This window comes from Sprattus sprattus (genome assembly GCF_963457725.1).
Source record: "Sprattus sprattus genome assembly, chromosome: 5".
NCBI classification, from domain to species: domain Eukaryota; kingdom Metazoa; phylum Chordata; class Actinopteri; order Clupeiformes; family Clupeidae; genus Sprattus; species Sprattus sprattus.
Window position 1 is genome coordinate 22,371,675 of NC_137924.1, and position 105,535 is coordinate 22,477,209.

Sequence of the window (105,535 nt, forward strand, 5' to 3'; positions counted from 1 at the left end):
CTGAAGATGTGGTGAAACTGGTGAAACTGGTTTGATGAAGATGGATGGATATGGAGTGGGTGTATTAAAAGGCAGGAATGCAATAGAGCTATATACACAGAGACAGAAAGTGAGAGAGAGAGAGAGAGAGGTAGACAGAGGAACATACAGTAGACAGAGAGGTCGATATAGTTACACTTGGAAGAGGGTGGGGTGGGTGTGTGTGTGGAAAAGATGGTTAGATAGAGAGAGAGAGAGAGAGAGAGAGAGAGAGAGAGAGAGAGAGAGAGAGAGAGAAAGAGAGAGAGAGAGAGAGAGAGAGAGGGAGGGAGAGAAAGGGAGAGAGAGGGAGAGAGAGAGAGGGAGACAGAGGGAGAGAGAGAGAGATGGGTGAGATGGGTGTAGTGCTGTAATAGAGAGGGCTGTGCCCAAGGCTGGCAGGGTGCCTCCAGTAGTGGCAGGGATAATGAAGCTCAGCTTGGTGCCCAGTATCTGAGCTGGCCACGGTTCACAGGCCACACAAACACAACCTCCGCATGCCAAAGGACAACATATGGGAAAGTAGAGGCCACCTCAGGGGAGCTGCACACACACACACACACACACACACACACACACAAAGACTCAAGCAGACACACGCATGAAGACACAAACACACACACACACACACACACACACACACGTAGATACTAGCAGACACATAACCACACGTAGACACAAGGAGACCCACACACACGTAGACACAAGCAGACAGACGCACACACACGCTTTGCAGTCACAAAACATACAGACACACAAGAGACACAAGGGAACGAACTTGCAGATGCCAAAACAATTAAGATAACCATATACAGTAAAACTTTAGCTTTCCTGGGTGGATAGCACTTTTTGGTGCCTGATACTTGAAGTCGAATGTAACATATGAAATAACCTATGACTCATTTACAGTGCTCGACTTGAGAAGCAGCCAGAAATGGTGGAAAAACACCTGGCTGCAAGGCATAAGCGCATTTGAACGTTATGGGACAGAAGAATGAATTAGAGTGTTGCGGAAAATATGACTCCATGAAATTATTATCCGACCTCCAATATTACCAGGCAGAACAGTACATAAGCTAGTGGCACAGTACACTTTAAATGTAAAAACCAAATGGATAAGTACAACTAAATAATAACAATTGAATGAACCTGATGGATGTCAATTAAACAAAATACATTTGAATAACTGAATAAACCTCATAAGCCATGAATGCATCAAATGTAAAGTAATGAAACCCAACCAGAAGGAGTGTCACGGAACAGATCAGGGACCACAGAGGTTTCGGGAAACAGATTTTATTTGCAGATGGAGTGACAGCACAGCAAACACAGGATGCAGACAGCACAAAAGGGAACGTTCGTCCCGGGTGGACAGTTCAGCCCAGGAGGGGCCCAGGCTCAAGGCGCTGCCTTAACTAAAGCAGGAACATGTAACATAAAACAAAGAGGCAACCTCTGAATGAAATCAAACAATAAACTATAAAAACCGTAAAGCAAACAAAACGCGAGTTAAACTCGGAAAAGGGATAAACTACACTGAAACTGAGAGGTAACACAAAACGGGAACAAAGGCGAAGAACAAACAAGAACAAACTATGAATGAAACGGCGGTAATCTAAATGCGAGTCAGGCTGCGGGAATTCTCAGGTTGGTGTATCTGCTGAAGTGCGTTACACCAAACAATACCCGACACCGAGAGTGAAGAGTGAAGATTATGGTAACTAGCTATACTGTGGCCAGGCCATTCTGTGTCTCATAGCACTCAATGCTTGGGGGTTGCTGTGAATACACACAATAGAAGTCTTGAGAAGGTTAGAGAGAGGTCCTTTGGTAAGATGCCACTTGGCCCTCTGGACAGACTATGAAAGTCTGGGTCCATTGTGTAGATTTGATTATATTTAGTGCGTTTTTTGCCTTACACACTCCTCAAATGCTCCCTGGTTTATTAATGTTCAAAGATGCATTTGTGCCTCCTACCATTATGACAGCGAATATGAATTGTGCAATGTGAATGTGTGAGGATGTGAGAAAGCAATGGCATGGTCTGTGAAGTGATTTCATGCATAACAAGATGGAGGAGCCCAAAGCAGGTTTCATCCTCTGCTTCAGATGAGTTGCTGACTGCTCGCCCGGTGAGAGTGCAGGTGTGTCTACCTGCATTGTAGAGACGAGCACAGTCCTGCAGTGGACTCGAAAATTGCAACCTCAGACAAAAACCTGGATGCTAGCCTCTGTTGCTGTCGTTGATGAGAATCATCACGAGGGAAAATATGACAAAAGATGGCTGACTCAGACGGGTGTTTTGGGTATAGGTAGCACAAGACCCTCTCCCTGGCCCCAAAGAAGAAGAGGATAAAATCACCAGGGTTCTGATGCAGCAGAAGAGAGGCTTCTCACTGGGGACAGCCGGTCTTTCTGCCTCACAGCTGGGAATTGCTTTGCGTTGCATTTGTATTTTCTTGACTTGATGTTGAGTCTTTATTGGTTGTCTATTTAAATAAATCCCAACCCTTGGGTGTTTTCACAGGTAAAAGTAAAAAGGGAACAGCATAACCAAAGTAACAAAACAGTGACAAAATGCACATTGCAAGACACCACAGAACAGATCTCATTAACTCATGCCCACACAAGTATCGCTCCACCCAACGTGTCCCTAAAGGGGAATAGTCCACAGACAGCTTTATGAGTCAATGGAGACAGACATGCTGCTTTGTTCCTGGACTTTGACATTCCAATCTGAACAGTGGATGTTAGCAAGGCACCTGTAGCTACCTGATAAGGCGGGCCCAGAGATAACTCAGCCTCTTTTCATCAAAGCTCCATGCCCTTGACTCAACACCTCTCAGCGGTACTGTACTTTCACGCACAGGTGCATACCAGCATAGTACACACACTGCTGCTGAGAGTAGCTTCCTGGTTTCAAACGCAACATTCATACGATATGGTGCTTGCACAATCACTTGGTGTGCCAGACGCCACAACAAACAAAGGCTTGCATAGAGAGAGAGAGAGAGAGAGAGAGAGAGAGAGAGAGAGGAAAAGAGAGGCCACAGTCCTAGATCAGGCCTTGTGCTATATACCAGGGGTCTTCAACGTTTTTCAGGCCAGGGACCCCCAAACTGATGGCGAGATGAGCAGGGACCCCCTACTGTATAAATTGCATAAAATGTTGTTTATAATATACTGGGCCTAGTGCCAAATAAACATAGCTACCCTGTTATTGTGTCGATGGCACACATCCTCCCACATTAGTGAGATGTATCTTCTTTTCAATAACTCCTGACTGACACGATCCAACGGATGGCGGAGGACGAGTCTGGCGCATGGAGTTGTGTTGACAACATAGATGTTATAGGGAGATTGACAGGTCAACAAACCAATCACACCGCTAGCAAGTTGTTAAGATTGTAGGTAGTAGCATGCTTACATTAGCTAGGAGGCTCACACACCTCGCAAATCCTCACTTATTTTTCAGTTACAATTTACATTTTTTGACCTTGTACAGTGTCTATTTCTCTTTATCTTTTTTAAATCTAAGCAAAAAAATGTCAAACTAACAATTTATAGGTACAAACAAGACCAGCTATGGAGTTTGGTCCGCCATCTTTTATCTTTGATTTTCGCGCTCTTTAGACTTGGGCAGAAACGCGATCTGATTGGCTAGTGCCTGTGCATGAAAGGTGCTGTGAGTAACCCGGTGCCCAGCTTGAGAGAGCTCCTGTGGGTAGCTGAATGTGTCGATTGGACTGAAAGATAACGTCTTCTTGATCAATTTATACGTTCGCTACAATATGTTGGATTTATGTTAATGTAAATGTAAAGGGAATAAATACAATTCTGATAAGGAAGACATTTAAATTTGCGGAAAAAAAAATGTGTTGAATTTTTTTTTTTTTTTTTTTAGAAATATTAAAAAAATTATCTTATCAACCAAAGATTTCGCGACCCCCCTGCAGTACCTCCGCGGACCCCCTGGGAGTCGCGGACCCCCTGTTGAAGACCCCTGCTATATACAATTGAGAGTGAGCAGACTGTGCTTTTGAGGTTATTGAATTTGATTTATTATTAGTGGAGGACATTTCTTCCATGCCGCCGTAATTGGACTAAATTCTTAGACGTCATACATACCCAAAGTCGTCTTAAACTGTATCCAGTTTAAAATCTAGACTAACGATCCAAATTTTCTCAGATTCTTTGTGTTGTTCTAATCAATCGTCTTTCGATCGTTTATTGTCCCTAGTGAAAATGTTGACCAAAAATGAACAAAAAAATAGGGCCCAGGTTGAAAAATCCTGAAGTTTCCCCTTAAGGAAAGATTACCTTCTGGTTTCCGCTTACAAGACTTGTGTTATGAAAGACTACACGTACATTGTAAGTCTTATGGTTATTCTAAGAATATTCAGATGCTGCCCCAATAGCCAGTTTGACACGCTAAGGTTTAGTCCTGACTTGTAGGGGCGTCCAGGGGCATCCTCCCTGGGAATATTTTTTAAAATTCTGGCTGCTAAATGCACCGTTTTTATGTAGTCTGAGACATAAACAGTAAGCCTAAAGACAGTCCATGGCATGCAGGGCCTGTTGTCTGTCTGACTGACATAAATATAACCCCGTCCATTATACCACATTACTTGACTACATGAAAACACTTTTATGCTAGGTGACAAAGGCCACACGGTTTAAATAAAAGAAAACATGTCCGCCTTTTGATAGGCCTATAAAAAGTGCTGTCTGGACATCTGGAAGACATTTAAGCTATAAACGATTCTCATCACTTCATTATATTCAACCTTTGATCCTGCCCAAATGGTCAGCAACAGGAGATAACTCTTCCTCCACCTCCTCTAGCTTCGTCTGCACCTTGTTGCCTTCATCATTTCTGTCTGAAAACGTTTCTGATATCCATAGCCTTCAAGTCTAGCCATAGTGAATTAGTTAGTTAGCTACCACCAGATACCAAGCCCTGTAACCTGTGCAGTCTCTCGTTCTCTCTTGTGCTCACACAAAATACGCTTGGCCAAGTAGTGTGAAGTAGAGTATTTTTGATCAACGGTATCATATTTTTTGAGGGTTTCAATGCATGATCAGAATGACAAATGACTAGATCCGGGGCTTTTTCTGTATTATTCTTGAAGAATAAAATAAATAATACTTTGAGATCGAGGGCTATTCACAAAACATTTGGGGCTATAGCGCCTAACAACACCTATTGTTCTTGTCATATGTTTAATGAGCGGTGATTCACAAGGTGGCTCAAGGGTGTTTCAGAAAACACATCTGAATACTCTTCACCCATTTTACTATATACTGGACTGTATTGTAGTATGCAAGGGGAGTTGTGCGCTTCTGTAATGTGTGTAATATTAACCCCATAATGATTTGTGTGGGAGTCTGTGATAATGTTGATGTTTAATTCTGTGCTTATTGTTCCAACTTTACTACTGTTTTACCATCCATGTGAGCATTTCTGTTATCCTGCTTGAGTCTGTGTACTATGCGTAATGAAGTGTGAGTAGTTCTCTGTTAGCGTATTTGGCCCACCTAGTGTGTAGTGTAGTGTGAAGAGAATAACAATGTCTGCCTTCCATAGTTCTCTTAACGATAGTATTATTTATAATCTTTAGCAAGAAACACCGATTCACATCAACTCTATTTAGAAATGTCAGTGAACACATCACCCTCTGTGGTGTTTGCGCGCAGGCATGTTCTCAAGGCTACCTTCCACGGTATACTGCAAGCTACCTTTTCTCAAATTAAATGGGGGGGCACGATGAAAAAACGAATAACGTTACTGATTATGGTAGTAGCAGCCCACTCCATTGGCTCCATTTCTCAAATTTAAAAAAATAAATCCTAGGACACACCCGGGCACTGAAGCCTATATCTGCCCTGATGCACAATGAATCTCCTTGATCATTAAACGAGCACTACATCGTTTGTAACGGTTAAGTTTGCAACCCCGTCTTGCTCAGTTGTAACGCGGTTGCGAGTGCGGCTCAACTAGCTCCGCCCACCACAACACACGCAGCACAGGCTGCTGGAAGAAAAGGCTAACAACAATGTGACAATGCTGAGTGTGTGTGCTACAACTTGCGGTGTTTTAGCTATCAAAAGGATCAACTTGGAGGCATGCCTTTTGCATGCAGTCCATAAACACGGACAATAATTTGCAGCTACTCCAACGCTTCATCGGAACGGTGATGGCGGTCTAATTTTCGCAGGTAACATCCTTTTCTTTTTTTCTCCTCAGAGACGGTATTTCATTGTTCTCTGTCTTCAGATTTCTAGATGTAACAGATAGAAATCCGCCTTTGACCGCTTTGATTTGAACTATGCTGGATGTACAAAACTGGACCATGTGATATCAAAACATGTAATCAATATTGATTTCTTCTGTTAAGATGAGGTGAACGTTTCCATTAAGGATGCATTGGTTTCATCAAATGGTATCTGCATTTGTGATAAAGCATTTCGTCGCTCTATCATGTTGTGAACGGACACCGAGAAAGCCTTTTCAAAGGTGCATATAGCAGCCCCCTCCTCTAACTACAGACATTGCTTGGTATTCTGCAACCGGCTGTTCATGAAATGAAACCAACCTTTGTCATAATTGTTTCCTTATCAGGTTAGAACTCGTTAGAGAAATCAAAATTACAAGTACAATGCCGAAATAAGTCTCATTCTCTCGGCTTCATGGACACTGCCTGTCGCATTCAACAAACATCAGATAACAGTAGGCTACGCACGGGTGAAGAAACGCTTGAATTAGTTTGTCTGTGGCGCGAATCGCGGGTATGGAGTAGAGTAGCCTAGACTCAAGCCACTCGGGCGCTCAGCCGCAATTGCACAGGGGTTAGATACGAACTCCGAAAGAGGGGCAACCAGGTTATCAGTAATGTCCTTTCAAATTACCACGAGGCAGATCTTTGTTGTCCTGCATTCAATGGCCTTTTCAGATCCAGCCTGTGGACTACGTAGAGGTCGTAATGAGCCTAGCTCTTAGTCTTTGCACGTTTTTGTATTGGGATTAGTGGCTATTTCCTGTAATCCCGTCACCATGGTTATTCGTAAATGTACCTCTTTTACGATGACAGTGTCAAAGCGCCACACTTTCCTTTGACATTTCAATACATAGGCAGTTTACTGTAGGCCTTCTTCTAAGTGTAGGTGGCACGAGTAGGATATATACTTATGTCTTGAAATTGTTGTGCTTGACGTGTGAAAGAAACACCCGAGAGATAGAGATGTTCCCTGTGTTCCCGTAGACACATTTTAATCCTATTTCCTTTCATGTCCTCTGATCTGTATCTTATTTCCTTTCAGTAAAATTGGTGTTTTCCCCCTCCATTCAATTCGTTTGACGATTAGTAATGTGTTCTCCCTTGATACGTGAGGACAGTGGTCTACTTTTCAAGTTTTCAGGTACTGGCTGAATATTATTGTTCACTCTTGTGTTTTCCCCATGACACATTGCACATATTGTATGTGTGGTTTGTGGGCTTCAACATTGTAGCCTACAGTCATTAACTGACATTTAATGATGGAGTAGTTTTGACAGTGAGTTAACCAAGGTGTTTTGACAGCATGACCTTAATGAATATACTGCCTGTGAAATTTAGCTTCCCGCTGTTCTTGTCAGAGACCATGTTGAAAAATTAACCATTGGGACTTTCAATATGTCTACCCTTTGTCCTTGAGAGACACCAATGACTGGGAACAAATTTCTTGTATGTGTCAACATACTCTGCAAGTGAAGCTGTCCATGGTCCATTTCATATCAGAATCTATAGTATCTATCAGAAGAAAATGGCCAGTTTTACATCTTTGATCAGATTTGGACAGAACAGATCTGGCAATGAGTTGTGATGTAATTGCAGCGGCCCGAGATATTGATGTCTGCTTTAAATGTAATTTACTTCCTAAACTTGTTCTCCTGTGTTAAATTCAAATTATACAAGTACTCATTTACTACGCAGGTTGGTACCTGTCAAGTTGATGAGACAAATGAAAGCATAAGTTGTAATCAGGTTATAACTACGTTTTTTTTATTTATTTTTTTACGGTTGTGCAGAAAGGGTGCTGCTTTATTCATTTTAATTCAGGACTTTGCAATAAGTGTTTTGGTAATTTCATGCCTGACTCACCATGTAGACAGGAAAGGTGGTCATGGCACAATAAAAAGGCAGTTCTGGATAAATGAGATCAGAATACAAAGTGTTACATTTAGTTCTTCTTTTGAGACTCACACAGAAGTTTATGACAACTGCCAAGTCTAATTTCAGGACATCTAACCATCACCCCCAACTTTGGGTTGTGCGTGTCGAAATTCATAGCCACAAAAAAATATTTCATGCAGTCTGTGTATCATTTTATCTGGTCATACATTTACCCCGAGAAGCATTTTTTTGGACAGTTTGAAGCACATAAGTGCTTCTCAGAACCTGAAGCCATTTCTTTACAATTATCATTTAATACAATGTATCCATATCTGGATTGTCTTATTCAGACAACCCCATCAGTATGCCTTGTCATGAAACCCTATGTCATGTTTCAACCCTATGTCATATTTTCTTCATCCATTCCTTTCATGCACAGCACACACAAGTGTGCTTTACATTTGACCCCACATTAAGACAGTGTGATGGCATTTAAATGCTGAAATAATGTGAGATTTTAGGCCCTTCATCTCACTGCTAACTTGCGATCTTTAACTCCACCGAAAACAGATCAATTCCATCAGCTTGTTCGTAACTCTGCTATTTTGACATCACAGATAATTGACTTACATTTCATGACATATTTTTAAATTAGCTCCAGTTTTAGTAATCCAAGACTGTATTGGCTGATATCATGAGTGGAGTTTGCACTGTTTCACACATTGGGGTTACTGGTCAGGTTATTGATATACATCAGATGGCACTCATTTTACATCCCAAAACAGATGTTTCAACAAAATCATGTTTTATCAAGGTTTTAGGAAACAAAATGCATAGATATTGTTGCTGAGTGTATTTCACAAAGGAAGATTTCTGCTGATTGTGCCACCAAATTTGGAACACTATCTGAGTTAAAAGAATAAGGTTTTTAAATGTTTTATTCACTTGGCCAGTCACTGCTAACTCTCATTCACTCACTCACACAAACACACATACTCACAATGCAAACACCCTCTCACACTTCATCTCTCATACACACGCATACACGTACACAGACATACACACACACACACACACACACACACACACACACACAAAACACACACACAGTCAGACTGTAATTCTCATGCTATCAGTCTCCCCTCTGTCACCGCTTTGTCCCGTACTCAATGGGCGAGTGGCACTGGTACGTCTGCTCTGTATGAAAAATGACTGTCCAGTAGAGCGGTGGATACACGCGTCACCAACCGCCGCTGCATTTATGGCCTGTCAAGTGTCTGCACGACTCTGCTGCTCCAGAACTCTCCCCAGGAGGTAGGGGGTGTAATTTCAGTTGACCGGTGTGTGTTTGACGTACGTCTCTGTGCACGTGCGTGTGTATGTATGTGTGCGTTGCTATGAACATTTAAAACATCAGGAGAGAAGAGTTACCAGTCATTCCCCTTGAACACACGGACGCAGATAACCATCCTGAATGGGGGAGGCATGGGGATGGAGGCTTTGAAGTTGCTTTTTTCCCATCCCCTACCTTGAAATGAGAGGGAAAGAGAGAGAGCGCATTTCACTTAGTGAAGTTCAAAAGCAGTGATTACATTGTTTGGACCTAGTTTTTAAAGTGTTACACAGGTGTCACTGTGTCATTAGTCAACTTAAGCTCACCCTAAAGTTTATGTTTAGTTTTAAATGCATGAACAATATTTGTACACTAAAACAAACAATATCAAATGCAGAGACAGTTATTTAATAATATGTTAGGGAGTAGTTACAACCGACACTTTGAGGGCAACCGTAATGCTGATGTGGCCCAGGGTGAAAACGACATTGACACCCCTGCCCTAAACAGTTCATAGTTGTCCGAAAAACCCAACCCAAGTAATAATAATATTTCATTTAATGTATAGCACACTCTACATTCAGCTGTATCTCAGAGTGCCACAGTACATAGTAAGAACACACAACCTATAATAAAATACATTTAAAAAGTGGCTAAACGCTGTCTTTGAGCCAACACAGTTCCTTTTAAAAGAGAGGAAAACATCGCCCACAGTGCCTCTTGCCCTGGGCAGGCTGATGGCTGCAACAAGTGTTCTAAGCACATGCTAAGAGCTCAAAGCTAATTATCCCTAATCCTGTTTGCCACTCAGTCCAGCATACGGCTGGGCTTATTAGGCCTGTGTTCTCACAGCGAGAATGATTTTATTTGTTTGCCTGGGAGTACAACCGGCAATCTATACAATTAAATTACTTGCTCAGGCATTAAAAAAGCAGTCCAGACTTAAACCTTGTTCCGTACAGAAAGAAAGAATTGTATTATAAAATGGCACCATGTTCATTGCTTGTACTGGACAGATGTAGATTACCTGGATGGGATGTATATTTTATATCCTATACTTGAACATAGACAATAGCTGTGTGGATAGTCGATAAAATAAACCATGATGCCAGTTTTTCCTCTACTGCCAGCTGATCCTTCTACCATCTCTGAGATGTTGGATTTCTGTAGAATAGTGAAGGCACAGTCATCTCTCCGGCTTGCTTTATCTTGATGTCAAAAGTTATGCATGTGACTGTGGCAGAGTCTCTGTGTGTGCTTTCAGTACTTCTTTTCTTTCTCTCACTGAGGCTACAGGCTTGCCTTGTCCATTTTAAGGTGTTTATACCCTCTGTTAGCCGAATTGAAAGAGTGTCATTGAGCTGGGGCCTTTGGGTAATTTATCAGAGGAAGATGCAACCATGAAGGTCAGGGTCCGCTGCATTGCCTGCAATTTCCACCCAGCACTCGCCGACACTACATGTCTTCTCCCATCACAATTGTCTGTGTGCAAAGATTTCTCATCGAGTCAGTGTTCCCTAGCGGTCAAGCCATCCCTCACAGTGGCATTTTCATTGTGTGGCTCTATTGTTCAAAACTTGACAGCAGAAGCTGGATATTTTTTGTGCGGAACAAAGGTCTTCTCCTGAGTTTTATTTTCTTTGTATTGCACCTACTCAAAAAACTCTGCATGTCGTTTCAGTGTGTTTGTGTTGGTTATCTCTCCCTCAGTGCTGTTTGTGTTCCTACTTGAAGGTTACATTCATGGTGAGCGTTAGCGAACCACTTAGTACCAAGTGAATGAAAGCTACTCTTTGCCATCCACAGAGTTTTCATTCGCAGTCAAAGGAGAGAAAATTTGACAATAGACTTGCTCTGTATCTGATAGCGTAGCCAGGAATGTGGTAGCCTTTCGATTGGATCTGGGGATATGTCGAGGGACATGAGGTGGTTTAGCACGCCACTCCTCCTCTGGGCTGGGTCAGCCATGCCCAGGCTTGTCACGGAGTGAGTTGAGACGTGTCCGGTGCTCCTGTAATTACAGACCCTGCTCCTGAACCTCAAAGCTGAGGCTGAGGCAGGGTGGGGAGGGAGCCAGCCACCACTCGACTCTCCACGTCCAGGTGGGTGCTATAATAAGCCCTGCGTCTGGTGGAGATGTGTGTCTGTGCCTGTGTGTGTGTGTGTGTGTGTGTCTGTGTGTGGGTGTGTGGCCCTGCCGTTATTACACCAGGTGGAGACCAGCTTTTCTATGGGCCACATGGGAGATGTCACACCAGGATGACAGGCTTCGGACACTCGTCTTTGGGGGTCAAAGTTTGGGCAACAAATCCTGTAAAACAGATGGGAGGGCAACATGAGTGCAGGGTACGAGGGGGCTGTGTGTGTGTGTGTGTGTGTGTGTGTGTGTGTGTGTGTGTGTGTGTGTGTGTGTGTGTGTGTGTGTGTGTGTGTGTGTGTGTGTGTGTGTGTGTGTGTGTGTGTGTGTGTGGTAGAGTGAGAGGTAGAGTGAGAGGAGGATGTGGGGTAGACAGTTAGAGAGATAAGCACCCACACCTCCTCTGCAATAAAGAGCAGAAGTGAGAGCAGTGTGTGCCATCTGTGTGCTGCAGGCTTTGGGAAACAGACACGAAAACAGACGTGGTCAAAAGTAGTCCAAACATTTCCGCTTGAGGTCTGATTCAGCAGCACTTTTGTAACAGTCAATCATAAGGTGAACAATAGGCCTGGTGTGTTTTTACTGTCACCGGTGAGGGACAGTTCCTGTTTGACTGTCCGGTTTGAGAACGTCAGCACATTGCATGACATAGAAGTAGGTGAGAAGTATAGAATCTGTACATTCTACAGTTCTGTGATACTGTGGCCAGTATGTGCAGTCTAGGCGATTCTGTAATATGACAGATGATGTCATTTTCCCTGGTATTAGGGAGCCCTGACATAGGGGCCCATCTGGTTGAGAGAGATTTGGTGCACCCTTACTCTAATCCTCTCTGCTTTCACATTCCGGCAAGGTTGGAGATGTTGGCCAGGAAGAGTGGATGACTGCCTTCACAGGAGATATGCAAAGCTGCCATGTTGGGAGGGCTCCAAAGCAGGGCAAAAGGGAAATAGCCTGAGTGTGATTATGTGCCTTCCGCTGTTTGTGGATGTGCTATACATAAAGTTTATATAGAAACATGCTGAAAACCTTGTCAACATGTTACAAGTAGGTGTGTGTGTTTGTGTGTGTGTGTGTGTGTGTGTGTGTGTGTGTGTGTGTGTGTGTGTGTGTGTGTGTTCATTACATAGCCTTGCTTGAGGTTTTGGATTATGCATGTGATTGACAGGGCCTATGATGGCTGAAACGAGCTCTCCCTTCCCCTTGGCTGAAGTACAAGTGCCAGAACGCATGTCTGATGTCAGGTCGAGAGAATGCAGCCCTCTGCACTGAACAGATATCAGATATCAGACTCTTTGAATACGATCCCAAATCAGTGCACATCTCAAACCCATTATGGCTGGGCTATACAACCCCCTACTCTCCAGTAGCCATTCACATGCAAAACAGTCCTCCAAAATCCTCCACCAAAACCATTCATTTTATAGCTCCCGTTTGCATAGTTGATCAAGCATGGCACAGGAGGACAGAGATGCCCTATCTATGAACAATTGACATGTGGGCAATCTAGTAAAAAAAACAAGTGCTGACCAGGAAGTTGTAAATAATTCCAAATGATTAAGTATCCTGTTAGCTCCAGAGAAGGAAGTTGAAATGTTTGGTTCCCTCTCCTTGGGTTAGGGATAGTGTTAGGGTAAGGAACTCATAGTTCCCCTTTGAACCCAGACTGGTTCAGATCTGTTCCAGGGTTCATTGTTGTGTGGGTCAGCTGGTATTGATGCACCACATTGGCAAAGCCTGTACTGACGTAGACAGAGCTGTTTACATCCAGTCCGACCGACAGCATATCTGCTAGCCCTCCACTGAAAAGTGCTGGAAGACTTCCCCATTTAGAATCCGTGTTGGCAGCAAAATCAAGAAGGTGCCGTTCTCACTTCCTCTTTGATGTCTAAGCCATTAAAGAACTTCCCAGAGGACTACCACATAAATGATTTGATTGTCTTTTTTGGGTGCCAGTTCAATTTATTTTTTGCCCCGCTGGCACTGTATGCCTCGGACTGACACTACTTGGAAACCTCTCCGGGACTGCGTCGGCAGAAGGCTTAATTGGCCACTGGCCTCGGTGGACGTTCTGTGGTGGCCTTTCTTGGAGTGCTGAATGCAGTAGGTGCGTAAACAGTGGTAATTACTTCTTGATAGAGTTGATCTTTTCGAGGAGGAGTTTTCCCCTCCGAGGAAGGATGCTTTTGGAGATTTCACATATGTGGAGTAGAGCTCGATTTTCATTCAGCGTGTGATTTGTCTTCATATTTGCCCTTTTCCTCTCTTTCCTCTCATTACAACCTATCCCACCTTCATTTGACTTGATTGACTTGACATTTTTGCTAGTCTTGCTGTAGGACGACTCTTACTTTGGTTCTTTGGTTTGCAATGAACATTCACATTCACTGTAATGAATTACAGTTATATCACAAATCCTTTCAGATGCCTTATAAATACCAACATTAAACAGTCTGTTATGACAACTCTGACAGAAATAAGCATCGTGATGATATCCCTCAGATGTGTGAGTCTCATCACCTGCTGTAATTGTATTGCTATGCCCTTTCATCCCAGACAGGGAGAGGACTCAGGTCTTTGAATAGTAGGTGTCAGATTGGCTTCTTCAGGTACCTTTTGGTTTTTGCACTCCACTGTTATGGAGAGGCTTGTGGAGACTTGAAAGCTTGATGATGTGGAGCCACTTATTTGTGTGTGAGTGTGTGTCTTTGTTTTTGGTGTTTGCGCGCCACATATCAGTGCCTCCACAGTGTCTGAAAATGCAGCGCTTGAAAATGTATCACCATAATAGGAAATCTAAGACTGGGAATTTCTACTCGCGAGTGACACATTGAGTCCTCCAGAAATAGAAACAAATATGCCACTGAACAATAACAAAGTAAAACAACTGCTAAAAGCTCTTTGTGTCTGACACTCCCTCCCATTTTAGTGTTTAGTTGAAACACCTTTTTAAGCGAGTTGTCTTTGATTGGCATCTCATTGGGAGGTCTGTGATTGAGCACTTAGTGGTATGTGGTCACTGCTCTCTGCTAAAATGTCACTCAGCTTCCTGTGGAAGTCAGCAAACAACAATTTGCCATGGTAGGTCTTTCTTATCTCCTCTTTGTTGAGGTCAGGATTGGGTCGTAAATAACTCCAAGATTGCTTGAGATATCCTGTTACTATCCTGTATCAGTGGGTTGGCATTGCCCTCGCCCGTTACTCTAGCCAAGCATAATGGCATGTGTACAGATACAGATCTATACACGTATTATTTATGCATGCAGATAGATACTTAGCCTGTTATGGCTCATTAGTTATTGGGCTGTTTGAGACCAAACGAGATGTGGTGTTTACCTGTGGTTCTCTGCAGGCTGTTTGGGGTGGGGTGTGTGTGGGTGGGGGGGTCACACAGTAACAGATGGAGACCCAGAATGCCCTGTGTGCCATCTTTTCCAGGATTAAGCAAGGGGCTTGTGTTTGTTTAGCTAGCTTTATTTAGCTTGTAAATATTTTGTGGTATGCTTAACGTAAAGTTTATTATTCCTGATGTCTTGGTGTCTGGAGGGTGCATTTCTTGCTTTGGTGTGCACTGTGCAAATGTGTTTCCTTCAAGTTTTTGCTTTTGTGTGCAGAAGAAAAGGAAGAGGAGGAATTTGTGCCTATATGCACTGGCACACTACGTCTTGTTCTCTCTCTCTCTCTCTCTCTCTTTCTCTCTCTCTCTCCCCCTCCTCTCTCTCTCTCTCTCTCACACACACACACACACACACACACACACACACACACACAAAGTTGGCCTTTAATGAAACACCTTGTGCTCTGGAAGTTTTAATTATTCCTCCTTGCGTTGTACTTCCAGTGGTCTGGGATGAATTTCAATGCTGCTAATAGTTCCTGTAAAAGCCCCAAGGCTATAATGGGCTGCATTATTTCAAGGTCGTGTGGGCTCTTTGAAAAGTATCCAGGTGAGATCATCTGATAAGAAATGGTTTTGCCAAATACCTGGATGCAGCCTACGCAACCACACACATGGCACACACAAACACACGCACACACACACTCTCAAATACACTCACACCAGGTATTTTATCACTTCAATCAAGCGTGGGCTATTGATGCCAGAGGCTAACCATCCTGTTTTGAAGACCTCTTAAAAAGCATTGGAGAGAATGCGTCTCCCTGAGCAGGCGCACACAGGACACGCCAGCCAGCCGATTAAGCTCTTTTAAATGGATGCTTCACACATCCTTTCATCAGCGATAAAATGGCGGGGGGTGGGAGGGTGGTAGTTATGTGGAAGTGGTGTTCGCTTACATTTTCTCCATGCTAGCTCTCAGCATCCGCTGCTCAGGTGAATCAAATGTATTCATCCCCTCGACTCACCCTCCTTTTTAGAGTCACATTAGTCAGGGCTGCAATGCAAAGAAAGGGAGGGAGGGAACATGGGGAAGAGAGAGAGGGGTATCATCGGAGGATAACTGGCCCAACTAACTCATCTATGCTAATACCGCTACTGCTTAGCATAGATTCATTCGACTGAAGTGTCAGACAGTGGAGATGAATAATGGATCGTTGGGAACGGGGTTTGCGTTGCTAAGGGAGGTGTGAATTCATCCACAGGGGCTGGCACTAGCATCCGACGCTTTTCTCCATCCCCTGGTACAGAAAAAGAAGCCACTTTTTCTTTCCTTTTCACAGCCTGTTTATTTTGGACATCTCATTTGTTTGTCTCTCCTTTTCCCTGTCTCGAAAGCCAACAAAGATGGTGTTTTTGTTTTGCATAAAAAAGGTGAAGGGGGGGGAGGTGTTGCTAAATTTCTTTTGCTCGATCTGTGTCTCCCTCTTCTCTCGCTTCTTCCTTTTCTCTCCTGCCTTTCTTCTATCTGTCTCTTTCTTACTCCTGTGCCAGTACAGATGGCTGCCTCGTTCCTCCTCGCCCGCTGAAATCTGTGTTGGTTTATTTAAGACATTTTTCCAGTCCACTGCAGGCAGTTGCGTTTGAAAGATACTCAAGGACCTCCCCTCACTCGTGTGCGTTTAAGTGGGCTGAACCCTCCCTCTGTGGCCCGGCCTGGCCCGGCTTAGCTTGGTCTTGTGTTTGTGCTGCGCATTGAGGAGAACTGAAGGCAGAAGTCATTCTGAGGTGTTGGTGGAAGACACAGCACTTCCATCTATTGCATTCCCCACAGAGTCTCTCTGTCTTAGAAACATTGCAGGGTAAAAAAAACAGCTATCCATTTGAAGCCTGTTGGTTTCTGAATTGGATTTTCAGACCACGGCAGTGCAAATTAATGATAGGGAGAGAGCCCACTGGAGATGTGCGCTACTCCATCCCTTCTCTGAAGTCGCCCTCATTACTGCTGGCCCTCAAACAGTGTTAAAGGTGCAATAGGCAGCGTTGCCTTTGAGGGGAGAAAAACACACAGAGACATAACATATACAGCCCTTTTTTCTCAAGAAATGGCTAGGACAAACTAACCACTAAACTTTTGTTTTATATATCTGTGCAAATGAAGGCCACTACCATTGTGCTCAAAATAAATGAATTTCAAGATGTTTGGGATGTGCCTGCTTGTGTACAATTTTCACTTTGTCTTGTCTAATCACACAGTTTGAAAAACATGCCCACTACATTATTTTTTATCTTTTGTTTTTTTTAAGCAGTGCTGCCGATTAGATCAGCAACACAGACAGTTATCTTGATCTATCTTTGTGGCATCAGAGTATGTTATTCTTTGGAATAAGTGTGGCGTCATACAGTGTACGTGCAGTGGACTTTGAAGTCTGAGTTCAGACACCCTCAGCTGACTCATTGACCCAGGCTTTACTTACTACATCTGTTTCTCTGGATGACTTACGTAGCTACGATGATCGCCACATGTGTGACGTATGTGACGTATGCGATTGGCTGATTTAGTGGAAGGGCATTACACATGATGTGTAACAGGACTGGAGGATTTACAGCACAATGATTTATCAGCAACTGGATTACTGTACCTCACTCATGGCCATTTAAGTGAGATTGAAGGCCTGGATTGTGGAGTGTTGGTGAATATGCACCACCCTCATATTCCCCATAGATCTTCTGCCTGAGAAAAAAATAATCTATATATCCAATCTATAGATGGTGAAGGGCATATGACTGAATTGCATTCCTCACCTTCCAAGTGCAAAGGAGTGATGCCTAGCCAGTCTCCGGGTGTGTTACGAGTTAAAATTCACGTACTGTAGTTTTGTTGCATAAGGATGTGGTGAAAGGTGGGTGTATCGTGTAAAGGTATTGTGCAGATGTTGCACATTCATGCACGGTGTCATACTGATTACTCTTCAACCTTTGCATGCCTTCCGTCTTTAGTGAAGAGCCCTTGCTTTGTATGGTGAATATTCCAATGTGAGATTGCAGTGAAGTGCGTGGCGGTGAGTGATTTGATGTCAATGTTAAACTGGGCTAGAGCAGTGCCCTGAGAAACGTGAAGGAATGAGTCAACATTTGAGTTTGCTAATTGACTAGTTAGTGTTTGAGTTGGTGTTAAATATCTTTACCCTCCCCAACAGACTAGTTAGTGCTTGAGCCTCAAACTAGAGGCGTAGTTAATAAGTGATAAACACGATTACTTCCTCCCCCAGGTCCTTTTGAATTATTTGTTCAGGCGTTTCCTGCTTTAGAAGACTCATTTTTTTCCAAAAGCCGAAAATGAACCTGCACAAACAGGCGTGGTTGGAAATACTTAGTTTTCTTTAAAAACACAGGGAACCCTATGCCGACAAGCAAAATGTCTGTGAAATGGGATGATATACTTTTTTTATTTATTTTTTTAACTTTTTTCCCCAACCTACAGAGAACTATGGACTGAAATGTAACTGTGAGGTTGTCGTAGTTGTAAGCTGTGGCCCTGTTGGGGTCTGTGGGGAAACCCAATCGTCTTGACTGGGTCGGGAGTAAACAGGCCTTGTGTCGGGTTGTGACTCTCCATGTCTTTCACACTGAAGGTGTTTCCTGACACTCAAGTGGTCAGGGAGTGGATTATGGGTTTCTTGCCCTGTGCTCTCTGCGCGTGTATGTGTGCATGTGTGTGTGTGTGTGTGTGTGTGTGTGTGTGAGAGAGAGAGAGAGAGAGAGAGAGAGAGAGAGAGAGAGACTTACTTGCATAATGAGGTGAACAGGCACAATGTCACTTGGAGTGATGTGGTGGGGGATGAGGGGGGGGGGGGGGCGTGTGCGACTACTGCAGGGCTCTTGAATAATGCAGTGAATGTGCTGTGTAACACGGTTCAGTGAGAGTCTGCACTCTTCCCTTTCTCTCTCTCTCTCTCTCTCTCTCTCTCTCTCAATCTCACTCCCTCTCTCAATTTCACTCTCTCACTCACTCACTCCTTTACATCCTCTCTCTCATTGTGGCTGTTAAGTCTTCAGGCGCTTGCTCTCAGAGTCGTGTTGTGTCTGCTACTGATGTCTCATCTTTCTCAGTCCCTCTCTCTCTCTCTCTCTTTCTTCTACTCATTTATATCCCTCATTTATCCTGGCTTTAGTTCACTCTAATGATGTTTGCATTTTCTTCTCCTCTCCCCCCCAAACCTCTTGGTCTTGTAGCAGCCATGCTGCACAGGCAGTGTCACCATCACACTAACACCCCAGCTGTCTTTCCTTTGGCCACTTCTAAATGATACCCTTAACAAGATGGAAAAGTGGTGTGATTATATCAGGATTATATGATTTGTTGTGGTTTTAGTTTTCTTTACTTTCTCTTATAACTCTTTATTGAAGATCTTTTCGTTGCCTGCCTTTATTCAGTGCACACACACACACACACACGCACACACACGCGCACACACACACACACACACACACACACACACACACACACACACACACACACACACACACACACACACACACACACACACACACACACACACACACACACACACACACACACACACACACACACACACACACACACACACACACACACACACACACACACACACACACACACACACACACACACACACACAGTTATTCAGCCACATGTCCAGCATCGCACCATAGCACATTATGTCCCGCACATCTTTACCAGGAGCTTCTGTTGTATTGATTTCCCTTCAACCTTTGGTGAATATATCCCCCTCGCTCTAATCAAGTGTGTTGAGGTAAGCTTGTCTCTGACACAGAGGTCTGTGGGCCAGTCCCAGCAGAGGCACATCCCCCCTTCTTCTCTTCTCTTCTCTTCTCTTCTCTTCTCCTCTCCTCTGCCTGTGTGTAGAGAGGCTGTGTCAGAGGAGTTGCTCTGTCTGCTCTCCTCTTCTATAGTTCATCAGTGACCACATAATTAACCCCCCCAGGGCCAAGGCTCTGATACCACTTAAGACTGCTGCTCCTGCTGTTCAGTTTCTATCTCTCTCTCTCTCACTTGCTTTTTTTCTTTCTCTTCTTCTTTCCCTCCCCCTCTATCTCTTTTACTCTCTTCTCCTGCTGTTCATGTGCACTCTCTCTCCATCACTCTCTCCTTCCATCTCTCTCCTTCCTTCCCTCCCTATTTCTAAGCTTTCTCTCCCTCTCCTCCTGCTGCTCGTTTCCTCCCTCAGTCCCACCTTCTTTCTCTCCCTCTCTCTCACTCTATTTCCCTCTCTCTCTCCCTCCCTCTCTCCCCCTCCCTTCTGTCTCTCATTACCCTTTCTCTCCTCGGTCTCAGAGTGTTTGCCTCATTGCCTCTCCAAGGGTGTTGCTTGCTTCGAATATCTGCCTAAAGTAGTCTGGAGCATCAAAGCAGGTCAGGGGGAAAGTCCCGTGGAGCCAGAGCATTCTGAGAGACGGGCAATGTGCTGCGTTAGCCGGACACGTTCAAAGGCTTCCTGTTAGAAGAGATGGAAAGATGTGCCCTACATTTATAAGAGCCGTTGACCCCATTTGGGAGGTATTTTCACATAATGGTGCATAATTTAGTGCTTCACGTGGTGGTTCTCCGGTATTGGCCCATTAAAAGCCATATAGCTGACGACAGCTAGATGGACCTGGCTGAAGTCTGACTCTTGTCTAGTGGATCCGTGCCATGTAAGGCACAGATCTGTTCCAGAGTCGTTACTTTACGTGACTCTCTTTTTTTTAGAGATTACGAGAACCGGTGATTCGGTACGAAGTCGATGCCAAAATTCTGAAAAGGTGACGGTGAAGGTATTGTATTGGGGATGCAGATCTTCCAGAGCTGACAGGGGGCATCATATACATCCACATGTGTTCTAGTCTGTTGGTAAATGCCAAAGGAAGAAGAGGAATGCCTACCAGCAGGGAAGAACACATGGAAGATGATGACAGCTCCACCTTGACTTGGCGATAGGACAAAGTTGTGTATGGAAGAATTTTGCATTCAAGGAGGATCATCAGGGATTAACAATACATTTGCAAAAAACACTATGCAAACAGTAACATGGAACTTTTCAGATGTAGGCCTTCATAAGAAGTTGTAATTAAGCCCAATATTGTTTGTTTTTCAATACTTGAAAGCTACATGCCACTGTTCTGTTTTGTAATGTTAATAGTTGTTTCTTTTTGTTTATTACTTAGTGGCTGTTCAGATTGTCATGAAATTTCTTCTCCTTTTTCATTATGTGGTTAACCTCCTTAAAGCCTTTGGCCAGTGGAGCAAGACTGGTTATGCAGCTATGTGGTTAGGTGGCACAGAAACAGAGATGCCTTTGTTGAAAGAATGGCATTGCCATGACAATCAGGCAACACAATAAGCAGTTGTACAGGCGAGCAGCTTCCTCGGGATGTAGTGAACATATGAAATTTTAGACAAGAAAATGCACTGTGCTCTAGATCTGTGTGTGTGTGTTTGTGTGTGCGTGTGTGCCTGTATGTGTGCGTGCAACACGAAAGTAGGAAGAAAGGGGTTGTGTTTGTGTTTGTGTTTGTGTTTGTGTGTGTGTGTGTGTGTGTGTGTGTGTGTGTCTGTGTGTTCGAGTGTGTGTGTGTGTGTGTGTGTTTGTGTGTGTGTGTGCGGGCGTGTGTGTGTACGTGCAACATGACAGTATGAAGGAAGTGCTTGTGTTTATGTGTGTTTGTGGTATGTGTTGTGTTGTGTTCCACTGGAGATGCAGTGGGCTATTTGGCAGCACGAGGTGTATGATTAATTCCTCCCCCAGCTCCCTTTGAATCATTTGTTCTGCTTATCGGACGTTTCCTGGCAGGGCACCTGCTATTGAAGGCTCATTTGTTTCCTCAAGCCTGGTATTAACCTGCACAAACAGAGCGCAGCGCTAAATGACGGCCATCTATCGTGGGTGGCAGGCTTTCCCAGATACCCGACACAAGGCTTTCCTGAATACAGCAGGACATACATCCTTGGTGCCCCCGGTGGAAAACACACAGGATGCTGACCTTGTTCAGGTGCTGAAGGGCCCAGTCAAGGGTGTCTGTGTGCGTGTTACGCAAGCTGTAGGTTCAAATCAAGGTCATGTGAACCAAGCATTCAAAACCCGCATACTCTTTACTCAATGCGTCCTTTCCCATAAGCATGTCTCCACACAAAAGGATGTGATGTTTATCCCAAGTGAGGGAAGCATGACATGTATGTTCATGACGGCATGAGAAAGCCCTTGAGGGCCAGCATTCTGTGCTATGTGACACGTGCAGAGGCGGTGGTTAATGCATCTATGTACTTGTAGAAATCATGTGTGCACACAGACTCTGCCCTTGCTGACACTTATCGTTCTGCTGATCAAGAATACCTGATTATTAAGCACAGAACCGGTTTTCTACCATAAGTGTGTATATGCATCATTCCTGCCGCAGTTTATGAACCACTGGATGCAAATGCCCCAGAAGCCATGAGAGATCTCAGTGCCGCCATTGGCAAGCTGCAGACATTGCATCCAGATGGGGTCTTTGCTGTTGCTGGGGACAACCATTGTGCTTCCAAGATTTGAGAAAAATGTCTCATGCACCACGAATGGACATAGAACCATAGATCACGTCTACACAATAAGGAGAGGATCTACATAGTTGGATTTGTCTCAGGTAATTAGAGTTGTTAGTTTTGTACTAAAATGTTCCTTCATAATTAGTGAGCAACTGAAGCTCATTAGACACATATACTTACTAACCTAACTACACATATACTATGTATAAAACTCCTCCATTTATTAAAGTTTTAAAGCTTTTTGTCCCAATCCGACTTTTTCACATGGTGACCGCTTTTCTCTAGGGAAGATAAGAATGGGGTCAAAATTACAACACATGGCATTAGAGACTTTGTGACAGATATGCCATACAATACAAATATTTCTCACTCCCCTCCCCCACCTGGGACAGCCTGACCATCTTTCGTTGTTCCTGCTTCCCAAGTACAGCCTGCTCATTGAAACCCACAATGAGGACCATTAAGATCTGGCTGGAGGGTGCTGACTCTGCTCTTCAGCACTAATTCCAGCACACAGACTGAAGTGTGTGTGCTGTCCAGGCCACCACAGACCCTGACATTGACTCATATACCAACTCTGTCCTGGAATGCATCAACAAGTGTGTGGACCGAGACAAATCTGAAATCTCCAATCTGAAACCCTGGATGAGCAGAGCGGTTTGCCTCCTGCTCAAAGCCAAAGATGCAGCCTTCAGGTCTCGAGAGCGGGAAGCTTACAAGCTCAGCCAGGGTCAACCTGAGGAGGTGGAATCGTCAAGGCTAAGCACACATACAAACAGAGGGCCGAAGAGCACTTCAACTCCTCAGACCCCCGGCGCATGTGGCAAGGCAAACAGACCATAACAGACTTCAAACCACCCAGTACTGTGCCCCCATCCAGTTCTGCCTCTCTCCCTGATGGAATTCTTCTACACTCGCTTTGACCGAGGCAACAAGGAGGTCACCCCTCAAAGTGGATCTCCCACATGGTGAGCCGCCACTCACTTTCCCCCTCTGATGTGTGCGCCACCATGAGCAGGGTGAATGCACAGGCGGCAGCTGGCCCAGATGGAATACCTGGCCGCCTGCTTAGAGCCTGTGCAGAGCAGCTGGCCGGGGTGTTCAAGGACATGTTCAATCAGTGGGTTGTTGTCCCCACAAGACCGCCACCATCATGCCAATGTCGAAACACTCCACAGCTTTGGCCCTGAATGACATCTGCCCAGTTGCCCTCACCCTCATCATGGCAAAGTGCTTTGAGAGGCTGGTTCGATCACAGCTGAAATCCTGTCTGCCCACTGCCCTGGACCCCCTTCAGTTTTCCTACCGCACCAGGGGACGCCATCTTCATGGCACTCCACTCTGCCCTGACCCACCTGGACAGTTCCAACTCATTGTCAGAATTCCTTGACTATAGTTCAGCATCCAATCTGATCTCCAAGCTTAGCCAGCTCGGTATTAGCACATCCCTCTGCAACTGGACTTATGCAACCTCTTCTCCTCCATCACCCATGACTGCGTTCCTGTCCTGTTCCATGTTCAAACACCATAATAAAGTTTCCACATGACTCCTTGGTTGTAGGCCTGTTGAGAGTGGTGAACTTCTACCACTGTACCGTCAAGGGCACACTCACAAACTGTATGTCGTGCGGTATGGTCTCTGTGTGGTATCTACTGTGTGAGGCCTTGCAGGGTGTGATGTGGGAGGTCTGGAGAAGCAGCAGGGCCACGGTGAAGGTTTGGCTGACTCGGAAGCCGCACAGCCAGGGGGTAATAACATTAAAGCAGGCAGGAAACTGAAAGTGCTCTTAACGATTGACCCCTTATGTTTTAAGAATGAGGTTCATAAATAAAAGAAACCATATGTGCGAGTTGTATTAAAAGAGTACATTTGTTATAAGGGTTGAGCAGCATGTTGGAAGATTTCTTCTTGCCAGTTGATGACTACAACCATGCAATTAAAAATCATTTTCCTATAAAAAATAGGGCATTACTGTACAAAAAATAAAAATAAACCAAACTTCAAAACTGTGGAAATGACTTTTACTGTGACAATGGCTCTGTTGAGTTGTGATTGTGTTGTTTGTGTGCTGTAATTATTTGGCTCACAGTAATGAACTAATGAGCTCTACTTTTGTTTTCACAGGGCCCCATTGTGTTCTTCAGTGTAAATGGATGACGATAAATAGTGGAAGCAGTTGAGGTAGGTCTCCTTGTCAATCCTCTGCACTTCTCTCTACTGTCACATCTCCCTCCCATCTAAGATGAATGAACGCCAAAATAATATTAGCATAAAAGTATATTATTTATACTATTATAGTATTATCAGAAGGCTTGTAGTTCATGTCACTCAAATCAGAAGCCACCACTGCATTGATTATGTAATGTTTCCTGTTGATGTTCCTGTTCCTGTAGTTATTACTGTTTGCAATGAGGGCTCTCTGTCTCATGCAGTTGTTCAGGTTGAACTCACTCACTCACTCCCCAAAATACTCAGATGCCCTTTCTCCTTTTCTCGCATTACACACCCTTTAAATGGCACCCTCTCCTCTCTCCCAGACCACTCAGACAACGCTTCTTGCTCAGTCCTAAATTAGATGCCTCTCCTGCAGGGACTTTTTTGGGAGTGGGGGGTGGTGGAGGGGTTTGGCAGATGGGAAGTGTGTGTGGGGGTGTGTGCAGAAGGGGATCAGAGAATGGAAATCGGAAGACATGCATTACATTTGAGGCAAGTCACCGTGAGATCCTTAATCTGCCAGGCTGACGCTGAGCGTGCGGCTTTCGCTTGTCAAGTCTGCTCAGAGCAAAAGCGCACCGCAGTGATGGCAAACATCTCTCGAGCGTGTCGTTTCAGACTGGATATCCCTCAAAAACTTGCTTTTAAATACACTGGGAAGTAGAAAAATGAATATATGAACAAGGATTATACAATATGAACACTGTACAATGTAATGTATTTGTTGAGTATATTGTACATGTTATACAAGTTAAATTAATTTAATTCAATTCAGTTTTATCTATGAGGCCTTTTGCAAAGGGCTGTGCGTCACTTCATGTAGATCAGCACCTGACCCCACTGTGCCCTTTGCTGTGACCTTTCAGGCTGAGCCGGACCGGTGGCCCGTGGCCATGAAGTCCAGCCTGAAGCAGTGGCGGCGCCTGGCGCTGTGGCTCATGCTGGCGTGGGTGCTGCTCTTCCTGGCACTCTTCTCCTACTTCATGGACTCACGCGTGGAGGACCCGCGCGCCGCCTCTGCCCTGCACGCCCACGCCGAGAGCCGGCGCTTGTCCTCCGTTGTCAGCAACCACCAGCGCGCCATCATGGGCTCCCCACACCTCGAGCGCCAGCCCCAGGCCCGAGCTGTCCTAAGGGCCACCGCGTCAGCTGCGAAAGTCGCCATAGCAACCACCACCACCACCACCGCTGCTGCTGCTGCTGCTGATGATGCCTCCATGGAGCAGAGGCCTGGTCCCAGTCTGGAGCCGGGCGAGCCCAGCCAGGAGGAGCTGAGCCAGGAGGCCGTCTACTCCCCCGACCCACAGAGCCTGGCCGCGTGGTCTGCGTTTGGCACCCAGGACGTGGCCTCCAGGTCGGACGGCACGGGAGTGGTGCGCAGCCGGGAGAACCGCATCCCTGAGGAGGAGGAGGAGGACGACGAGCAGCGGCAACTGCAAGAGGAGGAGGAGCTGGCCGCAGCAGGGGAGGCTGGCGGAGAGGAGGTGGAAGAGGAGGAAGAGGAGGCAGAGGGGGAGGTGGTGGGGCCGAGGAGGAGGAAGAGGAGAACTACAGCCGCCCCAGCCCACGCCGCCGGTCGCTGGGAGAACTCGGATGACCTGGAGGAGTACTACTTCTCCAAGTCCAAGTCGGTGGTGCAGCGCCTGTGGCAGGGCCGCGTGTCCGCCGGCATGCTCAGCCCGCGCCTGCAGAAGGCCATGAAAGACTACCTGGGCGCCAACAAGCACCGCGTGGCCTACAGTGGCCTGCGGCAGGCGCAGCGCAGTGCCAAGGAGCTCCTGTGCCAACTCAAGCGACATGTGCGCGTGCAAACGCTTGACGGCTCTGAGCCGCCCTTCTCCAACCTGGGCTGGCGCTCGCTGGTGCCCGGCCGCTCCCTGGAGCGTCTGTACGGCTCGGGCTTCGGCTCCTGTGCCGTGGTCACCTCCGCCGGTGCCATCCTCCACTCAGGCCTGGGCAAAGAAATCGGTGAGTTGTGGGCAAATCTCCCAGCATGCTGTGTATGTGACCTGACATGACATTCTGGTTAGATCCCTTAGAGTGGTACACTACCACTGGTGTTGCTTTAGGTCACCAAAGTGGTGATTGGCCCAATAATAATCCGGCTTTGCCGCTTACCATTCAAACCCCCAATTTTTTTAGAAAATTCCAGTTTAAAAAAATTAAAAATATGACAAAATACGTTTTGGAAAATCAACAAAATAACTCCTATGGTAGTTAAATAACAGCTTGAGACACCCCAGATTCGATTCTGTGCAATAAAATCCATGTGTATGTCATCTCCATATAGACTTTAAATGTATTATATCTCTAAAATATGACGGTTGCCTTCTCTCTGCTAAGGCCAGAGGACTTCTAAGTTGGAGAGACTGGTTTTAAAAGTGAGGGCACAGAGCAGGAAGGAGAGACAGACGAGCAGGAAGGAGAGACAGATGAGCAGGAAGGAGAGACAGACGAGCAGGAAGGAGAGACAGATGAGCAGGAAGGAGATACAGACGAGCAGGAAGGAGAGGCAGACGAGCAGGAAGGAGAGACAGATGAGCAGGAAGGAGAGACAGACGATTAGGAAGGAGAGACAGACGAGCAGGAAGGAGAGACAGACGAGCAGGAAGGAGACAGACGAGCAGGAAGGAGAGACAGACGAGCAGGAAGGAGAGAGAGATGAACAGGAAGGAGAGACAGATGAAATTCCCCAGAGAGGGGCTGAGGGTGACACACAGGCTGAGTGTGAGACACAGACAGAGGACACATGTGCATTCACAAGCACTAGACCATCAGGATAGTGATGGGGAAAACAAATGTGCCTGCTTGTAAAGCAGTGTACAGTTCATATGGTGCGCACATGTTGAGGTCTGTAGTCTAATGATTGAGATGAATCAAATTCTCCTTCAAGTCCTTGTTCTATCAGCCGAGATATCCCATAGGTGTTTCTTAATTATGCATACGCAGGCATATGTGTAGTTGTAGGCTGTAACTTTGAGTAGACCTATTGGTTATGCAAGAAGGGTCTACGGCTTCAAAACGACCTAGCTAGGACCTGGCTTCTGCCTGGCCCCTCTACCAAAACAACCGGCCCCGGCCTGGCTCCCCTGGGAAAGGTGCTCAAGAGCTACCACTGTCCTCCTCTAAGAAAAATTAAAAATTTTTCAATGATGCCTTCTGCCTTCACCACCAGTGATACTGATGTGTTTGAAAGGGAGCTTTGATGGGGAATGCAGGGATTCAAAACTTATCTTTTTTACTTTTTACATTTATCAGGTACACGTGTGTATACATGTACACATGTGTGGATGCAAATACTTCATGAAAACAGGTTTTGCATGTGACAAGGCATCAGTGCTGTGTCAATGACAAAGCCATCATTGTTGTTCAGCCGTTCCTGTTAGTTGTGTCAACACAACGGCAATGGGAAAAGTCTGCGGCTTCCATTCTGCTTACTAAGATTTTGTGCAGGCAAGATTACAGAATCTCCTCGGGCAATCTGGCACCCAGCTCAATCAAGCTACTCCGACAATGCCAGCACTATTTTGTTGTTGCCATGGGAACATCCATTGCCCAGTGGCATTGAATAGGTCGAACTGTGTTTAGGGTCGTGAGAGCTCAATGCCCCCCCCCCCGAAAGCATTAAAAGTATCAGCCTAAAATGACACAAATTATACCAAAATAGTGCCAAAGTGGATGGGCATTACAGTGGGTTATCAGATGGTTTTTCACATTTGCCAAGGCTTAGTCGTTCGCGCCGGGGTCAGATACTCATAGGACCGGCCTGCCAGTGGACCCAGAGTGCAAAGAGCTGTTTTTGCCAAAACACAGATGGACGGGGGAGGAAAACCCAGTGGCGTAGTGCATTGATTTCAAGTGGTTTGGTCGCTCCGTGTTGCTGAAGCACTGCATTGATTGCCTGGCGTGGCTGAAGTGGCGTTTTAATCAGTGCTTTAGTTGTTTCATGCTGCTGAAAAAGGGGCCCTTAGCTGATCACATCCACACCATTGATCCACCAGAGGCGGTGTGTCATAATGGTAATCAATTGCCCTTGTTTGTTGCGGAGTGTTGCTTGCCGATGTACAAACTCACAACATTAACTCTGTGTTAGGTAGACTGTTTTGCATGTGATGCAGGGGACACGCACATTTTGTGTTAGTGCAGGTGCTTGATATGTACATTAAGTGCTTGATTTGCCTACTGTGTGGGAGTAACAAACACGCTCAGAGAAGGCCCAACTGCAAAAAGGGACGACGCAAAAGAAAAACAGTAAAGTGGAGCGGGTGTGATGAGGAGAGGTTGCTCACGCAACGTCGCTAATGAAGTTTATCCCCAAGAGAGTCTGCGTCCGCCACAGCCGGCAGTCCCGGGGAAGCGCCGCACTGTTAACCAGCTGCTGTTCGCACCCGCCGGCGACCAGACTGCACGTTACAGATGAGTGAAATGTGCATCGGCGTGAAATAGTGGGTTAACACTCATCTTGTTTGTGATAGATAGAGCTGCACACTGCATCATCTGCCAGACATTCAGACATCCAGGCATTAACATACCTTACAGTAACAAGTTAGAATGGAGAGATGGCCAGTTTCTTGGCGTGATGAAAATGTATTGTATTGTTTGTTCTATGATGTATAGCCCTTTCAAGAAAGATAAGAATCATTCATCCTTTTCCCCCAAAAAATATTTACCTCGAAGATCGCATCATGGGTATACTGTATTTATCTAGACTGGGGAAGAGTGGTGACTTTGCTCTCTTGTTCATCTCGCTGTAAGTTGGCCCTTGCATCCTGGGAAACCTGCACCCCTGTAATTTCTAAAGCACTTTGAAATTGTAATATCTGAAGCCTATGACCGATGAAGATGCATGTCGATTACAAACTGAAGTTGATGGTTTCATACATGGTAATGGGGGTGTATGGCAACAGCATTATTGCTGTATTTATTGACACCGATAGTAAGGGTTTATGTGCATTATTATACGCACCTCCATGCAACAGTGGGAATGTAAGAGGAAGATATAGTGAAGAAAGTAAAGTCAGGTGTCCGGTAATTCAAGGACAAAACATAAATATTTGGAGAGGCAGCTTAACAAACATTTATCACTCTCTCTCTCTCTCTCTCTCTCTCTCTCTCTCTCTCTCTCTCTCTCTCTCTCTCTCTCTCTCTCTCTCTCTCTCTGTCTCTCTCTCTCTCTCTCTGCATGTACTGTGAGTTTCTCTCGTGGAATAATTCATCAATAGCTCTTCCCTGGTGACTGAAATAAGCTGAACCTCATAATAGATTTGACACTGCATGCTAAATCAAATTAGAAGCTGTAATTGAAATGATATTCCCATTAACACATTTTAATGTTGCATAACCTTTAGTGTTTGATAATTATTTACAGTAAGCCTTTCCCCCTTGTTGTATTTTTCCTCTTCTCTATGAATTCCCATGCTTTACGCGCTAGATGGCTAGTTAACAAGATAATGTGCACGACAATACGCACATTCCTTTTATGTGATCATTTGAAGATGAGTTTGGTTTTAAACTGCCTGTTCTCATAGCATGCCTCACAATTCTCACACATCTGTTTATTAATGAGAGTCCTGTTGGTGCTTTTAGATTCATGTTCAAAATCTCCTGCATAGTCTTTTGTCTCCCCCCTCTGGTGACTTATAGGAATTGCAGTATTACTGGAGCTTGGTTGAGAGAGAGAGGCGCATGCCAAATCTTACAATTATGGTTAAAAAGGGTGTATGATTTAGTTGGTATTGTGTCCACCAATCAGGACATTTGAAGAGGAGGATGATATGAAAGGGGTTCCTTCATGTAGTGAAGAAGTATTAAGCAACCACAATAGATTTCTCTGAAGCTTGTAAAATCATTCAGTGACAAGTGGACCAGGACCTTTTACAACTATGATTTATGTTAATCTAGTTACCTAGAATGTGTTTCACCGACATTCTGCTCCAAGAAAACAAACCATATCACTTAAGCAATATAGTACGAGTGCGAGTAGGGTAGGTAAGGGATATTCCCTTATAATAAGGAATATCCCTTACCTACCCGACTCGCACTCATACTATATTGCTTAATTATAAAACAATTTTATGGTCAACCAATTAACATTTTAAAACGAAGTTTTTGATTAAAAAATGTTTATTTCGCCATTATTTTTCCGCAACAAAAAGTTGTTCCATTGTCAACGTCTTGGTTTGGAATTAAAAGAACTTTGAATTAACGGTTATCGTTTAATTGTATCAAAGCGAATGTTTCATTGCGGAGTGATTTATTATTAGCTGTGAAAAGTCCGAGCTGGGATGTCCTGGGATATTCCAACTCATGAAACGTCTCTCGTTCAATCAGAAACATCTAAATAACTCGATAGAACCCAATTTTTTTTATAATATTCAATACATGTCATGGTTCTTATAGTGTAGCAGACCCTTGGTCAGGGGTGCCCAAATGTTTTCTTGTCGGGGGCCAAATGTTACAGTAATCAGAGGGCCAAAACCAAAGGTTCATGTTAGGTCATTCCCCAGTACATCGTAATTTATTGCATATTTGTACCAAATTAACATTAACACACATACCTACAAACTCAGAAGGGCTGAAAAAAGGTAATGTGAATGTAAATTAAGCATTCTGGTATACTCCAAGAAGAAAATAAAGAGAAAAGACAACATTTGTTTCAGGTAAAATAAGACACAATTATTAACAATCATACTAATTTAATATAATCGATTTAGGACAGGAAGATGTTAAAATCCCTGTGCCGTAAGTAGGGGATGGCCAATCAACAAACAGCGAGTAGAAAGCTAATAAACATGATGGCAGGTGCGCGAGTGACTACAGATGTTTCCTATTATTTTCTATTTGTATCCGTGAAAGAGAAAAATATAACAGTTTCGTGTTAGCTGTGGTCAAGAAAACATAGCACTTTATTAGCTGTTTAAGAAGTGGTTCCTCAAGGGTTGTTTTATTCATTTAGTGCCCTTTCCCTCTGTAATTGAACACATTGTGCTGGAGGGAATCAGCCTCTGCTCCAGTGAGTGGGAAAGGCAGGGGAGAAGAGATCTGTAGGGGATTCACCAGGGTAATGGCTCGATTTGGTCCAGTGCCCAGGTTCATTGAAAAGGTCCTGCAATCTCCCCAAAGACTGAGGACAAAAACACTAGCAAACTGTTCATCACTTTCACCCCAACTGTTGTTTAAATTTGAGTTGAGTTTATTTATTTATTTATTTTTAAATGGGTCCAAGGGTTGACCAACTGATTACAGTCACTTTAACTCTTTAGCTGAAAGCCAAACTGATACCTAAGAACCTGTGACATTGCTGTCATAACTGATCAAACTATGAAAGAGACATGGCCTCACCTATTATAGGGGGGAGAAATGGTTAAGTAATTGCTCAAGTATGGACTTTAGTGAAGAAGTAGTTTGTCTATTTTGAGGGTGCAGAAACATGATGGATTAGTATCTTGGAAGGCCGGCATTGGAGAGTCTTACAATGTCAAAGACAACATTTCTTCAGCTAGGGGTAAAACGATGGCCATTTGATAACTGCCAATAAACAGGGAATGAGATCTCTGTGATTGATCGCTCCTCTTCAGAAGCATCTGTCACCTCCATCACATTGCATGACCTGCGGGATATGTACTGATCGATCCAGCTGAACAAGAGTGGTCATGCCGATGAGTCATGTTGAAGTAGAGTGTGTGCGTGCCATGTTTGTGAGTGTGTGTTTGTGTTGATTGAGTGAACTGTGCAAGGATGTTTTCACAGACACCAGTGTTCAACCCTTAAGGTTATAGCCCAACCGTATCACTAGAGGGCAGTATTTCTGTTCCAAAGAGCAGCCATTGACGGAATTTGTATCCATTATTATATGGGTTAACATTACCTTGCGATGTGTGTATTGTGTTTGAATGATGTATTCAAGCTGGTGCAAGGACATGGCGGTGAAACCGAGATAATTCCACACAGAGGATGGTTTACCTTGGAATAGTTTCCGTGCCTTGGCTTTTGCTCATTACCTCGACAACAGACAATTACTCAGGTGTCAGACGATGCATTATTGAAGGGGCAAGTGCTCAACTGTATTTGGTTTCCATGCAAGGTGTCATATGCCGTGTATTTACAATTACACAAAGTCATAGCCATTGAATTCCACTGCATTACCACAGTCCTCTTACTTTGTGTTAATGTTATTTTGATCAGACCACACTATTCTTTCAGAGGATGTCCCTGTGCTCCAAAAACATTACATTTTGAATATGTTGTGGTAGTAATATGGTTTTAATTATTTGAAGTTCAGTAGAACATTTTCATGAGACTACCCCGCATTCATATTGCCTGATGGTATGTCCTGAGTATGTACTCAAGTGCCAATTAGTACGGAGTTCTGCTACTCCTACACTGGAGGCTCCAGTTGCCCCCCTCTGTAAAATCGGAATATATTTTATATATATTACATAATATACATGTGTATATATATATATATATATATATACCGATATATACATTTAAATACATATATATATTTATACACAAACACACCATTGTATATACAGACATTGCTACTGGTCTCCTAAGCTGCCTGCATGGGAAGGCGATGGGAATCATGCACCATCCAAGAATAAATCTCTTGATTGGGCAGCTGCTGATCCATCTGGCGTGTCTGAGCATCTAACGCCTCCCCGTGTTTGCCAGGCTTGGGGTTCCAATACGAAAGGCAAAAAAGATGATGCTGGGTTTTGGGTGCCGATCACATGACCCGATGTGTGTGAGCTGCCCGTAGTGTGTGGATTCATGGAACTCAGCCAGTCTCCTCTCTCTCTCTCTCTCTCTGCCTCTCTCTCTCTCGCTGTCTGCTAGGCCTCTCCACACCAATGTTCCACACCAGTGATTCTCTGCTAGAGCCGAGAATTTGTCGCGATAAGCCACACTCGTGTCAAGGCTACGCCATGCATATTGTAATGGAATTGGGCTAGTGCTCATCCGTATATCTCGGCACCGCTCTCGGCTGGTTCACGTCGGCTCTGCCTCTCCAGTTTAATCTGCTGGTGAGATTCTTGTCATGTTCTGCTGATGTATGGACCAGCACCACTGCCAATACCTGGAGTGCATTGGTACACTGACCATGTAGCCTCCTCCCCAGGGCTTCAATGAGCAGTCATATCCCCCCACGTCTCTTGAGAATGAGGAGCATGGCGTGCTGATCCTCACACTTCACAGATATTGCCTGAAGCTCTTCAGACGTGGGTTGCCATGACTGCTTATGCTGGGACTGCTTCAGCCCTGGCAGCAAGTGCTGCCTTCTACAAAATTAGTTTGTTAATTTCACAGGACAGCGTGAGGTGGTCGTTGAACCTTGGTATGCCCCTCCTGATGTGCAGTGCCCCTGCTTTAGACTTTTATTTATGGTTGTACCTTTCTGAATTCGCCCCGAAGGGCAAGCAGAGCTCTCAAGAAGGCAATAGAGCTGTGTGTGATTATCTAGATGGCGAGTGGGTTTGGAGTGGGAGAGTGGGCCTCGGTCAACCCTGAAGTTGTTGTGGTGTAAATCGACAGGAACTGTTTCCGACGGTGTGCTGCAATAAAAACTTATGAAACGGCCTTCAGGGATGTGTTTGTGGAGTGTATTTTGCATTGAAGATCGGCCAGTGAATACCATTCTTTCCTTTCCATTGATGACAGAAGGGGTATTTGGACAAAGACCTCTGATCGAGGCCTCTGCTTCACAGACTTGATCTACAGTCTTGCATTCTGTAATTCTCCTTTGCAGATTCCCATGATGCCGTTCTGCGGTTTAACGCTGCACCCTCAGAAGGCTACGAGCGAGACGTGGGGAACAAAACCACTATACGAATCATCAATTCACAGGTAGGGTTGTGTGTGTGTGTGTGTGTGTGTGTTTGTGTGTGTGTGTGTGTCCGTCCTTTTGGTGTTGTTTCTGAATGGGAACATGTGTTGTACCTATGAAGCAGCTCCTCAGACATGCAGAAGCACAGAACACAAAAAGTATACCATGATGGAAGTGTACCATTATGAAAGTACCATGATGTTCCGTGAAGAGGTGTGTGTGTGTGTTTGCGTGCGTCATAACTTTTTAGCTGATGCAGTTGTTTGAAATCTGGTATTGAACCTATTGAACCTAGAATTGTTAGGCAACCAGAAATGGCCCACAGTAGCAAAGGGGCTTATATATCTTACTTGTGCAATAACACAGGATACAAGAGGGATCTTGACACCTTATATAAAAATCAGGCAGGGGATATTGACACCAGTCTGTCGTGGTTGTATTCACATAACCAAAAATTAATACCAATACCTCACATTAATATAATTTATAGCACAGTCCTAGTTTTATTTCTTAGTCAATCTAGAGGGTTTGCAAAAATATCACTTGATCGACTAATTGCTTTTTCAAATTCTTCCAAATCGATCGTGACCGTGGCTTATTGAAGCTTTGGTGTGTTGATTACTCATCAGCAAAGACGTCCCAGCCTGGAGAGCTTATGTGAGAGGAGAGAGATTTTCTCCCATGATCCTCTGCTCTACTGGGAGGAGCGATGTGCTGTTTATCCGCACCTTCATACGATGCCGAAAAAGTGTTCCTTGTGAATGTTTTTTTTTTTTCATGGCTGGGGAGGTCATTTGCAACAAAAGGAGCTGACTCATCGTCAAAACAGCAGAACAAATATATTTAATAAAAGCTGTTGATCAGGTTTTGATTCCCGGTCGGTGCAGCACACCTTTTTAAGATGTTTTGGACAAAAGCATCTGCTAAATACAGATAACAAATGTGAAACATTGTTCCTAAAATGATTCCCCTCATCGATCTTCATTTTCTATGAGTGGAATCAGCTACATTTACACACACTTCAATCCACTGTAGATGAATCATGTTACAAAAATCAAGCACATTAAAGGGTCCTACACTTCTACGGATTACACTCAAACCCACTAAACCCATGTGCTTATTTATCCCAACAAATATCTTCCTAAATGCCATATCTTACACATGAAACTGAAATAGTCTCCCAGATGTTCATAAACACAACAGAAAGAACACAGACACACAGTTCATTGCAGTCCCCATCTGTCGGACAATCTAAAAGCATTTGTTTCTTTGTGTGATGTATGGGGATTTCTCGGAAATATGTATTGATCATATGTATTCAAAGCCAGGCATAGCCCAGCAGAACACACAGTACTTTAGAATTCGTCAAGGCTTGTCTTAGTCGTAGCCAGTAGGTGTCACCACAGAGATGTCGGATTGTTTCAGCCTTTTATACAATTTCCGGCACTGCTTCAAACGTTTCAGTGTATCACAAAGCCTCACTTTTCCCACCACTAGGTAGTAGCCAGAGTAATCCCTCTATTTCCTGTGGGGTCGGATTTACCTTAAATGAGAATATCCGGCTTACTGAGTTCATGTGGTCTGGCAAGTGAAATAATACAGGCCAGTAGCAGCAACTGCTAGGATACAGCAGTTGCAGCCTGCAGAACACACAAAGTACTAAGTGGATGATAGTGCGGTATCTCGAGATATTGGTATGCATTACATGGTCTCTCAGCCATTTCGGCTGTAAGGCTGGAACTAACTGTGGTGCAAATGTTGTCATTATTATCAGCCCATGACCACATATCGTCTGCTGGTACCCGTCCAGGAGTCATTTGCACAGCGTCTTCTCAACTCAGCCATGGTGTGAATCATACCAAGTCTTTCGCAGGATTTGCAGTGGGGGGGGATTTGACGCCTCCGTGTAATGCATTCTCATCAAGTTCCCTTCATAACCACTGCAGACACCAGACTGAAGGACTAACCTTGGCTTTCTGTGTAGGAAACAGAAGATAGAGCTGGGCTTTGTGTTATTATGTGACTCCAACAGAATTCATAGATTCGTTTGTGCATGCGTGTGAGCGCCAGTGAAATAGTTTTGTGGACTGAATCCGCCTTCATCATGCTTATATATCATGATATATATGTGTGTGTCTCTCACCTCTGAAGATAGAGTTTCATAGAGCTTGGCTTCATATTGTGCGACTCCAACAGAATGCATAGATTTTTGTGTGTGTCTGTGTATATGTGTGTGAGCATTAGTGAAATGGTATGTTTGAAGACTGATATTGGGTTTGCCTTTATCATGTCACCATTCCTCGGATCCTTTTGTCGTTAAGTAATCAGAAGGTTACTAGTTGGATTCCCTGTCGAAGTGTCCTTGTGCAAGACACTGAACCCCTAATGGCTCCTGATGTGCAGTGTGCCATCAGTGTAAATGTAAAAATGTGTATACATCCCTGTAAGTCGCTTTGGATAAAAGCGTCTGCTAAATGACTAAAAGTAAATGTGTGTGTTTCTCCTCCACAGATCCTCGCCAACCCCAAGCATCACTTTAACAGCAGCTCGCTGTACAAGAATGTCACGCTGGTAGCTTGGGACCCAGCCCCCTATGCAGTCAATCTACACAAGGTATACATGCGAAATTATCCAACAACATGTTATCAAACACCAGACAAATATTAGACTGTATGTATATTGCAATGATCATTCTGATGTACATTTTACTAACCTAAAAGCATTTTCATTTGCAAACTATCTTGGAATTATCTCATTTGTACATAATGATGTCATTATTGGATTTTGCCTTTATTGGTCTCCACACAGACATACACATGCACACAAATGCATTCAAAGAAATCCATCAGTCATTTCCCCATGCCATCTTCACTGTTGCCTAAATGCAATCTTTTATATTGTCCTGAAATATTTTTCACCATTGACTAATTTAAATTAGAATTGTCAAAAAGGAGGCTAACTGTGGATATTAACATCTTTAATGTTCTAAAGGGGATGTCATGGAAACGGACAAGGGTCTTGTTGAAAAAAATCATTGTTCATTCACGAGTCACAGCTAGTCCATTGTCAGTCACGATCATCAATGTTCCTACTTCAGCCTTCTCCATAGGGTAAATACAACGGAGAGTGAGCTTTTTTCCCACAAAAGCAACCAAGGGCTTAGCTCCCATAATTTCTTTCAAAAGGAAATGTATTGAGGCTGCTGAGGAGCTTCATGTTGGCTAGCAAGCCATTCATAAACTGGATACAAATAGCTTGCTAAGTCAGGGTTAGTGGGCAATATATCAGAATCAAGAGATTGGGAAAGTTCTCCCCGATCTGATACAATTTGAACATAAATAAAAAATAATCCACATCTCTCCTTTGACAAACATCATCTAATTGAAGTTCAACCTGTCTCCTTGTTGTCTGAGAGGGAAATCCTAATTTATTCCAAAAGAAACAATGATCTTTACCTGGAAATGAGATGTGATGCTAGATTAGGATGAATTTCCTCTTTTATTTTATTACTCATGAAGCAAAACAGAGTAATAGAAGAAACCTCTATGTGGAAATTGTGTATGCACTGAAATTGCCTCTGAAATTGTGTATGGACCTTGTGTGGTTACCTCTTCTATTCAATCTGGTCGGTAATGAGGATTCCAATACTATTGTGATGGAGCACAGAGAGATGTTCTCATGGTCATGACACAATAACATGTGAGAGATGTCCATAAGCGGGCATTTCCTTACATTCAAAACACATCGCACCATGGGAGCGTTGCAGGTACTGTCAGTTCTACCAGAAACCTTGAAGCATAATGCTACAACACAACAAATGCATCGATACAGCGTGTGTTTTTTTCTTTGTCCATTTCAGTCAGTCGTAAGAACTCAGTAGGCCATTTTAGCTTGCCACTGAAGCATCTGCATCCAATACATTGTCTTTTTACATTGACAGTGCAGTGCTTGTCTGCCAGTGAATGAACAGGCTGAATAATTTGTAGTTATGTGTGTTCTTAGCCCTAATTACCATCTGGGAGGACTGAGAGTGGTCTTTGTGAGGGGTCTTTGTCACCATCTATTTTCTCACTGGACTGTCATTTATGTGTCTTTCTTGCATGAGGGCTTTCTTTCAGCTACTGAGCAACCTGTTCTGATCCCTAAAGTTGACGGGGTATGTGAGCTTAACACAATGCCATAATATAGCATCATTCTCTGACAGCTTATAATAAGCCAGTTGCATTTCTTTACTATTTTTGTGTTTATTGATTAACAACAGCTGTTAACAGATTCACAGAAGAAACCCAATCAGTCATAGAAATGTATCTATTCAAGAACCTTGAATACAGTGTCCCCACTATATCACTGAATGGAACTGAGGGAATCAGGGTAGAGAGAGAGAGACTGTGGGAATGAAATGAGAGGCAATGCTACTGCATCTTTGTCCACCTAGTTTATTTTCCCCTCTCTGCTTTTGATTTCTTTTATGCTTTAGCATTTCCACTTCTCACCAATTTGATGTTTTGTCTCAGATAAGGAGCCATGATTTTTCCCCCTTGCCTGGTCGGTGTGCACTCCCCACATGACATTGTTCCATTAACCTCAGCCTTGTGTTGATGGAGTGTCTCGGCGGTGACGCTGGCTCTGTTTTTAGCTCGATGACCCCTTGTATGGTGGATGGCGCAATTCCATCTTTTTCTTCTCTCAGGGTTTTGGTCACATTGGGCCTCATTTATAAAAAGTTGGGTAGAAACCATCCTACATTTTGTCTAAGACATTTTCTGAAATGATCGTAAGTGAGAACTACAGAAAACTGTACCGTGTACGCCGATCCTTCAGTTATAAATCACAAATGGTCGTGGAATTGTGTGCAACTGAATCTCCGCCCTCACAACGCCCCTATTTAATCTAATTAGCATATTATCAATGCACAAACAGAGCGCATCCTCAATGCACAAACTCTCTGTGACAATGGCAAGCAAGAAAGAAACATGTAAACATAAGAATTATAGTGAGGCTGACATCGATGTTCTGCTGATGGAGGGGCAGATGCGGGCCAAAACATTGTTAGAAAGCCTGTCTGGTGGCGTAATGGCAAAAGCCAAGTATGTGACATGTAGTAGACACGTCTCCGAAGCACCAGTGGCAGCACCTGCGGCACGAGCAGCACCAGAAGCCCCATCTGCGGCAGCAGCACCTGCTGCTCCAGCATCGGGCATGTGCTGTATTGAAGTGGACTTCTTAGGCTGTCTGAATGTGCGCAATCTGGATGAGAATACATTGGGAAACCTGTTTTACGCAGGAATTCTTTATAGAGGGATAGTACTGCAAAGAACATCAGGCAAAATTCTGCTTAATGATGACTGGGATATACTCGACTGGTCTCCAATTTCTCGTCAGAACATTCCTGTAGCCAGGAATCCAAGAACAGACAAAACCTGAACCTGAACGGGTATGGTCTGGTTGACCAGAGCCGTTCTCGACAAGCTGTACCTGCTTGTCAGCCATACATCACCTGACGGTGTTGCTGACGATGATTATGATGAAACTGCGTGTCGGCGCTCGGAGAGTTCTGAATTCCTGCAGTACTCCAACATTACCACAAGGGAATGTACTTACACAAACTAGAACCAGTCGTAGAGATACGTCCTTTTCCACGTCTAAGACGGTTTTTAAATCTGTACTTTGACGTGGATTTGATCGCACGCACACTCTAAGATCAAATCTGTGCGTAAGTACGTTTTATAAATGAGGCCCATTTTCTGCTTCTATTTTATTTTCTAGTTCTATTTGGGTTCTGAAATTGTCTGTTAGCTACACAATGGTGCTTCGTGTTAAATGCTTAAAAAGCGAAGGGTTGAACACTATCGGAAGGACATGAGTTGTTTTTCTCTCTCATGCACTTTGTGCGATGTTATTCTCTGCTCGTTAATTTTGTTCTTGTGCTTTTGTTTGACAATCACAAACTAAGGAAAGAAAAGTATGAAGTAGTATTTATTGTTACTATAGGTCTCTATTGCTAGAAGCTTGACTGTCCTCTCCCTTGTACGTCGCTTAGGACAAAAGTGTCTGCCAAATGACTAAATGTAAAATGTAAATGGAAGAGTATGCATGCCTGAGTATGGCCAGAGCAGAAGAGTCAGAGCGCTGTATTAGGGGAGGGCTCTGGTTTGAACCTCAGACTCAACGATTAAACAAAATGCCCTGAAGCTTTCTCGCCATCTAACTATCTGAGCTAGACAACGATTTCTCACTTTTTGTGTTCGCTCTGCGTATGTGTGGGGAGACACACACTTAAGGTCAAGACTTGTTCAAAGAAGCCAGAGGGGGAGTTCAAACAGGTTGGCCTGTTTGCTTCTCTGAAGGAAAACATCAAGGGCTTGAGAGGCAGTGAAGTACGACAGCATGAAAAGAAGTGTGATACGCACATTTAATAGTTGATTAAGGACATGGACCCACCACTGAGTTCTGAATCATCCGAGTTTTGAGAGCTTGATTAGCTAGAGCATTGCAGAAGTCCTGTCCAGGTCCATAAGTCTGTTTGAAGGCAGATGCAAATACATTATATAAGTGTTCACTTGATATCCTGACATGAATGTCATCCAGTGAGTAAATTAGAGGTCGTTTGTAGCACACTGGTACTTGGACATCCATAACGCAGGTTCCGGTAATAAGGATAGGTCGATGTTTTAATCACATTCACTAAGAGTTTAATAGATCACTTGCAGTCTAGTACTTTGATAACAGAAATGGAAGGTGAACATGCATGATGATGAAGAACATGGGAACCCCTGGATTCTCCTTGCAGATAGAGACAGAATGCAACAAGTTGCCACTCTTTTAAGCATGTTTTTATAGGCAACTAGCACAGGTATCCTCTTGATAGCACAGGTGTCCTCTTTTTAATTCATGTAGAAAGCTTGAACAAGTATCACGCTGACATAATTTCATACACAGTCGAATTTCCAATGGTTTCCTGTCTTAAACATATATTTGCTGTTAAGATGGTCTAATTCAAATTGTCCTCATGAGTGTATGTGTACAAATGTGTGTATGTGAGTGTAACCATGAATATCACATAATCAGATGCATTTAGATGTATTATAGCTGTGAGCATGATAATGATTCTTAGTCACCTCATGTTATTTCACCTGCATCTGTCCTGCAGTGGTATATGAGCCCAGACTACAACCTGTTCTCGCCGTACGTGGAGCACCGGAAACGCTTCCCTGCACAGCCCTTCTACATCCTGCACCCCCGCTTCATCTGGCAGCTGTGGGATGTGATCCAGGGCAACACCCTGGAGAACATCCAGCCCAACCCTCCGTCCTCCGGCTTCATAGGTGAGACCTCTACGCACTCATTCACACGTTGTCTGCCTGTGTGTGTGTAACCATGTTATCATCAGGGAGGCTGAAACTGAAAGCCTGTGAGAGATGAGAAGAGGAAGAGAGAGAGAGGGTGGGGGGGGTGGATCAATTGAGGTTAGCCTCCTGCTCAGCGGTTTTCACAAGCTGAACCTCTCCCTCTATGGATCTCTCTGATCATTTGATAGTAACCTTAGTGATGCGTACATCAAACCAACTCACTTGACATTTAACCACACACCTTCCTCACTTCCTGTCCCTCACACTCCCCTTACCTTTTGCACGCAGCTGTTTGGCATTTAGAAGAGCCGTATATTAACTTGCTGTACTCTGATCTTTTCAAATATTGCAAATACTGTGCTGCTACAGTCCTCAGATAATCACAGTGACTGCTGCAACAGACTAAAATCATTTTTTTAAACTGAGATGAAAACAACAGGCTCCTTAAATTAATTCGGCCGGTGAAATGATCTTTTTCTTTTTTAATCATCTGTTCATCCTTTTTGAGGGGAACAAATGCATAATTTGCATAATCACATAATTTCACAAACAATGCGATTAATGAGTGGCATTAACATGTGAACACCTGGCATTTATATGCGTCTTTTGGTGATCCGATCACAAGTGGACAGCTCTACATACAGGCATGCATGCAGTAGGGATGCAGCCCTACAGTAGGCCCACGGTTTTGTGTTTGATAGATAGATAGTTTATTTATCCCAAGGGAAATTTTAGTTTTTCACGTTTTTTGGGCCAGGTAACGGCGCAGTTACTATATATTTTGCCTATAGACAAATTCTGCTGAGAAAAATGACAGCATGACTGATTCTGTGCTGTTTCTGTCTCTACTACGCTGAGGAAGGTTTCACTTGCTCTGGAGATCCAACTGGGGAGAGCTACATAGGGTGTCTGTGTCAATTAGTTTTTAGTTTTTCTCTGTGATGTTTCATAGAGCTTTGCTGCTGAAATGTGTGTGGGGAGGGGACATTGTAACGCGGTTCATTTTTTCCCCCATGAGGTGACAAAACCACGAGTCAGTCACCACCAAATAGGGAGGCAATCTTTAATGCCAAACAGCTTTAAATATTCCCACTGCTTTCATTACTACCTCTGCCAAGGAGGTTATGCCTTCAGGGCAGTTAGTAATTTTGGAGCGGATTCGACTCACAGCGTGTCTCCACGAATTTAGCTAACGTTGAGAGATGCATTTGATGTTGAAGTCGACATTGAATTTGGTCCTGAGATAATTTTGTGTTTAGTTTCCCCTCTCTTCTCCAACTCCTATTTGTATACAGAGCTCTGATAGGCTCCAGGGAAATTCTGACTGAAATTCATTACGTATCGTAATACTGCCGTTCAAGTCTGTCTATTGAACCGTGTGGGGCGCACTGAATGGTTCGGCATAATACTGTGTAGGGTTGCTTCCCTAGCATGCACCTAAGATGCGTTGAGATCTGATTGCTCAGATCACATTCATAGGTGTGTCATGTGTCCTTCATAGGTGTGTCATGTGGCCTATTTAACTGACATTATCTACGTAAGCAGAAGTACGTACTCATCCATTAACCAGCGACATTATACTAAATATTCGTGCCCTTTAATTAGTTTTTTCTTCTTCTTCGTTTAAATACAGGAAGGCTAGGCACAAAGAGTGCACTGCTGCCTCCCACTTGTTAAATACAACAATGCAATCGGTCTTTCTTAACAGAAACGAATCGTGTTTATACGCGCATAGAGCGGGGAACTGAGATATGTTCACAAGTGGTCACTTGTGTGGGCGCATTATATGCCAGGCATGATCTGACGTTTTTAGAGCCATCCACTTGCCAGACAGAGCCTGTGTTGTAAACTAAATCCTTTGTGTATGGGGTGGATTTGTTCACATGACAACATGATTGTGTAGCTAATGGAAGGCAAAACATATTTGTATCTTAACCACTGACAGCAGAGGAGATAAAGCACTCTGTGTTCTGGAGTACCAGGGTTGTGGACTGTTGGGTCCTTCTTTTGTATATGTGTCCGTATGTGTGTCTTTTCACTTCACATAATCAAATGTAATTATCCTCATGTCACAGCAAAGCCTGTGGTTAGTTCCGAATGGGGACAGAAGAGGCTGTCATATCACAACTATCTGCATTTTAAAGACTGTTATTTGGTGCTGACAATTTCTGTGTGTGTCTTTGTTTGGACATCGAATGTGAAAAAAGGGGTAGTCATTCGGCCCTGTGCTGATTTTCTCTACATTTCCCCTTTAGCTTGATAATCAGTGCATGTGGCTCTGTGAGAGAGAGAGAGACAGGCAGACAGGCAGACAGACAGACAGACAGACAGTGAGACAAGACTGGGAGATAGAGATATGCAGACCTGATTTGATGGGCACACAGGAAACCATGTGATTTTGCCCATGACCCACCTGACTGGCTCCACTCCTCAAGGACCTTGTTTGACCTTGTCTTTATATGTCCGTCTCTGACCATTAAGCATTAAAAACACACCACAACAGAAAATGTACAATGTACACATTGACTCAGCAACTGAAGCTTTTATGTCATGTTTGGCATTGTTCTTTATACAGGTTTTGCAATAGGACATGGAGCAAGGACTCTGGACATTTGGGGAATTCATATCACAATCCTATCAACCGCACACAATATCTCACAATCGTTATGGGTCCGATCAGAGTGTGTTCGTTACAGCGAACACTGACATTTCCTGACGAGTCACAATTTTTTATTCCTTTCTTTTCTTTTCTTCTGACAGAACCAAAGCATTTCCGGTATCTAAAACTAAAGTCAGCTCAACTTATTGCACTTGTTTCAAATCAGGAACAATCTCATCTTCACAGTAAAGAACAACATAGAGCATTTGATACCACGTATTACTCCACAGAGCAAGCAGGAGGAACAGAGAGAAAAATCAAGCATTGACAAACTGACATAGGAACAATAGATACAAGGGTGTGCTTGCCTGCTAAAGAGAAAACAAGAGAAGGACTCGAGAAGAAAGTCGGCTGGTATGCACGCCGGAAGCCAACACACTAGCACACATTTGCCACACATTAGCACACATTGGGAAAAGTGGTTTGTCACCAGATTACGCCCATAAAAAGCAAAGATGCATACACACAGACATACGGACACACATGCTCTCTCTCATACACACTCACCGGCACAAAACAACACGCATATGCCAGGGTTTCTGCTAGGATTTGTTTCTTGCCAGTCTTGTGTCTGGAAAGTATTGATTTTGCCAGACAAATTTGAAACTTACCAGCGGATGTTTGAAAAAACTCAAATATAATGTATCTTATATAATTTACACCTAGGCTGACAAACGAATGACAGCGTCCTCAAATCTGCTACCAGGATGCAATTTCCGTGGTCCTTTTCGTCTTGAAAAAGCTTGAAAAGTGTGTGTTTAAAAGCTATATAAGACCACAGAAATGCATTGTTTACTAGGTCATTGTGAAACTTTATTAACTTTCCTACAACTACTTAAGATTATTGTCAAATCAGTGGCACTATGAATCGTTTATTTGTCAGCAAAACGTGGTTTGGGAAATAATATCTGCCCCAATGAAGGGAATCTAGGCCTACTTAGCACTGCTAACATTTACCGTCATGTGCATTAAATCAAACAAACCCAGAGAAGGCTTTGGCCGCTGATGTTTTCTATAGATAACGCCTTCCTCATATATGTACATTTATAAAACTATTTGATTAGCTTATTGCCATCATGTGTCTGACAATCGAAATCACATTTTCCATTCATTGCCACTGAGGACATGGTGAAGGCTTAGGAGGGCGGAGCTCATACTGAAGCCTCACGAAGAATGAAACAGGACGCTGTGTTGAGTAGGAAGCGCTCGCATTTCACATGACAGTAATCAATAACTCAATAACATATAGGCTACAACAACATATATTTTAAACGTGGTTAAAACACAAATGTTTTGTATAAGAATATGTTGTTGTTTTGTATGAGCATTATAACCAACTATTTTGACCGGCAAGTTTCAAATGTATCGTTTATTTGTCATTTTTATCAGGCAAAAAAAAAAAAACGGTAATTACCGACTAACGGAAAACACTGACACGAGCATGCATTGCATTGCTAGAGCTTCTTTTTTGTAACCTCCAAAACAATAACACGGCGTAAACACACACAGTGCAAATAGAGATGAAAAAGACTTGTCTTTTGGATGACATCTCACATACACAAAAACATGCTACTCTTCATTCTCCTCGAATCCCACAACCTCTTCAACTTGGCACCATGTGGGGCTGTACACCTCTGTATCACAAGCAATGGCTGCGATCAACGGTTGAAGGGCCCCTCAACAGAGCAGGTGGATACCAGTGATGAAGCATGGTGATGGTTGCGCATAGTTCCAGCAGCAGCTTGTATTATTGTAATTGAACTCCATTAGCCCGCCACCACCAAATCACTACCCTCAATTATCAAGTTGTTTTTTGGTTTGGAGATGACTGTAAAATGAGCCACCTTAGTTATGAGAGCTGTCATGGAATGCTGCATGAGTGCGTCTGGTACTTCAGACAGGAATTCATAGGCCTTTTTTGTACAGTTGTACAGTCTTGTAGCGCAATTCAACACTCATCAGTACGACCCTTATGACACTGTGCAACGACTTTCAGGAAGTGACATTGGGCGGGTTACTCCGGTTTGTTATCGGAGTGCTGAAGCCGTGAATGGGCAGGCTGGAGGAAACCTGCGGAATGGAGAGCTGTGGCGCCGTCTTACTGTAGATACGGCGGTTGAGGTGGATGCCCGTGGTCTTGGAGGGCATGGACGAGAGGCCGTTTTCCATCTGTGTTCGCTTGCAGCCAATCAGGATAAGAAAACACCTTTTGAACTAGAGAGGAGAGAGAGGAAGAGGAAGTAAGGGGTGGTACGGAAACCAAGTGTGGGATGCTAGGGGTGGGGTGGGGTGGGGTGGAAAAACAGGGAAGAACGAGCACGCTGCAGATCCAAACCACAGAGAGGGAACAGATGGAAAGAACACGAGTTAAGTTGAAAGAATAGGGACAAAATGGAGAGGGAGGGAGGAGAAGGGAGGAAAGAATGGGGATGAAGGGATTCAACAAGAAATAAAGTAATTGGTTTACACAACACGTGGGATATTTTCAACTCTCTGGTCTGTATGGGGGAATATCAATAGAGCTATTTATTTTGCTCTCCTGCTAACTCAGACCACTTAGAATGGAGAACTTTTAATACTTATGGATAACATGCCAAATCTGTTGTCTTGTTATTATAGTCTGGTGTGGGGGTAGTTGAAGACAGCCCAACCAAATATAAGGACTATGGGTTGCCTTGATCTCTCAGACTTGTGCCACAGGGGACAAGAAGAAGGCATGTGAATCAGGGTTGTCTTCATCCCTTTATCACTACATCCATCTGTCTTTGTGTGCTCAGGCTCAAGAGTGGTTTGGGTGTGATTTTCCACCCAAATCTCATCTGTGCACAGTTGCTGCTCTCAACTGCTTCCTTTCACTGCCTTGTCAGCCTCCGCCAAAACCCTTATAACAAATCATGCTGCTGTGTGGGTGTGGGTGAATGGGCAGCATTTTTATAGCTCATCCGAAAAAAAGCACAACGTGTCAGGGCCCACATCCACCAGACTGGCACAGAGACTGGACAGCAATTCAATGGTGTATTGTCAGATTCAATGGCGGTGATGTCAATGTTCCTACTAGTCCGGATTATTCATGTTTGTGTCAAGATCTTGACCCTCATGAGTTTGTCAGCCTTTTCAATTATAATTCTGCAATAATTGCATAACCGTGTGTGCATGTTTTTTTCGAAAATGGCTTTATTGAATTGTGTATAACAACGAAGGCTTACAATGATAACCATGTGTTTGTCTGTATCTAAGTGCCAGTGTATAAAAGTGTACGTATGATTGCTGAGAACCGAGTCTGTGTTTGTTTGTTTGTTTGTAATGCAGGCATCCTGGTGATGATGGCGCTGTGTGAGGAGGTCCATGTGTATGAGTACATCCCATCGGTGCGCCAGACAGACCTGTGCCACTACCACGAGCGCTACTTCGACGCCGCCTGCACGCTCGGTGCCTACCACCCACTGCTCTACGAAAAGATGCTGGTGCAGCGCATCAACACCGGCCCCGCACGCGACCTCAGGACAAAGGGCAAGGTCACACTCCCCGGATTCAGCACCGTCCAGTGTGACCCCTGAACTCTTTGGCTTTGTATGCTTCCTGGTCAAATCTTTTTTCTTTCTTTTTTTAACGCCATCCCTCTCTGCTAGACACAAGGAATATATAGATGTTTTAAATGAGGTGCAATACCCGACCACAGGAAGTGGAGGGACTCTTTGAGACAGAGATTAGGCTAATGACAGGGACTATGACATCCGCTGACTTGAAAGGCAGAGAGAGGAGAGAAAAGAAATGGTCTGCTCCACAGGAAGGAAGTAGATAGTAATTTTGTCCTTACTGGTTACATCTACTGAACTGATCAGGGAAGGGGGAGTGAAAGGTTCATTTTAGGGTAAGCAATAGAGTTGTGGTTAAGAAAGTGTTTTATTCCTTACTTTGGTGTTTTGCTGTTGTGTCGGTGTCCTGTGAGATTGAACGGATTTAAGGGTTTGTGATGACCAAAGGCAGCATACCACAGCTGATAAGTCTGATATTGTTGCTCAGACTTGTCCTCAAATAGAGTGTGGTTACCACGTTGTGCAAGGGATGGACATTTGTGGTATTTCTAACTGAATGTCTCAGCAACACACACACACACACTACACAATGCTTTGAGCAAAAAATATGGAACTTGCCAGAGGCCTCCCAACAAAGTCTTACATTGGACTGCATTTCATCTTTTTTGTACCTGCCACATAGGCTGTGTCTTTTAAAATACATGCACAATCTCATAGCTCACTGACTAGCAGAAGTGTCAGAGTGAATTATGGTCGCCTTGGTTTGGCAGTGCAGCTGGCCATCTTCCAGCTTGTTAGCATAGCGCTTTGTGTGAATTGTAGTCTAGTCAATTCAGAGAGACACATATGTGTGTGAGAGCAAGGGTGAAACGTCTAAAGACTTAAGTGACCACGACCCTGTCCTAAAAATCAATCAAGACAGGGCCTATCTGTTGTCTTAGAACAAGGTTTGGTGAACTTTGCTAATATGTTTTGAAGGGTCACAAGCAATTTCATGTGTCTTGTTGTATTGAAAATTTGCGATGGAATGATAGGATTCTCTTTCACTGAATGTCCTCCATGAGTGATGTAAATATTTTTCAAAAAGAGTGTAAAGCTCAAGTCTACCCATCCACCTGGAAGTGTTATCAGTGTACTGTGAAGTGTCTGCCTATGAGGAAAGCTGTATTTGTTTGTAGGTGTTTGGAGATAGGAGGGGGGGAGGGGTCAAGTGGATTTCTTTTTGTATTGCATATGTATATAACAGTTCTTCTAAGCCTTCACTCAGGTGTACAAATCACAGCACAGCTCAACCTTGATTATGACGTGCCAGATGTTTTCTTCCCCCTTTCCTCACAATCACCCTCTTTTTGAAAAAAAGAAAAGAAAAAGAAGAGGTGGGGCTGACAATAAAAACAGTAAAGAAATCTTCAGCCTTCCTATGTGCCCTGGCCGAACCAGTGCCTGTGCCACATGGCATTTTCCACCTGAGATTGGATCAGGTGTGTTCAGTGAGAAGGCACCGACACCAGCTTTACTAATGTAGTTATGCTTTTGGTTGGTTGGTTGGTTGGTTGGCTGGTTGGTTGGTTTGTTTGTTTGTTTGTTTGTTTGTTTGTTTTTAAAAAACACTTTTTACATTACAATACAATGGTCATGTGCACTTCAGTGAAATGTAGTTTTGATTGAATGAATTGATTGAAACGGTTTGGAGCTGCTGCTGCGTGACACCTAAACCTCCGCTGCTATGCAGCTACCGCTGAGAGGGGACACGGCAGAGGGGTTGATGTCGAAATTGGTGTCCCCTGAAAACAATGCAAATTCATTACAGAAAGTCCTGTATTTCACTTACTGACATTTTCGTAGACTGCTAATTGTAACTTAACCTGTAACCGCATACAAAGGCTTAACTCAACTCAGATTTAGGAAGTTAAGCATAAGTGAAAATTCAGATAAGAGATCACTTAAGATGTATCCAAACTGTTTTGTAGATAATACAAATTTGGATTTGTGTTTTGAGGCTTAAGAAGTAACCAATTAAATTGCTGGGGATTTTTTTCTCCCATAAATGTTAATAGCATTGTTGTGATGGATAAAACAACGTTTTGTAAGAAAAAGAAGAAGAAAAAAAAGAAATTCATTGAACTCATAATCACATAAGTGTAATGGAGAGAGCATGCAATTGTTAGGAAGGGGGTTTAAAGTAACTTCTTGGTCAGTGTTCTTGCTGTGTGGAAACATAAACTTATTGTAGAAGAACTTTCACATGACAAACCTTAAAGTGGCCAGACAAGGCATAGATTCCACATCACGGCTTCCACAGAACCATTACCCAACTAGGGTAGCACTGTGCCTTACAGTGCCTCATGCGTTTTATTATCAGCTGTGTCTTCACACTGGGTCCTGGTTCTAATTTGTTTGCCACATTCGGACTGAACTGACGCCGGGTCAAACTGCTGTTGGGTTTGCTGAATTTCCAAAACCGATTGTAGCACAGGAAGAGCTATGAGACTTCATCAAACCAGGATGCATTGCACTAGATCGGATAACAGTTGATCCTCCGAATCTCCTTGGAGATTTCCCTTTCTCGACAGGACAAGGGATGTAGCTCCAGACACACAGCCAGAAACACACTTGATCAAACCCAATGCCTCTAGGCAGAGCGGTGGCGATGAAATCCTGATACTGTGCCAAATCGATTATTTTGATTAGCTGTTTTGTTTTACAGTGAATAAGGTGCTGTGATACTGTAGTGGCTTGGGCCAACTGCCAGCTGTGGAACACTCGTGAGCTCATGAAGAGATGACACGTGGAAGGTCAATGCCCATGTTGGCCATTGTATCTACATCTATTGTACAGGTCTCTCTGTCTTCTTCTCTCACACTGTCTTTCTCTCTCTCTCTTTCTCTCTCAGCACCACTTAGCCTTTGACAATTATTTTCCTTAAAGTTTCTTTAAACTACCTTAAACTTTCTTTTCCTGAGCTTACATGTTGACAAATACAAGGCAGTCCACACTGTAAGGCCATGGCCTCTTCTGTTGTTGTTGTTGTTGTTGTTGTTTTGTTTGCTGGATGAACTTCTCTTTTGTTAGACTTGAATCAGTTTGTAATTAATCATTAATCAGGGCTTTGATTTTTCTTCGTTCCTGATGATGTTTGTGTATTTGTTTGTTGTTTTATATTATGTAAATAAAGGGATTGCACATTGAAAAGCAGGCTCCTTACTTATTTGCTGTCTTTCCTCAAAAATAGTCACCATAACCATGTTTTAGGCACCATGTCTGTGACCAATTATGCAATCTGTTATAATGTTATTGAATGTGCCTCAGGAAGGTGTAGGATAATATGATTTTTTTTGTAATATCCTATCCTGTGACTTAAACTCAAGTCTAAATCAAAGCCTTAAGACAAATTGTTAAGCGGGTTCTATATTGCTTTTACAAAAACTCACTATTCTTAAGTTTCGAGGACCAACTTTATTTTTGTTGTTGGGTGATGGCAAAGTACTGGACACTAGAGCGGGAGAGTTTGTGCAATGAATGGATTTGCTTTTTTGTCCTCATGGCACTATAGACCTACCCCTAAGGCCTCTGAAAATCATCTGTAATCATTTTCAATTTACACCAACAGGTTGACAATAATCATGACAATGCCTGATATTAAAATGCCTGATTAGACACAGTTACAGAATTGTCTCTCTGGTTTTCTCAATGGCATAATTTATTTAGATTTCATGCGTGCCATCAGGCAGAGCAGATGCCACCTTTCACTTATCTACACCTAGGGAGAGCTTTAAAAGAGGCAATAATCAAATCTCCCTAACTGCCCTAAGTGTTGTGCAAAAACATTTGCATCATCCATACTCCATGTGGCCCTGTAATTTCAGTTGAAAAGTGTGTCCACACTCTTGTTGGTGTTGTGGAAAGATGATTTAGGAGAGAATTTGGAAAGATAGATGGAGGGAATGTGGGAAGATAGATGGAGGGAATGTGGGAAGATAGATGGAGGGAATGTGGGAAGATAGATGGAGGGAATGTGGGAAGATAGATGGAGGGAATGTGAGAGGATACAGGGGGAGAAAGTGCAGGCCCCTGTCGGCCTGACAGGATGCACCGCAGCCATAACATCCACCCAGGCCTATGCTCTGTGGGGCCACTCTGAGCAGGTTTTTTAGGTCCGACAGAGGGACACTTCTCGACTGCTTGGCCTTTCCAACAACCCTCTCAACAGAAAATCCCAGTGAGATTTGAGTTGAGCAAAACATGCTGTGGCCTCTCGCCTCATTCTACTGTAAGTGTTGTTTCTTCTATTGCATCATCCACAGGGTGTAAGCCTCAGAAGTGTGATGATGCCCCAATTAAGACTTTTTAATGTGTATTATGCATGTTATGATCTTTATTTTGTTATATTAAATTATCAAAGGGATTAAAACAATACTCTTGTTGCTGCTTTGAACCGTCTGGACTTAATCCACTCAAAACATGTCACTTATACAGAATATATACTTATAACATCAGTTTCCTCTACCAAAATCCCTCCTCACTCATTTAGCAATTTATTGTACATTGTGCAACTTAAAAGTTTCCCGTTCAGTTTCCATGATTAGCAAAGATAAAATAGCATCCATATTACTACTATTTCTACTACTACTATTACCACTACTACCTCTAATCTCTCTGTATTACCAGAGTAGTATGAATATTATACAAGAGTAGTACAAGAATAGTATGGCCTCACCTGCTTGTTCATGAGTATATAGATGAGAGGGTTGATGACGGTGCTGGACTTTGCCAGGATTGAGGGCACCACACTAGCGATGGGTGTGATGAGGCCAGGTCGGCCAAACGTAGCCATCATGGCCACCACCCCATAGGGCGTCCAGCACAGCATATAGCACACCACCGTGGTTAACACCAAGAAGAGCACGTGGTACTCCCGCTTCCGGTTGGCATTCTTTCGGATTTTCCCAACCTGGGCAAGAGCAGATGTCAGAGAAGACATTTATGAATGTCAGTGTGAGAGATGAGCTTCACAAAAGAACATGCAGCATGAGTTATAGCCCCGTTGTATGAAGCTCTCATCTATATCTCTTTCTCTGTAGACTCTTTTCATGTCTACAGCATTCATGCAGCCCTCACACAAGACAAACACAACATTCCTGCAGAGCTTGAGAGTTATAATACAGCAAATCATTTTGCAAGTGTGCTTGAATGAAGGTCTGGCAAAGGCATAATTGCAGGAGCACCCTGGTTATGTGTGATCACAGGAGGGTTAGTAGGCATCAACACAATACAGTTCTGATTTCCAGCGATCACAGTGTTGCCTCCCTGTTTTAATTTAAAATCAACCAATCAATCAATTAAACAATAAGAAAACAGTAAAACGAACAAAACAAAACAAATATGAAGACAAGAGGACAAATTAAAACGACTCGACACAAATGCTGGCAGTGTAATACATGAACTGTGAATTGAATTGAGAATACATGAATTGTGTGTCACATTTGAAGAAGACTATTAACTAGAACAGTGTTTTTAAAGGATTGTCAATTTAATGATCATTAATTACACATTCATTAATTATTGCTTTGCAATGAAAAGCTTGAGCTTTAATGATTGGTATTATTGATGAGGGCCTCTTTTTATAATGTATGCCAGCTTTTGTGTCCCTTTAAGCATGCCACCCATCAATGAAACCCATAAAAAGTTATCCTGATTTTCATCATTATGTGTCTACATTATTCATGAAAGCATCTTGTCAAGCATGTGAAGGTGTGAATCAGTGGTCGTCATCAAGACTCACATGTATGTGTGTGTGTGTGTTTGTGTGTGTGTGTGTGTGTGTGTGTGTGTGTGTGTGTGTGTGTGTGTGTGTGTGTGATGAAGGTGAGTTTGTGTGTGTATCGTATATAAATGCCGGAGCACGTCTCTGATACTGCGAGAATGTGTCATAGGCCAGTCAAGTGTTCCAGTCACGTGTTCAAAGTGATAATCCAAGGCATGCCGCTTTAATGTACTGCAGTATCTTCCTGTGATTTCACCTAGAGTTTTAGTATAAAAAAAAAAATCAAAACATGACTTCCAACTCAAGGGCACGCAGGTAGACGCACACGTCATCCACCATTGGAGAATGCTGCCCTAAAGGTCCCTTACGTGTTGCCTCATACGCTTGGGGATGAACCAGGGGTGAAAGCCAGATAATTTGTATTCGGTTGGTGAATGGGGTTGTGTGTGTGCGTGTGTGTGTGTGTGTGTGATAACAATCAGGAATTAAAGGAGGTTCTGTCATGCCTTTCAGCTTCTCTTCATTATTTTGCTCTCTTTATCGCTAAGCTCTATTTATGGCACCCTTTCTTTCATGAAATTTGTAATTTACTTACTTCTAAAATGCAGATTTCTTTAATAACCTCATAATTCTTTAGAGTTTCATCAAGATTTAAGACTTTATGAGAAACATTTTTCACTACCTCAGTGATGTATGCTGATTCATGTTTATGTAAACACCATCTCATTACCCCATACCCATATCTGATAATATCCAGCTATTTGCATTTACTAAGGCCAGTACCCTAAAACAAATTATAAATGCAACTGAGATTTATCAGTCAGACTAGTTTTCTCTATCAGTGATGGTAGAATATAGGTAGGATCATAAGGTTTCAAAACAACACAAATATTTTTCATGTACATGTATCATTCTTAAAAACATTAGCAATTAAATAGACCTTTCGTTCAGCTTTCGAAAGAAAATGCCTCCACACTGTACATACCAACTCCTAACACCATAAGGGATTTTGTTACAGATGAGAATCGTCTTTCTATAAAAATAGTCTGAAAATAAATACAAATAATACAAATACACACCCTCTTCTTTCAAATTTCTCTGCACCTTGATGACTAATGCCCACCGTTCCTTTTAGTTGACTGATCCCTGTCCCACAAGATTATCCACTACATCAGAGAAATACTCCAGCTATGCATTTAGAGCATGCTACTTCACTTACTCTACCCCATCATAAATTGCATCTCCTTATCATACAGAGGAGACAGGTAAATAAGGATGTTTGCTACTTGTTATTCTTAACACCTCAGAGCAAACATGTGGCTCTAAGCCATTTTCCGACAAGATATCGAAAGCAAAAAATCAAACAGTGTGAGCATATTTTAAAATGCTATTGGCCACCAGTTACGTACATTTCTGTGGTATATTCAAAACTTGTATTTTGTTAATGTACATATAGAGCAACGTGGCAACATTTATACTATTTCTACATGAAAAAGGAATATCGTATACCAGTGTACCTGGGCTAATATATGCACACTCAAAGGAGACTGAATGCAATAAAATCGCAGTTCAGAAAGTGAAAAAGAACATGAAATAATAGGTCACTGTGCTAATATAGCCTGCATGACCAGAGGAACATATGCTCTTCAGCAAGGAATGTTAAGTCATAAAATCTAACCCGAGGATCTATTGCTGTAAGAATGTTACAATAACAACCTAAGTGGGGTAGATCTTCTTGTCTGAAGTCTAATTATTAGGGCTGAGTCTGAAGCAAGGGCTACAGGGCTACTCTAACTAAAATGCATACACTTATTGCATAGCAACCTTGCCAACAGAATAGATTACTTCAGGGGCATGTCCTAACATTACAGTTACCATATTCTAAAATGTCTTTAATAGCACTAGATTCTTCTCTGGATGCACAATAGATGGTAAGCAAATATCCCATTATCCAGTGAAGGCACACAATTTAAGAACAATACTATTGCAAAAGCAATAGTGCTGCACAAACAACTGAAAACAGGCGAACAACTGAACTCCTGAATCTGTCCACTGGAGTTTTAATTTGGCACTCCTACACTATGAGTAACAAAATGAAAGTGAAAGTGACTGCTGAACAAATTAACAAAGCATATTTACAAACATAAGTCTATGAAGCAGGTGTTTGTGTCTGAGGCAGCTTGGGCCTAAACCCTTCACCCTGTGTTTGGTGACCTTAAATATAGCAGTGATGAGAGTTTACCAAGTATGTATGGTTTACCATTATTTAAGCTTTTAGCAACTGCACCACACATTCCAAAGCAGCCCTGCTTCTTAACATTCTTAATGCCCATGGCCCACAATAACAACATTTCATACAAGCTAGCAGCCATGGTATATTTCTCAGCGACAGCAAACTACTAAATTTAATTAAACCCAAAATCTGACTTCAATTTGACCCAAAATCTCACAGTTACGATGAGATAAACGCTGTCAACTTGACAACAGGACAAGTGTAATAGATACAACTGCCCAGAGAGAGGTTCTTTTACGAAGGAGAGGATTTCAGCTAACGTAAAGAGAGTGAAGGAAGGATCAGTAGATCTACCCCAAGTGCATGAGGTGGCGACAGGTGGCTGATTGTAGTCTGTGAAGATAAATACTGGGCTAGTCACCCTAGAGCAGGTTAGTGGTTGTTATCAGAAGTCCTGCAAAGTCAACGGAAAATCAATGATTTCCAGCCAAATATGTGGCTCCATATGTGTGCTACTAAATAAGGGAGACAGATTGATATCAGACTCGATATTGTGAATAACTTCAGATGTTTTTACTTCTGCCTCTTGTTTGATGTTCTCTGCAGCATCAAACTGAATTAATACTGTATCATAAGACTCAGGAGTCCAAGACTGACAAATCATTAGTAAATAAAGGAATTTCCCTCAAACTGTTCCATTTTTACACTTGTAAATTAAATACATTATTTTTGTCCATCACTGTCCATGTCCAACAGAGGAGGATAGAAGTTATGATTAAATATTGTGTTACAAAGAAAGTCAACTGACAATCTTCATTGGACCACATCATGATTAAATAGAAAATTAAATATCATTTACATTCCAGTTCTCTGTTCTATCTTTTAGCACATTTTCCAGCTTCTGAGGACCATCAGAACTGATAAGAACCTTTGAACCTTTCAATCCATTTTGAACAAATTAAAGTAAATCCAACAGTAGAAAAGTAACATATTTGAGTTATGACAAAGAGTGCAGAAGTTCATGTCTTTTCACAGAGATTTTAATATTCTCTAGTAATCTGTCCTGCAAAGAATCATACCTGAGACTAGTGGTGCTGTGTTTAATGTGTTGCCTCAGACTCACTAATGAATTAACTCTGTTCAGGCCTGAAACTGATTAAAAAAGATCCTATACAATAGAACTTAACAATTCAGCAAAACTACATTTCCCATATGTTGCTAAGGTAGACCTTTCACTACCACAAACCTCAATTCCTGAAGAAACTACTGTGAGTACGTGTTGCATTTTTTGTGTGGGGTTCTTTTTATTTTCTAGTGGACAAGCTTTTGTTCTTTAGCATGTGTCTGTTTTGACATGCAGCCATTAGTCAATGGACACTGCTGTTAGGCAACAGCATAAATTATCCACCAAAACAAATAACAACAGCTATTTTCGCACCTCACTCATCTCTTACCACTTTTGAAGGACCCTGTGGCCTATGAAGTGGGTCTCAGTGATGGTTTACTCTTTGTGAGGTGGTTTCTGTTTCCTTAGGAACGACGAAAATATGTGTTCATTTACATTTACATTTAGCAGACGCTTTTGTCCAAAGCGACGTACAAGGGAGAGAACAATCAAGCTAAGAGCTATAGAACCTGGTGTAACAATAAATACTGCTTATTTTTTTTCAAAAAAATACAAAACGACATAGAAATAAAAAGAAGTGCGGGACTGTCACTGCTTAAGTGCAAGTTTAGCCAAGGTGCCAGTTAGGAAGGGAGGTGCTCTCTGAAGAGTTGGGTCTTCAAGAGCTTCTTGAAGGTAGAGAGGGACGCCCCTGCTCTGGTAGTGCTAGGCAGGTCGTTCCACCAACGTGGAACTACAACTGAGAATAGTCTGGATTGCCGTGCTTGCACCGGGGGCAGTGCCAGACGACGCTCACTGGATGAGCGCAGCGTCCTGGGTGTAACATTTGCCCTTACAAGAGCATTTAGGTAGGTGGGAGCAGACCCAGTAAGCACTTTGTAGGCAAGCATAAGTGACTTGAATTTGATGCGAGCAGCTACCGGCAGCCAGTGGAGCTCAGTGAGTAGCGGGGTGACATGTGCCCTCTTTGGTTGGTTGAACACCAGACATGCCGCCGCGTTCTGGATCATCTGTAGTGGTTTTACCACGCATGCCGGCAGGCCCGTTAGTAGGGCGTTGCAGTAGTTGAGGCGGGAACTGTTCATGTGGGGGGGGGGCAACAACAACCAAACAAGTTTGCTTAAGCTTCAGATGCTGAGACATTTGCACCAGAAAGAGGAAGCTAGGGCAAAGCTGACTACTGACCTGAGCTACAGTTCTAGATTATTCTGCCTGGTCCACGTAACACCACCACTTATGCAACTACATCAAAGAGGAATAAGTGTACAAAGAAAAGAAAAAACTGCCTTGGTCATGTTTAGCGTCTCTGACCACAAGCTAGGGATTAGAAGAAAATGTGAGCAATTTCCTGACTCATTAGGCCATTTCAGGGTGGTCATTGGGCTAAAATGAGCATCTCAGCACGCTTGAGTGAGTGCAGCTGGCAGCGTCCAAGTAGAGAGGGCATCGTAGAGGCAAAGTGGTCAGACTACATTGTTTAGTAGACCTTTGAGTGCTCTACTTGATAGACAGGAAGTTGCTTAAAATACATCCCTAGAGACTAGTCATCAACTCATTTGAGCTCAAACTATTGTATAACAGTAGTAATATCCCTTGTATGAACTTAAGTGATTTTGGCCACAGGCCAACTAAATTTCAAGAAATAGACCCCTTAACCTTGATCATCACATGATCTTGCAGAAGCACTGCAATCCGTTGAAAAAACATGCTACTCAAGGTACAGAAGGCTAGAGAGGTCAGTTGCATTATCTTGACATCACAAGAAAACAGATCTTGGTCTTGTTGTACCACAGAAATAAAACAATGATCTGTCTACCCTTCAGTTGAGGTATGTGGTCCCATTTCAAAATGTTGTGACAGCAAATGTAAACAGACCTATTGATTAACTGTCGATACTGGTTCTGGCTAAACATTTTGTCCATAAGTACCGTGCTGTTGAGAAATCCCTCACTGTATTCACTGTATTACCAGCAAATTCACTCTGACTACCAGTCTTTGGATCAACAAACTGGATCCAAGACACAAACACACACACACATACACACACATACACACATACCTGCTTGACAGCATGCAGCAGCCTACTGTAGCAGTAGACCATAATCAACACAGGCAGTCCGAGGCAGAAGATGAACAGACATATGATGTAGGAATGCGACTCTGGTGTTCGTAGCGTCCATGACACAGAACAGCTGGTTCCTGCTCCCTCAAGACCATAACTACTCCACCCGAGTAAAGGAGGCACTGTCCAGAAGAGAGAGTAGAGCCAGATTCCACCAACAGCCAGCAGCGGCCTGCGGTAGTTGGGCCCCCGCTTGTGGTAGACTGTCAATGTGCTGTAGCGGTCGTAGGAGAGCACCACCAGTGATATCAATGACACAATGCCTGATGGAAGAGAAACACATGGTGGGAAAATGTTAGAGGAGTATCTGTATATATCATATGTATATGCATATGTATAAATGTGAGAGGATTACTGTATTTTCCCGACCACATTACAGCATTTTAGGTGATTTTTACAAAACAAACCCGTGTATTGACTGTATCACAAGTTTATTCAATGTTACATCATCCTGTTAGGTAAAACTGAATGCCATGTGGTTGTAGTGCGAGCGCTACTAGCCATTTAAAGTTTCATCGGATGGGCATTTCAAGCACACACACACAAGCAAAACATTCTTCATCCTCTCCTAGTATGTACACGCGCACACACCTCATTTCCACTTAAAATGAAAACCATGCATTAATTAAGAATTGATTTAAGTGTTATGAAGTTGTGCGGGTATGGACACTAAATGTTTCGGTCGAATCATTGATAGTCCCCTTGGGAACCACTGAATGAACATGTTCACTGCATTGGTATCAGAGCAAGCCCTTGCTCCACTGATGTCCAATTACTTCTCTCAGGATTGATTAATGTCTATGTGATGTTACAATCTCCTCAAAACTACAGTAGGAAAAGGTAGAAACCCTCAGGGTGCCTGAGCAGCTTTTAACATGAGTTCATGTTAACATGAGTTCATATTAACACATGCAAGCAGCTGCCAACTGTGAAGATGGTTCCATAAGCACGAAATATATATAGTTATAAAGCTATGATAGGTCAAAACCCTCTGGGTGCCTGTGTAGCTTCAAATTTACATGAATTTTCACTTCATATTAAAATTAGTTCACACTCAGGCAACTACCAACTTGCATGATTTACATACCTCTGGTGGAGGTTCGAGCTCTGTAGCATCAAGTTAAATAGGCTACAGTTAGGTGAAAATAGACAAACCCCCGTTTCTTTATCATAACAGAAGACTGAGTGTGAATTCAAATGTGTTCTATCCCATGTTGTTTTTTACCTGATACATTAGTGGGATTTGTATGTGAAAGAGAGAAAGACACCCATTCTACCTGGCAGAGTAACTGTGCGATTAAATGCATTCCCATGTATAGAACGCAAAGTATTAACTGCAGAGATGCAGACATTTTTACAAAATCCATTTATAAGTAGACAGGAAATTTCGGTATGTGTATGTACAAATGTATATGTATACATCTAAGAATGTATGTGTATCAATGTAATAGGAGTCCACACATGGTAATATTGTGCTTTAAAAGCTTTTACATAACCACAGTTGATCAATTGGCCTATGTCTTAGAATCTTGTTTAAGAATCACAGATGCAATACTGCCAAATGACAATGCATTACTCACAGATGAAATACGTATCCTTTTTTGCAACCATTTTATATCACACAAAATGCCAGACAAAATATGATCTATGGTCAGCTTGCACACTAACCCATGGTGGGGGGCACAGGCTACTGATGCAGTTGTAATTTGTAACCACCCACAATACCCCATTTAATCACTGGCCAGACTACTTGGATGAGTCATAAGCCATACTATGTGACTGTATGTGTAAATAATAATGTGTAATAATAATATGTGTATTTGTGTTTAGGTACAGCTAGGCTGTTATATAAGTGCTCCATGCTCCTGATCCAGTGGCCTTTCAGTATGTAAGATAAGCTGTTACATAGAAGTGAGAGGTGTACGTAAGAGAGACTATGTAAAGGACCAAGAAGCGGGCAAAAGTTCAAAAAAAGATTCCCATTCATCATCACCACGGGACTGAACTGCTACAGTAGACACATTTTTGTACTACCAAGAACACCTGACTTCCTCCACAAGCCGTGACCTTTCTTATCCTCTAACTCCCCTCCACATTCTCTGCACTCAAAAACAAACCCAGCTGGATGCTACAAATGACTTCACAATTCTCCAGTTTCTCCACTTCATTAACCTCTGTAGTGGGCTAAACGTAGTTTGCACAGTAAAAGAGAAATCTCTACGAAGAGTCCAGTTTTGTTCTGGACTTGGTCTGGATATGGGCTGGATTATATAACACATTACTAGTATGTACTTGTACTAACACAGTACTTTCAAGATATCATTCAAGACATAATAACCAAAATGATCAAACAATATCACCTGGAGTTTATACTTGGATTTCAGTGCCCACATCTCTAACCCCCTCTCATTATGTGTGATCGATCTTCATAGGCTTTTCTCACACCACACATATACACTCACACATATGAACTGAATGACTTTTCTAGTTACGCTATTATGTTATCGGGGGCAATGAGATGTTCAGACCAGACTTAAAAGGTTCAGGCCCCCAATCGGAAAAAACATGAGATTCCCCTCCTGTCCCAGGACACTGGGCTGAAGGAGTCGACCCCGTACGGCAGCGTAGGATGTGCAAATTGCCCCGCATCAATATAACATTACAGAACCCCTCCAAGGGAGTCTCCTCAGAGCTGTCAAAGTAGACCAATGATGTTTCATTTCACCGTCAAGAGACCACAACACAGGAAGACACATTAAATAAAATAGTAGTTTGAGGGGGGCAGAGGGGGAGGGAGGAACATGAAGATGTGGAAGAGGTACAAAAATAACGACTGAATAGATGGGACAGAGTGGAATGAGGGAGGGGTGATGAATGAGAGAATGAGAAGGAGCAGGATAAGAGAGGAGGAGAAAGAGAAAGAGAATGAGAAGGAGCATGATAAGAGAGGATGAGAATGAGAAAGAGAATGAGAAGGAGCAGGATAAGAGAGGAGGAGAAAGAGAAAGAGAATGAGAAGGAGCAGGATAAGAGAGGATGAGAATGAGAAAGAGAATGAGAAGGAGCAGTATAAGAGAGGCTCTCGTCCTTTCAGACAGTGGCAACTAGTGTCACACTGAGCTCACCTGCATCCTGTGGTTTAAGTGCCTACTGGGAATCTCTGGGGTTGATAGATCAGTCCACCCTCAAAAGCCATTAATTTCATAGCAGCGGTGGATGTATTATTATAAGGCTACTGATCCTGATGGGGTGAGTCAGTGGGATGCATGACGCAAGACAACGAGGCACTTATGTTACACAAGGATGACACGAATGAATATTGCAAAACATAGAGAAGGGCACACCTGAAGGGATAGATTTTACTCTGGAAATTTCCTTAAAAATTCACACACAAACACACAGAGGGTGTGCCTCTTTCCCTTACCCATGCTAAATGAGGCATGAAGACTAGTACATTGTATCAGCATGGCAGTAATGTTTTGCTCCAACAAGCAAATAAAAATCCTTTTAGACTTCCTCTGATAACACAGAGACTTCACCACAGAAAATTCCCGTATGATGGGTTATTCTACCTTCTTCTCACATGCAGATTCTCTCTCTCTCTCTCTCTCTCCCTACCCTCTCTCTCTCTCACTCTCCCTCTCCTCTCTCTCCTCTCTCTCTCTCTCTCAATAACACACACACACACATGCAGAGAAAGCGAGAGGAGAGATACACACGCACCCACACCTTGTCCTGTTTGCAAGCACTTGAATTACTGGGGTGCACAACTCTGGCGGTTGGCCCCGTCATTCATTTCCCCCTTTGACTGTGTAAACCAATCACAACCTCCAGGTGCAGAAGATAATCCTATTGTTCAGACTGGAGGTCAGAGGAAATGTCTTGCCTTTCACTGGCAGTTCTGAGGCTATGGTGCCAAACCTAACCTGGCCAAATTACCCAAATGGGCTTTTCTCAAGCTTGACCAATAGGTTAAGTGCAGTTCCACATCCTATATTCTAATGTACAGCACAAATGTACTTAATCACTGCCACAAGACAGAGAGACCCAACACAGCTGTGGCACAGCTGATAAACAAGCTTTTGGAGAATCAATTAATTGATCACCAGAACTACGGATTTGTGTTTTTCACAGTGTGACCCATCTCAGACTCTGGCTTGATAGTAGTGAATTCTGAAATGCAATTTAGTGTACAGTATTTCCAGTGTGTCGGTAGTCGGTGTGTATGTGTGTGTGTGTTTGGAGCAGGTGATGAAAGCAGGGCAACTAATTTGTTTTAGGGCCTAACAAACGCACCAGGAAAAAGAACAGATCCTATTTTTAGATGTACCTTATGTTAGCTATATGTTTGCTGAATTTGCTTGTCTAGCACCTGCACCGAATAGGTGCACAGATTCTCACGGTGTAGGTATGCTTTGGATCATAGCCATAAAACACATCTAGGTCGGGTGTTACCAGAGCTTATACTGGATCAATTCTGACAGGCCTGACATTCGTATTAAGAATCCGATTAAGAGTCTTCTTTGTTTCAGAAGTAAGTTCCCATGCACCCATGGCAAAGGAGGATAAAACGGTTGTAAAACTGTCAGTACTGTGTAGATTGTATAGCCACATGCTGTTCTGGTAGGCTTAGCAACTGCTTCCCCTTTCTCTACTCTTCTAAGATACATTTTGAGAAATTTGAGGAAAGTCAAATACTTAATACTTAAAACAAATAGCCTGTTGCGAGCATGACATGTACATTATGTTTTATTCACAGCACCAATTCAATTTTTTCTTTGTTATTTGGCAAGTAGCCATTATGAACACCTCCTCAGGCAGCTTCATTTAAAGTCGCTCTCACACATTTGATGCTGTTACCTTAATCCCCCAATACAGACAAGTATTGTAAAGCCCCCCAGAGTTATGGGTACCTTATAATTGAATGTTTTAATGTTATTCTATAACTCTATATTCTGGTAGAGTAAGTCCTCTACCAGTTGAAAGAGATCCGTTCCGCTGGCCAGACTACTTATGTCCTCTGCTACCTTTTTCTCACAGGTGTCACTCTGATGATGTACGAGCAGCATTTACTAAACACAGCACGTTGTCAAAACTGATAAAAGGGAATATATCACATGATAGACAGACACACACACACACACATTTAAAAATCAATGGGCCAATACCTATAAACCAGGATATTGGTCCTTGGTCCAAACAAGCCTTCCATTGCCAACAGTGCAGTTTTACTTTATCACTGCCATGGGGCAGTGGGGCTCTGTCTCTGCCTGTCGTGTGTGCGTGTGTGTGTGCGTGTGCGTGTGTGCGTGCGTGCGTGCGTGCGTGCGTGCGTGCGTGCCTGCGTGCCTGCGTGCCTGCGTGCCTGCGTGCCTGCGTGCCTGCGTGCCTGCGTGCCTGCGTGTCTGTGTGTGTGCTTGCGTGCGTGCGCGTGTGTGTGTGTGTGCATGTGTGTATCCCTCAGTGGCTGTGTTTACACTGCCATTTTATTTAATGTCAAACTATGTGACTGAATGATAAAATATGTCATTAGCAAAGAGACAGTGAGCTGTGAGATGGCGTGTCTCATTTAGCCGTGAGGGCATCATAAATCTACTGACGGAACAGATAGATGGACAGATAGATGAAGCAGAACTGAAAAGGCAAAGTTCATAGAGAACCAAAAGGCAGAGGGGCTCTGATGGACACATTTGATGATTATTGATCCTCAGAATCATTCACACACCCTTGAGCTTGGGCGACTTGGGTTTGTTCTCAAGTGTGACTTTTCTCAAGAGCTCTGTATGAGGGGCCGGTTAGGACATAACTATTGAGACACTCTTACACTCACTACTGAGACACTCTCACACATACTAATGAAACAATCTTACATTCACTATTGAAACGCTCTCACACTCACTACTGAAACACTCACACATACATACATACTCTGTAAACCTATGCACGCTCATATATAAAATATTATACATACTCGTCCGAAACACTTACACATACTTACAGTACATATATACCTCTGTGTACACATACATATGAAATGCTTACATGCATGCAACTTCTAACTATTTTGATCAGTCTGAAGGCCTTATTCGAAATTGGCAATCGTGATGACATCGTTGATTTTTTTCAATAGGGTGCTGCGCTGCGTTGACTGCCTACAAGACCCAAGAGAGTCGTTGGAGTCAATATGTTTTGTTTTAATATGTTGGGCAACTTAAGAAGAAGAAGAGATCAAGAAAAATACCTTCCTCTGTTGCTGACATGGCAATCAAAAAACTACAGGCCAATATAAACATTTTATAAGAATTGACGTACTGTTACATTTTCTATCTTTCAACTTTTAAATGTACATACATCATCTATGGCATGCCAAAGCCCTGTGTGTTTCTTCATTGGTCAAGGACGTGTATTCCAAAGGTCCGACACCAAGACGTTGCCTATGTCTGAACACAGTCCGACGGATAATTCCCTGCCAGTTAAAGTCCCATGCACTGGTTAAATTGCTCATTTGTAAGTCATATCCCAAAGGTCCCGGGCGACGTGGAAGGCCATTTCTGGCTGTAGGTGGAACCGGAGGAAGGCAGATTTCTTGATCTGTTCTTGTCTCGTCCATATTTCTTTTTCATTTATTCCAGTTATTCATAAGGCCGCGTAGCCATACAAATGTTCAACAAGAAATGTATCAACATATTACTATTTTATTGACGCATGTTCACAATGGCAGTTCACTGACTAAACACAATAGTCTTCATTTTAGAAGTTGTCATTTTTATGTATGACTGTAATTTCTGATTTCATCTCTTGGTATGACTGTAATTCTGATCTGATTGGTATGAAGACGATACCAGGTTGGATTCCCTCGCCCTCCTGCTTACAATTTGCTGTTTGTTTTCATGGAAGAAAAACATAAATACACAGCCAGTGCATTCTTCTGTACAGTTCTTTCACAGTCCAGTCACAATGCAAAAGCTAATTTTAACTTCACAATGAACTTGTTGGATTTACGTCAGAGTTTCGATATCATCGTGTCATGGCCACCACAATTTCTGCTGCCAAAATGCCATATCCTCAGTTATCACATACATAAAGTTCCCCTGGGCTGACCCTCTGGCTCTCTTTAGGGTGAAGATGTGCAGAGTTCACTGATCTCTATCGGCTTCTGACTTGCACTGTTATGTTGAACCAAATGAGGAGAGGGGAAAATATATCTACATAAGTCATCTTTTGCTCTTTACGTTCATGATTATCTGCCTATCCTCTATCATGGGAGAAGCCACAACTGTGTCTTACAATTGACCTACACATATGGTAAAGCACATGATCTGTACATTTTATTTGCCGATATATTGATTCACATGAGCCTACAGTTGGGAAACACTTCCATCACAGGCAAGTCTAACTGCCAAACCTCATCTCAGCGGGAGCACGTCTCTTATCCAAACCCATGTCTCATTCTTTGTTGATGTTTTAACAATAGCCTCTGCTCAGCATGTGTAAAACTGAAAATGCTTTCACAATGTTCATCGCACACTGAATGGAAACATAATGCGGTCTTGGTTAGTAAAATAGGAACACACAGAGGGTTCGCAGGAAGTTGTAGGGAAAAAATTAGAAAATGGTACAGAGAACGTGATGCATCAAGGGTGGGAAAGTGGCACTGTGACCTTCTTTTAGATTCCAGCTCATACTGTTTCATGTTAAGGGACTTGGGGGACTGACACAGTGTCTTTAGGGCTTCATCTTTAGTTTGTATACGTGCTCTCCAAATAGAGAGGAGGGAATATGGATGGGAGGTGGGGGGGACAGTGAGGCAAGCTATTTACGCAATGGCTGGAAGCTGATTAGTATTCCCTGTCTTAACACACATTCCTCTGGCTACAGACATTATACCTCTACACTGTGACCCCTGAACCCTTTCTTAGTGGCAGTTTGGGTGACACAACCTATACTTAATAATGTATTAAAGGACAGAGAGATGGAAACTCAAGAATAAAGTATGAGATAAAAGAATGGAGAGACTGAACGACAGATTGACACAATGACAGATTACCTTGGTTTAATAATATAGATAATAGCTGAAAGGGAGGGATGGAGAGAATACGAATTGGAGATAACTACAGGAAATAAGTCTGGGAATATTAAGCTAGACAAGAAAAATACCACAAGACAAACAACAATTCAAAAGGCCATTAAGGTCTTGTATTTTAACTTCACAGTTTAGCAACCACAAATTTAATTTTTTTGTATCCTTTCCACAATATATTTTTCTAGAATCCTTTCAGATGTAGGGAAAATGTTTGTTTTTTTTCATCAGCACATGAAAATCAGTCTTAGCTGACTCCACTTCACTAACTTCACCTGCTCTCCTTCATTTCTGTTTTATGATTGATATTGAGATTTGTTTTTTTAATTTACAGAAAAGAACCTGCCCATCAAAGGGGTTGTGTCACAACTTTAGACAAGAATAAAACAAATACACATTGATAGAAAGGACTGTATACAAACAAACCATGAAAAGATACTTGGAAAAACATGGTTTAGATACTCGTTAACTAGGGTTAAGACCAACTGGGGCAGTCTGTTTGTATTTGTGTGTGAAATAATGAGTGAAACACAGGCTAAGAAACAGTTAACAGTTAACAGAAGAGTTAACAGAAACAGTTACGGAGCATAATTCAAATGCAGAGCTTTACCTAAATCTGGTTAAGTGGGCCAGAGCCAGTGGTATTTACCAAAGCAGATGTGGTTGTTATGTGATTTCCCTTGGCTGTTAGAAAGACGAAAACCTAACAGTCCCCAACATAAATTGGAATGGTTTACCCTTCAGAAGAAGCTTACAGTGAAATGCATGTGAAGGCTGGGTGGGTTTTCCAGGGTTACTTCTAGGCCTGCAGTTTTTTTTTTCATCCCCTATCCGTGGCATTCCTGACTATATGAGGGGATTGTGATGGGAGTTGGATTCTGCTACCTTCACCTCTCTACAGCTTGATTTTTATTTCAACCGAATATCTCTGGCTCAAAATGGCCAATAAATCTCAGCACTTTTATCTAATCTCTGACTGGTGGTTGTCCTTGGATCATCTGGATGGATCTGGGAACTGAAAATGTGGTTATCCGAGACATCAACATCTTCCTCCACCGCCATCAGATTGAGAAAAGATGTGTTGATCTGAGCTACATTGCTGGAACCAGTACTTCAAATTAAAGAAACCGAGAATTGTTATGGAATCTTGTGCAAAGGAGGAATGAAGTAAATTCTTAGGCACATGAAAGACGAAGGCCTGTTTGTTAGTGACTACCTGGACACATTTCTTGGGCAGCTGAGTTTTCAGATTTATTTTTGGTGAGGCTGAACCCTGTGGCTTAAGCTACTACTGTATGTGGACTATCCCCACTTAATAGCATTTTCCCACAAAATGCTTGTAGGAAGTGAAAAAAAAAAACTCATTTTAAACATCAATCTATTCCATCTGTGTTTAAAACATGGTCCTGTAATTCAGACAGCTCTCTCTATGTTAATAAACAATTTTTTTTATGACTCAGTTGAACATCTGTATCTCCATGCATATCTTAGCACCTTCATCTTGAGGGAAGGTACTGCCATTGCTATTTTTTAAAAAAGGAGTGAAGCTTGTGTGTGCGTGTGTGCGTGTGTGTGTGTGTGTGTGTGTGTGTGTGTGTGTGTGTGTGTGTGTGTGTGTGTGTGTGTGTGTGTAAGAAATGGCGCTGCACTTCGGAGATAGAGATACTGGCTATTCATAGTGTGTTAACGAATTCTAATTCGTGCCACACTGTCGGTCACATTGAAAACCTCTGGGTTAAGTTAATTATCACTTATACCTCTAATCAACAATCATAGGATTCATTCTTGCTCCTTAGATACCAGGTTAGAGTTACACACTCGTTTTATTACATGGTACATGGACTCCCTGATGTCCCTGATTTCATGGAATTTCAAAGACTTCGTCTTCTCTTCTGCCTGGTGCAGGCTATGCACAAACACACTTCGCCCATCAGCACCAGACTTAAACATAGTAAGCATTTTTCTTCCAGTTAAAATGTTTATCGGTTTGGGAATCTAACAGATTTTCATTAAGACCCCCTTTGTACCCTACCAGCATCAGTGATTTCAACCACACCAGATATATAGGCTGACGTCCGCGAAAGTTACTCGAAAGTGACTGATTCCCCTAGGCTATCATGGTTCAGAGCGCTTCATCCCTCGGCAACGAAACGTTATAAGTGGTAAAAAGCTCACCTTAACGTACATTGACTACTTACCAAAACACGAGTTGATGAAGCCGTACCAACTACAACCGCGTTTCCCGAGAAACCATCTTCCCCTGATACTAGATGCAAAGCTGAGTGTAGTCCCGCATAGACAAACAAACATGTCACTAACGCTGATATTCAAGAGGAGGATATTCACCGGAGTCCGTAACGTCTTGAATTTACAGAAAAGGAGTAACACTACAAAGTTGTTGAGAAACCCAAAAATCATTATAAAACCCAATATCACTGAAAGGACGATGAATCCCGCACGAGAGAGTGTCTCTGTGTTTGGAATATCGTTCCAGTGGTCCAGAAAGGAATCCCCCTCACTCACGTTAAAGCTGTAATTCAATTCAGCCAAGTCAGAAAACATGTTCATACTGTTCATAATGTTCTCAGTGGTCCTTTAATCTGATTCTTGAAAACCTGTTGATTCTCAGGAGCTGTTTAGGCTCTATTCAGACAATTTAACGATGGGAAGTAAAAAAAAAACGTTTTTAAACTTCAATGAATGCGCATTTAGGATAAATAACAAAAAAGTCCAGAATGTGGAACTTCGTCTGGCTGACAATCCGGTCTAAAGAGTTCCACTTGAAATCCCATTCGTGCACGGTACAGTTGATAACTTGAGAAAGGAGAATCTCCACGTATTGGGAATGTCCATGTATTGTGTCTTGAATTCAGTGAAGGTGACCCGGTATGTCCGACCGGTCTATTAGCGGTCGTTGGTATGTTTATATGAATGTTCTCGCGAGCAAAAATACTTCGGACTTTTGTTACAGGCGTTCTTCTCACCACTCATCAACCAGCACGCTGTTATTGCCGTCATTAACATTTCAACCGCAACAATTACTATGGTCTGACAACATTTTACCAACAGAAGCATTGAATCATTATTTGTATCAGCCGACGAAACAAAACGTATTTTTTTCAGATAAAATAAAATAAAAAAAATCATAGCATTCCGTATGATTTTGTCAAAATACGTCCAAAAGTTGAAGTGCATTCACCTGTGCATACCCAAGCACAGAGCTGAGCGACTGAGGGGCAGGCTATAAAGGCACCGCTGACGTCATGCGGCACTAAGTACAGGGAGCTGGTCACTGTGCATTGGAAGACCCTTTTACTCATTGATCACTTCTCTCTCTCTCTCTCTCTCTCTCTCTCTCTCTCTCTCTCTCTCTCTCTCTCTCTAATCTCACACATGTTTTTGCTCATTTGCACAAATTAAAGGTGCAGTGTGTAGGATTTAGTGACATCTAGCAGTGAGGTTCAAGATTGCAACCAACTGAATACCCCTCCCTTTCCAAGTGTTTATAATTTATAATAAATAAGACCTTTGTCAGGTTTTTAATGGCACACACGTCACCCTGGATCACACACGTGCATATATGGAGGCGACCCAGGACATTATTTGCTGATATGCTCTGAAGTTTGACAAGCAGGCCCTGTCTGCAGTGTTACAAAAAGCTTTTAAGCCAGGGGCCGTATTCACAAAGAATCTTAGGGCTAAAAGTAGCTCATAAGTGGCGAATTTAGGAGAAACTCCTAAAAATAATGGGCGTGTCAGTCTTAAATTTAGGACTCCTATTTTTTTTTACTAAGAGCAATTCACAAAGTATTTTATCCCTAAAAGTAGCACCTAAGTCTAAGACAGCTTAAAACTCCTCATGAGGACTCCTAAGTCACTAAGAGTGTGTTCCATGTCGACCACTTGAGCCCTTCGAGCCCCGACTTTCAGGGGTTAGGGGGCCACACTGACAAAATCAGCAGAATGCAGGGCACTGAAAATGCCCGTATCATACCCTGAATTCGGTCGATTTATGAAGGGTTATTTGATGGTCACTACTCGCCCTTAACGGCTACGTACGGAACAGGAGGAGCCAAAGCTAGCTTTTCATTTTATAACGATAACAATGGCGGACATGATGGTTAGCGGTGGCTAAGGTGGCAGAGGCTGTAGATCACCAGGCTACAGACCGTAAATGTAGTAATTAAACAACTGTACTGATATTAAATGTACTACTAACATGCCATTATCAAATTAAAGCCAGTGACATCAGTATTTTGGTTGATTTCACGATGTATAGGCTACCGACAGTTAGCATACCAAGCTCGGTAGCATTACCATTCGAATTGCATGGCAGATATGCTAAGCTATCGGGCTATTCCCCCACCCAGTGCCTGTGGCTAGTCCGAAGAAAGGTGCATCTAAATAAACGACAGATGGTTGTGTCAGTCATTGGACAGTGTTAAACAACTGTACTGATATTAAATGTACTACTAACATTAAAGCAAGTGACATCAGTGTTTTGGTTGATTTCACGATGTATAGGCTACCGGCAGTTAGCATACCAAGTTAGGTAGCATTACCATTAGAATTGCATGGCAGTTATGCAAGATAGCTGGCTATTTAGTTTTCCCGGGAATCGCGAGCAGATTTGCGTCCGTCACTTCCACCAGGTGCTTCTATTTGATAAAGCACCCCCTGAGCGATGAGGAGTGCACTGTAGATGTCAGGGCCCTGTACTTCAGGTCCCTGTATTACAGGGGTTAGTGCAAAGTGTAGGGTTGGAACACACTTATTAAGACTTATTCACAAAAAATCGTAAGATGGCTGCAGCCAACTTGGAATTGATAAAATACATTGCTTAAACCGTGAAGGTATTAATATTGTCGTAGAATTAGCGCGGGATGCAATGACGCCTTTAAACAACGATGTGTCCCGAAGTGAAATGTTTGGAAACATAAAGATAGCCTATTTGGCTTCCCGGAAAACGCAAATGACGACACTGGGAATCATCAGTCAGCCGTTTAATCAAACTATCAACGCACTGTAGACCCCACATCATCCAACAGTTTATCCAGTTGCCTTTGGACAATCGCTTACACAAGATCAAAGTAAATTCCATGGCAATCGCAGGAATGTCCAGTGACGGAACACACATTACAATAATTGCCCCATCAAAAGATGAGGACGATTTCGTCTACCGTGGCCTGGATGTACCGATGACTTGTGCATTTCAACGGAGAGCGGTCTGCAGCAGGTTTTTGAGAACTTACCAGCTGGATGCCGCTGGGGTGACAGTGGCTATTGGTCCTGGGACCAGTAGGCTTTCGCTTAGGCTACGTTTCACGTTTGTTTCGCTTTGATCAATTAAGATTGGAGGGCTTGAAGGGCCGTATGTGCTGATATTTGAAGTGGTCAAGGGCTGGAAATATAATAGCCTAACAGTTTGCTGGGTGCTTTAATTATTACTGCCTTGATTACATGCAATTGCCATATTTTATATTGATCGCTTAACGTGCAAAGTGTCATTCCCGTTGGATGCACAAACTTGTCATCATGCGTGTGCATTCTGCTAACTGCACTGTCCATAACTATTTAATATTACTTAATTTGAAGCCTAGGTTATTCTCTTATTTTCAGTTGATATAGTGGGATTGTTAGAGGGACGTCACAAATTAGTTTTTAATGAGAGAGCTTGTCAACAACCAATCACCGTCCTCACCCCTTCTAAACTCGTGCATGAGAATCGACGTCATCCATAGCAACGGTGCTTTTATCTTAAGCTTAGGAGTTTGTATTATCCTTAGTATGAGTAGGTCTCAGAGGCGTTGTGAAACACTTTTAAGAAATTACTCCTACGTAAAATGTTTTAGCGCGAGTTAGGAGCACTCCTAGTGGTAAGATAAAAGGCTTTGTGAATACGGCCCCAGAAGTCTACAATCCCTGGCTGAATATATAAAACAGCCCATCTGCCTTGAGTAATGGAAGGAAAACTTTTGAAGTATTTTTGACCTCAGCTCCACATTATTGGATATTTTGTGTTGTTGCTAGACTCTGGGACCACCTGCAGCATGTGAAGCCTTGGAGAGAAAGAAAAAAAAGTAGATGTTTTATTGTGCATCAGTATGTGGGGGATTACTGGGAACTGGCGACTGGATTTTACAATCTACCCACATATCATCTTTTTGTAGTTTGAAAACAATAACAGACTAAATAAACCAGTAGCAGAAAGATCTTCAATTCATGCAGTTTCCCTTAGTTTTGCCTTCATACCACTTTTTACATCTACTCCAGGCACTAGTGTTGAAAACCCACTCTGTGGGAAGACCAAAGCAAGCAAAGTGTTTCACCTATAGCTGCAGGAAAGGGCACTAATGAACACTTTAGGGTCACTATCTCATGTCGGAGTATGTTACACAGCCAGAAGGCTGCAGTAGCAGGAGGCTGCTCAGAAAGCCATTGCTTTTATCCCACAAACTGCAGGAATCTGGCAGCGCAAACAATGTAGACAGTAAACTGGTTACCTGGTTAAATGTAAACCTCTATTGCAGAAAAAAGTTGAAATCGTTCGAAAAGCACATTGCTAACAAGAAAGATAACATTAATCTATATCAAAACGAGTTCAAAAACAAAAGGTTGAACAAAACGGTATCAAATACCTAAGAGACCTTGAGCGTGCAGCTGCAGCTCTTCATAAGAACTCTTATGCCAAGTGATATTTTGCCAACTGGCAGGTTCCTCTCCACCCCACTCCACAAAAGCATTCAGTTCACAATTTAATGAGAGTAAAGCTCAACAAACATTTTAAACTTTGAAACAACAAACATGCCTTTGATATGCTGCTGTATCTGCAATCACACAACAAAAAATATGAATGAGAGGTGTTGAGGAGGAAAAGCAGTCATTCTGTTGCCAGAGGGCTTTCGGTTCAAATGAGTGTCCTTTGTCAAAACACTCAATTGGTCCTGATAAGCTGCCGGATGCCTTGCTTGGATATCAATTGTTTGAGTGTGCACATGTGCAAAAGTGGAAGGTTCTTCTGTAGAGAAGGGCTAGTCCCAAGGGGCTGAGCATGTGACTCAAGGCACCAACCTGGAAGAAAGAAAAGGGAAAGGGGAAGCGGGATGAATGAGTTGCGGAACAAATGTAGCATGTCAGGTGCATTCGCTGGCCATATGCCTGAGCACACAAAGCACTCCCCCAGGGGTGGCTTCTCATGTTGTGAAAGCGTTGCCTGCTTTTTGATTATTTTGAGCAGATAGTGTGAGTCACTTGACAGTAATTGACCCTTCAGAAGAGGATCAGTACTGTCACGACCCAGCCTGGTCTGCCCCGCCCCCTGCTATCAGTGCTCTCCTTTTCAACAGCTGGGTAGCAGCAGAGTCTGCGCAGTTGCCCGCAGGTGTGCAGAATGAGGGCTTGATGAGCTCCACAATAAGGTACTACTCAGACGTGTGCGTTGCAATGCGTTGATCCAACGGATGAGGGGGGAGGAGTCTGGCACTAATGAACACTTTAGGGTCACTATCTCATGTCGGAGTATGTTACACAGCCAGAAGGCTGCAGTAGCAGGAGGTTGCTCAGAAAGCCATTGCTTTTATCCCACAAACTGCAGGAATCTGGCAGCGCAAACAATGTAGACAGTAAACTGGTTACCTGGTTAAATGTAAACCTCTATTGCAGAAAAAAGTTGAAATCATTCGAAAAGCACATTGCTAACAAGAAAGATAACATTAATCTATATCAAAACGAGTTCAAAAACAAAAGGTTGAACAAAACGGTATCAAATACCTAAGAGACCTTGAGCGTGCAGCTGCAGCTCTTCATAAGAACTCTTATGCCAAGTGATATTTTGCCAACTGGCAGGTTCCTCTCCACCCCACTCCACAAAAGCATTCAGTTCACAATTTAATGAGAGTAAAGCTCAACAAACATTTTAAACTTTGAAACAACAAACATGCCTTCGATATGCTGCTGTATCTGCAATCACTCAACAAAAAATATGAATGAGAGGTGTTGAGGAGGAAAAGCAGTCATTCTGTTGCCAGAGGGCTTTCGGTTCAAATGAGTGTCCTTTGTCAAAACACTCAATTGGTCCTGATAAGCTGCCGGATGCCTTGCTTGGATATCAATTGTTTGAGTGTGCACATGTGCAAAAGTGGAAGGTTCTTCTGTAGAGAAGGGCTAGTTCCAAGGGGCTGAGCATGTGACTCAAGGCACCAACCTGGAAGAAAGAAAAGGGAAAGGGGAAGCGGGATGAATGAGTTGCGGAACAAATGTAGCATGTCAGGTGCATTCGCTGGCCATATGCCTGAGCACACAAAGCACTCCCCCAGGGGTGGCTTCTCATGTTGTGAAAGCGTTGCCTGCTTTTTGATTATTTTGAGCAGATAGTGTGAGTCACTTGACAGAGTCAATTGTGAGTCAATTGTGCAGTGTCTATTTCCAGGTAACCTTTAAAAAATCTAAGCAAAAAAAAGTCACAAAACAGCTTTTAGGTACAAATACGACCATCTACAGAGTTTGGTCCGGCATCTTTATTTTTTTTAGCTCAGCGCTCTTTAGACGTGAGCAAAAACGTGATCTGATTGGCTAGTGCCTGTGCACGGCAGCCATCTAATAATGGCTTTTACCAGACTTCAAAGGCAACATCACTTATTTTATTGATGCAGCACTTAGCCCAATGATTCAGAGGTTCTTTTCATTATGGACATCTGTAGCCATGACAACCCAAACAACTTAGTGCAATTGGAACATAGACATAGTATATTGCATAACACATATAAACAATCTGGTCATCATATATAGGTGTGTGGGTGTGGATGTTGGCTTTTGGTGTGAAGAGTATTCTGAACTCTATTAAACAAATATTAAATCCAATATGGTCCCTTTTTTTTGTATGGATTGACCTAGATCAAGGTGATCGAGTTACTTGAGCTACTTACTTATAGAATACCCAGGGGAGAATGTGAGGTGAGCACATGCATCTGGGCTGTGTACAATTCCCACTCAATCTCCGCAGTGGATTGAGATAAGATCTCAGGAAATTAGATGTTATCGAACAGGGAGTCTTCTGACAAAGCTTGTGTTAACCTCTCACACACCATAACACTATGATGGTGTACTGACACACCACCTTCATATTTCGCTTCTCAAGTGTGAGAGATGCAAGAGATGCAAGAGATGCTTCATCATCACAATTCAGACTAATCATATCATCACATTCCCTTTGAACTTTCAGAAAATCCTCTCTAAGGATATGAAGATTAGAACCAGGTCTGCTACATGACATCCCAGGTCAACCGACTGGTGGAACAGGTTAAGACTGTAATGTACCGTAGTCCTTTTGCCTAGAAATAAAGTATGCTTTCTAGATGAAATTGTTCTTCTTCGTACTTTTTTATGTTTTTTATGTTGTGTTTTCCGTATACTAAACGAACAGTAGTGTTCAGCAAAGTACATTAGAAGCATAATAATCTAATAACGATAATCTCATGCACATTTTGTTGTAGGCTATTTCTTTAAAGGTGTATTTGGCAATTTTTTTTTACGTTTAAATGGAAATTAATCTTTAAACCATAAGACTTAAAGTCACCAAGATAACATTTGTACACACTGCACAAGCGAATCACTCTTATCGCTTGTGCTCATTTTGGAGATACCTGAGGAATTAAAGCAATGGTTCAGATGCAGCGGTGTAACCTTGACTCTGTCCTTCCACAAAGAGATCAACTACATTTCCTCCATTATATTTTTATCTCAGAGTGCTTATAACATTGACTTTCATGACATTGACATTCACAACATTGACTTTCACCTGAGTTTGTCTGCATAGTTTAAACTACCACCCAAGCATACTAATGACGCAGTCATTACGATCTCTAATACTGCGTCAAAGATGCATTCCAATGTGTTTTCCTAGAGAGCGTGTGCCCTGTGCTGCAGTTCAGCTGACCTCAGGAGTTCAGAGCAGATGAGCTAGGGTGGATTAAGGAACGTGGGATGGGCTGTTACATTCATATTTGCATTCAAGTATTTTCCATGTCTGTTGAAGTGTGACGGCTATCCATTGCCTTTAGTTGTTTTATTCCTCCTTCTCATCTGATGGACTGTGTCTAGGATGACAGTTCCTTTAAAAAAAAAAGAAAGATTTTAAAAGAGTGAGAAAACATAGTTTACATAGTACATATAGCCTGTGTTAGTTATCCAACATAGCGGAGTCTAGAACTATCTGGCTGTGGTGCTCAGGAAGTTGGGCAACATTAGGATTTGGGGGCTCTTCAAGACTTTGCCCTTGAGTGCACAGTCACCCCTAAAAGATTCATTAACAAATGGCAAGCCTCCACCGTTTTGAACCAGATGGGTTGTACAACATTTACTCACCATGATTAATGCATCCAACCAGAGTGTAATGGAGCTGCTTGATCCTTGGAGGTTTTTGAACGTCTCGACTCCCTTTTCTCCTTTTAACTGGGACACTTTGACATCATCACCATTACTGCCTTTGGGTCGGACAGACCTTCACAGTCCTACAGGAAGGCTCGTCACTGCCAAGACATACCTCTAAGATGTATTTTTTACACATTTTCCTTTCTCTGTCAAAGGCAGGGCCTCAATTCAGCGCAGTCACTACCTGTCACTAATTGTCTGTCTAGCATGCCTGGCCCTGTTTCACCATGGTTACCATGTTCGATGTTTGGCATGCCGTGGTGAATTTCTCCTTTTTTCCCATGCTTAAGATTCGCAAGCCATGGCAACCATGGTATGGACATTTGGATGATCCTCTTTTTTTGTCTGTTTTGATAAACAAGCAAAACTCGAACAATCAAAAGTCTTGGGCTGGTTCTTTGCCAGCCAGCTGCAAGACAGGGCTGCAAGACACAGACACAGCTACATCGACTTTTTTGTCAAAGCTGATTGACACATGCAAAATACATCTCATGATTCACCTCCATAATTATACACCTTGTTTTGCATTGCTAATAGGAAGGCACTAAGTTAAAACTCCTGTTGTTCACAGATGATGGAGTGTGTGTTTTTACAGTTGAGACAGGGAGTAAGAGAAAGGCATGTGAGAACTTGAGTGAGAGAGAGGTGCGATCAGCAGTTTCAAATTCTATTCATCGTTTCACAACAACAACACACAAAGTGTTACAAGTGTTACAGATATGAGCACACACAACTAACTATTTATCTACTGAATGAGCCTACAGACCTAGTTACAGAAGGATACTTCAACTGAAAAATGATCTAATGTTGGATAGCCAAGCCCGAATTTGTGACTTGTATAAGCATAAGATATACTAAAAATAACGGAAAGTACGGGCAGTTTGTAGCCTAGATGGTCTGGCACCTGAAATGCCTCATCTGAGTCCTTTAGTTGTTGGTGTAGTCTGACGTTGCCTAGGATAGTTAGCTCGCTTGGTATAGACAAAATGTGAGAATGGTTTATCAGGAATAAAGAAAATGTGTTCTTCATTAACATATGTTAATTGAAGTATGTTGTCACTTAACGTCAATGGCAAATCTGGCAAATTGATATATGCGATTCATTTAAATTAATTAATGAGAATGCATGTTCATGCCATTGCATTCTTTTTTTGTTGCTTGAATGCCCCAATTGTTGATCTTTTCCATAAAAAATGGCGTGTGCTCCCTTTTCCCAGTATCCTGTGTCGTTTGTGTAAAGGCAATGGCTTGTGAATCATGTCTCCCGGAGTAGCTACAGGTGATTAGCTGGCTTTAAAAAAAAGGCTTAAGATAAAACCGAAAACGAATGCAATTTTTTTTTTTAAATTACACTTGGCATTGAGCCAAGTCAAGCACCCCATTCGTCTACACAAAGAACAATTCCTGCTGCACTCTTCCTGCTGGGTGACAGTATTGAATTAAACAAAACAAAAAAACGAAAATATGAATGCATGTTTGTGTACATACATGAATGGAACACCTCCCCAACAAAACAAAAAAAATGTTTTAAATAAATTATTTAACTATTTAATATTAACAGGCACAAGGTCATTGTACTGTTCAATGCAGTCAAGCAATTAATAATCTTAAGATAAGAGAAGAGATATGCAGATTTCACCATCTCCTCTAACAAACCCTCAAGCTCTTGATAAAGTTTCAGCGATTACATTTTTATGCCCTGTGGCATCCCACCGACTGAGGAAAAACCTCTGACTTCTCGTGTCCCTTTTTTCCACAGTAACATGTGTGTGCTGAGCCTAGCTGTGGGAAATCGGTTCTTGATACTTCAGCTATCATTGAGGGTTTCATGGAGCTATTATCAGCCTCCATCCCCACCTGAGACTTAAAAACATTGGGATTACCCCTATTAAGTACCCCTATTAATGCTTTAATGGGCGAGCTCGAAATCATCTGCCTTAAAAGCAGCTTTCTTTATGTATTCAACCCTTTGATCTGTTTTAATCTATTCTGAACTAGGTTGTTTTTTCCACCGCACATGTAATCTTCTACAAGAATCAGCCATTTCAACTTTTCATCATCATGACCAATGTTTTTTAGAAGGGAGCCATTTATCAAACGCTATTTCCTTTTCACTAGCACATGCTATGTGTGTTTGGTTTACAAAAACGCTGTCTGTAAACCTCTGGAGAGAGCTCATACGCACCTCTGACAGCAGACCCCACAGCGTCATGAGATAACCGCTGTGTGGCGTCCAGTGCAGCATAAACCTCTAAAGCTCTCCCAGTGTAGAGATATAGCTTTCTTTACCATAAACAAAAATAAAACATTTACTGCTTTCTCACTGAGGGACCAGGCGAATGATTCTACTCAGATCAAAAGTCTCATCCACCTCCATATATAACTTTTTTACGTTCTTCTAACTGCAATTTTTTCTTGTTCAATTTCTTTCTGCCGATGCTCAAAATCGTGTCTCATGCGCTTCCAATGCCATTTCAGCACTGCAGGCTCTAGAGGTGCATGCTGCCGAATACATTCCCTCTCAATTTCCAGTTTAGCAAGCTGCACCTCAACACTGACTGCCTAGTTATCAGGAGCTGTGTTTGCAGAAACTTTAGCGATGAGCAATTCTATGAGGTCCATGTTGTGTTCTCATAATTCTATTAATGCATAATATGCCAACACGTTAGGTGGCGCTGCCAATACAGGTTACAATTAGATTGTAATCATACAGGTGAACAGAAGGAGAATGTAATGACATGTGAGCAGTTGAGTATGAAGTAAAGTTTATGAACGTAGACCTCTGTTTCCTCCAGTTACTATACCTACCTACATAACAGTCCATTTCCCTCATGTCGGCCAAACACTGATCCTAGGGTTTTAAATTCTAAATAAGATGGGTGCCGTGGGTTAAGTTGTGATTTATCAAGCCACTGAAAACAAAACATAATTTGTGAAGCTTTTTTGTCAAAGAAAATTCTCACAAAGCTCTGTAATTACTGCCTTGTTATCTGTCTTGCCACCTCCTCAAGGAGAGACCCTGACACTTGCCTAGGTCTAAAGCTAGGTTGTCAATTGCCTTGGGAAGGTAAGAGTGTTAAAACTGTTCTCTGTCATAATTTACCGGCTCATTAAAAACTAACCGGAGGCATCTGTTAGGCATACAACTGAGCCAGAATAACAATCACTGCACCTCAGTGTCTGAAAATAAGGCAGAGGAAGGCTACAACCTTAGCCTTGATATGGAGGGAAAGTGACAACACACAAAATGTAAATCACAGGCATGCTCACTATCAACAGTTCAATCTTTACTCAGTCCAATCATTTTGCCAAGCTCAAGCCACATCCCCTGAATATCTCATATGGTTTGCTTGGAAGCACGCCCACATACATGGAATGCACTGATTTTCTTCAGTCAGCTCTTTTATTTGTGTAATAGATGTGGATGGACGTAGCACACGTTCAGCCCTACCGTCTTTTATGCAGCTTCTCAATAAATAGATTCATCTCAGTAAATTAGTGGATCCTTTGTCAATAAACCAACCTCTCATTCTGAGGCTGGAACCAGTGGCGGCTCCTTGAAAGCCCCAACATGAATTTGGAACCGGAGGCAATGGGGTGGCATTTAGATTATGATAGTGAGGGTTGACGATGATAGTGAGGGACTTGCAGTTGCCCTTTATGTTACACATAGTCTATATCACACAAATACCTTTACTTTACAATAACAGAGAGAAGCCATTTCAAAATACAATCCCAGGTTAATGTTTTGCTAAGCTGGATGTATTGCACATCAGCAATATTTGTTGGTGAAATATAATGTTAGGCTAAAGCAGAGCAACAAAATCAGTTAAAGGGAAACTAATTTGCTTACATATGATGTCCTCTTTAACAGCACGGAAGTGTGGCCTCCTAAGCCTCAGCCTTAAGCCAGAAAAATGTAATTAACCTAATCCATGCGGTCCGTTTTCGATCCTGTCTCCTCAATTCCACACGTTCCAATGAAATAAGTACAATGACGAAACTCAATGGACAGTTGAATAGTTCGTCATCCTGGAGTGACTGTGTTTCTGATCTGGTTGGATTACATTGCCCACCCATTTGCAATTAACTATATGGCTACAGTCAGATAGTCTTTTTTGCTTAGGAAAGTTCCTAACTGAGTGAAATGATCCACACTGGTTGGCTAATTTAACTAAAGACAACCCTAGTTGGGCCTCACCTCTGCCTCATGAAATGCATGTGCAAGCCTGGGCTAATGTAAAGCGAGAGACTTTAACAACGACATTACATTAAATAGCTTTCATTAAGCCCCATAGTCAGGATTAAAATGAAAAGTACGAAATGGTGTGAAAGGTCTCATGTAAGTTTCTTTCAGATGTGTTGTAGAGATTTTCACATCTGGTATCCCCTGGCTTGCTGCAGCATAGTCCCACCCACTCTTGGACTAAAGAGCCTGGCAGTACCTTGGACAGCCCCCCCCTCCCCTGCAGAAGCTATGCCAAGGAGCAGGAGTTAGAGCTGGCAACACATCTGAGCCATAACACTGTCACTTGAATGCTTTTATCTACAAAGACAAATGCCACAGGGGGATGCTTACAGTTAATCAATGCTTGTAGTAGGAGTTGTCTCCATAACCTGTGATGTTGCTGTGAGCATGATGTACAAGTTGAGCTTCCGGAGTGCCTGCTAAAGAAGAATGAGTCGTCACACAGTTCAACTGGAGTGGTCTATCACATGCTACCTTTTAGAAGCCCTTCATTTTATGCAAGACTGCTTCTAGAGCTCTTGAACAGGGAGCATAGCACAGATTTGAAGGGTGCTGATGACTGATTTGTGTAGACTATCTACTGTATACATGGGTATGGAAGATAAGTAGTCTAATTATAGTTTTTCATTCAAAATGGTAGGCCTTAGGGGGGCTTAAACTCATAGCCTGTCCTGAGTTTGCCTTCAGACTCCCTTTGCGCCTGGACAATGTAATCATTGAACAGTGTTCTAGCCCAATCAGATGTGATTCTGAGGTATGAAATCACAATCAGGTGACACATCATGAGCACCTGCATTGGATCTGTAATGAAGTAGTGAAAATAACTCTTAATTTATTCCTCACAAACATGGCTGAATTTCTGCGGGATATCATTTTACATACATGGGATGTGGTGACGGTTGACTTGTTCACGTCTTAGCTGCACATTACTTTGACAGTGCCGAGATGGTTTTAAATTCCCAGGACAAAATTTCATGTTTTTACTCTGAAACCAGAGTAGTAGAGGAGACGTATCTGTCTCACTGGAAAACATGGCTTTCAACATGGCTCAGAGGTGCTGGAAAATGTGTCTCTCAAAATACATTTAAATTTGAAGATAAATGAATCTCCGCGTTTCACCCACAGCTTCTCCCTAGTGAAATGTCATCTCCCTTCTTCAATATTTTGACAACTGCCAATGAACAGTCGGACAGAATATGTGCATTGCCTCACAATGACCCCTGCACATCGCAGTTGATAAATCAGACAGTGAGTTGAACATACGGAAATATTCTGACAGATTGGCGCTCATCAATTCCATCTTTACTGTGTCTCTGCAATACCATAAATATGTACTCAGGGACGAATAATAACTGCTATTAATGGGTTTGTCTTCAGGGATCACAATAACAATGCGCAAAATAATCTCTGAAGACAGCAATCCCTTACCATAGTGGGTAGCTTTAGTAGCCTAATGCTGTTTGAGAATTGCTGCCATCAGTATTTCTGCTAGATGACCTGACCCTCTGTCAGCATAAGTAGACAAACACTTGAGGTTCAGGCAGGAAATCTTGCCAGATATTGCACTCCAAGGACACCTACATCCTCTCAGACCTAACCTTGACCTAAAGTGAATCATCATAATCAAAACACAATAAACAGACTCCTTTAGCCTTCTCTATACAAATCGAGGGCACAGCATAGTCCCACCCACTTGGACTGAAGAGCCTGGCAGTACCTTGGACAGCCCCTCCCCTGCAGAAGCTATACCAAGGAGCAGGAGTTAGAGCTGGCAACACATCTGAGCCATAACACTGTCACTTGAATGCTTTTATCTACAAAGACAAATGCCACAGGGGGAGGCTTACATCTCATCATTGCTTGTAGTAGGAGTTGTCTCCATAACCTGTGATGTTGCTGTGAGCATGATGTACAAGTTGGGCTTTTGTAGTGCCTGCTAAAGAGGAATGAGTATTCACACAGTTCAACTGGAGTGGTCTATCCCATGCTACCTTTTAGAAGCCCTTTATTTTATGCAAGACTGCTTCTAGATCTCTTCAACCGGGAGCATAGCACAGCTAGCCAATACCGAAGGCGTCACTTTAGGCAGCCTCCCTGGTTATCCTATTCTTTTGCCTTTATTTTTAAATAATTGAGAGAAAACTTGGATTAGTTCTATATGGACTTTTTGAAAGGTTCCTTGCAAACTATTTCCTCTTGAGGAACCAGGAGGAAAATAGTCCAGGGAGACCATGATGGAGCAGACCATACTACAGACACATCCCTGGTACACCATGCTTTTGCCTTTATTTTCAAATTATAGAGTAATGTTTGAATCCCTGAGTAAGGTTGGAATCCCTGAGTAATCTTAAGATACAATACTCAATGAGTCACATGAGTCTCAGGTGCCGCAAGCAGCAGACCACACCAGGAACCAGAGTCCAGGCAGAACATGAAGTGGACCATATTACATAGACACATCACCGTCACTACTTCAACATCAAAAAGATGCTAGGGACCAGTATTTACTAAAAAAACCTTCTTTTCCTCCAGTCCATTTTATTCTGACAATATGACAAAACAATACAAGAGAGTGCAATGCTGGTTTAGTTCTGACTCTAATGACAGTGAAGCCACCAATGACAATGTCAATTTCACTGTAAATGACAGTAAAGCGGACTGAGTCCACTTAGTGATGTGGCTGTTACGTGGGGAGCCGTATTGTGCCCGTCTGTGCGCTTGTTTCTATCTGTCCCCCTCTACAGGTGACCTGGTGTCCGATTGGGACGCATTTGTGGGCGGGCCTTGGCCTATAAAAGACGCCCCTTGCGCGTTTCATGGCTGTCTCTCCGGCTCTCTGGCTCTTCGGCTCTCCCCCGTTCGTCCAGCCTCACCCCTTCTACGCTTCCGGTTTTCGTTGGGCCTGCTGCACGGCGCTCCGCTGGAGCCCTGCTTTATTGTAATCATCATTACCAGAGTTTCGTTTACTCGCAGTTTAATTCCGAGTAAACCTTCTGCTTTATGTGCATTGGCGGTTGGTGGTGTTTGGTGGTGGGCTTTTGGCACGCTTTCAGATCAGGTTAGTCTAGAGTAGAAGGTAGTTTACCCGGAAGACTCACCACATTCCCGTGTCTTTTTATTTAACGCGAGCAGCTTATACCTCCCTTTTATTTCCAGCAGACAGTGTGAGTGTTTGTTTTCTCTTTTGTTACTTATTATTTTCATCACCACCTTCTCCTTCCGTTAACTCCTGGTTTTTGTTAATAAACATATTTACTTTCACCGTCACCAGTTCTCTTTGGCTTCTTTATGTTATGTTACCATTTCGTTACGTTATGGTTTTGTAACATAAATGGGGGCTCGCCGGTTTTGAACCTAAATTTTTAGTTGGAAACGTTGGCTCTGATTTTCCCTTGGTGGAAAAATCTTTTTCGTTTTGGGCGCGCTGCTCCGCACAGCTGCCTTGTGATTGTCTAATTTGCCATAGTCTTACTGACTTACGAAGGGTACGGCCAGTGTTTTTTATATATTTATTGCCTTTGCTGTGGCGGCGATAGATATCGTGTATAGTAATGTTTGATATAGATGCGTTTGTGTTGTCTCCGACTCTGGAGGCATTATTGACGGCTAAACGCGATGATCTGGTCCGAATCGCTGGCCACTTCAAACTGGAAGTTCGTGGTTCTCCTAGGCTAGCTGAGCTGCAGGAGAAACTCACTGCAGACTTGCGTGGTCTGGGATTGTTGGGAGGTGAGAGCCCTGATGAGCCCGAAGCCGGTAAGACCATTCGCTCTCCTGGCCCGTCTACTACAAAGACTGCTTTAGAGTGGAAACGTTTAGAGCTGCGGGAAAAAGAAATTGCGTGGGAACGTGAGAAAAATAAGTTGGAGGCTGATAGGCAGACATTTAGAGACCGTGAGCGAAGAGAACAGGAGTGCAAATTAAAAGATATGGAATACGCACAAGCGTTACGTATCAAAGATATGGAGTTGAAGGCCCGTGAGGCTGGTGTACTACTTAGGCCAGAAAGTTTTGACGTGACGCGAAACATTCGTGTTGTCCCTCCCTTCAGAGAAGATGAGGTGGATAAGTTCTTTGCGCACTTTGAGCGTGTTGCAACAACGCTTAAATGGCCCAAAGAAGCTTGGCCCATGACTCTCCAATGTGTCTTTGTAGGCAAGGCGCAGGAGGCGTACTCCTCGTTGAGCATGGAAGACGCGGCGGATTATGAGAAGGTGAAACAGTCCGTCTTGCTTATTTACGCGCTCGTGCCGGAGGCTTATAGACAAAAGTTTCGAAATTATCGTAAGCCTGAATCCCTCGAACATGTAGAGTTTGTTAGAGAGAAAGAGATGCTCTATGATCGTTGGCTAGGCTCTCAAGAAGTGACCTCATTCCAAGCTCTTCGTGATCTCATGGTTCTTGAGGACTTTAAAAACTGTCTGCCACAATCAGTCGCAACTTATATAAGTGAGCATAAAGATTTGACACCTGCTAGTGCTGCCGTGCTTGCGGACGAGTATGTACTCATGCACAACCGTATGCCTGCTCTCACTCATTCTCTGGAAAATGTTTCAATTTCCCCGGATTTATATGAAGTTTCCGACTCTACCGCTCCTTCTCTCGAGAAGCGTGCGCCTTTGGGTTTCAGAGGAACCCCAACGTGCAGCTACTGTAAGAAGCGTGGTCATGTTCTTGCCGAGTGCTTTTCGTTAAAACGCAAGAACCAGGCACAACAATATACAAGTTAATGGGTTCCTGGATCTGATTTGTTTATTGCTGTTTTGCCTTTTGTGAACGACACTAAGCGTGACAACATTTTCGCACCGTTCATATTGGATGGATTCGTTTTTGCAAAGTGTGTTGCCTTTAGTGATCAGCCTTGTACTAGAAATAGTGTACTAGTTCAAGGTTTTGAGATGTAATTGTTCTCATTGAGACTTTTCTTGTCCAACCTTCACTCTTTGGTGGCGACCTCTTGTTACATTTGTCGCCATCTCTTTCCGATGCTCCTAAATTGGCTGAGCCGAGAGCATCTTGTACAGGAACTTCAAAATGACCCTTCTCTTCCTACGCTCTTTTCTGCAGTTATGTCCGACGAGGACTTTGAGCGATGGCCTCATGGCTATTTTTCTCTAGATGGTGTCTTAATGCGCGAGTGGAGACCTCTTACGGCCCCGGCGCAAGATGAGTGTAGAGTTCCCTATTAAATTGTTGTACCTGGGCGAGTCACTCGTTCTTTCTATGTGCCAGGTATGACCGTGATGTTGCTAAATATTGTCGTACTTGACAATGATGTCGGCGCCTTGCGCCCAATTAAGCATCATCCTTATGGCGCGCTTCCACACGGGCCTTTTCAAGGGTTTTAATGTATTGGTTATTGTTAAATAAATTGTGTCTTTAGTTAAAACAAAACCAATTCTAGTCAAATGATTTTGGATGATTGCATTTAACCCTTTTCTTTGTTTCCCTACGGCTCAGTAGTGTGTGAGAGACGCTGCTGGGTGATGCACAGTTCAGTAGTGAGTGAGACACTACGGAATGATAAGCCGTTCAGTAGTGAGTGAGAGACGCTGCTGAATGAATGGTTTCGTGTTCTTTGTATACTCGTGTATGTATAGTTATATACATTTTTCTTGTAAATATTGTATGCATTGTGTGTGCTAAGTTTAATGGCTATTGTTAGCTTAAGCCCCAATTTATTTTCTTAAGGGTGGGGGTGTTACGTGGGGAGCCGTATTGTGCCCGTCTGTGCGCTTGTTTCTATCTGTCCCCCTCTACAGGTGACCTGGTGTCCGATTGGGACGCATTTGTGGGCGGGCCTTGGCCTATAAAAGACGCCCCTTGCGCGTTTCATGGCTGTCTCTCCGGCTCTCTGGCTCTTCGGCTCTCCCCCGTTCGTCCAGCCTCACCCCTTCTACGCTTCCGGTTTTCGTTGGGCCTGCTGCACGGCGCTCCGCTGGAGCCCTGCTTTATTGTAATCATCATTACCAGAGTTTCGTTTACTCGCAGTTTAATTCCGAGTAAACCTTCTGCTTTATGTGCATTGGCGGTTGGTGGTGTTTGGTGGTGGGCTTTTGGCACGCTTTCAGATCAGGTTAGTCTAGAGTAGAAGGCAGTTTACCCGGAAGACTCACCACATTCCCGTGTCTTTTTATTTAACGCGAGCAGCTTATACCTCCCTTTTATTTCCAGCAGACAGTGTGAGTGTTTGTTTTCTCTTTTGTTACTTATTATTTTCATCACCACCTTCTCCTTCCGTTAACTCCTGGTTTTTGTTAATAAACATATTTACTTTCACCGTCACCAGTTCTCTTTGGCTTCTTTATGTTATGTTACCATTTCGTTACGTTATGGTTTTGTAACAGTGGCTCAGTTATTGGTAGGTTTTGTCATGAGCTCGACAAGCAGGTTCATGTGAGGGAGGGCTATTGGAGCCACAGTGTGCACACCCAAAGCACATTTGAGGTATTATTGGGCTTGGAGATATGTTCACGATTAGATAAACAGCACAGCATTTTACAATCAGTATACATTTCACCACTGGATCAACTCAGACCTTTAATTATCTTCAAGGCTGGAACGGGCCACAGGTGCCACTACCTTGGCACTGAACAAGTTTACTGTTGTGCTAATCAAATTATCTGGTATATGTTTCTCCAACAAGGTGCCATTTTGACATCTGCCCACCCCGATCATTTTCACCAAATTAACTTTGATCTTCAAACTCTGAAACGGAGGATTGGAGGAGGTGCAGGGTGGCTGGCTTGAGACCGATGGGGGTGGTGGATGAGACACACAAGTCCAGTCGGTGTTCAAAGTTCAATGCTTTATTTCGGACTGTAGGATGGGTGGGTGTTTGTGGAGGGAAGGTGTGTGGAGGGAAGGTGTGTGTCAGGACGGAAGGTGTGTGTCAGGACGGAAGGTGTGTGTCAGGACGGAAGGTGTGTGTCAGGACGGAAGGTGTGTGTCAGGACGGAAGGTGTGTGTCAGGACGGAAGGTGTGTGTCAGGACGGAAGGTGTGTGTGTGTGTGTGTGTGTGTGTGTGTGTGTAAGGCAGGTAGGTAGGAAGGTGTGTGCGGGGAGGGAAGGTAGGAGGGTGTGTGGTTTCTAGGGGGAGGAGAAATGTACAAATCAGTACCAAATACATAGAACAAACAATGTGCCACATCAAAACTACAAACAAGGTCTCGGCCGACACAGGCAACACAGCACTAAACAAACTGAGGATAATCAGGGCAACAAATTAAGCTACTTACATGGGTCAAACAACGCACACGAAAGGAGCACATTGAAACAGCTTTGGAAGTCCATGTCTGTGTGAAAAGAAAGGGGCTGTGAGCACAGGTGTAGTTTATAAAAGGTGGTGGCAGGGTGGCAGGTGATCAGGCTGATTGGGGGTGAGTGAAACCAGGTGGGGAAATTAACAGGCTGGGAAAAGGGGCGTGGCTGTGAGTGTGAGGGAACAGGGAAAGGGTGAATCTTCTGAACACTCTTCATGAAAGTTTTTTAATTGGTTGTGAAAGCCCCTCGTGTAACATTAGGATACGAATAAGAGGAAGGTCTCACAATACAGTGTGTTGAAGAATGGAACGTTCACATCATGCATGTCAGAGTTGATAAGGTCTCAACTTGTGTGACATGTCCTTCTCATGTTAGCTCATTTCACACAGCAACAGTAACTATGAACTGAAAGACAGGGACATAACTAATAAGGTAATTTCATCAGGGTACCAATATAATTGCAAAATTGTGAAGAAAATCTTTGTAAATTAAACTAAGCAGTGGAATTTTCTTAAGTACGTCACCAGTACGCTTTCCTGTCTAAGAGGGACGATTTCTTGGAAGCTCAAGTGAGTCATGTTAAATTGGAAAATCTATTCAACAGTCTTCATCCTCACCATTTTCTGACACAAATGGGATATCTTTTTGACATAAATCACCACAGGAGTAGGCTGTAGACACTCTGTAAGCTTTCACATGCCTTCTTCCTTTCAGCCATAAATAACTATTGAAAGGCATGGCAAACGTCAGAAACTGAAAAAACACAGATAGATCAATTTAAACAGGCAACACTAAAGTGCAAAAGGAATGAGATTTCCCCACCTCCTGTGTCCATTAACTACCTTCAAGCAAATGGTGTGAGGGCCAAAGAAAGCCATCGGAATGGAGAATTACCTTGAAAGGAGGCATACTTACAAGACCTTGGCCAGCTCGACTTGAGATGCTGTTATGTCCCATAATGACATAACTAACCTTGCTTTAGTAGACTATGCAGGCAGGTGAAGGCGACTGAAGTGGTCTACGACTCTACGTCACATACAGGACGAAGCAAGTATTGACATTGTCTCTCTCCAGGACTGCTTTTGACCCTTTAGTCTAAAAATACTCACAGTAAAACAACCCTGTAGTTTGAACACTGCCCTCAGTACTAAGGAAGCCTGGCTGATGTCCCCTGGTAGAGTTTTGTTGTGGCCTGAGCAGTCAGATCATTGCTAAACAGTGTAATTGACTTGACTTTGTCTCTTTATCCATCTCTGTTTGTATCAGCGAGGGTGAACATTTGTATTTCTTCTGTCCTTTGTTTGCGAAGAGGACAAATCCAGAGCATAAACCCTCTTTGATGTTGCCTCATTCGGCTGTTTATTCTTAATGGAGACTGAGCACTCTGTTGTGATCTGACAAAACAATATTTGTCTCACTTGTCAGAAGACAAACACTCTCACAAACCTGACTGGACTATACAACATACATCAGTTGTTACCTCTCACCCATGAATAACAGAATTTATGAGTCTGTGACCCTTTTAATGTTACCAAATGTGTCAATATTTTCTGGTGATTTACTGTTGAAGTGGTACTTTTGCATTCAAGTGAACAAAGAAGATCAAATGCTTTGAGTGGAAATGACATGTGATTGCAGTGCTGTCTTGCACCAGTGTTTGTGCATCAACAACAATGATGGCTACATCTCTGGTGTGCTTATAATGTTTTTTTTTGATCAATGCTGTATCATTACAGCACAGAAGATTTATAGTATGTCTCATTGGAGCAAATTATACCTTAGATATTTATTTGTTATAAAATCCCGCCCTTCTGTCAGACTGGACTGGAAATGTAATCAGTTTGAGGAAGGAGGTGTCTGCACCTCAATCGTAGGTGTGTGTATTCGATGATTGTGTGTATTCTTTGTTTGTAATTCAATTTTTTTGTTTTAGTTCAATATGTTATCATTTTAGCATCAGTCTGTCCTCGAGTCCTTTCTTTCACCATAAAAGTTTGAATAAGGAAATTATGAGCAACACACTACACTTTGCAGTCCTCAATTTGTTGGGGATGCCAACCTATATTTTATAACCTCCTTTAAAGGATTAGAGTTAGGACAGTACAAATGTGAACAGCTTATTCAAAAAAAATAAAACCTTGCTTCAAATCATGAATCAGTATCATAAAAATGCATTCAGCCTATGACACATGATGACAATTCCAAGAATAAATCACAGTCTTCTGGAGGAAGTTGGCTCATCAGCTTTTAAACCATAAGAGACGGAATACAAATACAGTCATTAAGCAATAGAGATAATCAGAAAGACAGATTGAAAGAAACAGGAGGGAATTAAAACAAGTCGATTTTCTGAAACATCCATATGCATAACTGGTGACTTGACTATTAAGCATCATTTAGCCAACTTGGGAACTTCCTACTTCTGGAAAATGTGCGTTCACCCAATTCGTAAAAACCTTATGGATGTCCGTAGCAACATCTATTGTCTCACCTGCATGGCTTCTGAAGTTAACCATATCAATAGTCAATCATGTTCATATCAATGTAAAGATGGGTAAATTGAGGCACTGATTTTCTGCGTGAGTTTCTGAGCAGAAATCCGAGTCAGAGCTTGTGTCATGACAGCATAGGGCATGCTTATCAGGTTGTCTTCAGTTTAATTAAGAAATTATTGCCTAGTAATATTGTTGTACATGATGCCATCTCTTTAGCCTTTAACACAGCTGTCAAATACCAAATAATCTCATAAACATATGAAATGTCTTTCAAATTGCTCTCTTTACAAGGCCTGAAGTGGCCATATGCCATCATATCTCAAGGATTTAGTTCTCTGTTGTCTATCACAAATTCTTCATTCACAAACAGAAGCTTTTCTTGTTATTGTCATTTCTGTGTCCAAAAGCACAGTGGGAGGTTGAGTCTGCTATTGTCGAGGCATCCTCCCATGGAATATTTTCACAAGTCTGTCTCAAATAATATTGTGCTTACATTAATAGCAGTTAAAACTGTTAATGTGATCCATTTATAAAAAATTAATGTTAAAGACATGAAATGGGTTTGTGGCACACGTTTTGGACAGGCATCATGTAACTCCATAATGCATTATACAGACCAGCTGGCATTCAGCATGAAGTTTTTAAATGACTTAAAAATAGTCTGTCAGGAAGACGTCATCTGTCTTTTCCTAAGGTAAGCACTGAATATGATATAATATAATATATCCAACATCCGTAGTGTCTAGCACTTTCCTGGGAAGTAGCCTAGGGGTACAAATAATAATGCCATTAATAATGAGTTCCTATAATTTAGCTCTGTAATGCAAATGCCTCCCTCAAGATATCTCCACATCTGGTTCACAGACAAGCTTTGGCTTGAGATAAAAAATATTCCGTTTGGACTAAATACAAACACCCAAAGGCCTTGCAGCCCTGCATTTAAAAATGATAAGCAAATATATAGCAAAAATATCCTGTTTAACAATTAAGATTTTAACTTCTGATCTAAAAAAGAAGGATATGGAAAGAATATGTGATGACATGATCTCCTGGTAGGAGCTGTAGGAGATGGAGGGATTCAAGGCTAGCTTCACCATCAGGGCCGCTTGTGATGTACTGCCGTCTCCCAAGAATTTTAGCCAGTGGTACGGAGAAGACCCCACATGCTCCCTCTGCCCGACTCCAGCTACACTAAAGCACATCCTGCTGGGCTGCAAGACTGGCCTCACTCAAGGACTGTACACCTGGCGGCACAACCAGGTGCTACAGTGTCTTGTGGCAGTGCTAGAGAGTTGACGGATGAGTGTCAATGCCCTTCCTCCACCATCTTGTAGGTCGGCAACAACATTTGTCCTGGAGGGCGGGGGCCAAGCCACTCTCACCACCTCAAGACTAGAAACAGGACAGCTAGGTGGGGCACGGGACTGGAAGATGCTGGCAGACGTAGGCCAGAAGCTCCGCTTTTCAAAAAGAAATAACAGCAACAAATCTACGACCAGACTTTGTGTTTGGTCGGCCTCACTCAAGCAGGTGTATATCGACGAGCTGTCGGTGCCCTGGGAGAGTGCGGTGGAGGAGGCCTATGAGCGCATGAAACTTAGGTATGCGGAGCTTGCAGCAGATGCACAACAACGAGGCTGGAAAGCTAAGGTCTGCCAAGTTGAAGTAGGCTGCAGAGGATTTGAAGCAACCTCAACATTCAGGCTTCTCCGAGAGATGGGAATGCGGGGGAAGGCCCACAGGCAGGCAGTCAAAGACCTTTCCAGGGCTGATGAAAAGGGAAGTCAGTGGCTGTGGATAAAGAGAAAGGACTCTACCTGGGCTGTCGGATGACTGATGGCATCAAGGGAGTGAGCCCGGGACGCCGGATCTCACTGCTGAACCCTCTGAGGTGTCGAGGGTCAATCAGCGAAACATCAAAGATGGAGGGCGCCCACTATATAACCCATAGAATGCCATCAATCATTCGACCAACCCACAGCGTCTCGAGTATGCAGAAAGGGATACTAACACCTTGTCCTACATAACAGATAGTTTAAAATGCCTAAAGAGCAAACTATTTAATTTGGTGTACATTATGTTAATGTCTGGTCTCTAAGGCCTTATTGTTAAAATTGTCCAACATAATGTGCTCCCAGTAAGGGATTGTGTATTTTGTATTAAGAAGTTTGAGTTTGTACGCTTAAAGGTATGCATAGTCTTCATGTTCTTCCCAGTGGCGCAAAAAGTGGGTATGCGCTGTATGCGGCGCATAGAGGCGCCGCACCATGGGAGCGCCAAAGCGATGGTAAAAAAAAAAAAAACATGTTTGGGGTATTTTCTATATGTAGCTGCTGTTGTGCGTTTCTAAATCATTTCTGCATTTCCTTAATTTTATAACATTTAAGAGGACTAAACAGGCTAGAGTAGGCGCCTTATCTCTTAAGATTCCATAATAGAATTTTGACATAGAAGAGGGAGCGTGGCGGTGACCGCTAAACACACAAGCAGTTCGAACTAAGCTACGAGTAGTGAGTTGGTTGGATGGAAGATGGATAAAGCAAAAAAGCTGTTGGGAGCTTTGGGAACAGAAAAAGAAAGAGGGAAAAGGAGAAGACATGTCAGGGGATGCGACAGCAATTAAATAAGTGGATGGTGAAAGGCAACAGGTAGGTTTTAAGGTGACTTTACGTTTGTGCTTGGAGGCTTGCAAATAATGTTAACAGACTAGCTAGCAGGCTAGCTAGCGTTTGCTAACATAGAAATGTAGCAGCCAAATGAGGGTTTATGGCTAGCTTAAGCTTCATCAGTTAGGCTGATGATATATTTAGATTTTGGTTAAACCCCTACTGTACCAATCCCATGTATGACACATCTCAATTTTATTAAGGCAAAAATAACAACTGGTAAATATAAGGTGGCAGACGGGCTCTGGTCGCATTCACAGTAACTAACAAGAAGCTGGAAACGTAACTCTGTTTACCATGGTTACCATTAGCTGTTCATGTTAGCTGTGCTGTCAAACATACAGGCTATCTATTGGCATGATGCAATACTAGATGAATGGGCAAGTGCAAAGGCACGGCGTGTTATTATTTAGTAGCAACTAAAGAGCACTCTAGAATATTTTGGTAGCAGCATTGTTACACATCATCACCTTTAAAGATCTTTATTTGCAGGCTTACTCTTGCGTTTTAAGGCATTATGTTGCAATGGTTATCATTATAATGTTAATGTTTGCAACTGTTTATTATTTACTAATATATATTTGTGTGTGTGTGTGTGTGTGTACAGTATATACTGTATGCACCATAGCGTACCATTACCATTATGGTAGGCATGCAGTGATATACTTTAAAATAACCAAAATTGTTGCTGCATACCCCCCTGACACTGGGCAGTTGCACCCCTGGTTCTTCTTCCCATGAAGATTTCAGCTGCTGCAGCAGTTCAATCAGTTTAAACATGGGGTGCTATCTGCTATCTTCTGTTATCTTTCTTGTTCTGTATAGATCTGCATTCATCTCTCTACAGCAGTTATTTGAAATTGTCACTGTACCCACATTGGGTATGATGAGAATTCAATTTCTGTAATAGAGGATAAAAATATAATTTAGGAAGTGTTGTATGACTCAGAACAGGACAATGCAATCGACCGGGCTTCTTTGAAAGCCAAACACACCTATCTGTTTTCATTATGATGAAAACACATTGAGATAGATAAAGATCTGACCTCGTCCATACAAATGCACATATCACATGGAATTAGCTATTTGGTATCTGATCTCTCTAAACACATCAAACTATAAACATGCCTTTAAAATGAGATTTTAGAGGTGTAAAGGCATTACCTCTACATTTGAAAGGATTTCAAGGCCTGAGTCCTCTTTAAAAGATTTCAGGATCCATTATGAGAAATCCCACCGGGTCTTTAAAAGCAGTGCCTGAATGTGCTGTGTCTCTTGGGAGAAATATAGTCCAGCTATAAATTGCTTTCACTGGTGATCTCTAGGGTCCCTGGCTGGGTGCTACTTCTAGAGCAAGGAGATGTTGTCTCAATTCAGACTGGTTAAGAAAAAGTCCCTTGTGAGAATGTTCCAATGGATTGGTCTTTTTTGTTACATACTCACTGTGTGATACCTATATATAAGATATGATAGAGTCTCTAAAGTTAAAACACCAGGATTGATCATTGTCATAGACTTAGTTCCTGTACGTTTTATTATGAAGAAAATATGGACTACCCTCACTCTTACATATATCATATTATATCTCACTTTTTATCTGTACAATTAAGTACTGTTGATTTTACATTTTGATCTGGCTGTGGCTATTTTTCTTTGCTTGGTAGAAAACAACAAAAGTCAGAGTGTCAGTCAAGTGAATGTATCCAGATTTCTCCTCCACAGGTTACGCTACCATTTTTGTATCAAGGAAGATATCAGTTTTGTTCACTCCTAGTGATAGTGTTATCACATCAACACTACTGGCCAACGACTGTATGAATGAGGAAATTATTTTATGATTCATGCCATTTTGTTCTATCTAACAGGCAATGCTTTACAAAGCAGCATGGGAAGTGACAAAAGCATAATACATACTAAAGTTTACCATGAACAACATGGTTTGGAGGTTCCAAGGGATCAGAACTAGGGTAATGTTATAAACATTCTTGGCTTAAAGAGGAATTATTGATTTATTGATACGATAGAACCTAGTAAACATGAAATCTGTCTTAAAATAAATAAATAATTAGAACAGGCTTTATCAAAGAGAATGTCAATCAAAGTTCAGATCAGAGACCGTCAAGGGAGACTGGTTGGACCATGAAGGAGATTATACGAATTATGAGATGTAAACAGGGTATTACATCACATTTTCAAAAGACATGCTAGTCAAGAGTTGTGTTGTTTGAAGTTGCACACCATGCACAAGCTGAACAGCTGACATCTGAAGAATATGCAGCTGTGTATTTCACACTACAGAATAAGAACTGGTAAGTGCTCCTTTGAGCATAATGTATCTTCGGTGGTCGAAAGCAACATGTGTGTAAATAATATAAGTGGACAAATTAAAATGGTGCCAGAATAACTAACGGCATTTTTTTATGCAATAAATACATATTTGTCTTACGCAATAAAAAAAGTTCTCCTCAACAAACAAACAAACAGATACATCAGAAATTGACAGAAAGTATTCCAAAAGGATAGCAGTCATTAGACAAGATTTCTATGACATGATAACACAAAATATATTTTTCTTGAGAGAACAAGATAGGGATCCATTTTGTGAGCACAGGTGAAATGATTTGTCTTACCCTTGTGAAATGGAAATGTGGGGGGAAAATACACGGAGTAATTCCTGGGGGGGACACAGAAAAATTGCTGTCTGGCCCTATCGCCCTCTCTCTCTCTACGCTGTCTCCGTACTGCGTTTGCTACCTTACAGATGCTGGCACTACTTTTAAATTAGCTTAAGCACATTTTAAATGTTTACTATCCCTTGTCCATGGAGTAGCTTTAAATTAATATATTTCCGTGATCAACACGGTGTTGTGGTTTCTCTTGCACGTTAGTTACTGTGGTATTTACGTCCAAGCCTGTACAGCCCCTTTTAGGGTGCGTTACAGAAACATTAACATGCATTCATTGCCAGACTAGTCCTGAATAGACCTGGTTTTAAAGACCAAAAATAGATGCAAACAGCACAAACGTATATTTACATGAATTTGTGGCACATAAAAAATCCAATGACCTGTAACACAAAGTAAAATATTAATGTTTCTGTGCTCTGGGGAAATAATCAGTGAAGAATTCAACGCTGGCACCATTCTACACTCTTCAATTGTTTCGCATGGACATTAAATATTTAAAAAATGTATTATTCCCCTTAAATACTGAATGCACAAATTTGACTCTTATTCTGATTAAAAGCTCTTCCACGGAACAGAGATGTCACTTGATCACCGGTCATGAATAATAATAGTGATAATAATAAATGAGAAAGACAGAAGTGATGAGAAAATTGTCCAATTAGTAGCTTCGTAGAATTCAAGAAACCATTAGATATGAGTCATTCGAGGATACTTTAGCACTGATATTCACTGACTACTGCTTTGAGATTCCAAATGACTTTATAGACATGCTCATCCCAGTGCATCCTTGTGACTGACAAATACAGCCTTAAAACCCAACAGAAACAAGCCGTGGCTCTTTCAATTAATAAACCAGTTAGCACCGTCTGTCAAACTTCTAGCTCAATCATGATGATACAGGTCTGCAGGCATGACTGAACAACTGATTAGGATGCATGGAGGTATTACTGAACATATGGACATTTTACTGTTCATTCAAAATGATATAATTGTTGTTGGTCCAGAGGTATTTTAAAGATTTAAAAACAAAAAAACTATATAATGTATTAACTACATAAAGCTTATAAACACACACAGAATGTGTTAGGTGGAAATTCAATCAAGTTACCTCAGCAGTGCATTTATTAAACAACAACAAGCTCGTTGGGCTCACCCAAGTCCCAGCAGGTCGAAGAAAAGAAAAAAGCAATGTTAAACACATCGCACAAGGTTTATATAGACAGAAGTTATGCGTTCTCTGGCACCAAAACTATTTGTCAGCAGAGATAGCAGTTTTGCACAAGGTTTGCGGAAGAAGCATAGTTCGACCCTTTTTAACACCTGGTCTAAACATGGTCTTGCAAATATGCAGACTAAGTGGCACCTAATAATCTAAGTTACACACACACACACACACACACACACACACACACACACACACACACACAGAAACACAGAAAAGCCATGTTACTGCTAATATAAGCACATGATTCAAACAAGGTATGTATTAATACAAGGCACTTGATTAATATATTCTAAAGTCATAAACAGTGTTTTGAAATTATCTCCATCAGAATGAATGAAAGGCAAAGTTGAAATCTCAATCTCGTCGCAAGGGCTAGGGCGAGTCATGGGGGCATCTGTGGCGACACAGAGATACCTGTGACTCTCCCTGGCTAAGCTTTCTGACAGGGAGAAAGCACCACTCCTTGACGCTCCAGTCAGCGTCAGGGGCGTGTTCGGTGAAGCGGTGGGGGCCATGAATGAAAATTCGAGGCTGAGCAGAAGAGCCGCAAGGCTTTTCAGTCCTGGATGCCTCGGTCCAGCAGCTCGGAGCCGATGCCCTCTTCAGGCACAGGGCGGCACAGGGCGTGAAGCGGAGTGGGTTCCGATCCCCAGCTCCTCCAGCTAAAGTGGCCGTGTAAACCCATGTGGCCGTGTAAACTCATGTAAACCCCATGTCCAGCACGACGAAATTGTTCCCACAAGCACAACATTCCCATGTTCTCGACACTGTCCCGTTAGGCGCAGACACAAGACAAGCTTGCTTTTCCCCTCCCGCGATGAACCTGTTGCATTCGCAAAACCAATTTTGTATTCAGATTGGTGATGAGCGGCTTAGTAGCCGACAAATTCAATACAAGCCCCAGGCTGGCAGACTGCGTTTGGAGCTGGCGTGCATGCGCAGTCTCGCCCTGAGGGTTGAAAACGATTTCAAAGGGTTACACTCTTCAGTTCGCAAGGCCTCCGCCCAGGTTCACGAGTGTAATTCAATCACGGGTGCCTTCAACAGGAGATAGATGCTCTACTTGTGAAAAGGGCTATAAGCGTAGTGCCACCAGAGAATGCAAACTCGGGGCATTACAGCAAATATTTCCTCGTCCCCAAAAAGGACGGGAATTATCGCCCTATATTAGATCTACGTATACTGAACAAGTCTCTCATGCCGCTGAAGTTCAAAATGTTAACTCCACGCCGGCTGATTCAGTTCATAAAGCCGAACGATTGGTTGATCACGTTAGATCTCAAAGATGCTTACTTCCATGTTCCGATTCATCCCAGACACCGCAGGTATCTGAGACTCGCATTCGGCGGGGTAGCATACCAGTTCCACGCACTTCCATTCGGTCCCTAGCTCCGAGAGTATTCACGAAGTGCGTAGAGGCTGCAATAGGCATTCGCTTATTCAACTACCTGGACGATTGGCTTCTCGCTTCTCGCTCAGAAGCGGACTGCGTCCTCAGCAGACGGGGCTTTTCCTGGGCATGACAGTAAACTCTGTGGCAATGACATTGTGTCTGTCGCCAGCACGAATAGAGGCTATCAGAGACTGCGTGCAGATGTTCAGACTAGGGAGGAAGGTTTCCTCCCTTCGCTGTCAGAAGTCCTTGGGTTTGATGGCAGCCGCAGCAGTGGCACGCCCCCTCGGGATGCTTCAGGCGCGTCCATTTCAGGCATGGTATCTGTCATTGAAACTCGACTCCGCCAGAGACAAGTTTCGCTTGATCACGGTGGATCGCAGATGCTTGCAGGCCTTGGCTGTATGGCGATCCCCGCATTTCATCGCGAAAGCGGGTCCGCTCGGTGCAGTGGTGAGCCGCGTTATCGTCACCACAGACGCCTCCACTACAGGCTGGGGTGCGATATGCAAAGGATATTCTGTGAACGGGCTCTGGTCATCAACGCAAGCCACGTCACATATAAATGTGTTGGAACTGCCAACAGTGTTTCTAGCGCTTCGTCACTTCATTCACATTGTGGGCGGGCGTCACGTTCTCATCAGAACAGACAACGTGTCCACCATGGCATACATAAATCGTCAAGGAGGGGTACGCTCCCCTGCGCTTTATCATTGGGCGAGCCGACTGCTCCTGTGGGCAGCGAAGCGCATTCGCTCTCTCAGGGCAGTGCATATTCCAGGTGCATATTCCGTCTCAATTACGGAGCCGACCTTCTGTCGAGGGGCAACCCTCAAGCAGCAGACTGGTGCCTTCACCGTCAGGTGATCGACCAGATTTGGCTTCGGTTTTACATGGCACAGGTGGATCTGTTTGCGAACAGAGAGAACACCTGCTGCCCTCTGTGGTTTTCGCTGGGGGGCGACAACCCTCCGTTAGGCGTAGACGCGCTGAGCCAGCAATGGCCCAAAATGCGTCTTTACGGGACGGTGTGGCACCCCGGGCCAGAGCTGTGGCAGCTCAGGGCCTGGCTCCTGAGAGGAACAGGCTCTTAGCGTCAGGCCTGTCAGATTCTGTGGTGAATACTATACAGAGCGCTCGGGCGTCGTCTACCCGATCTCTGTATACGCTCAAGTGGCGCATGTTCGAGCGATGGTGCGCTGCGCGTCAGCATGACCCTATCGATTGCGCCTTGGGCTATCAAAGTGTATTTAGCAGCCATTTCCGCCTGCCATATCGGCATTAACGGCAAATCTCCGGGTAGTCATCCATTGGCTTCGCGCTTTATGGCTGGTATAAGGCGACTTAGAGTGCCTGTCAGGCACCTATTGCCCTCTTGGGATTTGCTAGTGGTGTTACAAGCGCTCACGGGTCCTCCGTTCGAGCCTCTAGAAACGGTGGACTTGAAGCTTCTTGGAAGACTGCGCTGCTCCTGGCACTGGTGTCTGCGAAGCGCGTTGGTGACATGCAAGCTCTGTCGGTCAGCCCGTCGTGCATTCAGTTTTCGACTGCCGGGGACAGGGTAGTATTGCGCCCTAACGCAGCATACACACCCAAGGTAGTGACGACTCCGTTTCGTAACCTGGTCATTGAGTTGGCCGTATTCTCGCCCCCTCCTTTCGCGTCAGCGGAGGAGGAGCGCTTGCACAAACTCTGCCCGGTGCGCGCTCTGCGTATTTATGTAGAGCGTACGGGTTTATTCAGGCAATCGGATCAGTTGTTCGTATGCTTTGGTGCGAGCGCCAAAGGCAAACCCGTGGCAAAGTCGAGCCTCTCCCTGTGGCTGGTGGAGGCTATCACTTTGTCATATACAAGTTTGTCGTTGGAACCCCCGGAGAAGCTTCGTGCGCATTCTACTCGTGGGGTTTCGTCATCCTGGGCCCTGTTCAAGGGCATGTCAGTGGATGACATTTGCAAAGCGGCGAGCTGGAGCTCTCGCCACACCTTTATTAATTACTACATGTTGGATGTGGCGGAGCCTGGTTTCCTGCAGAGCGTGTTGCAGGCGAATGATCTGTGATCATATGCAACATGCGGTGTTACTATCTGCGTTGCCGTCTCCCTTTATGGATTGAAGGCGGATGGCACAGATGGGTGTAAGTATTCATTGGCATGGGTTCAGTGGTCCCGTTTCTCTTAGTCCCACTGCGATAGGGAACATCTCGGTTATAGATACAACCTCGGTTCCCTGAGTTAGGGACCAGATGTGATATGGTTGCGTGCACAGTGCGTGTGTTGTTCTGGAGGCTCGAAGGCTCAGAGTCTTCAGAGGCAGCGCGGCATATTCACCTGCAATATATAGACTCCTGAGGGGGCGGGCTCAGGGTGGTGATTTGCCGCAATTCGGCCTTCCGGCGTGAATAGAAAGAACTTCGATTGGTCAATGAACAGGTCATTTCTCGTCAATCACATCTGGTCCCTAACTCAGGGAACCGAGGTTATATCTATAACCGAGATGTTAACACCCACAGATTTTGAAGTGTCTTCAAGTGTAATACCTAATACCTGATGCTAATGAAAGTTCAGAGTATTGTGTGCATGCAGACAGTGATATTGAATGTTCTGACACCTTTATTCAGTCACCCCGACTGTAATTAGTTTAGGATGACATGCAAATGAACTTGCAAATTCTCTTATCTTGGCTGAGACTTTGCCATTGCTTCATTACACTTGACCTTTTCTGTATGCTACTTGTGGTGGTTTGCCAGGTGTTGCTAATCAACTTCATCATCACTTTCCTTATCATAATGATCCTTGAGAGCCTCAGCTTCCACTTGCAAGCATTGGGGGTTATATGGTACCTTATAACCATCTCCTATCCTGTAAGACAAGGTTCCAGGCCCAAAGCTAAAGTGTGGCCAATTTTGACCCTCTACTGATGATGTAAGCAGGTCTGCCCCAACAGGCATGAGCACTGGCTAACAATGAAGCAAACAGAAACTAATATGGATCTATTCACCAAGCTAAATATCTCCCCAACCACCAGGGGGCAATTAACAGAAACTGATAATGACTGAGTGTGTTCGTTATGAGAGCCTCAGATATGTGTCAGGAACCCCAACCCTAACCCTAGACGGAAAAAGGACAGCAAACTTTTTGGCCTCTGGTAAACATAGCTTGTTTCTTTGATCTGACTTCTATATCTGACCCTCTAAACTCTGGCCATAAAACCTACCATGGATCTTTTCTCATCAACTCCAGCAAACCTAATAAAAGCCTTATAAACCTAATAAAAGATCGCAAAGGACAATAGATAAGCATTGGAAAAGACAAACTGCTTAATAATCATACAATTGATATTATTTTATATATTTTATATGGACTCACCAAAATGTGCAATAATCATACAAATGACAGGATACCGAGTCTCATCCAAAGTTCAAGTTCAAATCCAGGGCTAACCGTGGAGAAAACTCATTGATCATTCCAAGTCATTTTGCACTCAGTCACAGTTGGACTCTCTGCAGAGAGATGCAGGTTGGCTGTCTGCAGCAGTGGCAGATTTGCTGTTTTGTCTGGCAAAGGCACAAATACAGCATGCACCCAAACTCAGAGGCAGAGGATGCTGAGAGTCAACCCCTCCGTCTCATCTGCGCTCACTTTATTTCCTGCAGTATTTGATTACGGTACTGGCAAAGCTGGAGCTTGATCCCAGTTCTATGGATTTGTGAAAGCCAATTATCATAGGTATGAATGATCTCCAAACACCCTCTTATATAGGCATCCCATAAATCTCCAATCATTCACCTCAGTAACAACAGACCAAGACCTACATTGAGGTGGCCTGGAAAATGAAATGAAATAAAAGGATCTCTTACCTTGTTGAATTTTAAGAAATATACAGATTTAAGCTATAAATGTAATATCGCTGCTTGTTGCTGCTTGCTCACCATATTAGTCCGGTACTATCCTAACAGTATACAAGTAGCCCTCTTGTCTTGTGACTAAATAACTGCTGTGAGAGATGAGAGGAATTAAAAGGAGATCAAGTTGTAAAACATCTCTGTTGAAGTTTATGCTGCTTAAGTAAATGTTAACCTATCCTCCCCACTATAGACAGTTAAAGGGTTCAGTAATTCTATTTCCAGAGCTCTAACTACAAATAACTTAACTGGATGCACACACACCAATCTGTTAGGAGGAGGGGGGTGGGGGGGGGGGGGGACACTGGTTTAAACTTCTGCAAAATTATGTAAAGTAAACAGCTGAAAACATTTTAAGAAGATATTCTTTCTGTAATAAACAGTAGACATTATCAAATTAACCATACATTCATTGAGTGATTCATGAACACTATATTTGATTACAGTCAAGGCAGAAGAGGTAGTGTGATTAAGGCTTCAGGGACATTCATTTCAATGAATGGCAAGAGTCTATTTTTTTTCTAACTCCAGGTGTCTCCAACAACTCATACTAAACACAGAATTGGACAGAATCATTTTTCACGTGTGCCCCGTTGTGTTCATAACATTCTAAATCAATTCTTCAAACTGCTTCCATCTGGTTGCAAACCCAGGGTATTAAGACGGAAAGAAGCTCATTTTAGCAGAAGTTTTGTCCACTCTGCCTTAGCAACACTCAACAAATCAACCCACTAGCACTGATGGAAAGTTCTAGTATCACTTGCATTATTGTTGAATGTTATGTGACGTGATTATCCATATGTTTTGTATGGAACATGTACACATGTTGGGGTAGGGCATTCATGTTATGGAACACAAATAACACATGTCATGGAACACAAATATCCCGCTGAGACAATTAGAGTCTTTCTATCTATATCATTGCATCATGCTGAAACTACTTTTCACCTCAGATATGATTCTAGTGTCCAACAAAGCCTTACATTATTTACATAAGCCTATGCAATTTTCAGAAGCCAGGTTAGATTTGTGATTCAATGAATTTGACAGTACCAACCACACATGCCTTACCTCTTTTGCTTCTCAACATTCCAAAATCCAATATGGAAAGGTTTTTTGCTGCTTACAGCCAGTTGATGTGTGCTGGTACTGATAAATGATTAAATATATGCCAAAAAGCAACCTGTGTCCAGTTCTTTAGTAGTGTAACGTTGACTTACCAATGTAGTTTTGAACAAAGCGACCAATTTGTTAAAAATGAACTGAACGCTAAGGCTGAAAGCTTTGACTAGGATGCTAGCCATACATTAGACAGGAAACAAAAGATGTTTGGCACAAAGGAGATGGTAAAATAAGTCGGTATATAACATGTGGGAGCTGAGATTTTTAAACAAAATCACTGATTTTAACAGATGTCATACACACAGCTAGCCTATATGACCCCCCCAAAAAGGCAATACAATTTCTTGTAAACACTGTGTCTAAACACACTGTAAGAATTTGATGTCATGGAGACCCATTTTGTTGAATTGAAAGTAGGTAAGTTGAATCATTACAGTAGCTTTTCTATTGGTTCAAAGAGATGGAGTAAGTATTCCACCTGGATGTGAGGATTATCCATGGTTAGGCAATTGTGACACATCAGTGAAATTTGTTGGCTACTAAACTGTGGTGCTCACCATATTAAATCCAAGGATAGACAGAAAATGGTGCGATACAAAGGAGACTACTCGGGCAGAGAATACAGACAGAAGGGGCAGTGATGTCCAGT

The 105,535-nt window shown here is 42.9% G+C and overlaps 2 protein-coding genes across 4 annotated transcripts; one reads left to right on the plus strand and one right to left on the minus strand.

Annotated features, from left to right (window-relative positions):
- Positions 1-6,069: 6,069 nt before the first annotated feature.
- On the plus strand, positions 6,070-51,322 carry st6gal2a (ST6 beta-galactosamide alpha-2,6-sialyltranferase 2a). 3 transcript variants are annotated; one of them, XM_080838962.1, is made up of 8 exons: positions 6,070-6,236; positions 7,339-7,437; positions 24,668-24,724; positions 25,624-26,725; positions 34,509-34,606; positions 37,098-37,199; positions 41,737-41,911; positions 47,904-51,322. In XM_080838962.1, exons 4-8 carry the CDS (start codon positions 25,651-25,653, stop codon positions 48,149-48,151), a joined length of 1,698 nt encoding a protein of 565 aa, XP_080695088.1. In that variant the 5' UTR covers positions 6,070-6,236; positions 7,339-7,437; positions 24,668-24,724; positions 25,624-25,650; the 3' UTR covers positions 48,152-51,322. The 3 variants fall into 3 exon arrangements, with proteins under 3 accessions (XP_080695088.1, XP_080695087.1, XP_080695089.1); XM_080838961.1 differs by lacking the exon at positions 7,339-7,437; XM_080838963.1 differs by lacking the exons at positions 6,070-6,236; positions 7,339-7,437 and adding an exon at positions 13,578-13,748.
- Positions 46,587-70,032, minus strand: tmtops2b (teleost multiple tissue opsin 2b; the record flags this gene model as incomplete). The annotated part of the gene is made up of 4 exons (XM_080838964.1): positions 46,587-46,808; positions 52,848-53,081; positions 59,313-59,638; positions 69,654-70,032. The coding sequence occupies 4 exons, from the start codon at positions 70,030-70,032 to the stop codon at positions 46,587-46,589; spliced, it is 1,161 nt and encodes a 386-aa protein (XP_080695090.1).
- Between the last annotated feature and the right edge of the window lie 35,503 nt (positions 70,033-105,535).

Bases quoted from the DNA above. Each gene is read 5' to 3' on its own strand.
- st6gal2a (XM_080838962.1), top strand. From the start codon at position 25,651: ATGAAGTCCAGCCTGAAGCAGTGGCGGCGCCTGGCGCTGTGGCTCATG. The intron at 26,726-34,508 runs GTGAGTTGTGGG...TCTCCTTTGCAG, and splicing joins AGGCCTGGGCAAAGAAATCG to ATTCCCATGATGCCGTTCTG. The intron at 37,200-41,736 runs GTATACATGCGA...TCTGTCCTGCAG, and splicing joins ATGCAGTCAATCTACACAAG to TGGTATATGAGCCCAGACTA.